At 43.4% G+C, this 133,233-nt stretch overlaps 1 protein-coding gene across 1 annotated transcript; it reads left to right on the plus strand.

Annotated features, from left to right (window-relative positions):
• Positions 1–5,694: 5,694 nt before the first annotated feature.
• LOC120056419 (glutamate receptor 1-like) lies at positions 5,695–101,695 on the plus strand. The gene is made up of 17 exons (XM_039004575.1): positions 5,695–5,734; positions 5,932–6,066; positions 33,004–33,243; positions 53,538–53,725; positions 55,226–55,279; positions 69,086–69,244; positions 69,346–69,513; positions 70,364–70,468; positions 74,089–74,199; positions 76,104–76,310; positions 78,738–79,036; positions 79,157–79,246; positions 91,988–92,186; positions 92,333–92,580; positions 96,043–96,157; positions 97,855–97,989; positions 101,528–101,695. The coding sequence occupies exons 2-17, from the start codon at positions 6,027–6,029 to the stop codon at positions 101,693–101,695; spliced, it is 2,526 nt and encodes an 841-aa protein (XP_038860503.1). The 5' UTR covers positions 5,695–5,734; positions 5,932–6,026.
• The last annotated feature ends 31,538 nt before the right edge of the window (positions 101,696–133,233 follow it).

The following is a 133,233-nucleotide window of genomic DNA, read 5'->3' on the forward strand; positions in this document are numbered from 1 at the left end:
GGTTAGAGCGTTGGACTAGTAACCAAAAGGTTTCAAGATTGAATCCCCGAGCTGACAAGGTAAAAATCTGTCGTTCTGTCCCTGAACAAGGCAGTTAACCCGCTGTTCCTAGGCCGTCATTGAAAATAAGAATTTGTTCTTAACTGACTTGCCTTGTTAAATAAAGATCAAATAAATGGTGATGCTTACTGTATGTTGTTGCCAGTTTTGAGGGCTGAACACATGGTCTGATGTTGAAATCTTACACACCTGTCCTATATCCTAGGTTCCTATTGGACTATTTTCTTGTTGATTTTGCTTGCTATAGGAGGCTTTTCAGTGCTAACTAAATGACACAAAAAGTAAGCCAAAACTCAATTATTCAATTTAGAGTATTAATGTATTATTTATGAATATCAATTATATATTTGTTTTGTTTTTCAACAGACTCTCAACAACTAGATAAGGCATATTCCTGGCACTTGCTTCAGAAGCCCAATTACCATGAGAGAGCACAAGTGAATTCCCTCTAAAACAGCCACGACATAGAAAATGTCCAATTCCACCCTGGTGTTACTACTTATGTGTAAAGTGAATATTTAATCAGTAAAGGCCTGTAATTGTAAACTAAGAAGACACTGTTAAATGGCTGCAAGGGGCAGTATTGAGTAGCCAGTTAAATCGTGCCCATTTCAAACGGCCTCGTACTCAATTCTTGCTCGTACAATATGCATATTATTATTACTATTGGATAGAAAACACTCTCTAGTTTCTAAAACCGTTTGAATTATTTCTCTGAGTGAAACAGAACTCATTCTGCAGCACATTTCCCGACCAGGAAGTGGAATGTCAGAAATCGATGCTCTGTTCAACTTCCTGCCTATACATGGGCATGATACGTAAGAGTCTACGTACACTTCATACACCTTCCCCTGGTTGTCAAGAGGCGGTGAGAGAAGAAATTTCGTGTTTATCTTGGTCTGAGGTGGAATTAAAGCTCTTTGTATGACGTGACCGTCCATTTCCTGTTTCTGGAGCGCGCGAAAGGGGACATGGATTTGCCTTCTGTTTAGCTGTCGTTATGGACGACTAACATCTCCGGTTTAGATTTTATTTGATACATGTGACCATATCATCGTAAAGTATGTTTTTTCAATATAGTTTAATCAGATTATTGAAATTTTTTCGGGAGTTTTGCCGTGTTCCGTTCTCTGACTTTGTTGACGTTGGAGAGATCCGTGCCACTTGGCAAGTGCCCATGCTAAATCAAGAGGGAAATTTGCCGTTCCAGATCCAAACAACGACTGTTCTGGACAAAGGACACCTTGTCCAACATTCTGACGGAAGATCACCAAAAGTAAGAAACATTTTATGATGCTATTTCTAATATCTGTCGTGCATGTGAACTGGTCGTCGGCGCCCAAGTGTTTCTGGCTATTGTGGCTACGCTAATATAACGCTATATTGTGTTTTCGCTGTAAAACACTTGATAAATCGGAAATATTGTCTGGAATCACAAGATGCCTGTCTTTCAATTGCTGTACACTATGTATTTTTCAGAAATGTTTTATGATGAGTATTTAGTTATTTGGCGTTGGTGTCTGTAATTTTTCTGTCTGCTTTCGGCGCAATTTCTGACTGTAGCTGCAATGTAAACTATGATTTATACCTGAAATATGCACATTTTTCTAACAAAACATATGCTATACAATAAATATGTTATCAGACTGTCATCTGATGAAGTTGTTTCTTGGTTAGTGGCTATTTATATCTTTATTTGGTCGAATTTGTGATAGCTACTGATGGAGTAAAAAACTGATGGAGTAAGAAAAGTGGTGTCTTTTGCTAACGTGGTTAGCTAATAGATTTACATATTGTGTCTTCCCTGTAAAACATTTTAAAAATCGGACATGTTGGCTTGATTCACAAGATGTGTACCTTTCATATGCTGTATTGGACTTGTTAATGTGTGAAAGTTAAATATTTAAAAAAAATATCTTTTGAATTTCGCGCCCTGCACTTTGAGCTGGCTGTTGTCATAAGTGTACCGACGTCGGGCTTGCACGCCAAACAGGTTAAGTAAAATGGCATTTCCAAAGCAATTTTTTTTCTTTCCCTACAGTATGTAATCTAATAATCTCACAGTGGATAGTGCTCATGCATCCTGCTCTTTTAATTACTTAACAACATAGTGTAAAAGCTCAGCGTTCTATCTGTTGCACGGCTATGAAAGAGGGTGTTCCGCTATCCAGGAACACATCTCATCCAAGTGAATATTACAGATCTTGAACAGATCTTGAACAGTAGTAAGTTTTTAAGTTCCTCGGCGTACACATCACGGACAAACTGAATTGGTCCACCCACACAGACAGCGTTGTGAAGAAGGCGCAGCAGCGCCTCTTCAACCTCAGGAGGCTGAAGAAATTCGGCTTGTCACCAAAAGCACTCACAAACTTCTACAGATGCACAATCGAGAGCATCCTGTCGGGCTGTATCACCGCCTGGTATGGCAACTGCTCCGCCCACAACCGTAAGGCTCTCCTGAGGGTAGTGAGGTCTGCACAACGCATCACTGGGGGCAAACTACCTGCCCTCCAGGACACCTACACCACCCGATGTCACAGGAAGGCCATAAAGATCATCAAGGACAACAACCACCCGAGCCACTGCCTGTTCACCCCGCTATCATCCAGAAGACGAGGTCAGTACAGGTGCATCAAAGCAGGGACCGAGAGACTGAAAAACAGCTTCTATCTCAAGGCCATCAGACTGTTAAACAGCCATCACAAACATCGAGTGGCTGCTGCCAACATACTGACTCAACTCCAGCTCACTTTAATAATGGAAATTGATGGAAATTGATCAAAAATGTATCACTAGCCACTTTAAACAATGCCACTTAATATAATGTATATGTATATACTGTATTCTATATCATCTACTGCATCTTGCCATCTTTATGTAATACATGTATCACTAGCCACTTTAAACTATGCACTTTTATGTTTACATACCCTACATTACTCATCTCATATGTATATACTGTACTCGATACCATCTACTGCCTATGCCATTCTGTACCATCACTCATTCATATATCTTTATGTACATATTCTTTATCCCTTTACACTTGTGTGTATAAGGTAGTAGTTGTGGAATTGTTAGGTTAGATTACTCTTTGGTTATTACTGCATTGTCGGAACTAGAAGCACAAGCATTTCGCTACACTCGCATTAACATCTGCTAACCATGTGTATGTGACAAATAAAATGTGATTTGATTTGATACTATTGGTTTAAAGGGAGTGTTTGTAATATCATTAGTTCTAGTTTCCATGAAACAAATCAAGTGTCTTTAAAAAAAAAATCAATTAAAACAACATTTCTTTGGGGATTTAAAACATCCATTATCAACTAAGAAAATACAGTGATAGTCACTTGTGCGTGTGTGTTTTCCCGATTACAGGCATCATATTGTTATCATGTGCATAACTCAAGATGACAGTATAGCCCGGTGAGGTATAGTCAAGGCATTGGTTCTGCGAGCTAACACAAGTCTTCAAGTATGACTTAATTAAGGTTATACTCTTCATGCAGGAGTTGTTCACCGAACCATCTTTGCTACATATGGAGTGACAGTGATATCTTGCATTCCTCCTCTTACTCATCTCATCACTCATTCTATACTGTCCAGTACCATGGTGACATTCCTGTGGAGGTGACATGTACACACCCACCCTACGTATTCTCTCTAAACACATCCACAAGTGAAAACATATTCCTTCTTAACAAATACTGTTTGTGTTCTAACAAATAAACTGGAATGTTCATCTTGCAGAAATATATATCTTCTTCGCATTTTGAATTTAACAATGGCTGACTCTCTGGTTGTGAAATTCTGTGATTCATTGTTGTGGTGAAAATGCCATCTTCACTCTCTATTACTGTCACCTATTTACTGATGACTCATGATTCACAATATGCAACAAATCTGAATCTAGAATTCAAGGTGAGGAAATGTGTTTGAATGACACTGCATCTTGCATAACGTGTTAGGAATACCACAAAACAACATGCCACGGATGTAAACACAACAAATGGGCTTTTACAGTCATGTCTGAGATCTAGAGAAAATAATGGGCCCACAGCTAGAGAGATTGATTCCAACAGTGTTTAAATTCCTCAGGTTTGTAAATGCATTATGCCATTCTGCATTTAATAGATGCTGTGAATGCACAATGAATTCATCCTTTATTCATTGTCTGGTTTTCAACTGTTGAAAATCAGGAAGTTTCGGATTTAACATTAGTCCATTTATGAGCTCGTGCTGTGAGGTTGCTATAGAATTGTGCAGTAGATGCACGTGACAACGTTGTTTTAAAATGTTGTTTTACTGCTAGCATGGTGACAGTACACACTCAGCACTGTGGATAAACATATGTAAGAGATTAGTATTAGTATTTGTTATCCAAGTAGGTCTATCACAAAGCCAGTAGCCCATGAAATGTTTCTCCCATTTGCAAAAACCTATAGCGCCAATAAATATTCTGCTGTCCAAAAAGAGCAGTCTCTAAAAATCACTTTTATATCCGTGTCTCTCTCCTGATCCAAAGGTCATAAGACTACAGACACGAGAACAGTGGTAGAGCCAAACGAGGTCGTAATGAGGCTATTATCAGGCCAACACGTCGCCTGTTATGGCGTTCATTCATTTCCGATGTCCTGGATTAGAGCGCGCGCAAAGAGTTGATCTCGAGTCGGCTGCATATCAAGACAAAGCCGCAGTCTTGTTGTCTGATTTCTGATGTATAGGCAGAATTTAAACGCTGTGCCGTATATATGTTATTAGGTGACAGAGCAGTTGTGAGGGTCGGGCCTATTTATATACTGTATCTTTCGAGAGATGTATGACTGTAAAATATCGCATGTGAAAATACTCCGTATTTATTATTTTACAGTCGGTCTACACCTTGATGTCCATCGCAAAACAGCCTCGTTAGGCTATACATTTGTGTTCTGTAACCTAATAATAACATGTATGTGTCATAAAATAGTTAACTATATATGTCATTGTTTTCACTAAACTTGTGTACATACGACGTAATTAACTAGTTAACTATATGTGTCATTATTTTCACTATACTTGTCAACATAAAATGTAATTAACCGGTCGATTTAGGTTGCCATTTACGACCAATCATAGACCGGTAATGAGCTGCTTGCACAATCATTATGCCATGAACGTCTTGGCAACTCCACTACTGGTTTATTAACACAGTCTGGGCAAGGGATTTGGGCATTCCCAGTTCTGTAACGATTTATCTAAGCGTAATTCTCATACGATACTGTGTGAATACGGTGACAGAATGTTCAGAAACCCATCATGAGCTCCCACTTAATGCTGACATAATCGAAGCTCCGCAGTTCATATCTAAAGCAGGTAGGGCTCCGTCTGCTTGTGTATTGACACCGTCATTATCTTTAGCTCTGCGCGCACCGCAGACAGCGAGAGAGAGAGCGCCAGGGAAGGGAGAGAGCGGTTGTGACTCAAGCTCTGCGAATTCAGTTAGTCTACTACAACTATGAATGCATTGTGAGTGGCTTGTGGGCAACAGAAGCAGACCTTTATTTGGAATTTGTTTATTTTTTCGTCGCCAATGCAAAAGGAAATATGCAGCGAAGACTTACCTTGGTCTTTGTTAGTTTTTGTGTTGGGTTTTGCTCTGGTTCAAGTTTCCCAAGTAATATAAATATAGGTGAGTATTATCAACAAGGAATGCTTATTATATCACTACTGCGTCCTGTCAGTTTGACATCTAAACTGCTGCGTAATTCCAAAGTTGCAAGACAGTCCCCATTCGTCTTATTTTGTAATAGGCTACGTTAAAATATTCGTTGTTTGATGACAGTTGATGTGAACCCTTTTCAATGATGGCCTTTGTCTTGCACACAGGGGGATTGTTCCCAAACGGCTCCCACGAATATGAGGTTTTTCGGTTTGCACTCTCTCATCACCAGGATATCCCCAAACTGGTACCACAAGTGGACATGGTCGACACAGCAAGCAGCTTTGCTATGACATATGCATGTGAGTTTAGCCTTTATCTCCCTTAATGAACAGCACATGTACAGATGCCATATCTTCATTTGATCATCCTGTTGTTGCAGGAATTTTCCTGCATAGCTGGAAACGCTAACATGTAGTGTATTCGAGGTTAAACCAGGTTAGAAGCCTTTTGCATAATCATTTCCAATTTCAAATTTCAGACTTGATTTGCCCAAACCCCTACAAAAAAATGTCCATTAATTATAATCTACATAACAATGCACATTAACTGTTGCTGCAGGATTATTTTCCTGTTGTGTGAAACTGGCTCAAATTAAGATATGGCATCTTTCATTTTTTAAATTTGTATTTATTAGGGATCCCTATCAGCTACTCTTCCTGGGGTCCAAACACATTGAGGCACTTACATCACACATAAAAGCAAAAATTAAACAGTACAGTACATATAGCATTATTATACCACAACATATCTACAATACAACATGTATAGTACCACCATACAACAATATTACAATGTACGTGTGTGTAGAGTGTGTGTGCTAGTGTGTGTGTGCTAGCGTGCGTGTGCGTTTGTCTCTTCATAGTCCTTGTTGTTCCATAAGGTGTAGTTTTATCCATTTTTTAAAATCAGATTTTTACTGCTTTCACGAGTTAATTGATTTGAAATAGAGTTTGTAGTCATGGCTCTGTGTAGTACTGTGCGTTTCCCAGAGTCTGTTCTGGACTTGGGGATTGTGAAGAGACCCCTTGTGGCATGTGTTGTGGGAGTATGCATGGTTGTCTGAGCTGTGTGCTAGACAGCTCTATGTTTTTCAACATGTCAAGCGCCTCTCACAAAGACAAGTAGTGATGCAGTCAATCTCTCCTCTACTTTGAGCCAGGAGATATTGACATGCATGTCATCGATGTTGGCTCTCCGTGTACACTTAAGGGATAGTCGTGCTGCTCTTTTCTGGGACAACTGTAATTTGCCTAAGTCCCTCTTTGTGGCACTTGACCATATAACTGGTCAGTAGTCCACGTGCAACAGAACTAGGGCCTGTAGGACTTGTTTTGTTGATAGAGATGTCAAGAAAGCAGAACATCACTCTCCCCATCTTAGCTACTGTTGCATCAATATGTTTAGACCATGTCAGTTTATTTAACTAGGCAAGTCAGTTAAGAACAAATTCTTATTTACAATGACAGCCTAGGAACAGTGGGTTAACAGCCTTGTTCAGGGGCAGAACAACAGACTTTTACCTTGTCAGCTCGGGGATTCGATCTAGCAACCTTTTGGTTACTCGCCCAACACTCTAACCACTAGGCTACCTGCCGCCCCAAACCAGGGTTACTCCAAGCAGTTTAGTCTCCTCAACTTCGTCAATTTACACATTATTCATTACCAGATTTAGTTGAGATTTAGGGTTTAGTGAATGGTTTGTTCTTTGTAATTGACTAACTGACTGCAGTTCTTTGTAATTGCACTGAATAGTGTTTTCACTTTGATGACAGTTAGTGTTTGAGGTGTTCAAATGCCATCTCCATTGCATTAACATCTGTTGCTTTACTAAATGTCAATGAGAGTGTCAGTAACCTCTTCTCTAACATTCTGTCATAATGATTTTTTCGAGGTACAGTAGGAAATTATCCGGTCTAGGCACTCATTTCCACGAATCTGCAGTTTTCTAAAAGATTAGAACATTTTAAGGCACCATCTGTTGGCGTCATGCAGTTACTTTTTGACTTTCATGTCGCGTCTATAAGATAGCGCTTTTCAAAACGCATCCCCGTTGGCCAATAATGGTTATTTTAGGCTCCAAAAAACAACAGAGATATTATTTTATTGATCATAGCAGTCATGAAACGTGTGAATCAACAGGGGGAGTTGAGCTGTATCAGCGTCATTTTGTGGAAATGATGTGAAATATCACATTTAGGGAACCATATTTATGCCAATATGACGATTATCTGGAAATACTTGACGTATCAAATTGACTACATTTCCTATGTGTCTCAATTGAGTAACATAGAATAAACACATTTCCGGCACTCCCTGAGTTCCCGCAAGCTTCCAATAATTGTAACCTTTTCAATGAGAAAGTGGAAGATGGAATGTGGGAGGAAACAGTAAAATTGCACACAGACAGCAAACCCAACGGTACGGACATTTTTCTGTGGACTCGTAATTTCAATTGACAGGTGAAAGAGGCGGCTTGCAGTTGAAGACTTGGTATTCTGATCCTGGGTCCTCACCTCTCATCTCCTGGAGATATTATATTATGATTGGATGAGTTTTATGACTTGCTTTAGACACAGTGACCAGTCAGTGTTGATTTGGTTTTTGAATGTGTCCTGATTGGCTGATCTCTCTCTTAGGAAATTCACTTTTGTGCAACCTACTTAGAGTTAAAGAAACTTTAAGGGAAAAGATAAGGGGGAAATTAACTGAAGGTATTTTATGCAACCGGGCCCTGGGCTCTTATTAAAAGAGCTCAGTGATTCAGTGTTGTTCCTGCCAATGCCTCCTCATTCTAGACATTAGTGTGAGCCGCTTATGACATCAGGATTTGCATTAGGAAGGAATAGCAGCGTTTCATCAGTTGATTTAAAAAGACACAGACAATCTGGAAATGACCTGAGCGATTCATTTTGTTTTCTCATTTTCTTCTTCAGACAACACAATGGATCATAGTCGTGAGCAACATCATACTTCCTTGGCTGTATCAGACAGGGGGGGGGGGCAACCTATTCATGGATTTCACAGACTCGTCACTCCATTGATATGGACGTTATCAGTACGACTGACTCCCATTGTGACTGTGCTGCCCCAGGCATTGTGACTGTGCTGCCCCAGGCATTGTGACTGTGCTGCCCCAGGCATTGTGACTGTGCTGCCACAGGCATTGTGACTGTGCTGCTCCATGCATTGTGACTGTGCTGCCACAGGCATTGTGACTGTGCTGCCCCAGGCATTCTGACTGTGTTGCCCCAGGCATTGTGACTGTGCTGCCCAGGCATTGTGACTGTGCTGCCCAGGCATTGTGACTGTGCTGCCCCAGGCATTGTGACTGTGCTGCCCAGGCATTGTGACTGTGCTGCCCCATGCATTGTGACTGTGTTGCCCCATGCATTGTGACTGTGTTGCCCCATGCATTGTGACTGTGCTGCTCCAGGCATTGTGACTGTGTTGCCCCATGCATTGTGACTGTGCTGCCCAGGCATTGTGACTGTGCTGCCCCATGCATTGTGACTGTGTTGCCCCATGCATTGTGACTGTGTTGCCCCATGCATTGTGACTGTGCTGCTCCAGGCATTGTGACTGTGCTGCCCCAGGCATTGTGACTGTGCTGCCCCATGCATTGTGACTGTGCTGCCCCATGCATTGTGACTGTGTTGCCACAGGCATTGTGACTGTGCTGGCCCATGCATTCTGACTGTGTTGCCCCATGCATTGTGACTGTGCTGCCCCAGTCATTCTCAATGGGGGCCAATGATGATTTTGACTTAAGAACACTAAAGTGGCTTGGCAATACAATCATATTTCTAAAGTAAGCAAATAATTCACAGAAACCCTTTTTTTGTCATCAGTAAGATATTGTCATATTTACTTTAGACAGATGGCTATGTTACCATAATATAGAAACCATCATCATTTAAAAAAACGAATTGAGTTGCCCAGGGTGAGGGGGAGGAATGACAAGGTACGGAGAGCCATATTAACAGTTACAATAATAACCATATATAGTAGAACAATAATAACATCCAATGAATATATTAGGACCATTAACTAGGCTACCAAGGACTCAGAGACACCATTGGATGCCTACCAAGTTGAAGGATTAATGTGGAATGTATGAGGTTATTCAGGCTAATGTGTCTGCATGCGTCACACACACAGTCACAGCCGTCTACATCCAGGGTCTCAGAAAATGCAGACACAGCTTCCTGCTTCTCCCAGGCAGCACAGCATCACTCACCTGGTAGAGAGCTCCGAGACACATGGCAAATTCAGTTAGTGGACAACGGACAGTTTCTTGTGCCACAAATGACCTGAGGTGTCCCACATAGCTACAAGTCGGTACCAATAATCCTTAAAGACTTAAACATTTCCATGAACACTTGATGGCTCCAGTGCGGACTTTCTAGCTACCTAAATGCCACCCATAAGGAGGTGTATAGGTTGAAGCAGAGAGGAAGAGGTGACGCGAGAGACGAAGCAAGAGGTTTTACTCCGCCCAAAATCTGTTCACAAAAAAATAAGCCCACAAAGTGAGTAATTTTTGCATGGAGGTCAATGAGAGAGTGTCGAATTTGGCCAACAAAAATGGAATTGCTAATTTTCTACGTGAGGCTTATTTTGGTCGAAAATAAGTTTCGTAATGGTTTGGTTATTACGAATGCACTGATTTAAGTGGACACACGTAGCATTTCGGCAACTTTGAAATACAAACTTTATATTGGAGTTGTGGCTGTTGTCATAGAGATAGATAGAAGACTCATCATGGATATAATCCATTTTAGCATGTACATTGCCATTGAGGGCTTCCACCATTTAAAAGTAGTCAACTGGGTGGGGATTCTTATAAGTTGGGAGCAATCAGCCAATGAAGAAGAAGAACATTTACTACTTTAAAATGGAGATAGCCTCAATGGCACTGGCTATACTGTCACAGATGCTATAATGGAACTGTTGTTTACATGGGGTACCGGTACAGAGTCAATATTCGGGGGCACCAGTTAGTTGAGGTAAGATTTACATGTAGAGAGTAGTAACAACAGAGAGTAGCAGTGGTGTAAAGAGGGGGAGAGGGGGGGGGGGCAATGCAAATAGTATGGGTTGCCATTTGATTAGGTGTTCAGGAGTCTTATGGCTGGGGCGTAGAAGCTGTTTAGAAGCCTCTTGGACCTAGACTTGGCACTTTGGCAATTTGGTGCTTTGGTTGAAGCCATAATGTCATGCTCTGTATCCTGACATCAAGCCTATAGAGGGCAGTGTTGGGGCTAACACTAAATAAGTGCTGATAGTTACAGTGTATTCTAGTCCAGTAAAACCAAGTGCTGCTTGTCTCACTCTCATACAGAGAGAGAGAGAGGGAGAGGGAGGGAGAGAAAGGAAGGGAGGGAGGGAGAGAGAGAAATGGAGGGAGGGAAGGAGAGAGAGAGAGAGAGAAAAATGGAGGGAGGGAGAAATGGATGGAGGGAGGGAGAGAGAGAAAGGGAGGGAGGGAGGGAGGGAGGGAGGGAGGGAGGGAGGGAGGGAGGGAGGGAAAGGGAGGGAGAGAAAGGGAGGGAGAGAGAGAGAGAAATGGTGGGAGGGAGGGAGAGAGAGAGAGAAATGGAGGGAGGGAGGGAGGGAGGGAGGGAGGGAGGGAGGGAGGGAGGGAGGGAGGGAGGGAGGGAGGGAGGGAGGGAGGGAGGGAGGGAGGGAGGGAGGGAGAGGGAGGGAGAGAAATGGAGGGAGGTTAGGGAGAGAGAGAAATGGAGGGAGGTTAGGGAGAGAGTGGCACAGCAGTTCAACAGGGACATGATTATCTTTCTAGACAAACCCGACATTCCCTCAAGCCAATTTAAAGTTAATGTAATGCCATCTTACCCTTCTGCAATCACCCAGTTTGCTCCCTCATTTCTGTTTTTAAGGGTGTCACATTTTACTGTTTATTCAAAAGACTGGTTTAAGGTTGAGAAACCTGTTTCAATGATTGAATGTAATACTGTAGTTCAGTAATCAATGGTGTCTAGAATTATCAATCGTTTCACAGGCACACACAGATAAAGATGGATAGTGTAGAATGGAATATGGTTTATCAGTCTTGGATTATTTTTTTGTGGAATTACACATTGTACTGGAAGATAATTCTCATTGAATGAAGAAGTTTCCTAAGTTTCCTAAGTTTCCTAACAACTGACTGTGGTTTTAATGAGAATCTGGGCATGCACTCTTAATGTGTGCATCAGCTGGTGTTTTATCACTGGATGAACTGCTATACAGACATGTCACTGTAGGTGTTTTATCACTGGATGAACTGCTAAACAGACATGTCACTGTAGGTGTTTTATCACTGGATGAACTGCTATACAGACATGTCACTAGGTGTTTTATCACTGGATGAACTGCTATACAGACATGTCACTGTAGGTGTTTTATCACTGGATGAACTGCTAAACAGACATGTCACTGTAGGTGTTTTATCACTGGATGAACTGCTATACAGACATGTCACTGTAGGTGTTTTATCACTGGATGAACTGCTATACAGACATGTCACTGTAGGTGTTTTATCACTGGATGAACTGCTAAACAGACATGTCACTGTAGGTGTTTTATCACTGGATGAACTGCTATACAGACCTGTCACTGTAGGTGTTTTATCACTGGATGAACTGCTAAACAGACATGTCACTGTAGGTGTTTTATCACTGCACTGGATGAACTGCTAAACAGACATGTCACTGTAGGTGTTTTATCACTGGATGAACTGCTAAACAGACATGTCACTGTAGGTGTTTTATCACTGGATGAACTGCTATACAGACATGTCACTGTAGGTGTTTTATCACTGGATGAACTGCTATACAGACATGTCACTGTAGGTGTTTTATCACTGGATGAACTGCTAAACAGACATGTCACTGTAGGTGTTTTATCACTGGATGAACTGCTATACAGACATGTCACTGTAGGTGTTTTATCACTGGATGAACTGCTAAACAGACATGTCACTGTAGGTGTTTTATCACTGCACTGGATGAACTGCTAAACAGACATGTCACTGTAGGTGTTTTATCACTGGATGAACTGCTATACAGACATGTCACTGTAGGTGTTTTATCACTGGATGAACTGCTAAACAGACATGTCACTGTAGGTGTTTTATCACTGGATGAACTGCTATACAGACATGTCACTGTAGGTGTTTTATCACTGGATGAACTGCTATACAGACATGTCACTGTAGGTGTTTTATCACTGGATGAACTGCTATACAGACATGTCACTGTAGGTGTTTTATCACTGGATGAACTGCTATACAGACATGTCACTGTAGGTGTTTTATCACTGGATGAACTGCTAAACAGACATGTCACTGTAGGTGTTTTATCACTGGATGAACTGCTAAACAGACATGTCACTGTAGGTGTTTTATCACTGGATGAACTGCTATACAGACATGTCACTGTAGGTGTTTTATCACTGGATGAACTGCTATACAGACATGTCACTGTAGGTGTTTTATCACTGGATGAACTGCTATACAGACATGTCACTGTAGGTGTTTTATCACTGGATGAACTGCTAAACAGACATGTCACTAGGTGTTTTATCACTGGATGAACTGCTAAACAGACATGTCACTGTAGGTGTTTTATCCCTGGATGAACTGCTATACAGACATGTCACTGTAGGTGTTTTATCACTGGATGAACTGCTATACAGACATGTCACTGTAGGTGTTTTATCACTGGATGAACTGCTATACAGACATGTCACTGTAGGTGTTTTATCACTGGATGAACTGCTAAACAGACATGTCACTGTAGGTGTTTTATCACTGGATGAACTGCTATACAGACCTGTCACTGTAGGTGTTTTATCACTGGATGAACTGCTATACAGACATGTCACTGTAGGTGTTTTATCACTGGATGAACTGCTAAACAGACATGTCACTGTAGGTGTTTTATCACTGGATGAACTGCTATACAGACATGTCACTGTAGGTGTTTTATCACTGGATGAACTGCTATACAGACATGTCACTGTAGGTGTTTTATCACTGGATGAACTGCTATACAGACATGTCACTGTAGGTGTTTTATCACTGGATGAACTGCTATACAGACATGTCACTGTAGGTGTTTTATCACTGGATGAACTGCTATACAGACATGTCACTGTAGGTGTTTTATCACTGGATGAACTGCTATACAGACATGTCACTGTAGGTGTTTTATCACTGGATGAACTGCTAAACAGACATGTCACTGTAGGTGTTTTATCACTGGATGAACTGCTAAACAGACATGTCACTGTAGGTGTTTTATCACTGGATGAACTGCTATACAGACATGTCACTGTAGGTGTTTTATCACTGGATGAACTGCTAAACAGACATGTCACTGTAGGTGTTTTATCACTGGATGAACTGCTAAACAGACATGTCACTAGGTGTTTTATCACTGGATGAACTGCTAAACAGACATGTCACTGTAGGTGTTTTATCACTGGATGAACTGCTAAACAGACATGTCACTAGGTGTTTTATCACTGGATGAACTGCTAAACAGACATGTCACTGTAGGTGTTTTATCCCTGGATGAACTGCTATACAGACATGTCACTGTAGGTGTTTTATCCCTGGATGAACTGCTATACAGACATGTCACTAGGTGTTTTATCACTGGATGAACTGCTAAACAGACATGTCACTGTAGGTGTTTTATCCCTGGATGAACTGCTATACAGACATGTCACTGTAGGTGTTTTATCACTGGATGAACTGCTATACAGACATGTCACTGTAGGTGTTTTATCACTGGATGAACTGCTATACAGACATGCCATTGGATTATTCATGCAAATTGAGGTATTAGTCACAATGCCCTCCAGTGAAAAAAAACATTACCATAATCTGCCATTGAGGATAATTACAATTAAGGCAACAAACTCATACATTTCCAATGTGCTGTTGGTAGTGAGGCATGTTTCATTTAGATTCCAACTTTCTATGTTAGCGCCAATATTGTCCTTATCAGCAATTTACAGATTGGTTGAGCGAAGAATGGAAATAATTGCTGGGGTATTTTCTAGTCATTTGTTTTGTGTTTGCATAAAAATACATCATGTCACACAATGTTGGGCAATCCCCCAAAACAGACTGAGCTTGGTGTGATCCGTTTGCTTCTTGTGAGATAAGTTGACTTTGATGAGTGACAGTGGAGCGGTTAACTGAGTGCCTCCACCTTGGCAAGAAACCATTCCAGTTGGATTATCCCCAATTAGATATACATGGTGTAGTGCTATCACTAAGTTGAAGTCAATTCTTTCGGCTGTAGGAGAAACTGTAGCCTACAGCATGTGTGTGTGTGGTGGTGTGGTGGACGTGGGGAACAGCATGTTTACAGTACACATCTGTTTTCCCTCATGGCAGGGGTGAAATAACACAGGTAGACAGACTATCATGTTAAAGGGCAATGTGTATGTGTGTGTGTGTGTGTGTGTGTGTGTGTGTGTGTGTGTGTGTGTGTGTGTGTGTGTGTGTGTGTGTGTGTGTGTGTGTGTGTGTGTGTGTGTGTGTGTGTGTGTGTGTGTGTGTGTGTGTGAAATACAGAACTAAGCCTGTGTGATTGCCCTGATATACTGTAGCTTGAGATGGTTGCATATAAGTGATGTCGCTGTCTCTATGGAGCTTGTGCCTTTTATGTGAATCGTTTAGCGGGGCCTTGCCTCAACAAACCCATTCAATCTATTATTCATTGTATCATAACTAAACAGATTATTTTCTTCAGTTAAGAGTAGTGAATATGTGGAATTAACTCTGGGGTAGAGTGAAAGGGGAGTTCAGTTGTCAAAAAATCAATTTAAGTAGGAAGGGGATTGCCAGTGTTTAGCAGAAGTAGTACACGTGTTCTCCTGTGGTTGTAATCACACAAAGGAATTCTATTTTTAGGCCTGTAATGCTTTAGATTAACATGTCGAGGAGATTAGCAGGTATTCAGATGATAGCCAGCCTCAAAAGGCTGGTTGTGGCAAGACATCCCCACTGGGCACACACTGGACCAATGATAGTATACCTAGTTTCACGTTGAAACGATGGTGTCCTCTGGGAAAATCAGATGTCAATGTAGCTTACATAAACCCAACCTCACTCCGAATGTACTTTCAACATACAGCTTGTGTAAGAAAAGTTAGGCGTTACTTTTCAACTTTTCAATATTATTAAGGTAGTCCGTACAAAGGAGTATGGAAGCTGATCAGTTTTTAAAGTTGTTCAACACAGCTGACGGTTCCCCGGGCGCCGAAGACGCGGATGTCGATTAAGGCAGCCCCCCGCACCTCTGATTCATAGGGGTTGGGTTCTGCCAGTCACGTTCTGTTAAAGGTCCCCAAAGCACACACATCCCTGGGTCGCTCCTCTTTTCAGTTCGCTGCAGCTAGCGACTGGCACGAGCTGCAACAAACACTCAAACTGGACAGTTTTATCTCAATCTCTTCATTCAAAGACTCAATCATGGACACTCTTACTGACAGTTGTGGCTGCTTTGCGTGATGTATTGTTGTCTCTACCTTCTTGCCCTTTGTGCTGTTGTCTGTGCCCAATAATGTTTGTACAATGTTTTGTGCTGCTACCATGTTGTGTTGCTACCATGTTGTTGTTATGTTGTGTTGCTACCATGCTGTGTTGTCATGTGTTGCTGCCTTGCTATGTTGTTATCTTAAGTCTTTCTTCATGTAGTGTTGTGTTGTCTCTCTTGTCGTGATGTGTATTTTGTCCTATATTTCTATTGTATTTATAGTATTTTTTAATAATCCCAGCCCCCCCCCCCCGTCCCCACAGGAGGCCTTTTGCCTTTTGGTAGGCCGTCATTGTAAATTAGAATTTGTTCTTAACTGATTTGCCTAGTTAAATAAAGGTTAAATAAAAAATAAAAATAAATGTAATGCAGAAGACACATTTCAGTTGAAAGCATTCAGTTGTACAACTGACTAGGTATCCCCCTTTCCCTTTCCCGTGTTCCAAAGCTAAGCAGTGTATGTAGAGGTACTGTAGGTATCTGGATGATAGAGGTATTCTCACTGCAGTGCATTACCCCTCTTTATACCAGTAGGAGTCAGTGTTCAGGAAGGAATCGTTGGACTCTGGCTTCAGTCTTTATTTAGGTTCACGGCCATGATGTTGGAACAATGACGTCGATTCAAACGTACCATTTTAATATCAACATTGAAACAAGGTAAATAACATATGTTTAATCAAATATGAAATTCAACATATTTTCAATCACCCAAAATACTGTATATTGAATATAGGATTTAAAAAGATTTTTGACATTTCCATGTGAAATGTTCAATGCATTTTCAACTTATACATAGTTCTGATGATTATGTTGACATTAGATTGATGTAACAATCCGTTAGTCAGGTTAAATCAATCTATTTAAGTTGAAGATTTACCCTAATTTCAATGTTTAAAACGCAGGTTGAAATGAGATGAAAACAGTACTGGTTGATAACTTTTGTTTTCCTCGTTGATTCCAATACGTTGACAAATCACGTTGAAACAATGTAAATTCAACCACTGTGTTCCAAGTGGGTTGTCAGTTGGTAGAAAATGACAAGAATGTGATTCTGTGGGAGCAGCATTCTTGATCAGGAGCCAGAGCCTGTGGTGTTGTCCAGCGGGGGCCTGTGGTGTTGACCAGCCAGAGCCTGTGGTGTTGTCCAGCCAGAGCCTGTGGTGTTGTCCAGCCAGAGCCTGTGGTGTTGTCCAGCGCGAGCCTGTGGTGTTGTCCAGCCAGAGCCTGTGGTGTTGTCCAGCCGGAGCCTGTGGTGTTGTCCAGTGGGAGCCTGTGGTGTTGTCCAGCGGGAGCCTGTGGTGTTGTCCAGCGGGGGCCTGTGGTGTTGACCAGCGGGAGCCTGTGGTGTTGTTCAGCGGGAGCCTGTGGTGTTGTCCAGCTGGGGAGAGCACTGAGCTCTAGGCATGGCACGGCCCGTCCCTCAAGGGTAAAGGCATTGAAGGCTACATGTTGTTGCCCTCTACAGTGCACATGTGCTGCACTCCAGGTATAGATATTGTGTGGCCTTAACCTCCTGGCCTGCTCTTATAGTTTGGGTGATTTGTATTCTTGTCAGTCTCAGACTACTGTCTCTCTATTGTGTGCCATAGATTCGCGTAGCACACGCTCCAGTGCTCTAGCAGGTATATTGCACTGGTCATCCCCAAAGCCAACACTTCCTTTGGCCGCCTTTCCTTCCGGTTCTCTGCTGCCAATGACTGCAACAAGTTGCAAAAATCTCTAAAGCTGGAGTCTTATATCTCCCTCTCTAACCTTAAGCATCAGCTGTCAGAGCAGTTTACCTATCACTGTACCTGTACACAGTCAATCTGTAAATAGCACACCCGACTACCTCATCCCCATATTATTACTTACCCTCTTGATCTTTTTCACCCCAGTATCTCTACTTGCACATCATCATCTGCACATCTATCACTCCAGTATTAATGCTAAATTGTATTTATTTTCGCCTCTAGGGCCTATTAATTGCCTTACCTCCCTACTCTTCTACATTTGCACACACTGCACATAGATTTTTATATTGTTATTTTATTTTGTGTTATTGACTGTACGTTTGTTTATGTGTAACTCTGTGTTGTTGTTTTTGCCGCACTGCTTTGCTTTATCTTGGCCAGGTCGCAGTTGTAAATGAGAACTTGTTCTCAACTGGCCTACCTGGTTAAATAAAGGTGAAATAAAAATAAAAATCATTGTCTCCTGCCTAAAGGTGTGGCTAGAGTAGAGATGAATGAGTGACGTGTCTGGTGCAGCAGCAGCATTTTTTACATTGATTCTAAACAAAGGCACCTGTAACGGGCTTCCTCCTTCTCGGACGAGGAGAGGCGAGACGGATCAGATGACCAATATGCAGCGTTGGAATAGGACATAATGAATTTATTTAACAAGACAAAAAACGAACTATACTTGAATAACTAACAAAATAACAAACGACGTAGACAGACCTGGACTACGAACTTACACGTAACGAAGAACGAACGAACCAGTACTGACTACAAACAAAACGAACGAACGATACAGTCCCGTATGGTGCAACAAACACAGATACAGGAAACAACCACCCACAACAAACAATGTGAAAACACCTACCTTAATATGGCTCTCAATCAGAGGAAATGAAAACCACCTGCCTCTAATTGAGAACCATATCAGGTCACCCTTTAACAAACATAGAAACACATAACATAGACTACCCACCCAAACTCACGCCCTGACCGTCAAACACATACAAAATAACAGAAAACCGGTCAGGAACGTGACATAACCCCCCCCTCAAGGTGCGTACTCCGAACGCACCACCAAAAGTCTAGGGGAGGGTCTGGGTGGGCGTCTGACCACGGTGGTGGCTCAGGCTCTGGGCGAGGTCCCCACCCCACCATAGTCAATCCCAGCTTACGTCTCCCCCTTAGAATGACCACCCTCATATTACACCCACTTAATTTAAAGGGTAACCTTAAGATAAGGGGCAGCACCGGGACAAGGGGCAGCACCGGGATAAGGTAGCTCAGGACAGAGAGATAGCTCAGGACAGAGAGGTAGGTCAGGATAGAGAGGTAGCTCAGGATAGAGGGGCAACTCCGGACTGAAGGGCAGCTCCGGACAGAGAGACAGCTCTGGACTGAGGGGCAGTTCTGGATAAATAGCAGCTCTGGGCTGAGGGGCAGCTCATGGCTGGCTGACGGCTCTGGACGCTCATGGCTGGCTGACGGCTCTGGACGCTCATGGCTGGCTGACGGCTCTGGACGCTCATGGCTGGCTGACGGCTCTGGACGCTCATGGCTCGCTGGCGGCTCTGGCAGATCCTGTCTGGTTGGCGGCTCTGGCAGATCCTGTCTGGTTGGCGGCTCTGGCAGATCCTGTCTGGTTGGCGGCTCTGGCAGATCCTGTCTGGTTGGCGGCTCTGGCAGATCCTGTCTGGTTGGCGGCTCTGGCAGATCCTGTCTGGTTGGCGGCTCTGGCAGATCCTGACTGACGAATGGCTCTAGCGGCTCCTGACTGACTAACGGCTCGGGACAGACGGGCGGCTCTAATGGCTCGGGACAGACGGATGGCTCAGACGGCACTGGGCAGACGGATGGCTCAGATGGCGCTGGGGAGACGGATGGCTCAGATGGCGCTGGGGAGACGGATGGCTCAGATGGCGCTGGGGAGACGGATGGCTCAGATGGCGCTGGGGAGACGGATGGCTCAGATGGCGCTGGGGAGACGGATGGCTCAGATGGCACTGGGGAGACGGATGGCTCAGATGGCCGGATGAGGCGCACTGTAGGCCTGGTGCGTGGTGCCGGAACTGGAGGCACCGGGCTAAGGACACGCACCTTCAGGCTAGTGCGGGGAGCAGGGACAGGGCACACTGGACTCTCAAAACGCACTATGGACCTGGTGCGTGGTACCGGCACTGGTGGCACCGGCCTGAGGGCACGCACATCAGGACGAGTACGGGGAGAAGGAACAGTGTGTACAGGGCTCTGGAGACGCACAGGTGGCTTAGTGCGTGGTGCCGGAACTGGAGGCACTGGGCTGGAGACACGCACCATAGGGAGAGTGCGTGGAGGAGGAACAGGGCTCTGGAAACGCACTGGAAGCCTGGTGCGTGGAGTAGGCACTGGTGGTACTGGGCTGGGGCGGGGAGGTGGCGCCGGAAATACCGGACCGTGCAGGCGTACTGGCTCCCTTGAGCACTGAGCCTGCCCAACCTTACCTGGTTGAATGCTCCCCGTCGCCCGCCCAGTGCGGGGAGGTGGAATAACCCGCACCGGGCTATGTAGGCGAACCGGGGACACCATGCGTAAGGCTGGTGCCATGTAAGCCGGCCCGAGGAGACGCACTGGTGGCCAGATGTGTAGAGCCGGCTTCATGGCACTTGGCTCAATGCTCAATCTAGCCCTACCAGTGCGGGGAGGTGGAATAACCCGCACCGGGCTATGAACACGTACAGGAGACACCGTGCGCTCTACTGCGTAACACGGTGTCTGCCCGTACTCCCGCTCTCCACGGTTAGCCTGGGAAGTGGGCGCAGGTCTCCTACCTGCCCTTGGCCCACTACCTCTTAGCCCCCCCCCCCAAGAAATTTTTGGGGTTTCTTCGCGGGCTTCCAGCCACGTCTCCTTGCTGCCTCCTCATACCACCGCTCCTGGGCTCTCGCTGCTTCCATCTCCTCACGAGCGCGGCGATATTCCCCAATATGAGCCCAGTGTCCTTTTCCCTCCAATACTTCTTCCCATGTCCAGGATTCCTGTTTCGTATTCCACTGCTCGCAGTCCCGCTGCTTGGTCCTGGTTCGGTGGGTGGTTCTGTAACGGGCTTCCTCCTTCTCGGACGAGGAGAGGCGAGACGGATCAGATGACCAATATGCAGCGTTGGAATAGGACATAATGAATTTATTTAACAAGACAAAAAACGAACTATACTTGAATAACTAACAAAATAACAAACGACGTAGACAGACCTGGACTACGAACTTACACGTAACGAAGAACGAACGAACCAGTACTGACTACAAACAAAACGAACGAACGATACAGTCCCGTATGGTGCAACAAACACAGATACAGGAAACAACCACCCACAACAAACAATGTGAAAACACCTACCTTAATATGGCTCTCAATCAGAGGAAATGAAAACCACCTGCCTCTAATTGAGAACCATATCAGGTCACCCTTTAACAAACATAGAAACACATAACATAGACTACCCACCCAAACTCACGCCCTGACCGTCAAACACATACAAAATAACAGAAAACCGGTCAGGAACGTGACAGCACCTCATTGTTTATGCCTAGAAAAGCAATTGATTTTGGTAACTCTTGAGGTCCAAGGGAATTCATGCACAATATGTCTGGATAAAACAAAGTGAGCATGTTGTCAAATTATGAATGTGTGTGTGTGTGTGTGTGTGTGTGTGTGTGTGTGTGTGTGTGTGTGTGTGTGTGTGTGTGTGTGTGTGTGTGTGTGTGTGTGTGTGTGTGTGTGTGTGTGTGTGTGTGTGTGATTCACATGAAGAGGGCATCTGGACTAATCCTTCACAAGTGCAATTCCAATGTTCCTGTATACAGTCAGCCTCTCTCAGTTTGAGCATATGGTAACATCTGTTTTTAGGAGCCTTGTATTTTTTCGGTGGGGGACACAGTGTTTTTTTCAATACATGTGTAGGACTATGCGTTCCAGCAGTACGAGACATGCACAAATAAATTCAGTCCGGGCCCCTATTCACTGACCCACACTACTAGCACGTCGTGCCAGGTTGTCCAGTGTCTTTCATCGGTCAGAGATTGCTTGTGGTCATCCTCTCAACTCATGTCACCTCCTTCACGATGGTGACATGCAGCCAGGCCAGATGTCCCAGTCATGTCACTCAACCACAGCCCACAAGAGCCTGCGTGATGATAGCAGGGTTTATATTATACACATGGAGAACAGGAAGCCTCTCTCCATCTCCTCTTCCCTCCTTCCCAGGGGCTTTATAACTAACACACATTCCTGACTGTCTTTCTCCACACACTGCCTTTTAATGAAAGGTGTCCTTCAGTGTCCTGAATGGCATCTGCTATATACAATGTATTATTATTATTAGTAGTAGTAGTATTTCTATTATTATTATTATTATTATTAGTATTTCTATTATTAGTAGTAGTAGTAGTAGTATTTGTATTATTATTATTATTAGTAGTAGTAGTAGTAGTATTGTTGTTATTGCTATTATTATTATTATTATTATTATTGTTGTTGTTGTTATTATTGTTATCGTTATTATTGTTATTATTATTATTGTTGTTATTGTTATTATTGTTATTACTATTGTTGTTATTATTGTCATTATTGTCATTATTATTATTGTTGTTATTATTATTACTATTGTTGTTATCATTGTTATCGATATTATTGTTATTATTATTGTTGTTGTTATTGTTATTATTATTATTATTATCGTTGTTATTGTTATTATTGTTATTATTGTTATTGTTATTATTGTTGTTATTGTTGTTATTGTTATTATTGTTACTATTATTGTTGTTATTGTTATTATTGTTGTTGTTGTTGTTATTAGAACCATCACTAAAGGTTCTGAATCACATAGCACCTACAGATTGTGAGGCATCGTGTTTGAAGCTAGGACCAGCTGCAGGTCCTGTAGCAACTATTAGCAGCTCTGGGTTATTTAGAAATAAAGTGCTGTCACACTTGGGCATTTATCCCTCTGTGTGTGGAATAGGTTGGTTTTAGGGTGTTTCTGTGTTGATTGTATGTGACAGATATCTCATTAGCTTGATAGAATTTGCCGACAGGAACAGGACCAAGGCCAGAGAGGACGAGGACAGCTGGTCTCTGGAGTGCTCGGTTGTTCAGATATCCTGTCTGTTTCTTCAGTCTGCTCAGCGTGTTACAGTATATGACCTCTTTAAGTCTTTGGCTATACATAGTATGGCTGGTGGCCATATTCCAGACCTCTGTAGGGATGTGAGCTAAAGGGGGAACGCAGCACATTAACTGACATTATGTCTGTATCAAGGTTATAATAGATATGTGTTTTAATATATAAAAAAATATTTTTTTAAATATATTTTTTTTTAGACCTGAGATGCTAGTTTTTATTTAATTATAGTTGTATACAAATATTTCTAATGAGTTTTTATATTTTTTAGTTTCATTTATAGCGGTAGGGACATTCTTTAAAGCATACCTGGGAGGCTAGGAGACGTTGTGCTGTATAGTGTTTTTGTTTTGTTGGGGGGGGGATTTCACTTCCTGCAACTGGGGGGCAGCAATACATAAGGTGATGGGTCAGATCACATGTTAGGTTTAAATTAAAAAGTCAATCTCAATGTGACTTGGATTTAAAAGACCGGTTGCAAAAATATGATTGAAGGAAACTCTCTCTCGCCCATGTTTACACCACTGATGTATAGGGGTTTACACCAATCCAATGCCTTTTTAACTTGTGAGAAGAATCAAGTTAGCTGCCTAGCTGTTTTATCCTTGTTTAGCTAGTGATAGTGATGCACAAGAGAGCTCTATTTGAAACCTCACCCTCTACTGGCAGCAGTTACACACCAGATTCAGTAGTTTGAAAATCCCCCCAAAACTCAATTGAAAACCCCATTCGATTTTTGCCCAAAGTTTAGGAAAAAAACAACAATTGAACATAATTGATGATGGTTTTTATTTTAGTTCGTTTTGGAGTCAAATATAATAGTCTCAGTATTGTTTAAGTTTTTCAAACAGGTTTGTTAATTATTTTATTTCAGTTTTTGTATTAGTTTCAGTTTTAGTTTACTATAATAACCTTGGTCTGTATCCTTCTTACACTGGGTAAATTACAGATGTAGTATCTTTATTTGATCACCTTGTTGAAGGAGGACTTAAAAAATGTGTATTTGCGGTTTGAAAAGGCTTCTGATGTCTGTCAGACTTGATTTTCCCTGAAGAAAAATGTTTTAACCCCTACAAAATTGCCCATTAATAATTATAAATTCCCATGAATTATGCACCCATTATATTAGAGGTGGCACGAAGTACGTAAGGATAGAGGGAGGGGTTATCTGGAGGGGGGCTTTGCCCCTTTTGGAAGTCAGAGAATTTAGAATCTTTCAAACACCTGAAACAGCTTTTTCCTGCAATCTAGAGACATAATTATTATGCCTAATTCTATGTAAAAAAAAAAAGTACAAAAATTCGGCGTAGGTTATCTAAGCATACCTCATTACCTGTTCAATTATAATTTTAATTAATTCTGAACTTCTAAGCCTTTTAAGTTTAGTACAACTGCCACACTGGTATATACCATCATAACCCAATAATTAAAGACATTTTAGTATTTTCTAAAGTCTAGCAACCTTGCCAGCAGGCATGACAGCTAAGATCGTTGGAGACAAGCTACTCTAACTTGATTGAAAGCCTGAAATAGCTTGGTAGTTAGTTATGAGATTGGGAGATTGGGAATTTATGTAGCTGACTAGCTGAAGCCAACTCCAAGCCAAATTGGTTGCTAGTATTACAGAGAAACAACAAAACACTTTTGTTTTATTTATTCATCAACAAGGAATCAATAGGCTACATACCTCCTGTAAATCCTGTCCGTCACTAAAATCAAATCAAATGCTGTGTCTGTCACTCGAAACTCTCTCCTGACGATACTGTCTGCACTAGAGTATCTAGCGTCCTGCTAACATATTTTTGCTCCTTGATGCACCTAGGAAGCAACCACTTACTAGGCAGAATAGGGGGGGGGGGGGTAGCTATAGTCTGGTGTAATCTGGCTCTAATGATAGTGTAGCTATAGTCTGGTGTAATCTGGCTCTAATGGTGGTGTAGCTATAGTCTGGTGTTATTTGGCACTAATGATAATGTAACTATAGTCTGGTGTAATCTGGTGCTAATGATAATGTAACTATAGTCTGGTGTAATCTGGTGCTAATGATAATGTAACTATAGTCTGGTGTAATCTGGTGCTAATGATAATGTAACTGTAGTCTGGTGTAATCTGGCTCTAATGATAGTGTAGCTATAGTCTGGTGTAATCTGGCTCTAATGATAGTGTAGCTATAGTCTGTTGTAATCTAACTCTAATGATAGTGTAGCTATAAAATTGTGTAATCTGGCACTAATGATTAATGTAGGTATAGTCTGATGTAATCTGGCTCTAATGATAGTGTAGGTATAGTCTGGTGTAATCTGGCTCTAATGATAGTGTAGCTATAGTCTGGTGTAATCTGACTCTAATGATAGTGTAGCTATAGTCTGGTGTAATCTGGCTCTAATGATAATGTAGCTATAGTCTGGTGTAATCTGGCTCTAATGATAGTGTAGCTATAGTCTGGTGTAATCTGGCTCTAATGATAGTGTAGCTATAGTCTGATGTAATCTGGCTCTAATGATAGTGTAGCTATAGTCTGGTGTAATCTGACTCTAATGATAATGTAGCTATAGTCTGGTGTAATCTGACTCTAATGATTATGTAGCTATAGTCTGGTGTAATCTGACTCTAATGATAGTGTAGCTATAAAATTGTGTAATCTGGCACTAATGATAATGTAGGTATAGTCTGGTGTAATCTGGCTCTAATGACAGTATAGCTAAATAATGGTGTAATATGCCGCTAATGACTGTGTAGCTATAGTCTGGTGTTATTTGGCACTAATGATAATGTAACTATAGTCTGGTGTAATCTGGCTCTAATGACAGTGTCTTTGGTTGATATGTTGTGAGAATGATAGAGCACCACATCTCACCACAATAAACTCAGTAACATATCATTTTTTTTGTGTGCCAAAGCCTGCAGAACATGAGGGGATTACCATTATTACAATTCACGTAAAGAGCCTGAGTTTCGCCCTAAGAAGTGAATTGTATTGAGCTCTGGCTCTGCTTCATGATTAGGTCTGGCTCCAGTTCTTGCCTGGAAAAGTGGCTTGTCTCGATGCTCTTAAAAGTCAATATGCATTATCACTGTTGTCAACACGCCGTGCTTCCGCAATGATAAGGTTGCATAAGACTGTCCCAACTGGACGGACAGTCTTTATTTGATCCTCTCTGTAGCCAAAGCAAATCTCACCAGCTAGAGAGCAGGCTGCCAGACGAGAGAGCCTCAGCTGCCCTCAGCTGGTTTTCACAGGGGAGCCAGAGAATCAGAGAGGATCATTCACTTTCAGAGCGTTCTGCATCTCCCAAAAACCCCTCAGGAGAAAAACCTGTTTTTCTCACTGCTGAGTGCAGGCTGTGGAGCAACCAACCTCCACTGAGCACAATCTAAGGTCTGCTATCATGAATAGCCCACTGGGCACAAACTGGTTTAATCAACATTGGTTTCAATGTAATTTGTCAACGTATTGTGACGTGGAAAATACATTGGAACTGTTGTTTTGTGAAATGTCAACCACATGATTATGTCATCATGTTAACCAATTTTCAACATAGACAAACCTTGTATAAAAAACCTTGAATGTGTACCTTTGAAACAACATCAAATCATCAACGTAATATCCACTAAAATCCCCAAATAATAATAAGCTGAACAGCACCTCCTGCTGGAGAGTTGATTTATCTACAGCTATCCAATTTAGTCTCCCATCCAGGATTTTAAACCAGCCCAGCTTTGATATTTGTCACTGACTTACTAATGTGCTATTGTGAGCATGAGTGTTGAGAAACCTCCACTTAACAGATTCACTGTTCTTGTCAAAGTCATTCCAAAGGGTAAGTTGAACAGAGCAAATGAAATATAATCACACTTTATCAATTATATATCATCAATGGGGCTATTTAGGCCTATTTGGCATTTGGGAAGTAATCAACATCTATTGTTTAAATTCAGTCCAGGATTAAACTAAAAATAGACAATACATATATTCTGAATATACAAAACAATAAGAACACCTGTTCTTTACATGACATAGACTGACCAGGTGAATCCAGGTGAAAGCTATGATCCCTTATTGATGTCACTTGTTAAATCCACTTCAATCAGGGTAGATGAAAGGGAGGAGACGGGTTAAAGAACGATTTTTAAGCCTTGAGACGATTGAGACATGGATTGTGTATGTTTGCCATTCAGAGGGTGAATAGGCAAGACAAAATATTTAAGTGCCTTTGAACGAGGTATGGTAGTAGGTGCCAGGCGTACCGATTTATATAGAGAACTGCAACGTTGCCGGATTTTTCACGGTCGACAGTTTCCCGTTTGTATCAAGAATGGTCCACCATCCAAAGGACATCCAGCCAACCTGACACATCTGTGGGAAGCATTGGAGTCAACATAGAAGAGCATTCCTGTGGAAGGCTTTGAATTGAGGCTGTTCTGAGGGCAAAAGGGGGGGGGGGGGGGGGGGGGGATTTAATAGTAGGAAGGTGTTCATAATGTTTTGAACACTCAGTGTATTTATTCAACTTTAAAATGAGTAACACATCCCTGGCCACATTTTAAGGTTACTGTAACAGTAAGTGTCTTCTTATGAAATCATAGATGTTCAATGTTCAAGATGACCTAGGTCTGTGGAGATCTTCACAAATGCTACAATAGTCTGTGCAGAATCTCAAATGACAATGACCGCATGCATCAAGTACGGTTGAAGTCGGAAGTTAACATACACCTTAGCCAAATACATTTAAACTCAGTTTTTCACAATTCCTGACATTTAATCCTAGTAAAAAATTCCCTGTCTTAGGTCAGTTAGGATCACCACCTTATTTTAAGAATGTGAAATGTCAGAATAATAGTAGAGAGAATGATTTATTTCAGCTTTTCACATTCCCAGTGGTTCAGAAGTTTACATACACTCAATTAGTATTTGGAAGCATTGCCTTTAAATTGTTTAACTTGGGTCAAACGTTTCGGGTAGCTTTCCATAAGCTTCCCACAATAAGTTGGGTGAATTTTGGCCCATTCCTCCTGACAGAGACAGGTTTGTAGGCCTCCTTGCTCGCACACACTTTTTCAGTTCTGCCACAAATGTTCTATAGGATTGAGGTCAGGGCTTTGTGATGGCCATTCCAATACCTTGACTTTGTTGTCCTTAATCCATTTTGCCACAACTTTGGAAGTATGCTTGGGGTCATTGTCCATTTGGAAGACCCATTTGCGACCAAGCTTTAACTTCCTGACTGATGTCTTGAGATGTTGCTTCAATATATCCACATCATTTTCCTGCCTCATGATGCCATCTATTTTGTGAAGTGCACCAGTCCCTCCTGCAGCAAAGCACCCCCACAACATGATGCTGCCACCCCTGTGCTTCACGGTTGGGATGGTGTTCATCGGCTTGCAAGCCTCCCCCTTTTTCCTCCGAACATCACGATGGTCATTACGGCCAAACAGTTTTATTTTTGGTTCATCAGACCAGAGGACATTTCTCCAAAAAGTAAGATCTTTGTCCCCATGTGCAGTTGCAAACCGTAGTCTGGCTTTTTTATGGCGGTTTTGGAGCAGTGGCTTCTTCCTTGCGGAGCGGCCTTTCAGGTTATGTCGATATAGGACTCTACTGTGGATATAGATACTTTTGTACCTGTTTCTTCCAGCATCTTCACAAGGTCCTTTGCTGTTTTTCTGGGATTGATTTGCCCTTTTTGCACCAAAGTACATTAATCTCTAGGAGACAGTCTCCTTCCTGAGCGGTATGACGGCTGCGTGGTCCCATGGTGTTTATACTACTGTTTGTACAGATGAACGTGGTACCTTCAGGTGTTTGGAAATTGCTCCCAAGGATGAACCAGACTTGTGGAAGTCTAAAAAAAAGAATTCTGAGGTCTTGGCTGATTTATTTTGATTTTCCCATGATGTCAAGCAAAGAGTTTGAAGGTAGGCCTTGAAATACATCCACAGGTACACCTCCAATTGACTCAAATGATGTCAATTAGCCTATCAGAAGCTTCTAAAGCCATGACATCATTTTCTGGGATTTTCCAAGCTGTTTAAAGGCACAGTCAACTTAGTGTATGTAAACTTCTGACCCACTGGAATTGTGATACAGTGAATTATAAGTGAAATAATCTGTCTGTAAACAATTGTTGGAAAAATTACTTGTGTTATGCACAAAGTAGATGTCCTAACCGACTTGCCAAAACTATAGTTTGTTCACAAGGAACTTGTTGAGTGGTTGAAAAACAGGTTTTAATGACTCCAACCTAAGTGTAAGTTTACTTCCGACTTCAACTGTATTTATAATCTAAATTTGAATCTAAATTGCAATCCAGGGTTATTTGGTTTTGCTATTAAATGAAGCACAGTCATAACACTTTAAATTGTTGTATAAATTGACAAAATATCTGAAATTGTATTCCCATTTAAACTTTGCTGTGCTTTTAAATGTTTGACAGCGCAGTGATAACACATTTAATTGACAACTAAACCGAAAATCAGATATTGATTTTCCATTGGAATTTGGTTGTACTTTTAGGTGGTTGAAGCATTGTGGTAACAGATTTGGAATTCAACAAACGTTTGACTGTCTTTTTGAGTGGGTGAAAATAGATTGTAATCTCATTGATCAACGTATCAAACCAAATGTTACCCAATTCTCCACGTTGAAATTATGTGGTGTGCCCAGTGGGATGAATTTGTTATAGCTAGAGTACTCTACTTAAATACACTGGAGGGTGATGATAAAGAGATTAAAGGTACATGGGACAAGGATATAAAATAACTGTCGAGTCTTGTATTGCCTTTGTATCTCCTGGCGAGAAAGATGTGTATCTTGAAAATAATAATAAAAGAGTCTTCTGGTATCTTTTGCATTGGAGGAAAAATGGCCCTGGCTGTTACAAGGATACATGTGGTTGTGATTTAGATAGGAACAACATAGCATACGCAGTAAAGACTAAAAGACTAAAAAAATCTGCACAAAATACAGATGTGGAATCTTAATTTGATCACCAAAAAAATGTGGTTTGAGGTTTAAAAAGGCTTCTGAAGTTTGTAATTTCCACTTTGAAATTTCAGACTTGATTTCGCCCTTAAGAAAAATGTACAATCCCTGCAAAAAAAATCCATTCATTATAATCCACATAATAATTCCCATTTCCTGTTGCTGCAGGAAAAAAATTCCGCTGTAACAAACTGGCTCAAACTAAGGTCCTACATCTGTATAATCAGAAAGAAACTAAATTCAAATCCGCTTAATACGAGTAATTCCAATTAGGTTTATTTTTGAAGTTCAAACAATAACAAAGCGTTCTCCCTGTGAACACAGGTGCAACAGAGAAACTTTTACAAGCTCTCCAGATCAAGTCTTCATCTTGTAGATTTGAATCACTGTTTTGGTTTTCTTTCTTCACTGAACAGCCATGTTTAGATGAATAAAGACAGCTGACTTGCTAGCAGGTGAACAGCCATGTCTAGATTAATAAAGACAGCTGACTTGCTAGCAGGTAAACAGCCAAATCGAGATGAATAAAGACAGCTGATTTGCAAGCAGGTGAACAGCCATGTCTAGATGAATAAAGACAGCTGACTTGCTAGCAGGTGAACAGCCATGTCTAGATGAATAAAGACAGCTGACTTGCTAGCAGGTGAACAGCCATGTCTAGATGAATAAAGACAGCTGATTTGATAGCAGGTGAACAGCCATGTCTAGATGAATAAAGACAGCTGATTTGATAGCAGGTGAACAGCCATGTCTAGATGAATAAAGACAGCTGACTTGCTAGCAGGTGAACAGCCATGTCTAGATGAATAAAGACAGCTGACTCGCTAGCAGGTGATATACATCAAAGCGTTCTATATAGATATAGACAGTGTGTATACGACACCTTTGCTGCAGTTCTTTATCATATAATATTATGGCAGCAGCTCCTGTCTTTTCAGATCCCTACTTCTATTGGATAACAAGCAAACCACTTGCAGAGAGAAGCCACAATGAGTGACAGTGCAGAAATGATTGAGCCTCACTATGGAATGAAAGAAAAGATATACACAGACAAATAGAGACGTGAACAAGATAAAAAACAACACCTTATTAAGAGCATCAATGAATGGTTGCAAAGATAGCTGTCACCACCATGGCACTACGTTGCATTCCTGTTGTGCCAATTACCCCATCTCTTCTCACTGTTCTCATTCAAATAGCACTGCATTTATTTTTATAACCCGGTTTATACAGTGCTGTGAAAAAGTATTTGCCCCTTTCTGATTTTCTTGATTTTTGCATATTTTTTATACTGAATGTAATCAGATCTTCAACCAAAACTAATATTAGATCAAGGGAACCTGCATTTACAAATAACACACAAAAAATATATACTTATTTTATTTATTTAATTAACAAAGTTATACAACACACAATTCCCCTGTGTGAAAAAATTATTGCCCCCTTACACTCCAAAAAGTGGACTCAAGTTTGTCTAAAAGCACATGGAAGTACCTGGATGATAATCAAGACACTTGGGAGAATGTTCCATGAAGAGATGAGTCAAAAGTATAACTTTAACGACGACATGGGTCCCATTATGGCAATCAAATCAAATCACATGTTCACCTCTCCTCTTTCCTTTTCCTCTCCACCTAACCCTACCATAACCCTACCCTAACCCCACCCCACCCCACCCTACCCTAACCCTTATCCTAACCCTTACCCTTACCCTAACCCTACCCTAACCCTAACCCTACCCTAACCCTACCCTAACCCTACCCTAACCCTACCCTACCCTAACCCTGCCCTTACCCTAACCCTAACCCTACCCTAACCCTACCCTACCCTAACCCTGCCCTAACCCTACCTTACCCTAACCCTACCCTAACCCTAACCCTACCCTATCCCTAAACATAACCCTAACCCTAACCCTACCCTAACCCTACCCTAACCCTAACCCTACCCTAACCCCATCCCACCCTACCCTAACCACACCCTACCCTTACCCTACCCTACCCTAACCCTACCCTGATCCAACCCTACCCTAACCCAACCCAACCCTACCCTAACCCTACCCTACCCTAACCCCACCCTACCCTAACCATACCCTACCCTAACCCTACCCTTACCCTTACCCTAACCCTAACCCTACCCTACCCTACCCTACCCTACCCTACCCTACCCTACCCTAACCCTAACCCTACCCTAACCCTACCCTAACCCTAATCCAGGTGGATAGCAACATTTAAGACCTTGGCTCCACTTGGTATGAACGGTAAAGAGGAGGATAAAGCATTGACAGTGGGAGTTAGTGAGGGCCTAATTAAGAGAGCTGGAGGGGCCACCGACACGAGGAGGAAGTTCAATATAAAACAATGTATTTATTTGTTCAATCTGGTTTTGTCGTTTTTTAAAAATATTTAATTGTATTATATCAAGCACTTTAACATAGCACTTATCTTTGTACCACTTAATCTCTTCATCCCTTGGTGTGATTTCCAATTATGTACTTATTGAATTATTTATCTATTAATTTATTGATCCAGTTTGCATGTTTTATTATACAAAATGTGTTTTAAAATTAAACTTGTTTACCCCTAGCACATTATCAACAATTGTCTTCCCCCTGTTTGTTGAACTGTGATGCGTGACCCCTCGGAGCTCTCATCTTTTCATGTTCTCCCACCCTCTCCAGGCCGGTCTGATGTACTTTATAGAAACAGGGCAGAAAGTTGCAATAGGCCCGTGCAACCCAAGGTTTAATACCAGCATAAACAGAAACAGAAATTCCCATAAACCTAACATGTTCATCTTTCCTCCTCTTTTACTTTTCCTCTCCACAGTTTGTTCACAGTTTTCCAAAGGAGTCTATGCCATCATTGGATTGTATGACAGGAAGACCATGAACATGCTCATGTCGTTCTGTGGGGCTCTCCACGTCTGCTTTGTGACACCCAGTTTCCCCATAGAAACCAACAACCAGTTTGTGATCCAGCTGAGACCGGAGCTTCAGGAGCCCCTCATCGCCCTGATTCATCACTACAAATGGACCAAGTTTGTCTACATGTATAGCTCTCATTCAGGTACTGGTCATCATTCTCTCACGTTTCTTTGTGTCTTTACAAGTGGAACCTCTTGAGCAGGTTAAACTATACAGTAGGCTTGACGTCAACATACTCTCCCAATACACTGGTAGAGCACAGTTGGACTGATGTCAAGCTCAAGCATCTCTGCAAGTGTTATTGTAGATATTTTTCAAGTTGCCTAGCTGTTATTTAGTCTTTGTGGATATGTTGTGGATACTTGTTAGATGTAACCTATCTCGGGTTCAGGGTGACATTAATTGAAATGGTGTATAGTCAGACTAGTCCATATTAAAGTTTGCTTTACTATTTTGTCTCTAACTATGTTGCCGTACTGTATATGGTATGATATATTGTCCTACAACATCTGTGGATGTGTTTGAGTTTGGTTTTCTTAGCTGTTAAATCTACAGTATTATTTGGTATTCTTAGCTGTTAAATCTACAGTATTATTTGGTATTCTTAGCTGTTAAATCTACAGTATTATTTGTTATTCTTAGCTGTTAAATCTACAGTATTATTTGTTATTCTTAGCTGTTAAATCTACAGTATTATTTGGTATTCTTAGCTGTTAAATCTACAGTATTATGTGTTATTCTTAGCTGTTAAATCTACAGTATTATTTGGTATTCTTAGCTGTTAAATCTACAGTATTATTTGTTATTCTTAGCTGTTAAATCTACAGTATTATGTGTTATTCTTAGCTGTTAAATCTACAGTATTATTTGGTATTCTTAGCTGTTAAATCTACAGTATTATTTGGTATTCTTAGCTGTTAAATCTACAGTATTATGTGTTATTCTTAGCTGTTAAATCTACAGTATTATTTGGTATTCTTAGCTGTTAAATCTACAGTATTATTTGTTATTCTTAGCTGTTAAATCTACAGTATTATTTGGTATTCTTAGCTGTTAAATCTACAGTATTATTTGGTATTCTTAGCTGTTAAATCTACAGTATTATTTGGTATTCTTAGCTGTTAAATCTACAGTATTATTTGGTATTCTTAGCTGTTAAATATATTTTTTGTTATTCTGCCAGAAACTCCTCTACATGTGTAAGCTGAATTCTGTAAACTGTATTTCCTCAATGCACATTTTGTGCTTGGATGGGCATATATGACTGCAATGGTCTCCTATGGGAAATGAGCCCGTGGTGCGTGTGTACCTCTTCAATTTGCAGCCACTCAACTGTGACCTTCACTCATCTTCAGTGCCTTCAGAAACAGATGCAGCTAGAAGGATATGTTAACTGTTTAATGATGCAGAGTCTGGTCGGAGCAGTGGATGTGCCCTGGACAAAGGCCGCAGACCGAAGAGCATGAAACCGAAGACGAACAAATATAATTACATCATGTGTAACTTGCTTGCTTATCTTCATTGTACACAGTATATGATCGGCACCGAAGGGCTTCTTTGACCGTAGATAGTTTCATTGAGTAAAATGTTTCCGGTAACGGGACAAATGCTCCGTGGATTTATTTAGCTAGTCTTAGCGCTTCAGTCTTGAACAAGGAACTCAAGGTTGCTGACTTCTTCATGACAGATCTGAGAGCCCCACCTGTTGCCTGGATATAGCATTGCACAGTCGTTGGTTATTTATTTAAGCCTTTTAGGAAACTTCACTCCAATCTTAATGTCAGTGACTCTGTGTCTGTGTTATATGTGTGTACGTGGGGTTACATGACATATGTACTCTTCAGGACATGACCAGAGATTAATCACGGCTGTTTTTCTGTTTAACGCTGAAGCCAGAGCTCAGGGTGTTTCCCTTAAGGTATAATTTCCCTTGCCTATTGGAATTGTTTAAGGGCGTTGTATTGAGCCAGTTAAACATTTCCTTAGGTACGGACATAATTTAAGGGTTTTATGGTAGTTTGAAGGCATGTAAATGCAGAAAGAGTCTCTGGTTACCATGGAGACGACCTGATTCGCTGAATGAGTGTCTCATCAAAGAGATCGCTTTTATTTTGGGAGATCGCCAAATAAAACTTCTACATTCAAGACAGGAGAAACAAATTGATTAAGAAGATAACAAAACATTTATTTTTGTAACTTTTCTCTCAACTTTTTTTCTATTACATTCTAGCACGTCAAGCTAACTTACAGCGTAGGTAGCTAGCTAGCTTTGTAGCTATGGATTGTGCAACTTCCAATGTTTAGCTACCTAGCTAACTTGCTGGTTGATGTTTTCCTTTTGAAACCAGGGCAGAAGAAAGCAACATTCACTTCCACAAATGCTGTTTACATTGATATCCATACTGAATGAAGCACTTAAGGGACCTCATAGGGAACCCTTAACTTTTTCACTTAATTTAAGGGGGAAACTTACCATACAATGTGTTGTGCAACTGTCTTAAAGTTAAGGAAACTTTAAGTGAAAAGATAAGGGGGAAATTAACTTAAGATGCTTTATGGAACCGGGCCCTGCGCTAGAGAAGCCACATAGCCCTGCTCAGTATTGTGACACCTCAAGACTAGACTCCAGAGCATAGTTTGGTAACTATACGACAAGACATGGTTCCCCTTAGGTGCTAAGTAGTACAGTGTGATTGCTCTCACAGACTACAAGATGACTATAAAAGGTTTACTTTTGAGTACTTTTGACTTTTTGATGTATGTAGCTACGTGATGGGTTTTATCCTTTGTTCTCGCCGTGACTCTAGAACTGGAATCGAGTTCCCTGGCTCCTCTTCTGACCGACTGCATCCCACAGTGCAGTCCCAGGGGGGGAGTGGTGGGTAGTTCCTCTTCCTACCGACTCCATCCCACAGTGCGGTCCTGGGGGGGTGATTAGATTAACCCTTGTCTTCCTGCCTTGCCATCTCACACATATGTTTGCTATAGTAAAAATGAAGACAAATCTATCATTTCGCAACAAAAGCTCACCATCTTAACCTAGACAGGGTCCATATAAGAACCAAGATCCACTTGAGCAACGACTGCATACAGGTGTTCAAAAATGTACACTGTACACAAATAGAGACTGCGGGAATGTAATTTGCGTTTGTACGACATTTGAGAGAAGCTGTGATAGGCAGATCTGTGAGACCAGCAGAAAAAGGGGGCTGATAGAAGCCCAGGCTGCTTTCCCTGCCAATCCCAACGTTTCACTTGCTTATCTGCACTGCTGCAGTGGCGTGATGCGTCGCTAACACTACACAAATAGAGCACAGCGTTTGTCTCTCTCTCTAGTTTATCTGCAGGTTAGTCCCAGCTAACAACAAGCATTCCCATAACTTTGGAGAATGTTCCCTTAAGAGGCTCATTAGGCCATTAGCTAATGTTTTCATAGGAATGTTCCCATGATGTGCAAGGAATATTTCCAATAGACCATTCTCTTATTTGTCAAATATAACTTATCCAGAACGTGGTTACCATGTTCTCAGAACTTAAGATGTTAATGACCTAGACATGTTTCATTGGAACGTTGCAAGAACATTCATGTGTCCGGTTTTCTGTGGGTTAGGAGAATATTCCATCAATGTCCCACCAAACATCAAATCAAATCAAATCAAATTTTATTTGTCACATACACATGGTTAGCAGATGTTAATGCGAGTGTAGCGAAATGCTTGTGCTTCTAGTTCCGACAATGCAGTAATAACAAACGAGTAATCTAACCTAACAATTCCACAACTACTACCTTATACACACACACGTGTAAAGGGATAAAGAATATGTACATAAAGATATATGAATGAGTGATGGTACAGAACGGCTTACTCAAGATGCAGTAGATGGTATAGAGTACAGTATATACATACACAGAACATACACAGAACATGGTTGCCACGTTCTCAGAACATAAGATATTTAATGTTCTAGTTTTATGGGAATGTTGCAAGAACATTTGTATCAAACAAATATTTCATTACACATAATGTCTTGTTACTGTTGCCGAGCATATCAAGGTCCTGATTGGTGAACCGCTGATGTAACGATCGTCGTCCTCGTCTGATGAGGAATAGGAAGGATCGGACCAAAATGCAGCGTGGTACGTGTCCATGTTAAATTTATTAAACTGAACACTGAATACAAAATAACAAAGGTGAAAAAACGAAACAGTCCTATCAGGTGACACAACACAAAACAGGAAACAACTACCCACAAACACAGGTGGGAACAGGGTACCTAAGTATGGTTCTCAATCAGAGACAACGATTGACAGCTGCCTCTGATTGGGAACCATACCAGACCAAACACAGAAATACAAAACATAGAACAAAACATAGAATGCCCACCCCAACTCACGCCCTGACCAAACCAAAATAGAGACATAAAAAAGGAACTAAGGTCAGAACGTGACAGCTGATCCATTCATAGGTGTTTGTCTGTTAGCAAGGATAGGGATACTAACACCAACAGTGTTTTTAACATTGTGTTTTAAACTTAAATATTTACACACTTTGACATACATGATTACATTGTGCATGTTCATTTATACTTTATAATTATTATTCAAGATGTCCTCACCTGGAATTTGAATTCACAACCTCTTGGTTCACTGTACTCTGATCTATCTGCTACGCAACCATGTCTGTGTCAGATGTCAGTCAATCTGACTAGTCTTTTATCATTGATTTGAATGACATACTTCAGCAATTTAAGAGCTTTCTGTATAGTTGTCTAATGTTAGTGGGGTATATTAACCTGTTTTTAAATGATACACCTGAATCACTATGATCAATAATAGTTTTTCTTTAGTGTACTTTTAACAGAGCTGAGATTTACTTCAAAGTGAATTTACCCTGGTGCTTCCACCTATCAGGCTGTTTCAGATCTAGTGCCTAGGGAGGAGGGGTTAGAGTTTCTTCTGGACCTATCAGGCTGTTTCAGATCTAGTGCCTAGGGAGGAGGGGTTAGAGTTTCTTCTGGACCTATCAGGCTGTTTCAGATCTATTGCCTAGGGAGGAGGGGTTAGGGTTTCTTCTGGACCTATCAGGCTGTTTCAGATCTATTGCCTAGGGAGGAGGGGTTAGGGTTTCTTCTGGACCTATCAGGCTGTTTCAGATCTAGTGCCTAGGGAGGAGGGGTTAGGGTTTCTTCTGGACCTATAAGGCTGTTTCAGATCTAGTGCCTAGGGAGGAGGGGTTAGGGTTTCTTCTGGACCTATCAGGCTGTTTCAGATCTAGTGCCTAGGGAGGAGGGGTTAGAGTTTCTTCTGGACCTATCAGGCTGTTTCAGATCTAGCGCCAAGGGAGGAGGGGTTAGGGTTTCTTCTTGACCTCTCAGGCTGTTCCAGATCTAGTGCCTAGGGAGGAGGGGTTAGAGCTTCTTCTGGACCTATCAGGCTGTTTCAGATCTAGTGCCTAGGGAGGAGGGGTTAGGGTTTCTTCTGGACCTATCAGGCTGTTTCAGATCTAGTGCCTAGGGAGGAGGGGTTAGAGCTTCTTCTGGACCTATCAGGCTGTTTCAGATCTAGTGCCTAGGGAGGAGGGGTTAGAGCTTCTTCTGGACCTATCAGGCTGTTTCAGATCTAGTGCCTAGGGAGGAGGGGTTAGAGCTTCTTCTGGACCTATCAGGCTGTTTCAGATCTAGTGCCTAGGGAGGAGGGGTTAGGGTTTCTTCTGGACCTATCAGGCTGTTTCAGATCTATTGCCTAGGGAGGAGGGGTTAGGGTTTCTTCTGGACCTATCAGGCTGTTTCAGATCTAGTGCCTAGGGAGGAGGGGTTAGGGTTTCTTCTGGACCTATCAGGCTGTTTCAGATTTAGTGCCTAGGGAGGAGGGGTTAGAGTTTCTTCTGGACCTATCAGGCTGTTTCAGATCTAGTGCCTAGGGAGGAGGGGTTAGGGTTTCTTCTGGACCTATCAGGCTGTTTCAGATCTAGTGCCTAGGGAGGAGGGGTTAGGGTTTCTTCTGGACCTCACTATACTGGCCCAATAAGCACATGCCCTCGAGATATCCCTTATTGGGACAGTGGTTAGGGTGTTAGTCATGGATGCTGGTGGCCTGGAGATATCCCTTATTGGGACAGTGGTTAGAGTGTTAGTCATGGATGCTGGTGGCCTGGAGATATCCCTTATTGGGACAGTGGTTAGAGTGTTAGTCATGGATGCTGGTGGCCTGGAGATATCCCTTATTGGGACAGTGGTTAGGGTGTTAGTCATGGATGCTGGTGGCCTGGAGATATCCTTTATTGGGACAGTGGTTAGGGTGTTAGTCATGGATGCTGGTGTCCTGGAGCTATCCCTTATTGGGACAGTGGTTAGGGTGTTAGTCATGGATGCTGGTGGCCTGGAGATATCCCTTATTGGGACAGTGGTTAGGGTGTTAGTCATGGATGCTGGTGGCCTGGAGATATCCTTATTGGGACAGTGGTTAGGGTGTTAGTCATGGATGCTGGTGGCCTGGAGATATCCCTTATTGGGACAGTGGTTATGGTGTTAGTCATGGATGCTGGTGGCCTGGGTTTGAGACCTGCTAGGGGAGTCACCCTACTCTCACTATATGTTAATATTACCGTTTTGAATGTTGTCAGAATAGTTATTATCATATTGTGTGTAGATTTCTCCTCTTTCATGCGTTTCTGGGACTTTGGTTTCCAACGTTGTGCCTTTGTGCTCAACCTCCAGATGCTTTTTGGGGTTTGATGTGATGTTTCTGGCAAAGAGAACAATGCTGCCTTTGTAGTGTTTGCATTTGACAAAAATGTTGTTCTCTTTCTCCTTGATTAACTCAAAATAATGAGAGCATTTCATGTTAAAAGCATAGTGTGTGTGAGAGTTTCCCTAACCTCACCAACATACAAAAGGAGCTGTGAATAGATTTGTGGTTCACCAATCAGGGCCTTGATGGGCTTGGCAACAGCAACAAGGTGTGATGTGTAATTCATTTTTATGTTGTTAGGGGGAACATTTATTTTGGACCATCAGGCGAACTCTTGACAACTGATACACAGAAATGTTCTTGCAGCGTTCCCATGAAACATGCCTAGAACATTAATATCTCATATTCTGAGAACATGGCAACCATGTTTTGTGTATGTTTGATGTGACGTTGATGGAATATTTTCCTAACCCTCAGAAACCTAGACTCATGAATGTTCTTGCAATGTGCCAGAAAATGCTTCTAGAACATTCATTTTGTACATTCTAAAAACATTGCAACCACATTCTAGAGAAGTTCTGCTTGACATTAAGGGAATGTTCTCCTAACTTTAACTCCAAAACATGTTAAAAAGGTTTTTAGAAGGTTTTTGTTAACATAGATATAATGTTCCCCCAACTAATGGAAAACTGGACACTCAAACATTAGGGGAAAATTACGGTAACATTACAAAAACGTTGTCTCTCCTTAATATTGTTAGCTGGGATGCTGCTCAGTGGGCGATAAAGCTGGTTTGCTTTCTGGTGTGAGACGAGTCCACAGCTGCTGAGACAAGCTCTATGTGCCTATACAGAGATGGCAGGAAGTGTATTGCAAGGCCAGCAGTGGCAGTTTAAAAATTGGATCCGACACACTGTTTTAATTAACATGAAATGCCCTTTGCAGGATCACTGTTACTTCTTACAAAACGACTTTTGTCATCTGTTGCGTAATCCATGTCGCCACTAAAATTTGAAAAACATAACTTTATCTGTTTCTATATATTACTGTAAAAATTGCAAGGACTTTTTAAACCATTCAGTCTCTCTTGGAACATAACATATTTTGTTCCCTCTGCTAATGAATGCAAATGCAGAAATATTATACATAGCACACACCACTAGGAGGCTCTCCTTGTCAGGTCAGATGGTCAGCCTTGTGCATCAGTAATGCATAATGTAATTGATGTGTCATTTGCATACGAACTCAAAGCTGTGGACTCCAGTGAAGTATCATCCAAACAAATGGAATGAGGAAGCAGCTTGTTGTGGCTCCAAATTTACCATCTCCATTTGGGTTTACTTTAGTATTGTTTTGTAAATTATATTAATTTTGTTAATGTTTATGCAAATCCAATTCAGGGCATAAAGATTAGTGTCTATATTTATCATTTTCATCTCTATTGACCGAAATGTAATTTTATCCAATTCCTTCAGCACAAAGCTCTTGTTCTTTAAGAGATAATTGTAATGAGGGCTTTGGTACTGAGTTCACCTACTGGTTGATTCAGATGACATATGCTACTATAAACAACAGAAACCATACAAATCAACAACAACAACAATATATCTAATGCACGTCGGAACTAAAACAATTATGTCTCACTTGGTTATTGCCAAGGAGTCTCAAATGACAAACATTTTATTGCAGTAGTAGACTTCATGAACATACATAATGATAATTCCAACTTCGTTGTTGTGTTGTTGTAAAAAAAAAAAAAAAGGCCACTACTCTCAAGCGAACTATGTTCTCACCACCTACATCAGTTGCCAATCACCTAGTGCAATGGATAGGTGTGAGCTTTAATAAACAAAATGTAGTTTGAATGTGGGGTTCACATCCTGCTGTCCTTTTTTGCCTTCCCGGTTCACTATTTTCTCAAAAACTGTGCATCCGTGGTATTATGTAGGATGCTGAAGACCAAAGATGATCATAGGTTTGACTAAATAAAACAAATTATTTGAACAACAATGTCCAGCTAGTGTGGTTTCAAATAAAATAATTTTCCAAATTTAGCCAGGATTTAATCCTGTGCCTATGGTGTCTGGAGGATTCCTAATCCTCAACCCTATCTCCTGGGCTACCGTTCAGGAACCAAAGCTGATGGTACTCCACAGGGGGAGAATCTCACTCACCACTGCTTTACAGGCTTAGCCACCTGTCAAGTGAAAGTAAGTGAAGAATATCTGACTATCTAGAGTAAGTTTGGAAGTGGTGTCCGGTGCAGGTCGATGTTTTGAAAGACTATCTAGAGTAAGTTTGGAAGTGGTGCCCAGCGCAGGTCGATGTTTTGAAAGACTATCTAGAGTAAGTTTGGAAGTGGTGCCCAGCGCAGGTCGATGTTTTGAAAGACTATCTAGAGTAAGTTTGGAAGTGGTGTTCAGCGCAGGTCGATGTTTTGAAAGGCACAGTGGGATCCAACAAAGCTTTTATCACGTGTAACTGCCTGTCACCTTTTGAATTGAATTTAACTTCAATTCAACTTTTTAAACTCGCTTTGACATATTAACAAAGAACTTTGTATCCATAATTTGATCATTACCTATAACAACTAGAGCTGTTTAAATTAATATCACTTTGGCTCTACGCCCGGAGCCAACTTTCCACCTGTTTAGCAGCAGGTCGGCGCTCTTTGTCCAGCAGTTCCTACAGCTGTCAGATGATAGTGCGATGTCTGAAGATGCAAAACGTCATCAATCACGTGTTATTGTTACTTTGATACAAGCATCGGTACTTTTCTATCAGATCAGAGTGCCTTGAAAATGTGAGACAAACGTCCCATCGCTACTCTATAACATCAAACACATGGTCTCTAGGTGTTTGTTGCCATTCCATTTGCTCCGATCCGGCCATTATTATGAGCCGTTCTCCCCTCAGCAGCCTCCTGTGACTAAGGTAAGGTGGCTACCATCACTACTGTATAACGTATGTTGAGTGTCCTACTTACTTTACTTTATTGTCCCCGTGGGGAAGGGTTGTTGCAGTGTCATGTACACGTTTAAGGTGGCGTTTAAATATAAATAAAATTGACAATACAACTTTCATAACAGTTACATACCAATAAAAAGAGACTAGCCTGCTGGCCTTACTGAGTGGATAGGAACATTAGCCTGCTGGTCTTACTGAGTCGATAGGAACATTAGCCTGCTGGCCTTACTGAGTGGATAGGAACATTAGCCTGCTGGCCTTACTGAGTGGATAGGAACATTAGCCTGCTGGCCTTACTGAGTGGATAGGAACATTAGCCGCTGGCCTTACTGAGTGGATAGGAACATTAGCCTGCTGGCCTTACAGGGTGGATAGGAACATTAGCCTGCTGGCCTTACTGAGTCTATAGGACATTAGCCTGCTGGCCTTACTGAGTGGATAGGACATTAGCCTGCTGGCCTTACTGAGTGGATAGGAACATTAGCCTGCTGGCCTTACTGAGTCTATAGGACATTAGCCTGCTGGCCTTACTGAGTGGATAGGACATTAGCCTGCTGGCCTTACTGAGTGGATAGGACATTAGCCTGCTGGCCTTACTGAGTGGATAGGACATTAGCCTGCTGGCCTTACTGAGTGGATAGGAACATTAGCCTGCTGGCCTTACTGAGTGGATAGGACATTAGCCTGCTGGCCTTACTGAGTGGATAGGAACATTAGCCTGCTGGCCTTACTGAGTGGATAGGAACATTAGCCTGCTGGCCTTACTGAGTTGATAGGAACATTAGCCTGCTGGCCTTACTGAGTGGATAGGACATTAGCCTGCTGGCCTTACTGAGTGGATAGGAACATTAGCCTGCTGGCCTTACTGAGTGGATAGGACATTAGCCTGCTGGCCTTACTGAGTGGATAGGACATTAGCCTGCTGGCCTTACTGAGTGGATAGGACATTAGCCTGCTGGCCTTACTGAGTGGATAGGAACATTAGCCTGCTGGCCTTACTGAGTGGATAGGACATTAGCCTGCTGGCCTTACTGAGTGGATAGGACATTAGCCTGCTGGCCTTACAGGGTGGATAGGAACATTAGCCTGCTGGCCTTACTGAGTGGATAGGACATTAGCCTGCTGGCCTTACTGAGTGGATAGGACATTAGCCTGCTGGCCTTACTGAGTGGATAGGACATTAGCCTGCTGGCCTTACTGAGTGGATAGGAACATTAGCCTGCTGGCCTTACTGAGTGGATAGGACATTAGCCTGCTGGCCTTACTGAGTGGATAGGACATTAGCCTGCTGGCCTTACTGAGTGGATAGGACATTAGCCTGCTGGCCTTACTGAGTGGATAGGACATTAGCCTGCTGGCCTTACTGAGTGGATAGGAACATTAGCCTGCTGGCCTTACTGAGTGGATAGGACATTAGCCTGCTGGCCTTACTCGGCGGATAGGAACATTAGCCTGCTGGCCTTACTGAGTGGATAGGACATTAGCCCAAGCTATTTAAGAGGGATGTCACACCGGGCACAAATTATTGTCTAGTTCTGTTTTTCCTGCCGAGGGGTCCCCTATACCTTCACCCAGGGGGGAGTAGTTCAAAGTCTGGGTACAGTCTGGGTACAGGGGGTGTCTTGGGTAAAAAAATATTTTGTGATAGTACAGTCAACATTAAAAGATCCCAGCTTTTTGAGAAAGTACAGCCTTTGTTGACTATTGTTGTAGATCAGGTCTGAACATTTACTCCACTGAAGCTTATTGTCCAAGAGGACACCCAGATATTTGTATTCCTCTACAATCTCTATGTTCTGACCTCTGATAGATGTTGCAGAGGTTGGTGTTGTACGCTTCCTGAAGTCTATGCACATCTCTTTGGTCTTGTTGGTATTGAGGAAGTGTGATTCGTCACACCACTCTACAAAGTCATCTAGGACTGGGCCATGGTGTTCGTCATCATGCATCAGGCTGATCAAGGCAGTGTCATCAGCGAACTTAACGAGGTGTCTGTCAGGATGGAAACTAGTACAACTATTAGTGTACAATATGTACAGGAGTGGGGACAAAACACATCCCTGAGGAGAACCTGTGTTGGTGTTGCGTATGTCCGACATATGGGGACCTACTTTGACTCGCTGTGAGCGTTGGCTCAGGAAGTCCAACAGCCACAAAACCAGCCCCTCCCCATCTAAGGAGAAGTCCCTTATGAGTCTCTGTGCCAGAATGTAAGGCTGGATGCAGAAGAAAAGTCAACTAACAGAACCCTGAAATGGGATTTGGAAACCTCTAGATGTCTACAGACCATGTTGAGTAGTGTAAGAATGGCATCAACTCCTGTGCTGGGCTGATAGGCAAACTGAAACGGGTCGAGGAGCTTCTGGGTGGCGCTGAGAATATAACTTTACAATATGATAAATAATACATTATTTATCAGGTGGATCGTTTGCAGGTCAGAGCTGAGGGTGCCAGGGTGGTGTATTTAAATTGCATTGAATACTTTTGTTTTAGATGTTTTGTTGTTGCTGCTCAGCAGTGGCGCTTTGTTGGAGGCTTTCTGTGTTGGTCAGAAATGTGGAGGATTTCTGTGTTGGTCAGAAATGTGGAGGATTTCTGTGTTGGTCATAAATGTGGAGGCTTTCTGTGTTGGTCAGAAATGTGCTTTGAAAATAGCCACACTCTGGCCCTGAGGTAAAGGCACAATGGGAGCCTCTTTAAAGTCAGTATTTTGCTGACCTCTGCTACTACTGCACATTTTACACACACGTGAAGTGCTTACGACATAGAAGATCATAGCACTACGGTGTCTTCATTTATTTATTTGAAATTAAAGTGCTTTCATCTTGTTCTAAAGACATGTCCAAAGAGTACAGTACACCTACAGTACCGGCATGTACACGATCGCAACTGTAGAGTGCTGCTGTCTGAACCGTTGTTGTCTGTTGTGAAGAAATGTCTGTCTTGAACAATGCATCTACAGTAGGAGTTCATTGAGGCAATATTTTTAGATCATAGATAGTACACACTTAGCTGAACACTTTTATCATGTCAAAACGATCCAATTTACAATTTGATCATGAATAAGGATCTTTCCCCACTACTTATGATTCAAGTCTAGCTGAGCCCTGCATGCAAGCTTGTATGGAGGATGCATACAAGCTTCTGTCAGATGCATGCAAGCTTAGGTCAAGTGGATTTCTCACTTCTAAGGCCTTTAGTTGGGATCATTGTTAGAGAATGCTCAGAGGAAGCACTGTCATTTATCAATGCAGACATATTACTGTAATGTACATTCAAGGTAATGATGAATATGTTGCTACTCTGTATCATTAATTACATCTGACCCTGTACTGTACATTCACAGTAATGATGAATATGTTGCTACTCTGTATCATGAATTACATCTGACCTTCTGTGTTTCTATCGTGCTGCAATGCGCCTCTGCCCATAAAAACAACGTCCTCTCTGGGCAGCTTTAAAAATAAAGTAGAAAACTGTTTGATGTCTTCTGTGCCCATATGAATGATCCCTACGATGTAACTGAAATGATGAAATAGATGTTCTTCTTTGTTTTTATGTTTTATTATCTCTCTGTCATACTGTGTTCAACCGTGTCGGATCTTGACTAGACATCTTGTCTCAAGAGGACCACAATGGAAATAAGTCCCAGACTGTATTGTGTGTTATCCTCCATGATTTAACAATGGAAATAAGTCCCAGACTGTATTGTGTGTTATCCTTCATGATTTAACAATGGAAATAAGTCCCAGACTGTATTGTGTGTTATCCCCCATGATTTAACAATGGAAATATGTCCCAGACTGTATTGTGTGTTATCCCCCATGATTTAATAATGGAAATATGTCCCAGACTGTATTGTGTGTTATCCTCCATGATTTAACTCATGTGCCTATATGGCTTTTTTAAGTTTTATGTGTGCTTGTTTTTTTTAAATGGTCGAATTAATAAACTAAACAAAAACTAAAAGTGCCGTAATACATTACCAGTGTCGGGATTAGGTACTTGGGAAAGTAATATATTACATATTGGTTAACAAACGTAACGTTACAATATTACTTTTTCAGGAAAGTACCACATTATATTTAAGCAATAAGGCACAAGTGGGTGTGGTATATGGCCAATATACCACAGCTAAGGGCTGTGCTTAGAAACGACGCAATGCCTGGATACAGCCCTTAGCTGTGGTATATTGGCCATATACCACAAACTCCTGAGGTGCCTTACTGCTATTAGAAACTGGTTACCGACGGAATTAGAACAGTAAATAGTATTTTTTTTGTCATAATCGTGGTATACGGTCTGATATACCACAGCTTTCAGCCAATCAGCATTCAGGGCTCGAACCACCCAGTTTATAATACTCGTTATATTACTTTCTTGAAAAAAATATAAATCTCACCGTTTGTTTGACTGTATGAGGAAGCGACGCGAGCCGCGCACGCTCTACCAAAGATAGATTACTAACTCAGGTTTTATCACTAGTTTCTCCTTTCATCTGTGGCGCTGCTTTCCTGTGCTAGTCTACAAGTGCTCTGCCATATATGGGCTGCTTAATTAGTCGTATACACCCAGCTAGCAATGAGGAATCGGCCCAGAAGCGGCCCTCTTCTGGGGGGCCGGAACTGATTGAATTGGCCTGGAATCAGGTGTTGGACTCGGCCCGGAATTAAAATGAATGACTGCCCAGAATCGGCCCAAATACATCGGGCCGTTTCCGTCTACCTGAATTTGCCGGCATCTTACCATCTTACCAATTCAGGAAAAAGTTAGTAATCTGATTATATAGCGTGTTACTTTTGTAACACGTTTCCCAAAACACTGTACATTACTGTGTTCAGAAAGTATTCGTACCTCTTGACTTGTACCACATTTTGTTATGTTACAGCCTGAATTAAACATTGATTAAATAAAATAATTTCTCACCAATCTACACACAATGCCCCATAATGACAAAGTTGAAATATGTTTTCTGATTTTTTTGCTCATTTTTTGTAAATGAAATACAGAAATATCTAATTGACATAAGTATTCACACCCCTTTGCTATGAAACTCCAAATTGAGCTCATGTGTATCCAATTTCCTTGAGATGTCACTACAACTTGATTGTGGGCCAATTCAATTGTTTGGAAATGACAGGAAAAAACCACACCTGTCTATAAGGTCCCACAGTTGACAGTGTGTGTTAGACCAGAAACTATACCATGAAGACTATCTCCGAGATATAATTGTGATGAGGCATTTATCTGGGGAAGGGTATAAAACAATTGAAAGTTTCCAAGAGCACAAACTGAGCAACCAGGCAAGAAGGACCTTGGTCAGGGAGGTGACCAAGAACCCAATGACCACTCTGACAGAACTACAGAGTTCCTTGGCTGAGATGGGAGAACATGCCAGATGTCTCTACAGCATTTTACCAATCTGGGCTTTATGGGAGAGTGGCCAGACGGAAGCCACTCCTGAGAAAAAGGCACATGGCACATGGAGTTTGCAAAATTGCTTGTGAAAGACTCTGAGACCATAATGCAAAGATCCTGTGGTCTAATGAGACAAAATGTTTACTCTTTAGCCTGAATGCAAAGCGCTATGTCTGGAGAAAACCAGGCACAGCTCATCACCTGTCTAATACCATCCCTACCGTGAAGCATGGTGGTGGCAGCATCATGCTATGGGTATGCTTTTCAGAGGCAGGGACTGAAAGACTGGTAAGGATATAAGGAACAATAAATGGAGCCAAATACAAGCAAACCCTTGATGAGAACCTGCTTCAGAGTGCAAACGTTGAACAGGACAATAACCCAAAGCACACAGCCAAAGCAATGCTGAAATGTTTCAGAACAAAAACTGTGAAAGTCATTGAGTGGCCCAGCCAAAGTCCAGACTTTAATCCCATTGAAAATCTGTGGAAGACTTGAAGATTGATGTTCACGGTCGCTACCCATCTAATTTAACAGAGCTTGAAAAAATCAATAAGGAAGAACGGGAGAAAATCCCCAAATCTAGATGTGCAAAGCTGATACAGACATACCCAAGACGACATAAAGCTGATACAGACATACCCAAGACAACATAAAGCTGATACAGACATACCCAAGACGACATAAAGCTGATACAGACACATCCAAGACGACATAAAGCTGATACAGACATACCCAAGACAACATAAAGCTGATACAGACATACCCAAGACGACATAAAGCTGATACAGACATACCCAAGACGACATAAAGCTGATACAGACATACCCAAGACGACATAAAGCTGATACAGACATACCCAAGACGACATAAAGCTGATACAGACATACCCAAGACAACATAAAGCTGATACAGACATACCCAAGACGACATAAAGCTGATACAGACATACCCAAGACGACATAAAGCTGATACAGACATACCCAAGACAACATAAAGCTGATACAGACATACCCAAGACAACATAAAGCTGATACAGACATACCCAAGACAACATAAAGCTGATACAGACATACCCAAGACAACATAAAGCTGATACAGACATACCCAAGAGGACATAAAGCTGATACAGACATACCCAAGACAACATAAAGCTGATACAGACATACCCAAGACAACATAAAGCTGATACAGACATACCCAAGACGACATAAAGCTGATACAGACAACATAAAGCTGATGACGACATAAAGCTGATACAGACATACCCAAGACGACATAAAGCTGATACAGACATACCCAAGACGACTCAAAGCTGATACAGACATACCCAAGACGACATAAAGCTGATACAGACATACCCAAGACGACTCAAAGCTGATACAGACATACCCAAGACAACTCCAAGCTGATACAGACATACCCAAGACAACATAAAGCTGATACAGACATACCCAAGACAACTCCAAGCTGATACAGACATACCCAAGACGACGTAAAGCTGATACAGACATACCCAAGACGACATAAAGCTGATACAGACGTACCCAAGACAACATAAAGCTGATACAGACACACCCAAGAGGACATAAAGCTGATACAGACATACCCAAGACGACATAAAGCTGATACAGACATACCCAAGACAACTCCAAGCTGATACAGACATACCCAAGACAACTCCAAGCTGATACAAACATACCCAAGACGACGTAAAGCTGTAATCACCGCCAAAGGTGCTTCTACAAAGTATTGACTCAGGGGTGGGAATAACTTATGTAAATTAGATAGTTCTGTATTTCATTTTCAATAAATTAGCAAACATTTCCAAAAACATGTTTTCACTTTGTCATTATGGGGTATTGTGTGTAGATGAGTGAGACAAACATATTTTTACTCCATTTTGAATTCAGGCTGTAACACTACAAAATGTGGAGTAAGTCAAGGTGTACTAATACTTTCTGAAGGCCCTGTATATGGGGGAATACTGATGAGCCAGGGTTATAGATAAGGGGAAGGAATGGCATTAATTCAGATGGTTCAGCTGCATTCACACGTCATCTGTCTAAGTTCTAAGTCATGTTCCTCAAAGAGAAAAGAAGAGAGGTGAGGAAGGAAGGAGGGGGGGAGAAGTTCTTTCCACTTCATAGATCTTTCTCACTGTCATCACCCCAGACTCCAGATTAACCCAGTGCAAAAAATACTCAGCATTTCCATTTCCAGTATTGAAAGGGGGGAACCGTCTTTTCAAACTCAGGGCTCTTGGGAAAGCAGATATGAAGCAGCACATTTACTTTGGCTGAGGAGAATACACAGGCATTCAGGCAGCAGCACCTTAGCCTGGCTGTCACAGTTTTAGGTACGGTGACAGTGATTTCAGGTGACTGCCGTGAAAACAACCGGAGCAACTCTGCCTCGTACACAGTCTTCTGTGTAGCACTTGAAATCCTCTGTTCTCTATATGCAGCAGTGCTGTGCTAAACAAACCACTCCTGATCACAAAAGCATTACGCCTTTATAATACCAGTTTTATTTACGAATCTGCTTTTAAAGAAAAGAGTACACGTGTGTTCAATAGAAGCTGAGAGTAGAGGAAATCAACTGAGGCTTCACTGGATATGTTCAGTCAACTCAAGTGCTTCTGTAAGTCACAACGTCATTAGAGCTTGTCCCATACAGCAGGTGAAGCCAAGAAAAGAGGTGTAAAGAAAGAATGTGTAAAGAAAAGAGATGTAAAGAAAGAATGTGTAAAGAAAAGAGATGTAAAGAAAAGAGATGTAAAGAAAAGAGATGTAAAGAATGAATGTGTAAAGAAAAGAGATGTAAAGAAAAGAGATGTAAAGAAAGAATGTGTAAAGAAAAGAGGTGTAAAGAAAGAATGTGTAAAGAAAAGAGATGTAAAGAATGAATGTGTAAAGAAAGAATGTGTAAAGAAAAGAGATGTAAAGAAAAGAGATGTAAAGAAAAGAGGTGTAAAGTGTAAAGAAAAGAGATGAAAATAAATAATGTGTAAAGAAAGAATGTGTAAAGAAAAGAGATGTAAAGAAAAGAGATGTAAAGAAAGAATGTGTAAAGAAAAGAGGTGTAAAGAAAGAATGTGTAAAGAAAAGAGATGTAAAGAAAATAGATGTAAAGAAAAGAGGTGTAAAGAAAAGAGGTGTAAAGAAAGAATGTGTAAAGAAAAGAGATGTAAAGAAAGAATGTGTAAAGAAAAGAGATGAAAATAAATCATGTGTGAAGAAAGAATGTGTAAAGAAAAGAGATGTAAAGAAAAGAGATGTAAAGAAAAGAGGTGTAAAGAAAGAATGTGTAAAGAAAAGAGATGTAAAGAAAAGAGGTGTAAAGAAAAGAGGTGTAAAGAAAAAAGGTGTAAAGAAAATAGGTGTAAAGAAATAATGTGTAAAGAAAATAGATGTAAAGAAAGAATGTGTAAAGAAAAGAGATGTAAAGAAAAGAGATGTAAAGAAAAGAGGTGTAAAGAAAAGAGGTGTAAAGAAAAGAGATGTAAAGAAAAGAGGTGTAAAGAAAAGAGGTGTAAAGAAAAGAGATGTAAAGAAAAGAGGTGTAAAGAAAAGAGATGTAAAGAAAAGAGGTGCAAATGACATTTTAGTGACTACAAAGGATCAAAAGAAAAGTTAATATAAAGATCATTTTACTCGTCAATTGTTACCCAAGGTCCAACTGAAATACTGACTACTGCTTTATCCCAACCTCTGAAAGACACTCGTACAGTACATATACAGGCTGGAGAGGTTGGATCAGGGGACTGTTACATACATATAGAGGCTGGAGAGGTTGGATCAGGGAACTGTTATATACATATAGAGGCTGGAGAGGTTGGATCAGGGGACTGTTATATACATATAGAGGCTGGAGAGGTTGGATCAGGGGACTGTTACATACATATACAGGCTGGAGAGGTTGGATCAGGGGACTGTTACATACATATACAGGCTGGAGAGGTTGGATCAGGGAACTGTTACATACATATACAGGCTGGAGCAGGGAACTGTTACATACATATAGAGGCTGAAGACATCGAAGCAGGGGACTGTTACATACATATAGAGGCTGAAAAGATTGGATCAGGGGACTGTTATATACATATAGAGGCTGGATCAGGGGACTGTTACATACATATAGAGGCTGGAGCAGGGAACTGTTACATACATATAGAGGCTGGATCAGGGGACTGTTACATACATATAGAGGCTGGAGCAGGGAACTGTTACATACATATAGAGGCTGGATCAGGGGACTGTTACATACATATAGAGGCTGGAGCAGGGAACTGTTACATACATATAGAGGCTGGAGCAGGGAACTGTTACATACATATAGAGGCTGGAGCAGGGAACTGTTACATACATATAGAGGCTGGAGCAGGGAACTGTTACATACATATAGAGGCTGGAGCAGGGGACTGTTACATACATATAGAGGCTGGAGCAGGGAACTGTTACATACATATAGAGGCTGGAGCAGGGGACTGTTACATACACATAGAGGCTGAAGACATCGAAGCAGGGGACTGTTACATACATATAGAGGCTGAAAAGGTTGGATCAGGGGACTGTTATATACATATAGAGGCTGGATCAGGGGACTGTTACATACATATAGAAACTGGATCAGGGGACTGCCACACTGGGCGCCCGTGGAGCAATTGTGGGAGGTTAAGTGACTTGCAAAAGGGGAACAACAGCAGGCAATGGCATCTAGGATTTGATACCAGCAACCCTCTGATTGCTCGCTCACTTCCTGAAAGATGTTTTCCCTGTCAGACCCAGGATTCAAACTGGCAACCCTCCGACTGCGAGCTCGCCTCTCCCGAGTGGTGCAGCGGTCTACGGCACTGCATCTCAATGCTAGAGGCATCACTACAGACCCTGGTTCGATTCCAGGCTGTATTACAACCGGCCATGATTGGAAGTCCCATAGGGCGGCGCACAATTGTCCCAGCGTCGTCCGGATTAGGGTTTGGCCGGGGTAGGCCTTCAATATAAATAAGAATTTGTTCTTAGCTGACTTGCCTAGTTAAATACAGGTTAAATAAATAATACAAATAAGCGCTAGGCTACCTGCACCCCGTCACCTAAGTGTGGTTTACTTTACCTAAGTAAAGTACCTAAGTGTGCTTTACTTTACCTAAGTAAAGTACCTAAGTGTGCTTTACTTTACCTAAGTAAAGTACCTAAGTGTGCTTTACTTTACCTAAGTAAAGTACCTAAGTGTGCTTTACTTTACCTAAGTAAAGTACCTAAGTGTGCTTTACTTTACCTAAGTAAAGTACCTAAGTGTGGTTTACCATCAAATATGCCCAGACTAATTAGCGTGTACCTTCGGTGTTTGTCTTGTAGGCCTGACAGTGCTGCAGAAGATTCTGGATACGGCAGCAGAGAAGACGTGGCAGGTGACATCAGTGAACCTGGACAGTGGTATGGATCAGGTGGCCTTCCTGAAGGTGGTTCAGGACCTAGAGAAGAAGAAGGAGTACAACATCATCCTGGACTGTGAGCTGGAGAGACTCAACTTGATCCTCAACCTGGTAAATAACATCAGATTGATAGACGGTCCAGTAATGAAAAAGGGGGAGGTGACTATTGAGAGCTTAATGCATGAAGAGATGATCCGTAAACTAGACATGATTAGTTCAGTAATTGGATTGGATGGGTTCACTCCAACAAGAAGACCATGCAGCTAGAGTAACAAAACAACCCTTCCTCCTCTTACTGAGTTTTACAACTCAAACTATTGACAAAGGTTCAGTTACAAGGGTTCAGTTTGAACACTGTGTGGTATTGTTATAGTGTCTCTGTTCTATACTGGGCCAGTCTCAGGGGGACAGTGGAGGGAAGTTTGTAATGAAGACAAAGATAGATGTGTATGACTTGGATTCCATGCTGCTGCTGGAAGATCATCAGCCAGTTCTCCAGGGACAATATTGTTCCCTGGTACCATTTATATATTGTACTATAAATGGAATCACCACAGTGAGTAGATCTGGACTAAAACTATTCAAAAACCTAGCTAAAGAAACATTCATAGCAGACCTTTTTATAAATGTAGTCTATCTTGTTTTTAGGAGGGATAACAGTTCCTTTGAGCTATTTTGAATATGTAAAATCTCTTTAGTCCCGTTGGGCCAGTAACCGAGAGGTCGGTGGTTCAAATCCTTAAAACCGACTCGGTGAAAAATCTGTCGATTTGCCCTTGAGCAAGGCACTTAACCCTAATTGCTCTTGTAAGTCGCTTTAGATAAGAGCTTCTGCTAAATGACTAAAATGTAAAAATGTCATGGTTTCTGAATAGCAGAGAGCTAGTGAAATTAGTATATTCAAAAACATGTCGTTTACAGATAAGCATTTAGAAATATGGTCAGGCTCAATTATCCCTGACGGCTGCTTCATTCTGTCTCCCAGAGGCGATCCCGGGCCTATCCATCACAGGTGTACTAGTGATTTTGATACAGATTGTGAACATGTAGTCATTAAAGCTCGAATTGGGCTTCCCACAGTGACAGATGCCAAATCCTTCCCAGCCCTCCACGGCGAGTTGTTCCAGCTGCCCCCGTTCTGCTGAGCACTGATATTTTACTCAGACATGCAGGCAGAGACAGGAGATGAGTAATTCATTTCCTCAAAGACAGGAACAATTAGCTCCTATTTGGGAGGACCGCGATACATTTTTTTTTTATTTAACATTTATTTAACTAGGCATGTCAGTTAAGAACAATTTCTTATTTACAATGTGGCTTAAGGGTTGCATGTCAGGAGCATGGTCTAACCCCGGCCAAACCCAAACCCGGACGACACTGGGCCAATTGTGCACCACCCTATGGGACTCCCAATCACAGCCAGATGTGATACAGCCTGGATTCAAACCAGGGACTGTAGTGACGCCTCTTGCACTGAGATGCAGTGCCTTAAACACCTGCGCCACTCAGGATTAATGGGGCACTTAAATCCACATCTGGAATGAAATAGCTTTATCTTCATTGACGTGTTGCAAAATGGACATAATTTCCCCTTTTTGTTATGCTTTCCAGATCGCTGCTCAGAAGAAGAACCTAAAAAATTACCACTACATATTGGCAAACCTGGTAAGTCTAGCCCTCTCTGAAACAATTGAAGCTTTAATGCAACATGCAGGCTCCAATGTATTTGTAATTTATTTTCAATCCATCTGAAATGTCTTCGTTGTAGATAATGCTGGAACTCCCAGTCAAGAGAACTCTACTGTGAAATTGCTAGGAATTTTTTGTTTGTTGTTCTGATCACGACGCTACTGGCGCCCCTGTTGAGAAGTAAAATAACACTGTACCTTCATCCCCACTGAACGATTACAAACATGTAAGCACAACTGTAGTTTCATCTGTTGCAGAATTGATGGAAACCGATTGTTTAGACTAATCTATGGTGGCGTTGTTCCATGTATTGGTCCCTCTTCATCTTCTCTATATCTGACAGACCGTAGAGCTTCTGCTTGTCTGTGCAGAACACAATGTAGACAGATTGCTGATTACTCGCTGAGCAAGTATATTATCATTTCTACTCTTTTAAGGCAATTGTAGAGCTCTGAGCTTCTTTTTGTGTGTGTGTGTGTGTGTGTGTGTGTGTGTGTGTGTGTGTGTGTGTGTGTGTGTGTGTGTGTGTGTGTGTGTGTGTGTGTGTGTGTGTGTGTGTGTGTGTGTGTGTGTGTGTGCATGGGCGTGCTTGTACATGCTTACACTATACTTGCGCATATATATATTTATATTTGGTATATGAATGTGTGTGTGCTTTTGTTCTTTACGTAACTAAACAGAAGTTAGTTTTCCGTTATTATTAACGGGCTCAATTCATTGCTTCCCGTTAATATTCATTGGCCACCAGACCTAATGAGTTCCTAGATACCAGCAATAGTAGGTAGGGACTCTGTTAGAATGATTCTGCATTCCACACATATCCAGTTGTACTGAAGCATAGTTACCTCGTAAGTCATTCTATGTCTAGGGTTGCCTGTCACGTTTGCATAGCTTCATATAGAGATCAGAGGTCAACTGTCACCCATGAAGCAACAAGCTAGCCTCTATTTTAAATCAAATCAAATTGTATTCGTCACATGCGCCGAGTACAACAGATGTAAACCTTACAGTGAAAAGCTTACTTACAAGTCCTTAATTAACCAACAATGCAGTTTTAAGAAAAATACCTAAAAATATATAAATAAATGTAGCAAATAATTAAAGAGCAGCAGTAAAATAACAACAACGAGGCTATATAAAAATTATTTGTCCAGTTCAAAGTGAGTAATTGCTGTTCTGATGTTGTCACGTTCTGACCTTAGTTCCTTTTTTATGTCTTTATTTTAGTTGGTCAGGGTGTGAGTTGGGGTGGGCATTCTATGTTGTTTTTCTATGTTTTGTTCTGTGGGTTATATTTCTAGGTGTTTGGCCTGGTGTGGTTCCCAATCAGAGACAATGATAAACAGCTGCCTCTGATTGGGAACCACACCAGGCCAAACACCTAGAAATATAACCCAGAGCCATATTTAGGTAGCCTGTTTTTCATTGTGTGTTGTGGGTGATTGTTTCCGTTTCAGTGTTTGCACCATTCGGGACTGTGTCGGTTTTCATTTGATTCTCTTGTTCTTTTTTGTATTCATTTTCGATTAAACATTTATTATGGATACGTACCACGCTGCATTTTGGTCCTCCTCTCCTTCCACCAATGAAAGCCGAATCACCAGAATCACCCACCAAAAAAGGACCAAGCTGTCATGTTTTGTCTTTCATCATGTCTTGTCCCTGTGCTTCCCTCTGCTGGTCTTATTAGGTTCTTTCCCTCTTTCTCTCTCTCTATCGTTCCGTTCCTGCTCCCAGCTGTTTCTCATTCTCCTAACGACCTCATTTACTCTTTCACACCTGTCCCCTATTTTGCCCTCTGATTAGAGTCCCTATTTCTCCCTCTGTTTTCCGCTTCTGTCCTTGTCGGATTCTTGTTTGATGTTTGCTGTTCCTGTGTCCTTGTTCCGCCCTGTCGTGTTCTTTGCCTTCTTCAGATGCTGCGTGTGAGCAGGTGTCTATGTCAGCTACGGCCAGTGCCTTCCTGAAGCGACCTGCAGTCTGTGGTCGCGTCTCCAGTCGTTCCTCTCTATTGACGAGAGGATTTCAGTTCCTGTTTTGGATTGACCATTGATAATATCCAGGAGAATCATTATTTGTTTATTACTGGAATAAAGACTCTGTTACTATTACGTCGCTTTTGGGTCCTCATTCACCAGCATAACAGAAGAATCCGACCAAGATGGACCCAGCGACTATGGATTCTCTCAACACTGCCGTCGAGTTCCAGGGAGCAATGCTCGGCAGACACGAGCAGGAATTGTTTGCTGCTCGTCATGCCGTTGAGACCCTGGCCGCTCAGGTTTCCGATCTCTCTGGACAGTTTCAGAGTCTTCATCTCGTGCCACCAGCTACTTCCTGGTCTTCCGAGTCTCCGGAACCTAGGGTTAATAACCCACCATGTTACTCTGGGCAGCCCACTGAGTGTCGCTCCTTTCTCACCCAGTGTGATATTGTGTTCTCTCTCCAGCCCAACACGTACTCAAGAGAGAGAGCTCGGATCGCTTACGTCATATCACTCCTTACTGGTCGGGCTCGGGAGTGGGGCACAGCTATCTGGGAGGCAAGGGCTGAGTGTTCTAACGATTATCAGAACTTTAAAGAGGAGATGATACGGGTTTTTGATCGTTCAGTTTTTGGGAAGGAGGCTTCCAGGGCCCTGGCTTCCCTATGTCAAGGTGATCGATCCATAACGGATTACTCTATAGAGTTTCGCACTCTTGCTGCCTCCAGTGACTGGAACGAGCCGGCGTTGCTCGCTCGTTTTCTGGAGGGACTTCACGCTGAGGTTAAGGATGAGATTCTCTCCCGGGAGGTTCCTTCCAGCGTGGACTCTTTGATTGCACTCGCCATCCGCATAGAACGACGGGTAGATCTTCGTCACCGAGCTCGTGGAAGAGAGCTCGCGTTAACGGTGTTTCCCCTCTCCGCATCTCAACCATCTCCTCCCACCGGCTCAGAGACTGAGCCCATGCAGCTGGGAGGTATTCGCATCTCGACTAAGGAGAGGGAACGGAGAATCACCAACCGCCTTTGCCTCTATTGCGGTTCTGCGGGACATTTTGTCATGTCATGTCCAGTAAAAGCCAGAGCTCATCAGTAAGCGGAGGGCTACTGGTGAGCGCTACTACTCCTGTCTCTCCATCAAGATCCTGTACTACCTTGTCGGTCCATCTACGCTGGACCGGTTCAGCTGCTTCCTGCAGTGCCTTGATAGACTCTGGGGCTGAGGGTTGTTTTATGGACGAAGCATGGGCTCGGAAACATGACATTCCTCTCAGACAGTTAGGGAAGCCCACGCCCATGTTCGCCTTAGATGGTAGTCTTCTCCCCAGTATCAGATGTGAGACACTACCTTTAACCCTCACAGTATCTGGTAACCACAGTGAGACCATTTCCTTTTTGATTTTTCGTTCACCTTTTACACCTGTTGTTTTGGGTCATCCCTGGCTAGTATGTCATAATCCTTCTATTGATTGGTCTAGTAATTCTATCCTATCCTGGAACGTTTCTTGTCATGTGAAGTGTTTAATGTCTGCTATCCCTCCTGTGTCTTCTGTCCCCTCTACTCAGGAGGAACCTGGTGATTTGACAGGAGTGCCGGAGGAATATCATGATCTGCGCACGGTCTTCAGTCGGTCCAGAGCCAGCTCCCTTCCTCCTCACCGGTCGTATGATTGTTGTATTGATCTCCTTCCGGGGACCACTCCCCCTCGGGGTAGACTATACTCTCTGTCGGCTCCCGAACGTAAGGCTCTCGAGGATTATCTGTCTGTTTCTCTCAACGCCGGTACCGTGGTGCCTTCTTCCTCTCCCGCCGGAGCGGGATTTTTCTTTGTTAAGAAGAAGGACGGTACTCTGCGCCCCTGCGTGGATTATCGAGGGCTGAATGACATAACGGTTAAGAATCGTTATCCGCTTCCCCTTATGTCGTCGGCCTTCGAGATTTTGCAGGGAGCCAGGTTCTTTACTAAGTTGGACCTTCGTAACGCTTACCATCTCGTACGCATCAGAGAGGGGGACGAGTGGAAAACGGCGTTTAATACTCCGTTAGGGCATTTTGAATACCGGGTTCTGCCGTTCGGTCTCGCTAATGCTCCAGCTGTCTTTCAGGCATTAGTTAATGATGTACTGAGAGACATGCTGAACATTTTTGTTTTCGTTTACCTTGACGATATCCTGATTTTTTCACCGTCACTCGAGATTCATGTTCAGCACGTTCGACGTGTACTCCAGCGCCTTTTAGAGAATTGTCTCTACGTGAAGGCTGAGAAGTGCGCCTTTCATGTCTCCTCTGTCACATTTCTCGGTTCTGTTATTTCCGCTGAAGGCATTCAGATGGATCCCGCTAAGGTCCAGGCTGTCAGCGATTGGCCCGTTCCTAAGTCACGTGTCGAGTTGCAGCGCTTTCTCGGTTTCGCTAATTTCTATCGGCGTTTCATTCGTAATTTCGGTCAAGTGGCTGCCCCTCTCACAGCTCTGACTTCTGTCAAGACTTGCTTTAAGTGGTCCGGTTCCGCCCAGGGAGCTTTTGATCTCCTCAAGAAGCGTTTTACATCCGCCCCTATCCTTGTTACTCCTGACGTCACTAAACAATTCATTGTCGAGGTTGACGCTTCAGAGGTGGGCGTGGGAGCCATTCTGTCTCAGCGCTTCCAGTCTGACGATAAGGTCCATCCTTGCGCTTACTTTTCTCATCGCCTGTCGCCATCGGAACGCAACTATGATGTGGGTAACCGCGAACTGCTCGCCATCCGCTTAGCCATAGGCGAATGGCGACAGTGGTTGGAGGGGGCGACCGTTCCTTTTGTCGTTTGGACTGACCATAAGAACCTTGAGTACATCCGTTCTGCCAAACGACTTAATGCACGTCAGGCTCGTTGGGCGTTGTTTTTCGCTCGTTTCGAGTTCGTGATTTCCTATCGTCCGGGAAATAAGAACACCAAGCCTGATGCCTTATCCCGTCTCTTTAGTTCTTCTGTGGCTTCTACCGACCCCGAGGGGATTCTCCCTGAAGGGCGTGTTGTCGGGTTGACTGTCTGGGGAATTGAGAGACAGGTAAAGCAAGCACTCACTCACACTGCGTCGCCGCGCGCTTGTCCTAGTAACCTTCTGTTCGTTCCTGTCTCTACTCGTCTGGCTGTTCTTCAGTGGGCTCACTCTGCCAAGTTAGCTGGCCATCCCGGCGTTCGGGGTACGCTTGCTTCTATTCGCCAGCGGTTTTGGTGGCCTACTCAGGAGCGGGACACGCGCCGTTTCGTGGCTGCTTGTTCGGACTGCGCGCAGACTAAGTCAGGTAACTCTCCTCCTGCCGGTCGTCTCAGACCGCTTCCCATTCCTTCTCGACCATGGTCTCACATCGCCTTAGACTTTATTACCGGTCTGCCTTCGTCTGCGGGGAAGACTGTGATTCTTACGGTTATCGATAGGTTCTCTAAGGCGGCACATTTCATTCCCCTCGCTAAGCTTCCTTCCGCTAAGGAGACGGCACAAATCATCATTGAGAATGTGTTCAGAATTCATGGCCTCCCGTTAGACGCCGTTTCAGACAGAGGTCCGCAATTCACGTCACAGTTTTGGAGGGAGTTCTGTCGTTTGATTGGTGTTTCTGTCAGTCTCTCTTCCGGGTTTCATCCCCAGTCTAACGGTCAAGCAGAAAGGGCCAATCAGTCGATTGGTCGCATATTACGCAGCCTTTCGTTTCGAAACCCTGCGTCTTGGGCAGAACAGCTCCCCTGGGCTGAGTACGCTCACAACTCGCTTCCTTCGTCTGCTACCGGGCTATCTCCGTTTCAGAGTAGTCTTGGGTACCAGCCTCCTCTGTTCTCGTCCCAGCTCGCCGAGTCCAGCGTTCCCTCCGCTCAGGCTTTTGTCCAACGTTGTGAGCGCACCTGGAGGAGGGTCAGGTCTGCACTTTGCCGTTACAGGGCGCAGACTGTGAGAGCCGCCAATAGACGTAGGATTAGGAGTCCTAGGTATTGTCGCGGTCAGAGAGTGTGGCTTTCCACTCGTAACCTTCCCCTTACGACAGCTTCTCGCAAGTTGACTCCGCGGTTCATTGGTCCGTTCCGTGTCTCTCAGGTCGTCAATCCTGTCGCTGTGCGACTGCTTCTTCCGCGACATCTTCGTCGCGTCCACCCTGTCTTCCATGTCTCTTGTGTCAAGCCTTTTCTTCGCGCCCCCGTTCGTCTTCCCCCCCCCCCCCCCGTCCTTGTCGAGGGCGCTCCTATTTACAAGGTACGAAAGATCATGGACATGCGTTCTCGGGGACGTGGTCACCAGTACTTAGTGGATTGGGAGGGTTACGGTCCTGAGGAGAGGAGTTGGGTTCCATCTCGGGACGTGCTGGACCGTTCGTTGATTGATGATTTCCTTCGTTGCCGCCAGGGTTCCTCCTCGAGTGCGCCAGGAGGCGCTCGGTGAGTGGGGGGGTACTGTCATGTTTTGTCTTTCATCATGTCTTGTCCCTGTGCTTCCCTCTGCTGGTCTTATTAGGTTCTTTCCCTCTTTCTCTCTCTCTATCGTTCCGTTCCTGCTCCCAGCTGTTTCTCATTCTCCTAACGACCTCATTTACTCTTTCACACCTGTCCCCTATTTTGCCCTCTGATTAGAGTCCCTATTTCTCCCTCTGTTTTCCGCTTCTGTCCTTGTCGGATTCTTGTTTGATGTTTGCTGTTCCTGTGTCCTTGTTCCGCCCTGTCGTGTTCTTTGCCTTCTTCAGATGCTGCGTGTGAGCAGGTGTCTATGTCAGCTACGGCCAGTGCCTTCCTGAAGCGACCTGCAGTCTGTGGTCGCGTCTCCAGTCGTTCCTCTCTATTGACGAGAGGATTTCAGTTCCTGTTTTGGATTGACCATTGATAATATCCAGGAGAATCATTATTTGTTTATTACTGGAATAAAGACTCTGTTACTATTACGTCGCTTTTGGGTCCTCATTCACCAGCATAACACAAGCAGCGTGGGAACCAGGAGCAGAGGGTTCTGGACTCATGGACATGGGAGGAGATACTAGACGGTAAGGGACCCTGGGCACAGGCTGGGGAATATCGCCGCCCCAAGGAAGAACTGGAGGCAGCGAAAGCTGAGCGGTGGCGATATGAGGAGGTAGCACGGCAGCGCAACAGGCACGAGAGGCAGCCCCCCCAAAAAATTGGGGGGAGGCACACGGGGGGTCTGGCAGAGTCAGGTTGGAGACCTGAGCCCACTCCTCGTGCTTATCGTAAGCAGTGCAGTACTGGTCAGGCACCGTCTTATGCGGTCAAGCGCACGGTGTCGCCAGTACGCGCTCATAGCCCGGTGCGCTTTAGGCCAGCCCTCCGCAAGTGCCATGCTAGTGTGGGCATCCAGCCAGGGCATGTTGTGCTGACTCAGCGTGTCTGGTCTCCGGTACGCCGTTTCGGCCCAGGGTATCCTGCGCCGGCTCTGCGTGCTGTGTCCCCGGGGTGCTGGGAGGGTGCAGTGCGTCCTATGCCTGCGCTCCGCTCGTGCCGGGCGAATGTGGGCATTGAGCCGCCAGAGCCGCCCGTCTGTCCTGAGCTGCCAGAGCCGTCCGTCTGTCCTGAGCCGCCAGAGCCGCCCGTCTGTCCTGAGCCGCCCGTCAGTCAGGAGCCGCCCGTCAGTCAGGAGCCGCCAGAGCCGCCCGCCAGTCAGGAGTCGCCAGAGCCGTCAGTCAGGAGCCGCCTGAGCCGCCCGTCAGTCAGGAGCTGCCCGTCACTCCGGCTAAGCCGGAGCCGCCTTTCACTCCGGTGCTGCCGGAGTTGCCCTTCACTCTGGTGCTGCTGGAGTTTCCCGCCTGTCCGGCGCTGCCGGAGTCTCCCGTCTATTCGGGGCCCGCTGAAAGGGTCCCCAGTCCGAGGTCGGCGGCGAGGGTCGCCGCTCCAAAGGCGCCACATAAGTGGGCCAAGACTATGGTGGAGTGGTCCACGTCCCGCACCAGAGCCGCCACCGCGGTGAAATGCCCACCCAGACCCTCCCCTATAGGTTCAGGTTTTGCGGCCGGGGTCCGCACGTTTGGGGGGGGGGGGGTACTGTCACGTTCTGACCTTAGTTCCTTTTTTATGTCTTTATTTTAGTTGGTCAGGGTGTGAGTTGGGGTGGGCATTCTGTGTTGTTTTTCGACGTTTTGTTCTGTGGGTTATATTTCTAGGTGTTTGGCCTGGTGTGGTTCCCAATCAGAGGCAGCTGTTTATCGTTGTCTCTGATTGGGAGCCATATTTAGGTATCCTGTTTTTCATTGTGTGTTGTGGGTGATTGTTTCCGTTTCAGTGTTTGCACCATTCGGGACAGTGTCGGTTTTCATTTGATTCTCTTGTTCTTTTTTGTATTCATTCTCGATTAAACATTTATTATGGATACGTACCACGCTGCATTTTGGTCCTCCTCTCCTTCCACCAACGAAAGCCGTTACAGATGTCCAGAAGCTCTTTCCGGTCATAAGAGACGGAAGCAGCAACATTATGTCAAAATAAATTACAAACAATGCGGAAAAAAACTAACAAAATAGCACGGTTGGTTAACCTGTCTGGCCCAGGCGTTCCGCTAGCGGAACTCCTCCCACATTCCACTGAAAAGGCAGAGCGCGAAATTCAAAAAATATTTTTTAGAAATATTTAACTTTCACACATTAACAAGTCCAATACAGCAAATGAAAGATACACATCTTGTGAATCCAGTCAACATGTCCGATTTTTTAAATGTTTTACAGCGAAAACAGCACATATATTTATGTTAGCTCACCACCAAATACAAAGAAGAACAGACATTTTTCACAGCACAGGTAGCATGCACAAAGCCAACCTAACTAACCAAGAACCAACCAAACTAACCAAGAAACAACTTCATCAGATGACAGTCTTATAACATGTTACACAATAAATCTATGTTTTGTTCGAAAAATGTGCATATTTGAGGTATAAATCAGTTTTACATTGCAGCTACCATCACAGCTACCGTCAAAAATAGCACCGAAGCAGCCAGAGTAATTATAGAGACCAACGTGGAATACCTAAATACTCATCATAAAACATTTCTGAAAAATGCATCGTGTACAGCAAATGAAAGACAAGCATCTTGTGAATCCAGCCAATATTTCAGATTTTTTAAGTGTTTTACAGCGAAAACACAATATAGCATTATATTAGCTTACTACAATAGCCTACCACACTTCCGCATTCATTCATCAAGGCACGTTAGCGATAGCAATAGGCACGTTAGCGTTAGCGAATAAACCAGCAAAATATATTAATTTTCACTAACCTTCATAAACCTTCCTCAGATGACAGTCCTATAACATCAGGTTATACATACACTTATGTTTTGTTCGAAAATGTGCATATTTAGAGCTGAAATCAGTGGTTATCCATTATGCTAACGTAGCTTCTTTTTCCCAGAATGTGCGGATATTTCTATTAGACTCTCACCTATTCTGACCAAATAGCTATTCATAAAAATTACAAAAAAATACATGTTGTATAGGAAATGATAGATACACTAGTTCTTAATGCAATCACAGTGTTAGAATTCTAAAAATATCTTCATTACGACATAAGGCTTATGTTATAGCGAGAGAGTGGCCAAAACCTGGGCGCAAAACTACTAGTACACAGTTCGACAGATATATGAAATAACATCATAAATGGGTCCTACTTTTGGTGATCTTCCATCAGAATGTTGGACAAGGGGTCCTTTGTCCAGAACAGTCGTTGTTTGGATTTAGAACATTGTTTTTCCCTCTTGAATTAGCAAGCACACTGGCCAAGTGGCGCGAAGCTCTCCTTTCTGAACAAAGGCACACAACGCAACACGCCTAACGTCCCGAATAAATTTCAAAAATCTAATAAAACTATATTGAAAAAACATACTTTACGATGATATGGTCACATGTATCAAATAAAATCAAAGCCGGAGATAGTAGTCGCCTATAACGACAGCTTTTCAAAAGGCAATCCCACTGTCCTCCTCGCGCCTTCCTGAAAACCAGAAATCGGTGACACGTCATTCCAAGAGGACGTATTCCATCTCAGACCAAGATAAACACTCAATTTCTTCTCTCACTGCATCTTGACATCCAGGGGAAGGTGTATGACGTGCATGTATACTAATAGGTATCATGCCCATTTATAGGCAGGACCCAGAAGAGAGCATCGATTTCAGATTTTCCACTTCCTGGTCAGGAAGTTTGTGCCAAATGAGTTCTGTTTCACTCACAGATATAATTCAAACGGTTTTAGAAACTAGAGAGTGTTTTCTATCCAATAGTAATAATAATATGCATATTGTACGAGCAAGAATTGAGTACGAGGCCGTTTAAATTGGGCACGTTTTTCCCCCAAAGTGACAACAGCGCCCTCTGTCCTCATCAGATTTTAAGAGCCCATAAAACCGCAGCCATACCCTCCGGCAGCCATCTTTCTATGTTTGCCTCTCACGTTAGCATAGCTTCATATAGAGATCAATCACCTGAGCCACTGCCTATTCACCCCGCTATCATCCAAGAAGGAGAGTTCAGTACAGGTGCATCAAAGCTGGGATTGAGAGACTAAAAAACAGCTTCTATCTCAAGGCCATCAGACTGTTAAACAGCCATCACTAAGACATTAGAGGCTGTTGCCTGTAGGCATAGACTAGGAATCACTGATCACTTTAAGGAATGGAATACTAGTCACTTTAATAATGTTTACATATCTATCATTACTCATCTCATATGTATATACTGTATTCTATAATATTCTACGGTATCTCATTCACTTAATAATGCTTACATATCTTGCATTACTCATCTCATATGTATATACTGTATTCTATACTATTCTACGGTATCTCATTCACTTAATAATGCTTACATATCTTGCATTACTCATCTCATATGTATATACTGTATTTTTTTTTTTTATTTTATTTCACCTTTATTTAACCAGGTAGGCTAGTTGAGAACAAGTTCTCATTTGCAACTGCGACCTGGCCAAGATAAAGCATAGCAGTGTGAACAGACAACAACACAGAGTTACACATGGAGTAAACAATAAACAAGTCAATAACATGGTAGAAAAAAAGAGAATCTATATACAATGTGTGCAAAAGGCATGAGGAGGTAGGCAATAAATCAAATAATTACAATTTAGCAGATTAACACTGGAGTGATAAATCATCAGATGATCATGTGCAAGTAGAGATACTGGTGTGCAAAAGAGCAGAAAAGTAAATAAATAAAAGCAGTATGGGGGGTGAGGTAGGTAAATTGGGTGGGCTATATACCGATGGACTATGTACAGCTGCAGCGATCGGTTAGCTGCTCGGATAGCAGATGTTTAAAGTTGTTGAGGGAGATAAAAGTCTCCAACTTCAGAGATTTTTGCAATTCGTTCCAGTCACAGGCAGCAGAGAACTGGAAGGAAAGGCATCCAAATGAGGTTTTGGCTTTAGGGATGATCAGTGAGATACACCTGCTGGAGCGCGTGCTACGGGTGGGTGTAGCCATCGTGACCAGTGAACTGAGAATTCTATAATATTCTATAATATTCTACGGTATCTCATTCACTTAATAATGTTTACATATCTGGCATTACTCATCTCATATGTATATACTGTATTCTATAATATTCTACTGTATCTTGGTCCGTTCCGCTCTGACATCACTCGTCAATATGTATATAGTCTTAATTCATTCCTACCAAGATTTGTGTGTATTGGGTATATGTTGTGTAATTTGTTAGATATTTCTTGTTTAGATGTTGCTGCACTGTCAGAGCTAAAAGCACAAGCATTTCACTACACCCACAATAACATCTGCTAATCAAAATGTATGTGACCAAAAAAATGTGATTTGATTTGATCTGATTTGAGATCTGAGGTCAACTGTCGCCCGTGAAGCAACAAGCTAGCCGCTTGCTCTAGTGGGATGTCGTCTTGTGTTATACACAGTACTTCACCTGGATGCTGTATGTTTGGCTTAAGGGTTGCATGTCAGGAGCATGGTCTAAACATGCACTCCAGAGGGCTCAACTCAAGAAATCTAGAAACATTTGTTGTGGTAGAACACATAAAGTGGACTGTGAAATACAGAGGGGAAAAAACGGTGACTTCACCGGCAGGATTGTTAAATTCATAACTGGATTGTGCCGTAGGAAACATAGATAATAATGATTATAAAGGTGGCAAGATGCAACACTCCGCGGTTCCTTACCATTTGAACCATTTGCCAGATGGGGCACACACACACACACACACACACACGCACGCACACACACACACACACACACACACACACACACACACACACACACTCATTCACATGCACACACACACACATGCTCACACACACACTCACATGCATGTGCACACACGCACACACGTGAGCACACACACACACATGCTCGCACACACACACACACACACACACACACACACACACACACACACACACACACACACACACACACACACACACACACACACACAAACACACTCTTACTCCCTCTGTTTATTGATTAAGTATGGTCTATGTAACGAGACGTGATCTTAGTTATCAGCCTGTGAAGACTCCTTAACCTTACAACACTCTTCTTATTATTTATAGCCTCGGTGGGGTAAGAATGGAATATGTGATCTGTGACTTTTTATCATTCAAATAAAGCATTCAAAGATCGTTTTCTGAAGCCTGTTTCCGAGGCTAGCTGCAGCGTGACTCCAGCTGGGTAAGTTTAATGTAGTTAGACGTTCTTACTCTGGAGACGCAGGTAATTAAATGCAAACAAGGTGATGGGAGCCGCTCCCACTTGGTTGTCCACCATATCCCTAAGTCAATCAAAGATAGCACGAGGAACAATTCCATTTGAAGATCCGGAATAACCTCCGACAAGCAGATTTGTAATTACATGTCCTTGTTCCACTTGTGTCATAACCTATCACTGCTAAACCCTTATTACAGTATAATTACATAGTATTTACATAGTAATTACATGTAACTACTATGTTATAAATATCATGTATTACTATTTAGTTACATATTCATTAGTGTACATTTAAGGTGAAGTGTTACCGAAGTCCCATTTTGAAGTCGTCAGGCTGTGTGTCTGATGTGTGTTTTAATGGACTGTACACACTTCCTTGAATGCTCAGAGACTGTGGCAGTGATGTCCTGTGTTTGACTTGATTCTATCTTTGCACGACTATAAGTAGTCACATTTTGTAAATCAAAATAGTAAAAGAGGGCAGATGCAGTTGAAAAGACAATCTGCTTGTCAAACTGTAGAATAGTGGTTTTCATTTCCTGCTTCATAGATTTGTAGTGATTGCCTGGACCTGCCCACTGGGCACAGACATCAGTTCAACGTCTAGTTTTGATTTACATTTGGTTGAGTTGTCAACTAACGTGAATTCAATGTGAAATCAACAAAAACAGTCACCATGTCAATGGATATAGGTAAAAATGTGGCTGAAAATATTCAAAATTCCCTTTACGTTGATGACTTTATTCAAATCCAATCAGTTTTCCCATGTTGATTCAACGTCAGCACATTAACTTTTTGTTGTTGAAATGACATGGAAACAGTGTTGATTTCAACAAGTTTTTGCCCAGTGGGGTGACTTCTCAAGTGGGGTTGATCAGCTGATTAGCAGCTTTAAGAAAATCCAAGCTTTCAATACCGGCACTCTGAAAAAACACTGTCATCCAATGATCAGCTCCAACCTTACGGCCATGTTTGCTTCTGTTTTGTTTACTTAGCTTAAGTTTGCTTCTGTTTTGTTTACTTAGCTTAAGTTTGCTTCTGTTCTATGGTAAGAATTTGATTCCTTCTTTCTCAGGGATTTTTGGACATGAACTTCACTGAGTTCCAGAAGAGTGGTGCCAACATCACCGGGTTCCAACTAATGAACTACTCAGACGAAAATGTCAACAAGGCCATAGAGGAGTGGGTGGACTTTGACAGCAAAGACCTTAAGCTACCCAAGAGAAGACTGAAGGTATGATCAAACTGTCTCAGAGATCTTTCCATTCATGTTCTCAAGGTTTCAATAAACATATATCAGCCTCTAATGTTGCCTCCTCGGACTTACCCTCTTAGTACACAGGAGCCCTCACATACGACGGAGTGAGCGTCATGGCAACAGCCTTTCAGAACCTCCGGAAGCAACGTATTGACATCTCCCGGCGAGGCAACGCTGGCGAGTGTCTGGCCAACCCACCAGCTCCCTGGGGCCAGGGTATCGACATCCAGAGAGCCTTACAGCAGGTAGGAAGATAGCACCACTCACTCCACAGCCACAGACAATAGAAGGACTAGGCTTCAAACTCAACGCTAGCTGCACAGGCAATTAATCATGTATGACTATGACAAATACTGTACAATAGAAAACAATACTAGCTTAATTAAGTACTATTGTGTTAAACCCTCAGTTAAATGCAAACGTGTGAGCTATATGTATAGTACAGTAATCCTTAAATAGTTATCTTGTTATCTGTAGACTTGTAGGATTTCAAATATTATGTTAGACATCATACAATGTCAACACAACCAGCTGGTAATATTGGAATCCTGAAATAGCAATCTTGTGTTCTTGAGATAAGAAAAGGACATTTCTGCAGTTTTTGCTTCTAGCTATAATATAATCAGACAGTATTGTGTAAAAGATATATTATATCGGTGGTCGGCAACAGACGGCCCGCAGGCCAAACTGATTTTTTGGGGGGGGCTCACCAAAGTTTTTAATGATTTATTTTTTTAAATAATTATAGGATTTTAGCTTTTGGTCAAAAAGGACTGATAAATCACCAGGAAATCACTAAAATTGAGTTTAATTTAGGAAATCTGTTCCCAAGTATTCCCACCAATATAAAAAGGAGACATTATAACGTCATCAAAGAAGTCTCTTTTCCCCCGAGCATCCGCTCAGACAAAAACCGTCCCGCAGATGAATCTAGTTACCTACCCTTGTATTAGGTGTTGATTTCTTTGCGTACTGTAGCTACTTAAAACGACTTGAGCGTTATTAGTTTTCCAGATTCCAAGGTTGCACAGATAAAGGTCTCAGAGTTAACAGTTCTTCATACCAATCCTGGTCAATATCTGTTTTGTCCTACAGGTTCGAATTGAGGGCTTGACTGGCCATGTCCAGTTCAACGAGAAAGGCCATCGGACCAACTACACGGTCAGCGTCATGGAGCTGAGCCCGAGTGGACCGCTGAAGGTGAACTGGGACTTGTCCATAACCTCTAGAATTATCAATCAACCTCTTTTTATCCTCCTCAGGGAAAATCTGTTGTGTTAGATAGTTAGATAGGATACTGTATGACACTTGACCTTACGAGTAGGAGTCATCATCAGAGAACATCACCCTCAATGGAGTCATCATCTCAACTGTCATTTTCTGTACACATTATTTTCATCTTAACTACAAATCCTTTTTTAAGACACTTTGTTAAAAAAAAACTTGACTAGTCATTCACTAGCATTGTGCCCAGCAACAAGAACCGCTGGAGCAAAATTGAACCGCTGGAGCCAAATTGAACCGCTGGAGCCAAATTGAACCGCTGGAGCAAAATTGAACCGCTGGAGCAAAATTGAACCGCTGGGGCCAAATTGAACTGCTGGAGCAAAATTGAACCGCTGGAGCCAAATTGAACCGCTGGAGCCAAATTGAACCGCTGGAGCAAAATTGAACCGCTGGAGCAAAATTGAACCGCTGGGGCCAAATTGAACCACTAGAGCAAAATTGAACCGCTGGAGCAAAATTGAACCGCTGGAGCAAAATTGAACCGCTGGAGCAAAATTGAACCACTAGAGCCAAATTGAATCGCTGGAGCAAAATTGAACCGCTGGAGCAAATTTGAACCGCTGGAGCAAATTTGAACCACTAGAGCCAAATTGAACCGCTGGAGCAAAATTGAACCGCTGGAGCAAAATTGAACTGCTGGAGCAAAATTGGCTTTGCAAAAAATGTATGTCCAATGTCCACATCATACCAGTATGTGACATATTTGTTTTCATAGCGCAGTTGTAGGATTTTCATATTATTTATTCATATGTGAAGAATTTGTTTGTCAATCAGAAAATGATTTACCCTAGCTCTTCGAGTTTCTAATATATCCATTTATATTTCATATAAGAAAATGCACAGCATATCAGAGTAAATGAGCTCAGCAAAAAAAGAAAGGTCCCTTTTTCAGGACCGTGTCTTTCAAAGATAATTCATAGAAATCCAAATAACCTCACAGATCTTCATTGTAAAGGGTTTAAACATTGTTTCCCATGCTTGTTCAATGAACTATGAACAATTAATGAACATGCACATGTGGAACAGTCGTTAAGACATTAACAGCTTACAGACGCTAGGCAATTAAGGTCACAGTTATGAAGACTTAGGTCACTAAAGAGGCCTTTCTACTGACTCTGAAAAACACCAAAAGAAAGATGCCCAGGTTCCCTGCTCATCTGCGTGAACGTGCCTTAGGCATGCTGCAAGGAGGCATGAGGCCTGCAGATGTGGCCGGGGCAATAAATTGCAATGTCCGTACTGTGAGACGCCTAAGACAGTGCTACAGGGAGACTGGACGGACAGCTGATCGTCCTTGCAGTGGCAGACCACGTGTAACAACATCTGCAGAGGATCGGTACATCCGAACATCACACCTGCGGGGCAGGTACAGGATGGCAACAACAACTGCCCGAGTTACACCAGGAACACACAATCCCTCCATCAGTGCTCAGACTGTCCGCAATAGGCTGAGAGAGGCTGGACTGAGGGCTTGTAGGCCTGTTGTAAGGCAGGTCCTCACCAGACATCACCTGCAACAACGTCGCCTATGGGCACAAACCCACCATTGCTGGACCAGATAGGACTGGCAAAAAGTGCTCTTCACTGACGAGTCGCGGTTTTGTCTCACCAGGGGTGATGGTCGGATTCGCGTTTATCGTCGAAGGAATGAGCGTTACACCGAGGCCTGTACTCTGGAGCGGGATCGATTTGGAGCTGGAGGGTCCGTCGTGGTCTGGGCGGTGTGTCACAGCCTCATCGAACTGAGCTTGCTGTAATTGCAGGGAATCTCAATGCTGTGCGTTACAGGGAAGACATCCTCCTCCCTCATGTGGTACCTTTCCTGCAGGCTCATCCTGACATGACCCTCCAGCATGACAATGCCACCAGCCATACTGCTCGTTCTGTGCGTGATTTTCTGCAAGACAGGAATGTCAGTGTTCTGCCATGGCCAGCAAAGATCTCGGATCTCAATCCCATCGAGCCCGTCTGAGACCTGTTGGATCGGAGGGTGAAAATAAACACAGTTGACAGTGAGGACGTTTCTTTTTTTGCTGAGTTTACATGGCTATATCATTGGCTATAGTACTCAGTGAACCAGAGTCTCATTGGCTATAGTACTCAGTGAACCAGAGTCTCATTGGCTATAGTACTCAGTGAACCAGAGTCTCATTGGCTATAGTACTCAGTGAACCAGAGTCTCATTGGCTATAGTACTCAGTGAACCAGAGTCTCATTGGCTGTAGTACTCAGTGAACCAGAGTCTCATTGGCTATAGTACTCAGTGAACCAGAGTCTCATTGGCTATAGTACTCAGTCAACCAGAGTCTCATTGGCTATAGTACTCAGTGAACCAGAGTCTCATTGGCTATAGTACTCAGTGAACCAGAGTCTCATTGGCTATAGTACTCAGTGAACCAGAGTCTCATTGGCTATAGTACTCAGTGAACCAGAGTCTCATTGGCTATAGTACTCAGTGAACCAGAGTCTCATTGGCTATAGTACTCAGTGAACCAGAGTCTCATTGGCTATAGTACTCAGTGAACCAGAGTCTCATTGGCTATAGTACTCAGTGAACCAGAGTCTCATTGGCTATAGTACTCAGTGAACCAGAGTCTCATTGGCTATAGTACTCAGTGAACCAGAGTCTCATTGGCTATAGTACTCAGTGAACCAGAGTCTCATTGGCTATAGTACTCAGTGAACCAGCAGCTCATTGGTTATAGTACTCAGTGATCTTGCATACTGTATTTGGAGCAAATTCCTAATATCATTTGGTATGCAAGGTACTTGTACATAAAGATGACTCTCTTTAATGTTATCACCGACACAGTCTTACAACCTGAGAGTAAGATAATCTGTCCCTGACGTACGGTAGGAGGTGTTGGTTATCACTGAGTATAGCGTAAGGACTAGCTAGGGGATTAGCCATATGACTTAATGGATGTTCTTATGCCCAAACAAAGAGGTGTAATGGGTTTGCACTCAATAAATATATTGCATAAAGCTTACTTTATTATTCAAATTGTTTTCACTGTATCAGGGATAGCGTACACTGACGTCTTTACAGCCTTCTTCAGTGTGTAGGTACAACTTTCTTTAATTCAAAACAGCATTTTGTAGGGAACAGCAGATGGGTAGCAGGTGGTTCTAATCAGGGTTGCCTCATCTGCCAATCAAGGATGTGGCTTTTATGGTCTACCTGTATACAAACTAGTCACAAAAAGATACACTATTATAGGGTACGGGAGCGTGCACGAAGTATAACTCACAAATCAATCACCCCAGGTGTCCGCTCGTCTAAATACATCACATCAATTGATGAGATAGCCCACCACAAAGGACATCAGGCAAAGCCGTTAATACATATTTGGGGCCCTCATAAACGATATGCTAAATCTGATATGGACAGTGTTCTTATGCCTACGCTACATGTGTGTATAGGCTAATTGTGCTTCATAAGCCAGTGATATTAATATTTCTTACACTATAAATAGAAGTGTATGATTTCCTCCGCTGTGTTTGTTGATACACTGTACCCTTTCTGACTGCAGGTGGGCTACTGGAATGAGAATGAGAACTATGTGAACACAGCGGTATACACACCGGTGGTTGAAGAATTCTTCGGACTGCAAAACAGGACCTACATAGTGACCAGTATCCTTGTGAGTCTCACTAGAATGAATGAATGACATGTTATTTTCGTGTGGAATCGCCAGTTGGCTACCCATCCCATATGGGATTAACTGACACATAAACAAACATAACAATAATTCACAGTGACAATTTAGTAATACTTCTTCTAGCTTAACTGATAGGCTCAATGTTTGGATGCTGATAATGGGTTTCACTGACAAAAAAATAACAATTGTTTGAGGCTGTGTTTGATATGGCTATACTGGAAAATAGGGATTTTTAGGTTGGATTCACACAGGAATAGAAATTAGTGGCAACTATCCCAGAAAAATTGGACAGTGAATTTATTTAAACTTTTCATATCCAAATGGCAGGGTTTCTATTTGGTACAGCACATTCATCCATCTAAGAAATCCCTAAGATGGGCTATCATTACCAGTGGGTCAAGTCATCTACATGAGGGAGGGAAGGGGAGAGAGCGAAAAAGAGAGAGAGAGAGAGAGAGGGAGAAGGAGAGAGTAAGGGATGTGGAGGGAGAGAGTAAGGGATGGGGAGGTAGAGAGAGAGAGAGAGAGAGAGAGCGAGAGGAAGGGAGAGAGTACGGGATGGGGAGGTAGAGAGAGAGAGAGAGAGAGAGAGAGAGAGAGAGAGCGAGAGGAAGGGAGAGAGTACGGGATGGGGAGGTAGAGAGAGAGAGAGAGAGAGGAAGGGAGAGAGTACGGGATGGGGAGGGAGAGAGTAAGGGATGGGGAGGTAGAGAGAGAGAGAGAGCGAGAGGAAGGGAGAGAGTACGGGATGGGGAGGGAGAGAGTAAGGGATGGGGAGGTAGAGAGAGAGAGAGAGAGAGAGAGAGAGAGGAAGGGAGAGAGTACGGGATGGGGAGCGATAACCCTTGCGTGTCTCAAAATGCTTCTGGCTAAATCTGAACTCTGAAATAGTGTCCCTGTGAAACTATCTCAGCCCCACGATTTCCAGATTGTACTCTATGTTGTGTTCACCCGTGGCCTGGCCATGAGGGCTGTTTTCACAGCAGCTCTGTTCTGCTTTACCTGGAGGGCAGACCCAGAGCTCCACACAGCCTCTTTACAGTCATCCTGGCCTGGCCAGCCAGAAATAGCAGGAGCGCTGTTTGCCCATCAGATCTGAGTCACCCCACACTGAGGAGAAGGTGTGAGATTGTGTCCAGACCCCCGGGGGTGGCCAGTTCCTCACTACGAATAATGTCATTTGAAGGCCCCTTCGTATACACAAAGCAATTGACAGAAATTGGTGTGAAGCCCAATGGTTGTAAACAAGTTCATATATTATACCGTACCATGTACAACTTTTTTTTATCCAGGGCCCCCTTTTTAACATTTGAAAAATGTCACAAATGCCTTCCCCAAATGTTATTCCGCTACCAAATATGTTTTATTATGGTAATTTATATGAACCCTCAATTTAATTATATTCTTCTCTTTTACAGAAAGTGATTAGATCAATTGATAGCGACAGAGTATCAGATTACTTTCCAAGCAAAGTCAGATTTCTTTGACTCCTCAACTTTAGAAATGCGTAGCTCAGCTTCCAAATGTCATAAAGACAAACCAAAGTTATTCTCATATGCATCCGAGGGACTTCTTCCTCTGGTATTTTACCACTTGTTTCTAGCACAACGCATCGCAGATTTATGTGTCGTTTTAGATTAGTATAAACAATTGCGAATAGTTTTCTTATTTTTTTTATTTATAATCTACGGTATGTACTTTTTTTTACCCCTCAAATCAAGGAAAGTCCCTGGAACCCCTAGAGTACATTATCCCAGAGAAAGCTGTACAGGAAAGCTTTAGAAATGCTCCCTTTAAAAAATGTGTGAAAAATGAATGGTGAATGCGTGCAGAGTGAAGAAAACCAAGAAAAACAAACATCAAATGTTGTCCTTCATGTTTCCTAGGAATCTCCATATGTGATGCTGAAGAAGAATCATGAGCAGCTGGTGGGGAACGATAAGTATGAGGGCTATTGTGTGGAGCTGGCCGCGGAGATCGCCAAGCATGTGGGCTATACTTATAAACTGGAGATCGTAGGGGATGGCAAGTACGGAGCCAGAGACGCTGAGTCCAAGATGTGGAACGGGATGGTGGGCGAGCTCGTTTATGGGGTTAGTAACCATCTCATGAACACACTGGGCAACTCACTAGGCTCAGAGAGAGGAGAAATGTGTTAATTGTACAGTCTCAGTCAACACAGCTGTCCATGGAATTCGTCCAATAGCAAGGACACATTTTGAATGCAACCACTTTCGGTTTATATACTGTAGTAGCAGTAACCAAAATGTTGCAGATGTGGTACAGTATCTGTCGTTTATACAACGGGTGGGTCTAATCCTGAATGCTGATTGGTTAGAACCGCATTCCAGCCGGTGTCTATTCCACAAGTAACCACCGGCTAAATATGACGGTAAAATGCCTATTTACTCTGTTCCATCTGACTGTGCAATCCACTGTCTCATCAGCCCAGCCAGGCAATTTATAAACTTCATCTCCACTATAAAAAGCATCTTGACATTATTTCACATTTCTTTTAGACTAACATGTAGTTTTCCAAGGACACACCATCTTTTATCTCAACCTTCACTCTAGCCTTTCCCCCCAGTCAATATTCAAGATTCAATATTCATACAGACACGACTTTAAGCCTTAATCCTAACATAACAAATGTATGCAAAAGACGTGTGCAATGATTTCGTTAGTGGATGTTTGTCACATACTAAATACGTACAAATAAATTCAATGTGGCCTATAGTATAAATAGTGTTTGGTTGTGTTATTTTATAAGTCTGGAGCATATACAGATCTACATTGTACATTCCTTTGCAACTGTAGCCAAAGGACGTACTGTAGCATAGTTTATTTCATTCGAATATTATGTAGGTTTGACACACATCCTTTGTGATAACAATGACGTTGTGTTGGAGAAGTATTTCACAGCTTTACTTCAGAAAGGACGCAGCGTGTTCCTACAAGTTCTAAGATATATTCGGACAAAGGTCCTATACCGCTCACTTTACATATCCAGCAGCTTCCTCAATGTCAAAACACATAGCCACACAATTCAGATGGGCCTTGATAGGCTGCCAATGTTGAAGTGATAGTGTAACAAATAGTCAAAAGCTGTTGTCTGGTAACCAAAGATTTGGGCAACAGGCAACAGATTGAGAACAGTACCGTATCTGGATTTGTATTCCAGGAAGGCTGTTATTGAAACGTCCCTAACAGAACTGTCACTTCTCATATCTTCCATTGTTCATGTGAATCATGTCAAAACACTATTTCTCTGCCCTCAGGAACTTGAGATGAAAGATACGCTCCTAGTTTGGTCTAGGGTACAGTAGAATGTTTGTTCTGTCCTTACAATGACAGAGGTGCTGGGTGGACTCAACCAAATCAAGTCTAGCTTGGGGGGGTTTTTATTTTTCTCTCTCAGTGTTGTAAGCCTGATATTTCTTGAAAGCGATTCATTATTATTCAGCTTGAAAAGGCTCCGTGTTTATGTAAGCTGGAGAGTGATTTTAGAAAGTTGTCTTATGGGAACAGAGTTTACTATTACTGAGCCGTATGCTAATCCTTGAGATTTACATTCCTTCACATCACCTTAAAGGGGCAATCTGCAGTTGTTACATCCATTGTATTTATTTTTTTTACTTATGGACCCATTGATTCTTGAATAAAATTGCTTATTGATGCCTCATGAGCTTAGTTCAACTTTTGTACCCCATCAGAACCCAAAATATAAGCTTGTTTTACTCCATTATTATAAACAAAGTAAATGTAAACAGACACTATATAGCCTCAAGATATGGTTAAAACTATCATTTTGATGTCGTGGATGGTAAAGTCCTTGAATCGATAGCTCTGTCTATGAATTGAAAATGGTTACATTTATTTTTTCTTTATTTAACTAGGCAAGTCAGTTAAGAACAATTTCTTATTTACAGTGACTGCCTACACCAGCCAAACCTGGACGACGCTGGGCCAATTGTGCGCCTTCCATCCATAAAGACTTCAAGTGGATATGACAAAAGCATTTCCTTAAAGGGGCAATCAGCAATTGCAACAATAACAAAACATTTTCCCAGCCCCTGCTTTGGTAAAAAGCAGCTGCTTGTTGGTTGTGATACAGCCTGGATTCAAACCAGGGTTTCTGTAGTAACACCTAAAGCACTGAGATGCAGTGCCTTAGACCGCTACGCCACTCAGGAGCCCTGGTTTCTTTAGCCACATCCCTCAGCTTTTTACCAAAGCAGGGGCTGGGAAAATGCTTTGTTATTGTTGCAATTGCTGATTGCCCCTTTAAGGAAATGCTTTTGTCATATCCACTTGAAGTCTTTATGGATGGAAGGACGAATACAGAGATGGATTTCTGAGTGTTGGGATAATGTCTGAAGGACAAATACAGAGATGGATTTCTGATTGTAGGGATACTGTTTGAAGGACAAATACAGGGATAATATAGGGATAATGTTGGTGAATGATACATTGAGGGAGAGCTACATAGATGAACACGTAATTCTCTCCTTGACTCCTAGAAAGCAGATGTAGCAGTAGCGCCGTTGACCATCACCCTGGTGAGAGAGGAGGTGATCGATTTCTCCAAGCCCTTCATGTCCCTGGGCATCTCCATCATGATCAAGAAGCCCACCAAGTCAAAACCTGGAGTCTTCTCCTTCCTCGACCCACTGGCCTACGAGATCTGGATGTGCATCGTGTTTGCCTACATCGGTGTGAGCGTGGTTCTCTTCCTGGTCAGCCGCTTCAGCCCGTACGAGTGGCAGGGGGACGACTCAGAGGGAGAGGAGGGCCAAGAGCAGCAGCAGAGACAGCAGTCGTCCAGTCCCAGGAGAGAGCCAGGACAGTCCCAGTCCCAACCGGGCCAAAACCAGGGCCAAGGACAGGGCCAGTCCCAGTCCCAACCGGGCCAAAACCAGGGCCAAGGACAGAGCCAGAGTGAGGGGCACACCAATGAGTTTGGGATATTCAACAGCTTGTGGTTCTCGCTGGGTGCCTTCATGCAGCAGGGCTGTGACATCTCGCCAAGGTAGGCGAACGTTTTTTTGACCCCCACTGTTACCTGTAGTGTTTCCACGAACAACATCCTTTCACACTATAATAGTCTCCCCACAGTGAAGACATGGAAGATGAGTCATCAGCAGAAAGGATACAGAGGCATCCTGCAGAACAGAACAGATCAGATCAGAAGACATCAGAACATATCATAACAGAACAGATCAGATCAGAACAGCACAGATCAGAACAGCAGAAAGGAACAGAACAGATCAGAACAGCAGAAAGGAACAGCACAGATCAGAACAGCAGAAAGGAACAGAACAGATCAGAACAGATCAGAACAGCAGAAAGGAACAGAACAGATCAGAACAGATCAGAACAGGACAGATCAGAACAGAAAAGAACAGAACAGATTAGAACAGATCAGAACAGAATAGATCAGAACAGATTAGAACAGATCAGAACAGAATAGATCAGAACAGAACAGATCAGAAAATATCAGAACAGAACAAGAGCAGAGTGACAGACTGACTGACAGTATGACTGGACTGGGCCTTCAGGAGCCTGTGTTCTTATCACAACCCAAGACAGCAGTCATGGGGTCCAGGCCAGACCCTGGTCAGGGGTTCCCTAGGCCCAAGCCAAGCCCCAGGGTCCAGTCCAGGCTGCTGTTGGAGGTGTGTGTAGTTGTGCTCTTATCAGGTCAGACGTGGACATCAGCAGAAGCTTCTCAGAGAAGAGAGACAAAGATATTCCCTAAGATAGGGGTATTTTTGGCACACAAAAGAGGGTGTATTTTTCATGTTGATTCTTGGTGAATAGGCATGTCAAATTCAAAAGAAGAATTGGAGAAATTAGATGGATTCAGATTCAGTTACGGTTCTTACAGGATTCCTTCCTTCCAGTGAGTTAACGTGAAAAGAACCCTTTCGGATGGATAACTTTACATTGTGCCTCCTGGATCTCGTTGAAAAAAAATATATTTTCATGTATATTGGATTGCAACTGCTTTGGTGGTATCTACTGCAGATCAATGTGTGGCCTTATTCACTGCTCCCTTGCCACATGGCAGGACTACCATTATCATTATCACAATGCCTTGCCCCTTTGTTTCCAGCTAACCATACTGTACTGTGTCCTGCGCCCCTCCTGCCTGCCTGCCTAGCCTGACCCACGCCTGCCCCTTTGTTTCCAGCTAACCATACTGTACTGTGTCCTGCGCCCCTCCCTGCCTGCCTGCCTAGCCTGACCCACGCCTGCCCCTTTGTTTCCAGCTAACCATACTGTACGGTGTATATTATATATATTATGATTATTATTATTGTATATTATTATATTATCAATTTATTCCTTCATAAAGTCATGTGGGGATTCATTACTAGATCATTAGTTCAGGTCAATCTGGTGACATTCCTCCATTCCCACTGCCTCCTCCTCCTCCTCCTCCTCCTCCTCCTCCTCCTCATTATAAAGTAAGGTGCCTGGGTGCTTGGCTTGCTCTAATTGCTGGCTCCTCAGTCACTGCCTGACATTTAGGTGGACATGTGTATCCTTCTGCTTTGAGGGAACTAATGAGTTCAAATTACATTACATTTGCAGAAAGCTGCCTAATGGGCCCAAATTAGATTACATTTGCAGAAAGCTGCCTGTGACAGATGTTGTTTTCTCGGTCATAGATGCATCCAATTTAACCCAGCCAAAATTCAGGAGAAGAACTCTTTAGCGCTGGCCGTTCCAAGGACAATCCAAGTCTTACTTTGTCTTAGTTTGTTCTGTAAAAGCTTATTTTCCTCCCCCATTTCTCTGTCTCCCTATACTGACCAACGAGGCACAGTCGTGAACTGCAGATGGTTGATTCCTCTAAATGAAATCATTACAAAGACTTTGATCTTATATCTTCTCTTCGCTTGTCTTCTCTGCAGCTTTCTGTTTTAACACATCAGTTTCCCCTCTCCTCAGTTGACTAGGGAGCAGTCTCTCTCTCTCTCTCTCTCTCTCTCTCTCTCTCTCATTCTCTTTCTCTCTCTTTCGCTTTCTCTCGCTCTCTCGCTCTTTCTCTCTCTCTCTCTCTCTCGCTCTCTCTCTCTCTCTCTCTCTCTCTCTCTCTCTCTCTCATTCTCTTTCTCTCTCTTTCGCTTTCTCTCGCTCTCTCGCTCTTTCTCTCTCTCTCTCTCTCGCTCTCTCTCTCTCTCTCTCTCTCTCTCTCTCTCTCTTTCTCTCTCTCTCTCTCTCTCTCTCTCTTTCTCTCTTTCTCGGTGTCTCTCTCTTTCTCTCTTTCTCGGTGTCTCTCTATTTCTCTCTTTCTCGGTCTCTCTCTCTCTCTCTCTCTTTCTCTCTCTCTCTCTCTTTCGCGCTCTCTCTCCTGTGTGAATCATTTGGGTTTCATGGTCTAAGCCTCTTGGCGGGCTGGTGATTTGACTTCATCTCCCAGGCTGTCAGAGGAGGGGAGACCTGACAAATAGAGGAGGGGAGACCTGACAAATAGTGGTGATTCACCTCCCTGCTACCTCATGGGGTTATACAGTAATGGAGAAACTCAGTGGGATAAGGACCTCTTTATCCATGAGGCCAGAGCACAGATGAGTTACATTCATGTCTCAAACACATAGTGACTCTCTTAATCAGTCATGCATCACACTAGGTAATACTTGTAGCCTATACCTAGCCTCCTAGCCATCTAGCCTCCTAGCTACCGTGCTTCTACACCTGCATTGTTTGCTGTTTGGGGTTTTAGGCTGGGTTTCTGTACAGCACTTTGATATATCAGCTGATGTAAGAAGGGCTTTATAAATACATTTGATTTGATTTGATACACAGGATGGCTTTTATAAGAACACCTCTCCACTCTATTTTGAAGAGTCTTGTAAGAATCTACATTCACTTTATTAAGTACACCAATCTAGTACTGGGTCGGACCTCCCCTTTGCCTCCAGAACAGCCTGCATTCTTCGGGGCATGGACACGTTGCTCAATTGGCATCAAGGGACCTAACATGTGCCAGGAAAACATTCCCCACACCATTACACCACCTCCACCAATCTGTACCATTGAGATACTGGAACCGGCGCGGCCTGACACCGACGATCATACCACCCTCAAAGTCGATTAGGCTACTGGTTTTGCCCATTCTAACATTTAATCGAACAGTAACTGAATGCCTCGATGCCTGTCTGCCCAATTTATATGGCAAGCCACAGCTACGTGACTCACTGTCGGTAGGAGCAAACCATTTTCGTGAACGGGGGGGGGGGGTGTACCTAATAAACTGGCCACTATGTGTTTAGTCATGTGCCTTCTTCAGTATTGCGAGAATCTACAGTATATTCAGGTAGCTTCATCTTTTGTGAAAGCGTGTGCGGTGAGGGCACTGCATCTCTGAGGGAGTCTAATTTGGAGCAGATAGGTGACACTAGGTGGATAGGTGGCACTATGAAAGGTCACCTGAAGGTCAATATGAATAGAAAGGTCAACTTGCTTCTCACACTGGTGTGTTCAGTGAGCTGACCTGCAGTAAAACAGCTCAAATGTCATATATCGATAGCAGCTCTGAGGAAAGAACAGTTTAAAGAACTGGCCGGCCAGCTGCGTTTGGCAGGATGCTATTTGTCAGAGAATTCAGTAACTGGGAGGCCTGCCATGTTGATGATAATCTCCAAACAACCAGATCGAAACATAACTTTGAAGAACAAGAGCAATGGGAGATGGAAGGAGCAGCTTTGTGGGCAGACCCCAGCTATTTATTAATGATAGCATGTGTCTGATCTCTGTAAATGTCACCACTGCCACTCAGAGAAGGGCTCGTCATGTAGCAACTCACAGAAGCCACTAGACGCCCAGTTTAACTTCTGAGGTAAATGTCTGTGTGCCATTTTAAGTGCACACTTATTACAGATGATATGTCATTATCTTCTTGTTATTAGACATGATTAGCCTCAGAGACATGCAGCTGTTAGCAGCGTTCTTCAAACTGCACCCAGAAACATAAACATGGTGTCCACGAGATCATCACACTCTGGGGAAGTAGATAAAGAGACTCGTTGACAAAATACCAAAGTATCTCTTTAACCTTTTTGTTCTCCACTGTGCAAAGCCGATGGGATTATTTCCCAATCACAGAGATAATCAAATATGAAATAGCGTTTTACTAATGGCTGGCAAGATCAAGGCAGTGAGAAAGTGTCAATACCGCCTCCCTCCATACCTCCCTCCATGCCTCCCTCCATACCTCCCTCCATGCCTCCCTCCATACCTCCCTCCATACCTCCCTCCATGACTCCCTCCATACCTCCCTCCATGCCTCCCTCCATACCTCCCTCCATGCCTCCCTCCATACCTCCCTCCATACCTCCCTCCATGCCTCCCTCCATGCCTCCCTCCATGACTCCCTCCATGACTCCCTCCATAATTCCCTCCATACCTCCCTCCATGACTCCCTCATACCTCCCTCCATACCTCCCTCCATCCCTCCCTCCAATCCCTCCATACCTCCCTCCATGACTCCCTCCATGCCTCCCTCCATGCCTCCCTCCATACCTCCCTCCATGACTCCCTCATACCTCCCTCCATACCTCCCTCCATCCCTCCCTCCAATCCCTCCATACCTCATTCCATACCTCTCTCTATACCTCCCTCCATGACCCCTCCATACCTCCCCCGATACCTCCCTCCATGACTCCCCCCCTCCCTCCAATCCCTCCATGCCTCCATCCATGCCTCCCTCCATGCCTCCCTCCATACCTCCCTCCATGCCTCCCTCCATACCTCCCTCCATACCTCCCTCCATACCTCCCTCCATCCCTCCCTCCAATCCCTCCATACCTCATTCCATACCTCTCTCTATACCTCCCTCCATGACCCCTCCATACCTCCCCCGATACCTCCCTCCATGACTCCCCCCCTCCCTCCAATCCCTCCATACCTCCCTCCAAACCTCCCTCCATGACTCCCTCCATACCTCCCTCCATACCTCCCTCCATGCCTCCCTCCATACCTCCCTCCATACCTCCCTCCATACCTCCCTCCACACCTCCCTCCATGACTCCCTCCATACCTCCCTCCAAACCTCCCTCCATGACTCCCTCCATACCTCCCTCCATGACTCCCTCCATACCTCCCTCCATGCCTCCCTCCATACCTCCCTCCATACCTCCCTCCAACCTCCCTCCATCCCCCCATACCTCCCTCCAAACCTCCCTCCATGACTCCCTCCATACCTCCCTCCATGACTCCCTCCATACCTCCCTCCATACCTCCCTCCATACCTCCCTCCATACCTCCCTCCATACCTCCCTCCATACCTCCCTCCATGCCTCCCTCCATGCCTCCCTCCATACCTCCCTCCTTACCTCCCTCCATACCTCCCTCCATGACTCCCTCCATGACTCCCTCCATACCTCCCTCCATACCTCCCTCCATACCTCCCTCCATGCCTCCCTCCATACCTCCCTCCATGCCTCCCTCCATACCTCCCTCCATACCTCCCTCCATGCCTCCCTCCATGCCTCCCTCCATACCTCCCTCCATGCCTCCCTCCATGCCTCCCTCCATACCTCCCTCCATGCCTCCCTCCATGCCTCCCTCCATGCCTCCTTCCATACCTCCCTCCATGCCTCCCTCCATGCCTCCCTCCATACCTCCCTCCATACCTCCCTCCATGCCTCCCTCCATACCTCCCTCCATACCTCCCTCCATGCCTCCCTCCATGCCTCCCTCCATGCCTCCTTCCATACCTCCCTCCATACCTCCCTCCATGCCTCCCTCCATACCTCCCTCCATACCTCCCTCCATGACTCCCTCATACCTCCCTCCATACCTCCCTCCATCCCTCCCTCCAATCCCTCCATACCTCATTCCATACCTCTCTCTATACCTCCCTCCATGACCCCTTCATACCTCCCCCGATACCTCCCTCCATGACTCCCCCCCTCCCTCCAATCCCTCCATACCTCCCTCCATGCCTCCCTCCATGCCTCCCTCCATACCTCCCTCCATGCCTCCCTCCATGCCTCCCTCCATGCCTCCCTCCATACCTCCCTCCATACCTCCCTCCATGCCTCCCTCCAAACCTCCCTCCATGACTCCCTCCAAACCTCCCTCCATGCCTCCCTCCATACCTCCCTCCATGACTCCCTCCATACCTCCCTCCATACCTCCCTCCATACCTCCCTCCACACCTCCCTCCATCCCTCCATACCTCCCTCCAAACCTCCCTCCATGACTCCCTCCATACCTCCCTCCATGACTCCCTCCATACCTCCCTCCATGCCTCCCTCCATACCTCCCTCCATACCTCCCTCCATGACTCCCTCCATACCTCCCTCCATACCTCCCTCCATACCTCCCTCCAACCTCCCTCCATCCCCCCATACCTCCCTCCAAACCTCCCTCCATGACTCCCTCCATACCTCCCTCCATGACTCCCTCCATACCTCCCTCCATACCTCCCTCCATACCTCCCTCCAAACCTCCCTCCATGCCTCCCTCCATACCTCCCTCCATGCCTCCCTCCATACCTCCCTCCATACCTCCCTCCATGCCTCCCTCCATGCCTCCCTCCATACCTCCCTCCATGCCTCCCTCCATGCCTCCCTCCATACCTCCCTCCATGCCTCCCTCCATGCCTCCCTCCATGCCTCCTTCCATACCTCCCTCCATGCCTCCCTCCATGCCTCCCTCCATACCTCCCTCCATGCCTCCCTCCATACCTCCCTCCATGCCTCCCTCCATACCTCCCTCCATGCCTCCCTCCATGCCTCCCTCCATGCCTCCTTCCATACCTCCCTCCATACCTCCCTCCATACCTCCCTCCATACCTCCCTCCATGACTCCCTCCATGCTTCCCTCCATGCCTCCCTCCATGCCTCCTTCCATACCTCCCTCCATACCTCCCTCCATGCCTCCCTCCATGCCTCCCTCCATACCTCCCTCCATACCTCCCTCCATGCCTCCCTCCATGCCTCCCTCCATACCTCCCTCCATGCCTCCCTCCATACCTCCCTCCATGCCTCCCTCCATACCTCCCTCCCTCCTTCCTTCCATCCCTCCATGCCTCCCTCCATGCCTCCCTCCATACCTCCCTCCATGCCTCCCTCCATGCCTCCCTCCATGCCTCCCTCCATACCTGCCTCCATGCCTCCCTCCATGCCTCCCTCCATACCTCCCTCCATGCCTCCCTCCATGCCTCCCTCCATACCTCCCTCCATACCTCCCTCCATACCTCCCTCCATGCCTCCCTCCATACCTCCCTCCATGCCTCCCTCCATGCCTCCCTCCATACCTCCCTCCATGACTCCCTCCATACCTCCCTCCATGCCTCCCTCCATGCCTCCCTCCATACCTCCCTCCATGCCTCCCTCCATGCCTCCCTCCATACCTCCCTCCATACCTCCCTCCATGCCTCTCTCCATACCTCCCTCCATGCCTCCCTCCATACCTCCCTCCCTCCTTCCTTCCATCCCTCCATGCCTCCCTCCATACCTCCCTCCATGCCTCCCTCCATGCCTCCCTCCATGACTCCCTCCATGACTCCCTCCATGCCTCCCTCCATGCCTCCCTCCATACCTCCCTCCATGCCTCCCTCCATGCCTCCCTCCATACCTCCCTCCATACCTCCCTCCATGCCTCCCTCCATACTGCCATGCCTCCCTCCATGACTCCCTCCATGCCTTCCTCCATGCCTTCCTCCAAACCTCCCTCCATACCTCCCTCCATCTTTTCCTCCATACCTCCCTCCTTCCTTCCTTCCATCCCTCCATACCTCCCTCCCTCCATGCCTCCTTCCATACCTCCCCCCACCCTCCTTCCATACCTCCCCCCATCTTTCCCTCCATACCTCCCTCCATCTCTCCATCCATACTTCCCTCCATTCCTCCCTCCATGCCTTCCTCCATACCTCACACTATACCTCCCTCCCTCCATACCTCCTTCCATCCTTCCATCCCTCCATACCTCCCTCCCTCCATGCCTCCTTCCATACCTCCCTCCACCTCCCCTTCCATACCTCCCCCCATCTTTCCCTCCATACCTCCCTCCATCTCTCCATCCATACCTCCCTCCATGCCTTCCTCCATACCTTACACTATACCTCCCTCCCTCCATACCTCCTTCCTTCCTTCCATCCCTCCATACCTCCCTCCATCCCTCAATCCCTCCGTACCTCCCTCTATACCTCCCTCCATACCTTCCTCCATACTTCCCTCCATCCTCTCCATACTTCCCTCCATCCTCTCCATACCTCTCTCCATTCCTCCCTCCATACCTCCTTCCATACCTCCCTCCATGCCTCCCTCCATACCTCCCTCCATGCCTCCCTCCATACCTCCCTCCAAACCTCCCTCCAATCCTCCCTCCATACCTCCCTCCATGCCTCCCTCCATACCTCCCTCCATGCCTCCCTCCATACCTCCCTCCATGCCTCCCTCCATACCTCCCTCCATGCCTCCCTCCATACCTCCCTCCATACCTCCCTCCTTCCTTCCTTCCATCCTTCCATCCCTCCATACCTCCCTCCCTCCCTCCATGCCTCCTTCCATACCTCCCTCCACCTCCCCTTCCATACCTCCCCCCATCTTTCCCTCCATACCTCCCTCCATCTCTCCATCCATACTTCCCTCCATTCCTCCCTCCATTCCTCCCTCCATGCCTTCCTCCATACCTCACACTATACCTCCCTCCCTCCATACCTCCTTCCTTCCTTCCATCCCTCCATACCTCCCTCCATCCCTCAATCCCTCCGTACCTCCCTCTATACCTCCCTCCATACCTTCCTCCATACTTCCCTCCATCCTCTCCATACTTCCCTCCATCCTCTCCATACCTCTCTCCATTCCTCCCTCCATACCTTCCTCCATACTTCCCTCCATCCTCTCCATACCTCTCTCCATTCCTCCTTCCATACCTCCCTCCATCCCTCCCTCCATTCCTCCCTCCATACCACTCTTGTTGTACAGCAGACTGATGCCTCCCTGGTACTGCTAGACTCTGCTCAGGGAAGATAGACGCTCCTGTCTGCTTGGATGTGTGTTTGCTACTGCGTTTTTGCCCTGAGGGGGATCTCACTCTCAGCCTCATACGCTCCACTTTCACCGCTGGAGGAATGTGTGCTGCACCTCTAATGTTATTGTAACTTTTCACAGCTCATTAAAGTAATTTTATGGACACAATATATCATACTTACGTATGTCATACAGAGGTTTCTGAAGATAGATGAGTTATGAAAGGGTTAAGATTAGTTTTAAATAATTAGCCAGGGAGATACACTACATGAACAATAGGTATGTGGACCCCTGCTTGTCAAACATCTCGTTCCAAAATCACGGGCATTAATATGGAGTTAGTCCCCCCTTTGCTGCTTTAACAGCCTCCATTCTTCTGGGAAGGCTTTCCACTAGATGTTGGAACATTGCTGCGGGGACTTGCTTCCATTCAACCACAAGAGCATTAGTGAGGTTGGGCACTGATGTTGGGCGATTAGGCCTGGCTCGCAGTCGGCATTCCAATTCATCCCCAAGGTGTTTGGTGGGGTTGAGGTCAGGGCTCTGTGCAGGCCAGTCAAGTTCTCGACAAACCATTTCTGTATGAACCTTGCTTTGTGCACGGGGGAATTGTCCTGCTGAAACAGGAAAGGGCCTTTCCCAAACTGTTGCCACAAAGTTGGAAGCACAGAATCGTCTAGAATGTCATTGTATGCTGTAGCGTTAAGATTTCACTGGAACTAAGGGGCCTAGCCCGAACCATGAAAAACAGCCCCGTACCATTATTCCTCCTCCACCAAATTTTACAGCTGGCACTATGCATTCCTGGCAATCCGCCAAACCCCGATTCATCCATCGGACCGCCAGATGGTGAAGCATGATTGATCACTCCAGAGAATGCGTTTCCACTGCTCCAGAGTCCAAGGGCAACGAGCTTTACACCACTCCAGCCGACGCTTGGCATTGCACACGGTGATCTTGGGCTTGTGTGCGGCAGCTCGGCCATGGAAATACATTTCATGAAGCTCCCGACTAACAGTTATTGTGCTGATGCTGCTTCCAGAGGCAGTGTGGAACTCGTTAGTGAGTGTTGCAACTGAGGACCGACGTTTTATTTTTTACGCTCTACGCGATTTAAAGCTCAGCGGTCCCGTTCTGTGATCTTGTGTGGTCTACCACTTCGCGGCTGAGCCGTTGTTGCTCCTGGATGTTTCCACTTCACAATAACAGCACTTACAGTTGACCGGGGCAGCTCTAGCAGGGCAGATATTTGATGAAATTACTTGTTGGAAAGGTGGCATCCTATGACAGTGCCACGTTGAAAGTAATTCTACTGCCAATGTTTGTTTATGGAGGTTGAATGGCTGTGTGCTCAGTTTTATGCACCTGTCAGCAATGGATGTGGTTGAAATAGCCGAATCCACTAATTTGAACGGGTGTCCATATACTTTTGTTTATATATTGTATCAATTTAAGGAGAGAAAGGTATAAGTGTGTTCATATGTACAGTACGTATGTGTGCACACAGTGGGGAAGGGTCAGTGTATAACCCGGACCAGTCCCCTTTGCCTGTGTGTCTGCAGTGAGACGTGGTGGTGTACGGGTCAGAGCTCTCCCTTAGTGTGGCCAGACGCCCCGAACGCTCCTCTTCCTGCCCCAGGCAGAGCCTGTCACTTCAATTCTATTGTTAAACACACACACACACACCCCAAACACAACGCCCAGCCATCCCATAGCTAAAACATTTACACACTCTCATACATTCTACTCCTTTAACAGTACATACAGTACACACACGGACACACACGGACACAAACAGACACTCACACAAACCCAACCCTGCGGGCCTCACAGCCCTTTCCCGGTACAGAGGTGACCCAGAAACCCTCAGTGTTATGACATGCTTAACAGTGTTTAACAGCGGCTCTGTCAAAAATAGAGACCAGCGTCACATCTGAACTGTGTTGCTGCAGTTGCAGTGTTCTGTTCAAACAGAACAGACTGACAGAATGCAAGTTTTAGACTTCAGCATCGTCTCTGGAGACTCGTTACCCGCCCCAGACTTGGCTGACAGACCTACGGACATAACCCTGCCTCCCGCTGATGAGCTCAAATATTTGGAGAGGACAGTTCACCATGACGGAGTATTGTGTGCGTGTGTGTGTGTGTGTCTGTGTGTGTGTGGTGTGTGGGTGTGTGTGTGTGTGTGTGTGTGTGTGTGTGTGTGTGTGTGTGTGTGTGTGTGTGTGTGTGTGTGTGTGTGTGTGTGTGTGTGTGTGTGTGTGTGTTTTTATGTGTTTGCTCTAGCACGCACTTGGGAAATGATTTGTCATTTTAAAATGTATTGTGGTGATGTGCATGGTTACCTCATTAACTCTTATTTGTAATTTAAAGTAGTGTTATAACTATCCACATTAGTGTCAACCCTGTTTACCAGTTAGTTTGCATTGAAATAAATGAATGCCTATTTTAGAATCGTTCCCTGCTGCTAACATGCTGGAAGTGTAACTGTACTTTTTTATCCCGTCTCGTTGTGGTGGGCTGGACCTAGAAAATCCCCTGTCCAGTTCTTGGTGGCTTAAACTATTGGCAGGCTGTTTCTCTGGAGATCAGATTGTTGGCTGGCTAGTGCCGAGGCTTCAAAAGATCTCTGTGCCTGCAAGCTGTCATGAATTGAATTTTGAAGGGCTTATTGTTTGTGCTTTCCTTTTGCTGGAGTTTCCAATGGCCCATTCTCCCATGCTACCCTCTAACCCCTAGTCTGTTCTCGCTGCTTTTAAATTCTCTTTTAGTGTGTGAGCTGCATTGTGTACAATGGATTCAGGGCAATAAAAGGAGGTTTTGTTCAGCGAATCTTCCAAGAGGAACGGTTTCTGAATTTGGAAACAGGTCTGTGGGTGAGGATGTCCTTCTCCCTGAATTTGCTGGGCAAATCCAAATACTGGAGCTTATCCTCTGTTTTGCATAAAACAACACAAAACAACAATTTGCTATTTTTACAGCAATTTTTTTTCACGCAATTTCTCTGCTTTAGTTAGTGCTTTGCTGCTTCCAAAAGAGGAGTGTCGTCTTTGAGAAATCTGCATTGACACTCAAGAGATCCTACAACGCTGAACGCCATTTTCTACAGATCTATCCGTCTTTCCCACACAACTTTCATGTTATTTTTTACGCCTGCTCAGACTGAAATTGAGAGGATTGTTTCATACAATGCATACTAATTGGGTGGGTGCAGCCTACAAAGGACAATCCAACAATGTGTGTTTCTGTTTTCATAAATGTGATCTCTGTTTTGTAGTGCCGCTCGGAGCAGACGTGCTGCAGCAGCTGTCTCTGCTGTAGTTCAGAATACATGTGTAGCAGAGCATAGATTTAGGCCAGGAATGGGGTCAGGTCTTTTTGAAGGTACAATTATCGCAATGATTTGATCGCAAATATTTTGGGGGGGGCTTATTTTTTCACATATAGTGTATGTTTGTGTGAACAGATAGAGCTTATTTTGTAAAAAAAAAAAAAAAAGTACAACACTCACAATCAATCAAACAAGGAAAAGCAATTAATACACATGTCTCTATACCTGTGGCATTGTGTGAAACTGAGTGATTATCCAAGTGATTGAGTGATTATCTGTATAGTGTCAACAGAAAGCAATGTATCATTGTGTGCCAAGAAACGATTAGTGTTACTCTTGAAGCATTGCTTTATCACTTCCCTCACTCAACACGTCCACTTTCCTTTGCTTCTATCTGAGATGGCAATGTTTGGATTGCTAGAGACTCCTCTCTCTCTCTTCTCTCTAGGTCCCTCTCTGGTCGCATTGTAGGGGGAGTGTGGTGGTTCTTCACCCTCATCATCATCTCCTCCTACACGGCCAACCTGGCTGCCTTCCTCACCGTGGAGAGGATGGTGTCGCCCATAGAGAGTGCTGAGGACCTGGCCAAGCAGACAGAGATTGCCTATGGTACTCTAGACGGAGGCTCCACCAAAGAGTTCTTCAGGGTAAAGCTGAAGCTCTAGATGTCATCACTCTGGAAAAGCATCAACTGTCATGAAGTGGCTCCAAGTAGTTTTTGACGAGGCGGTTACATTTCTCATAGAGCATCTATATACAGTATTTTACCCATTATTGTTTTTTTGCACCTTAGAGATCGAAAATAGCCGTATTTGAGAAGATGTGGTCGTACATGAAGTCTGCTGACCCGTCAGTGTTCGTGAAGACCACAGACGAGGGCGTGGTGCGAGTCAGGAAGTCCAAAGGGAGGTACGCCTACCTGCTGGAGTCCACCATGAACGAGTACATCGAGCAGAGAAAACCCTGTGACACCATGAAGGTCGGGGGGAACCTGGACTCCAAGGGTTACGGAGTAGCCACGCCCAAGGGATCAGCACTAAGGTATTACAGTGTGTAGGCTGGTCACGTCACCGTGACGATCCGCCACACATGTTATGTTTTACATGTGAATGCCAAATGCACCCTTGAGGTGAGTGAGGTTACACTTGCAAATTATCCCACTTATGTAAAGTAAATAATAATTAGTGAAGAGACTATTTCTTTAATAAATGAAGCATGATGTTATATATCAATTTACAATCTTTGGGCAAATGATGCACATTTTAGTCTGTTTCAGTGATAATGCTAGTTAATGTAATGATTGTTTCATACATACACTGTGAGATAAAGTCTCATTCAACTATTCTCTACTTCTGATTTGTAACCACTCTCATCAGACGTCTAGAACGTGTCCCCCCCCCACTGTCTCAACTCAGTCCATGTCCCCCCCCCCCCCCCCCCCCCACTGTCTCAACTCAGTCCACTGTCTCAACTCAGTCCACTGTCTCAACTCAGTCCATGTCCCCCCCCCCCCCCCCCCCCACTGTCTCAACTCAGTCCACTGTCTCAACTCAGTCCACTGTCTCAACTCAGTCCACTGTCTCAACTCAGTCCATGTCCCCCCCCCCCCGCCCCACTGTCTCAACTCAGTCCATAAAGTGGAAGCATGACTGTTCAGACCCTTACTTTCTTCAGACAGACACTGGTTATAATACCATTTTGTAATGTCTTGCTCCTTGGAATAACTAAGAACACTGGGGGTAATAACTGTTACGAAAATGTAAATTCAGTCTTGATAGATAGTAAATGAAAGCTATTTAATTAAATTAACTTTAAATTGCACCCTGATGTTATTACCTGCATCTTTTTTTTTATCTCAGAACTTCTAGAGATGTGCACTTTGGTAGTAAATATCAAAACGGCATTTTCCCAAGAAATAGCACTTGAATTAGAATCCTAGGTTTTAGTTATTGCCTTTTCTGTACGTCTCCTGTGATTTAATTACCATTTTATTTTAGTACCAAAAACCAATTATGATCCAGTATTTTACAAGTTATTTCAGGGTGAAGGCACCCAGTTAAAACTTTTTTTGCAAGATTCTGCTGTTTACGTTTAGGAACTCATCTGTTTCACCACTTTTAATGCATCTGTGTTCAATCAGATTTTATTGTCCCCATATTAACAGGCCCATCTTAATGGGATGCAGGCCCCATTCACAAAGCACATAGGCTTTATCAATCGCACCTAGCAAGCCTTTTTGATCGATCACTCGTGTTGTTTACCTTGATTTTTAGTCTACCAATATCTTTATCAAGGTGACAGAAAGAGTGGTGTTTCACAAAGGCTTTCTAGGTACCACTCAATATCAAGTGTGATGGCTGGTTCAGACTGGGCTTTGACGGACTCATACATGCTCTGAGACTAATTGTAGTTTCACCCTGTGGCTGTGGGTTCAAATTACGAACATTCCAAAAATCTTGAGCTAATTCTGTGAAATTGTGTTTTTATGGATTTATGTGTATACGATTGATATTTTCCTATTCTACGGTACATTCTCTAAAGTTGAGCTAAAAATGAGCTCTTGAAAAATAACCATCTAAAACGTGTTTAAACCAAACAGTGATCCCCATGCCACAGTGTACTAGCCTATATTTGCACTTTAATGAGAGTTTGTGTATGTTGAAAGTAGAAAATGATGTTGAAATGACTGCTGTGTGAACTGTAACAACTTTGCCACATCAGATACATACTATTCTATATGAGCTTTAAGGTTTTGATGATTTGGAAAAAAAATCTCTAACCATCTGCTCTAAATGTGTTGCTACGTCATATTCGGACAACACCCTTATCCGCTATCATAAAGTTGTAAACTGTGATCAGTTCTCCATAATATTTATGAAACAGAAATGGACTAAGAGTCCTTCGTTGCTATGTATCTAATGTGGCATACCATTACATCTCACCCTTGTTTTGCCTTCTTTACCTGTTGACAACAACAAAAATAATCTTCTTCCTTTCTGTTTTATTCCTGACATGTTTTCCCCAACATCATCGTCACATCACTTTATTTTGTCAGTCGCATCACAAGAAAACTGCCGCTCTCAAAGACAAAAATGCTACTAAAATCCTAATAGAGGATGTGGATTTATTTGACTCATCCATTAGGCAGACGGAACTCTTTCTTTCTCTCTGAATAGAGAAAGAATTCCGGGGTTTTACTGAGAAAGACTCTAGCTTGCTGAGGTTCATGCTGACATAATGTTTCCATTAGTCTACTGTACAGCAGCACCTTCTACCATGTTAGTTATGAGAGGGTTGTCCATAGTGGACCAGCAACAGCAAAGGGTGAAGAGAATGGAGCACAATGCCCAATATCAGTAATGCCTTGGATAGTGCTCCCTGACCACAAAAATAACACAATGAATGACGATATCTGACGAAAACTGAATATTGAATCGACAAGTTGGCTGTTTATGCCTTTTCCTTATCCAAGGAGCTACTTATTCTAGTTTTTAACTGAAATACATACCCATGCAACCAATCCAAGACATTTTCTGATATTTATATAGTTCTCCTACCTAGAATCTTTGTCTTGCTTGGTAAAATCTGTCATGGTTTAGCCATGTAGTATTATTTTATATACAGAACTAGAAAAAATGTTTATTTTTTAATCTTACAGTGGCAGGCACATTATTAGTAGCCTTATTTTTTATTAATGTTTCATTATTCTGATAACAGTACCTCCTTTTTGCTATTTAGACTTTATTCCTGAACTACCTCTGCCACACCGTATCACATCTCCATAAATGCTGACCAGTATTATTCTATTATCATTTCAAGAAACCCAGTAAACTTGGCAGTGTTAAAACTGAACGAGCAGGGCCTGTTGGACAAATTGAAAAACAAATGGTGGTACGACAAGGGCGAGTGCGGCAGCGGGGGAGGTGATTCCAAGGTCAGCCCCAGTATGAGAAACCTAGCGGGTAACCACGACGATGGGGGGTAACCGGCAACGTACCTTTAAAAAAACACATCGGCTGCAATACCACAAATCCCCCTTCGTCCTCCTTGACGTTAGTTTGTGTAAGAACACAACTATATTGTATGATGAATTCTTCAAAAACGTGCCGTTTACTTTCAAATTAGTTGCATTAGCAATCCCCCCCCCCCCCCCCCCCCAAAAAAAAAAATAGCACAGTTTCGTGTATGTTTTCTCAAGTACTGTCTTGTTAAAGCAACAATAATTGACAGGTTTGCATATCCGAGTGTTTACATTTTGCCGGTTACCCAAAGTGATATAGTAATACACATCTTGCAATAGGGAAAAAGGTGATGGAGTATTAATGCATATCACTTTGGCAGTGACAGTTTCAAGTTGTGATTGTGTTTTTTTTGTGTGTTTTTTTATCTGTCTAGACATGTACGTAGAACATATCTAGACATAATAATGGGTGTCTGTTTACTATGTACTGAATAACATAAGATAACATGGGTGATGTTATTTATGTCATTTCCTGGTTGAAGAATCCCCGTAAACCTAGCGGTGTTGAAACTCAATGAGCAAGCCATCTTAGACAAACTGAAAAACAAATGGTGGTACGATAAGGGAGAGTGTGGAAGCAAGGACTCCGGAAGAAAGGTCAGTCCATGTGTTGGTCCTATACTTAACACCAAGATTGAGTATTAGCACTTCTGTAAGGTCCCTCGTCCCCCTCCCTAGCACTCTTTCTCTTTCTCTCCAATCTGCCATTTACACAAACTGGTGTCCTTATAACTGTGATTCATGTCAGCCCTGGAACTCTAGACACCTTTAGTGATTAGTGATAATTGCTGTGTCCTCACATGCTATGGATGAGTCAGTGGCCCGTAATTAGATCTTGGTAAATGTTGTTTCGTCTAAACCAAAAAGTAGACCTCGGGTTGTATTCTATTCTACAAAATGTGTGTAGCTAATGATGATGAACCAATTACAAGGATAACAATTGAAACTGTATAGTGTAGGAATAACACAGTTACTGTCAGTGCTAATACCCTTTCTTTTCCTGTGTCTGGGATATTCTACAGACATCTACAGGCCAAGTATTCACAGTTTTCTGAATGAATAGAAGTTAGATTTATTTGTGATTTTAACTTTCCAAGTCAAATGAAGAGACACGGGTAAATGACAGCGTGGAGAGAAAGGCCCTTTATACAAGACCTCGTCCAGAACTGGGATCTCCTCTCCTTTAGTGCTGTTTTCCTTGTCTCTGTCTTTAGACAGTGTGCATGCTATTGGTTGAGACCCAAGACACGGCCAATCTGCCACCAAACCCAGACTACGCATGTCACAGATGTGCGCAACCCCTCTTGCGATGTCACGGCAACCACGGCTTGTCGAATCAATTGCCCTCCCTTATCTGGTGCATTTACTTAAAAATCAAATTATATTTTATAAAGATACCCCTACCTATGACGTAAACCTATAAAAAAAAAAGTTGACCTTTCCCTCTTGCATGGTTCCACTCTATGAAAATTCAGTCTTGTAATGTTTTAAAATACACAACACAAACTACATATCATTCTGATAGTGTGAAACGCTCTCCCTTGAAAAAGAGATTCTCATCTCATGGGACTTTGTGGTTTAGTAAATGATCAAAAACCAGCGAGGCGATATAGAATGAAATGAATGTAAGTGTTTTAATGCATATTTGATTTTGAATGACTGGACATTATGTCTGGTATAAAAGACACGTGGTAGTCAGCTACTTTCTAAAGATATGTTCACCCCAAGCCTGTTACATGTGCATGACTCTGCATGTTTCTGTCAGTCCTAGATATGTACTGCATCAAGTATGTTGTTGATAGTGGTCAGTTAACTTAGAAAGATTTGGCAGCACCTCTCTAGGAAATAAACAATAACCTGTTGATTTATCATGAAGGTACACTTACCGGTATGTGCCGTGTAAGTTCACTAGGACAGTAGTGAGACCAGTAGTTGAATGGTTATATTACACTATCTTTATCCTATAGAGAACAGTAGTTGAATGGTTAATTACGCTATCTTTATCCTATAGAGACCAGTAGTTGAATGGTTAATTAGGCTATCTTTATCCTATAGAGACCAGTAGTTGAATGGTTAATTACACTATCTTTATCCTATAGAGACCAGTAGTTGAATGGTTATATTACACTATCTTTATCCTATAGAGAACAGTAGTTGAATGGTTAATTACGCTATCTTTATCCTATAGAGACCAGTAGTTGAATGGTTAATTAGGCTATCTTTATCCTAGTGTGTTGTGTTGTGTCTCTTGGGCATGGTCCGGTGCGTCTCACCCTGTGTCTCTGTGCCTGTAGGACAAGACCAGCGCCCTGAGCCTCAGCAATGTGGCTGGGGTGTTCTACATCCTGATTGGAGGGCTGGGGCTGGCCATGCTCGTGGCCTTGGTCGAGTTCTGTTACAAGTCCAGGATCGAGTCGAGGAGGATGAAGGTAAGCTAAGTGGAGGACGGCAGGCCGTGACCCCGACTCTCCAAATGTGTCTCAGGGGGAGTTGGGATGTGGGGAAAAAATTATTTTCAATTCACACGTGCGTATTAATACACACTTGTACAGATGTAGGTTCTTAATTTGATCTCTCTTTTGTTGATGAGAATTTTCCTGCACAGCAGGAAATGTAAGCTAGTGTAATCAAGATTTGAAAAGGCTTCTAAAGTTTGTAATTTACACATTAAAAAAAATCTGACTTGATTTGTCCTAACGTAAAATGTACCAACCCTTACAAGAAAAGTCCATTGATTATAATCCACGTAATAATTCACATTTCCTGTTGCTGGAGGATTATTTTCTTGCTGTAGCAAACTGGCTCAAATTAAGATCCTACATCTGTACATGTGTGAACTAGAACAAATATAAGCCCCCTCTAAATTATTATTTGTATATTATTTAAACCCTGAAGTCATGACAGAGGCTCTATAATATAATAACATACGTATGACTCTTGGCAATCATTATTATATATTTCTGCCACCTATATGACTCACACAAATATGCTGTTAAAACCCCTGAACTACAGAGATACTGTTAAAACCCCTGAACAACAGAGATACTGGTGTTACATCCGTTGTTGGAATGAGACCAAGGTGCAGCGTGGTAGGCGAACATCTTACTTTTATTTAAAATGAACACCAAAAACCAACAAAATACAAGACGAACATAAAGTTCTGCAGGCTATACAGCAACTAACAAAATCAAGATCCCACAAACTAAGGTGGGAAAAAAGGCTGCCTAAGTATGATCCCCAATCAGAGACAACGATAGACAGCTGCCTCTGATTGGGAACCATACCCGGCCAAACAAAGAAATAGGAAAACTAGATTGCCCACCCAAATCACACCCTGACCTAAACAAATAGAGAAATAAAAAGGCTCTCTAAGGTCAGAGCGTGACAACTGGTCATCCCCCTAAACCATCAGACTGAAGACTAAAGCACTTTGTCAGGCTCAGAGCTGTTTCAATGAAGGGTCCATGTAGTCAGCTATTGACCCTACAGCTACTAGATGAGTTATGTGTGTGAGGAGAATATGTCACACTACTTCTTAGTTATACAGTATTCATTATTCTGTTGTGTACTGTATCGTGTGAGGTGTAGAGACACCCGGCTTTTGTTTGTCATCTACATTTTACATTTTAGTCATTTAGCAGACGCTCTTATCCAGAGCGACTTACAGTAGAGTGCATACATTTTATTACATTTTTTTTTTTTTTACATACTGAGACAAGGATATCCCCTACCGGCCAAACCCTCCCTAACCCGGACGACGCTATGCCAATTGTGCGTCGCCCCACGGACCTCCCGGTTGCGGCCGGCTGCGACAGAGCCTGGGCGTGAACCCAGCCCAGCCTGGGCGCGAACCCAGAGACTCTGGTGGCGCAGCTAGCACTGCGATGCAGTGCCCTAGACCACTGCGCCACCCGGGAGCTACATCTTTGATGACGTAGGTTTGATTGAAAACAATGGCATAATAGCTGCCAGATGCACGTGATCATGCTACAGTATCCACCAAGTTCCTATTTAGATCAAAGATGTGGGTATCGTTTCATCTTATCAGATAATTAGTTAAGATTTGTGTATGACTTTCATTTGCAACTTCTCATTAACCTCATGAACTTAATGCGCCCCAAAAGAATTCTTCAATATATGTATTTAATTTTTTTACGATACATTTTCAAAAATGAATGTCCAAATATCAGTAGATTGTAATTAGATGAAGACATGAAACCAGGGACTTTCTTTGCATATGAGCAACAGAAGTGATTTAATGTCATGATGATATCTTAAGTGTAAAGTATACATCCCGGCTGTACAGTACACATTTAGCTCCATCATAAACAGCCATTCCGTTGAAAATGTTTACATGTCATGTCGACAGTGGAATGAATCACGTAAGTCCTGTGTTTAAAGTATCTCAGCCACATATCGCTGCTGTGAGTAGACCAATTAGTCTGCATCAGCCGAAGAGCATAATCCTCAGGATCTATTGAAGTGTACTTGATTTAAATCATTTATACACTGAGGATGTACAAGCCAACATCCTGATCATTAGCTCCAGTTTCAAGCCTACGGGTGTTTCATTATGTTAAACTAATGCAAAAGAGAGTAGGCTGGGAGCTAACGCCACACGGTTCTGCTGGCGTTATTGTTACGGGTTCGGTCTCATATTTTGCGCGGTACACTTATTGGCTCTCCACTGTGTGAGATAACCAGAGAGAAATGAGCAGAGAGAACGAGTGTCATCTTTCACAAGAGATTACCAAGGAAGAAAATACATTGCGTGACTCATAGCACAGAAGTCAGGATTGTCTGTTTGCAAATTCCTGTTTTATACCAAGTAACTGAACCAATAATGACTGTTTCAAGTACATTTTTGTTTATTAACGCAGGAGAGTTCAGTAGATTAACTCAGTATAGTTCAGTAGATTAACTCAGTATAGTTCAGTAGATTAACTCGATAGAGTTCAGTAGATGAACACAGTAGATTAACTTGGTAGAGTATAGTAGATTAACTCAGTAGATTAACTTGGTAGAATATAGTAGATTAACTCAGTAGATTAACTTGGTAGAGTATAGGAGATTAACTCAGTAGATTAACTTGGTAGAGTATAGTAGATTAACTTGGTAGAGTATAGTAGATTAATGCGATAGAGTATAGTAGATTAACTCAGTAGATTAACTTGGTAGAGTATAGTAGATTAACTCAGTAGATTAACTTGGTAGAGTATAGTAGATTAACTCAGTAGATTAACTTGGTAGAGTATAGTAGATTAACTCAGTAGATTAACTTGGTAGAGTATAGTAGATTAACTTGGTAGAGTATAGTAGATTAACGCGATAGAGTATAGTAGATTAACTCAGTAGATTAACTTGGTAGAGTATAGTAGATGAACTTGGTAGAGTATAGTCGATTAACTTGGTAGAGTATAGTAGATTAACGCGATAGAGTATAGTAGATTAACTCAGTAGATTAACTTGGTAGAGTATAGTAGATTAACTCAGTAGATTAACTTGGTAGAGTATAGTAGATTAACTCAGTAGATTAACTTGGTAGAGTATAGTAGATTAACTTGGTAGAGTATAGTAGATTAACGCGATAGAGTATAGTAGATTAACTTGGTAGAGTATAGTAGATTAACGCGATAGAGTATAGTAGATTAACTCAGTAGATTAACTTGGTAGAGTATAGTAGATTAACTCAGTAGATTAACTTGGTAGAGTATAGTAGATTAACGCGATAGAGTATAGTAGATTAACTCAGTAGATTAACGTGGTAGAGTATAGTAGATTAATTTGGTAGAGTATAGTAGATTAACTTGGTAGAGTATAGTAGATTAACTTGGTAGAGTATAGTAGATTAACTCGATAGAGTTCAGTAGATTATCTCGGTAGATTCACTCAGTATAGTTCAGTAGATTAATTCAGTAGAGTTCAATAGAGTCAATGGGTAACTATCATGTGTTGTTGTTGTGTAACTCCCTGTGTTATCCCATGCAGCAAATCATCGATGCAGCCATGCTGAGTTCCACCCTGAGCCGGATGACCAGGACAGGGAGCGGCGGCGAGAATGGACGAGTGGTCGCCCATGACTTCCCCAAAGCGTCACAGACTCTCCCCTGCATGAGCCAGGCCGCGGGCATGTGATGGGGCAGTCCTTCCTCTGCACAGACCCCACCAGAAAAGAGGAAAGGAAAAGAGAGGGGTGGAAAGTGTTGCACTGCGGCTTGACTACTGCCAATAGGATTCACTGACTGCTCACTCTGAAGATAGAAACAACAAACAAAATCACTTTTGTAAAGAGACGGTTTATTTGGATCTTTTCTGCTGCAATAAAGATGGCTGTCTTAGACTTTAATAGATGGCATACTTTTGTGTATAAAAAAAAAAAAGACAAGCTCTTCCCCAACAATAGTGACACTTTTTGCACTATGTCAATTCAGTTTTTCCTGTCGACAATTCAGTTTTTCCTGTCTACTACTATCATTAACAGTCATGAACAGCTACAGTGGAGTCTGAAATAATTGAACCCCTTGATAAAGATGTGCAATAATGTATAAAATAAATAATTCAAATACTTAGCTATATTGTATGCAAGAAAAATAATTAGGAAATTATTTTATTTTATACTAATACAATAGCTTGGAGAAAGAGATTTTGTTTAACAAGTTTACTACTTTTTTTTCTCAAAAAGGCAAGGGTCAAACCGATTGACACCCCTAAAGATTCTTATAAATAAAGTAGTCAAACATTTAGCAATGACTACATCAAGCTTGTGTCTCTACAAACTTGTTGGATGCATTTGCAGTTAGTTTTGGTTGTGTTTTAGATTATTTTGGGCCCAATAGAAATTAATGGTAAATAATGTATTGTGTCATTTTGGTGTCATTTTTTATTATAAATAGGAATAGAGTATTTTCTTAACACTTCTACATTAAATGTGGATGCTACAATGATTACGGATAATCCTGAATGAATCGTGAATAATAAAGTTACAGAGGGTCAAAGATCATTCCCCAAAGCCATGAGGTTAGTATGTTTTGGGGGTATGACCTTTTGAGTAAACAATATAGCTCAGCATTTTAATTATTTATATTATACAGTCATTAATGCTTAGCTGTATCAAGGGTGTCAATCATTTTGCCTTAAACTGAACAGTGATTTTGTTCCTTGTGACACAAAAATTCAAGCATTTCCAATTCCAAACATTTGCCTTTCAACCTATCTATAGGTACATACAGTATGTCGAGTAAAATTACTGATGACTGTTTTCACACATCACATAGGAACGGATGATTTCTGTATTGTTTCTCATATGAGCCACTTTGTCAACGTCACTGCATTGAAATTTCATTCCGACTTACGGATTTCCTTTCTAATATGCCCAACACCTGACATGGAGAATACATTTACATTTTGAAATTACTACAAAACTACACATTTTTGTGCAGCTATGACATATTTCCCAACCATTTTCCCTATTGTGTTCCCTTGTCATATAAATATGTTAAACAACCAGTTTGTAGGTCATTACCATTTAGAGGAGTGAGTCATTTAGCACTCTCTTATCCAGAGCCACTTACAGTAGTGAATCATTTAGCAGACTCTCTTATCCAGAGCCACTTACAGTAGTGAGTCATTTAGCAGACACTCTTATCCAGAGCCACTACAGTAGTGAGTCATTTAGCAGACTCTCTTATCCAGAGCCACTACAGTAGTGAATCATTTAGCAGACGTTCTTATCCAGAGACACTACAGTAGTGAATCATTTAGCAGACTCTCTTATCCAGAGACACTACAGTAGTGAATCATTTAGCAGACTCTCTTATCCAGAGCCACTACAGTAGTGAATCATTTAGCAGACTCTCTTATCCAGAGACACTACAGTAGTGAATCATTTAGCAGACTCTCTTATCCAGAGCCACTACAGTAGTGAATCATTTAGCAGACTCTCTTATCCAGAGCCACTACAGTAGTGAGTCATTTAGCAGACACTCTTATCCAGAGCCACTACAGTAGTGAGTCATTTAGCAGACTCTCTTATCCAGAGACACTACAGCAGTGAGTCATTTAGCAGACACTCTTATCCAGAGCCACTACAGTAGTGAGTCATTTAGCAGACACTCTTATCCAGAGCCACTACAGTAGTGAGTCATTTAGCAGACACTCTTATCCAGAGCCACTACAGTAGTGAGTCATTTAGCAGACTCTCTTATCCAGAGACACTACAGCAGTGAGTCATTTAGCAGACACTCTTATCCAGAGCCACTACAGTAGTGAATCATTTAGCAGACACTCTTATCCAGAGCCACTACAGTAGTGAGTCATTTAGCAGACACTCTTATCCAGAGCCACTACAGTAGTGAATCATTTAGCAGACTCTCTTATCCTTACAGTAGTGAGTGCATTTTTGTACTTTTTTTCATACTGGTCCGCAGTGGGAATCGAACCCACAACCCTGGCGTTGCAAGCGCCATGTTCTACCAACTGAGGATTTAAAGGATTTAACACAGAGTACAGATAGAACAGACAATATCATTTCTACCTGCTGTTTCATTCCGCATGTTTCCATTAATAGTTCAGAGTTGAAGTATGAGCCATTGATAAAGATAGGAAAATGTTCCAATGCGCTGGTAAGTAGATGGGAGTAGAATATCTAGTGGTATAAAATCTTTGACATTTCTATTTTTGTATTTTTTATTTAACCTTTATTTAACTAGGCAAGTTAAGAACAAATTCTTATTTACAATGACGGCCTACCAAAAGGCAAAAGGCCTCCTGCGGGGAAGGGGGCTGGGATTGAAAAATACATGAAAATATAGGACATGAATGAGATGACTAATCGAGTGGCTTTAGCGTTGAAAATGAGATGGTATGAGAGGATGACACAATTAGCCCACAAATTAGGGTGTGCCATTTTCATTTTACTCTACTAATCCACTGATGTTTCAGGCTTGTTAACCTACATTGATGTTTCAGGTTCAGGCTTGTTAACCTACCAATGACCTAACCTACATCACCTAACCTAAGCTTACCTACCTTCATGTGGACATGTGGATGGTGTTTTTGAAAACAAAAAAAGGCTTATGATTTAAGACAACTGTACAATTTCACAACTTTTTGGATCTACAGTACAAAGACCGTACAAGCACAAGAAGACTCTTAAAATGGACGCTGCACGGTCGTATTTGTACTGTAACCTGTTATTGTACTGTGAGGGACAGCATCTCATGGTCCGTTGAGCAGCCATCCATAGTATGTCACTATCCCATCACCCAATATGTTACTGTACGACTCAGAGGGTCATCGTCTTCTATTCATTTTCTCCCTATTTGTCATCCTCTTTGGCATAGCACATTAAAAGTGTCACACAACTAAAAAAAATTTTTTTTGTACTGTACCTTAATCAATTTGTTTAAAAAAAATAATAATAATATCCACATTTGTATGGTAAGAAACTTAATGTAAGACACCCTGGTGATGTTGAAATTATGTTCCATTCTGTTGACCAGGTTCAGCCAGTTTTGTTCAAAGCTATTCTCAGTCCAATAGATTTTGTGCATATATAGTGAGATTACATTTATATTGTCCTTTTAAATAATACTTTGATCTGGCACTACTTTGTTTAATTTACTTCTCAAAATGCAAGAGAAAATCTACCTTATGTCTTTGTGTTCACCTCTGTCTCAAGAGATAGCTTTTAGAAAAAGACTAATGCAAAAATTTGGATTTCAATAGGTGAGGAGAGAACTTTGTTGAGTAACAGTGCTCTCAATAAATTCTAAACTTTTGTAACCACATGCCCTGGTTCTCTTTTCTCATTATTCAGCGCTCTGCTTGGTCTGGAGAGAATAGGATGGTGAGGCTAAGAAGTGAAAATAGTCCTGGGGAGATGGAGAGGCAGAGAGAAAGAGAGGCTCCTCTTGTGTTTATTTCTACAGTGTCATTAAATCCGTGAACTGAAGACGGGTAATTGTTTGAAGATTGCCTTTTAGAACGTTCACAAAACATGTCCTGATGGAGTCTCTTGAATTGGAGTTATCAAGTGGATCCATTACTTCGTAGAGTAAAACTTTGTCTTGCCTCTTTCTCCTCATTTCCCCTCCTTTGATTTCCGCATGTATGAGCCACTTTACAATTCCCACCAGGTGGGTTAACCCTATTGGCGTGATGCATAGAGTGTTTGCCTAGGTATTCATCCCTGCCCCCCCCCCCCCCCCCCTTTCACTACAATAGATACAGTATCCTCATGGTCTTCCTTTCACACGCTGTGAGTCTTCCTGTTGAACCAGAGTGGGGTAGGCACCAAAGGGTTAGTTGAACCAACCCTCGTTTCTAGGAAACCATAAACAAAAATAATCATTAGACCAAATATTTAGCAAGAGGTCATACTTTTATGGAGTCTCTGTGAAGGAAGAAACCACATGGTAAAAAGTGGTAAGCAAGTTAGGTCCAAAAAAACGTATTTTCACCAGGTCAAATGAATTGATTGTGTTAGAGGTTTCATGATGCTTGTATCTAAACCAAAGTAGATCATTTTAAGATTGTTTTATACATCAGTTGGGGTCTTTATAAGCTGCAATATGATGTCCTAAATCTAGCAGGTCCTAAACCTAGCCTTGGGGTAAATTGAGCCAATGACCATGAGGTAAGTTGAGTCACCATACCCCATACAAATGACGATTACATTTCTTCAGTTTTATGCATAGTATGCGTAGTACTTTTGCAATGTGTTATACATATGAAATCAATATAGTGCATTTTTATTGTTACCGAGCAGACATCACCCCGTGTATACAAACATAAAACAAGCAGGGGTCTAGTCCCCCTTGAGGTTCTTGAGAGAGAAGCCAAGGAAGTGAGAGAAGGGAAGAAGTCCATTTGAACAGCAGCAAGGGATGAACAAATAGACTGAAGGACACTGAAGAGGTACATGAACAAAAAAGACTATTAACATGTACCTGTGTGAAAGAGAGGCTATGATAGAGTAGCAGAGACACACCAGGTCTTATATGATGACATGGAGTCTGAGCTTGATAACGAGAGGCTATGATAGAGTAGCAGAGACACACCAGGTCTTATATGATGACATGGAGTCTCAGCTTGATAAAGAGAGGCTATGATAGAGTAGCAGAGACACACCAGGTCTTATATGATGACATGGAGTCTCAGCTTGATAAAGAGAGGCTATGATAGAGTAGCAGAGACACACCAGGTCTTATATGATGACATGGAGTCTGAGCTTGATAAACATATCAAGAATTTCACAGACCAGTTGCATGGGATTAGTAGCGTTTAATGCAAAGAACTTGCCTAGGAATTGGCACGTCGAAACAACAAATAACCTTGTCCCAGAAAACTGGTAAAGAAATGGAAAGGTAAGTGATATTTAACAGAGAAATCTACACTGAGTGTACAAAACATTAAGGACACCTTCCTAATATTGAGTTGCATCCCTCCAAGGAGGCTTCCAAGAGACTACTTTTTCTTTAGACAAGCTATGTTTTCACAAATCTTATGTTTACATGAATTCTGATTATTTCCAGGGATACACAACATCCTGAAATGTATTTAAATATCTTTGTTAGAAAGAATACTAGATTTCCCTTGACGTAGGGATGCTGAACGTAAAAAAAAAAACTTACCCCATTCTTCCCCATTGTTCACAATAAATACAAAACACAGGAAATATCCTGAGGGTTTCTTCTGGTTTTAAAAGGAGACAAAAGGGTTCAGAGTCACAATGCAATCTCAGGGCTACCTAGAACCCAGACGGGTTCTTCAGCTGTCCCCATAGGAGAACCCTTTGAGGAACCTGTTTTGGTTCCAGGTAGAACTCTTTTGGGTTCCATGTAGGACCCTTTCCACAGAGGGTTCTACATTGGACCCAAAAGGGTTCCACATGGAACCAAAAAGGGTTCTCACTGGAACCAAAAGGGATTCTGCTATGGGGATAGCCGAAGAGCCCCGTTTGGCAGTGTCACGCTGGTATGAATGATTCAGGAGACAGACGCAGGAAATGCGTAATAGGGTTTTTTATTCAGCCCAAATTACGGCATGCCGTGTAAAGGCACGGGGACGAAGACCAAACAAACACGTACATGAAACACAGGATTGAAACCCAAACAAAAGTGAGGAGTACCTCGAAAAAATACACACACGCGTACATACACACACAATGATTAACACACGGGACGAGACCCGTAATCACCTGCACAAGTCACAAGGGCACGAATGCCCAAGACACACAGCACAGGTACTCACACGCACCAACGGACATTGTAACAATAATAGACAAGACCACGGAAATCAAAGGGCACATATATACAGTACACATACTAATCCGTGGGAATAGGGGACAGGTGTGCGTGATAAAAGTTCCGGAAGGATCCGTGACAGGCAGGCTGTTTTAGAATTTCTCTCTCAGTGTTCGTTTCTTTCTGCTCTGTTTTCTGTGTGAGGGTTTTTACTCTTGAAACAAAATAAATAAACAAAATTGCCATATGCCTCAAAAATCGTTGACCTTTGTTCTTTGTTTTGTGAACTGTTGGGCATCATAGAGCGTAACACACCATTAATCACTGCACTGGCATCAGGAGGAGAGACACTAAAAAGGAGCTGGCAATTAGTTGAGAAGCCCCTAATTATGAGTTATCGGCTCATTACATTACATAGTTACCTCATTAAAAGTCGTGTAGTGTCACAGGGCTAAGTCACTGGTTCAATCTGCTCTTGGTACTTAAATATTTTAATTAGATTGTCTGCTGATTTAGATTGTATTATTATCACGAGTTCTCTATTGAGTGAGGATGTTGCTTCATTCCTTGGTTCATTAGTGAAATCATCACCATTTATAGTGTCTAAAAAGTAGTCTCTCTGGGGCGGCAGGTAGCCTAGTGGTTAGAATGTAGGGGCGGCAGGTAGCCTAGTGGTTAGAGTGTAGGGGCGGCAGGTAGCCTAGTGGTTAGAATGTAGGGGCGGCAGGTAGCCTAGTGGTTAGAGCGTTGGGGGGGGGGTGCAGGTAGCCTAGTGGTTATAGTGTAGGGGCGGCAGGTAGCCTAGTGGTTAGAGTGTAGGGGCGGCAGGTAGCCTAGTGGTTAGAGTGTAGGGGCGGCAGGTAGCCTAGTGGTTAGAATGTAGGGGCGGCAGGTAGCCTAGTGGTTAGAGCGTTGGGGGGGGGGGGGCAGGTAGCCTAGTGGTTATAGTGTAGGGGCGGCAGGTAGCCTAGTGGTTAGAGTGTAGGGGCGGCAGGTAGCCTAGTGGTTATAGTGTAGGGGCGGCAGGTAGCCTAGTGGTTAGAGTGTAGGGGCGGCAGGTAGCCTAGTGGTTAGAGTGTAGGGGGGGCAGGTAGCCTAGTGGTTAGAGTGTAGAGGCGGCAGGTAGTCTAGTGGTTAGAGTGTAGGGGGGGCAGGTAGCCTAGTGGTTAGAGTGTAGAGGCGGCAGGTAGCCTAGTGGTTAGAATGTAGGGGCGGCAGGTAGCCTAGTGGTTAGAGTGTAGGGGGGCAGGTAGCCTAGTGGTTAGAGCGTTGGGGGGGCAGGTAGCCTAGTGGTTAGATTGTAGGGGGGGCAGGTAGCCTAGTGGTTAGAGCGTTGGGCCAGTAACCAAAAGGTTGCTGGATTGAATCCCTGAACTGACAAGGTAAAGAATCTGTCGTTCTGCCCCTGAACAAGGCAGTTAACCCACTGTTCCCCGGTAGGCCGTCATTGTAAGCAAGAATGTGTTCTTAACTGACTTGCCTAGTTAAATAAAGGTAATTTTTTTTTTTTTAAGAATAATAATCAAATGCAACCTCTTAACTAAATAGTTCAGTTTCCTGCATGTCAGTGTTTCATAGGCTTACTAGATAGGTTATTGTAGATCTACTCCACTCTGTGGAAGGAAAATAAATGCTAATAAATGTAATTCAATGAGCCTGCAGTATCTCTGCACACAGATAACGTACGTATCGGCTACACTGTCTGTATTACTGCACTACATTATGAAATGGTTTCTAAAATAGCCTCATCACATCAGAGAGCGAAATAGAGAAAATGGAAGCGTTTCAAATGAAACCATAGGAGAGATATTGACCCTCCCGGATGTTTCAGCAGATGAACGCTGATAAGACACTTCATCCTCACTACTGTAGATTCACCCAGATTCAAATATACCTGCCTGTGTGAAGAAGCACCTGTATCCATGGCTACGGGGTCAACCAATGTGCATTAAAGATAGACTGGTGTCATCTAATGTACTAGGTCTAACATGAAATCTTTTCATCGACCTCGCGTCAGAACACCTCAGATTGGATACACAGCATGTCACGATGCCTACATTTAAAATATTTTTTTTATATATATTTAATTAGGCAAGTCAGTTAAGACCAAATTCTTATTTACAATGACGGCCTAGGAACAGTGGGTTAAGAGCCTTGTTCAAAGGGCAGAAAGACAGATTTTTACTTTGTCAGCTCGGGGATTCGATCCAGCAACCTTTCAGTTACCGGCCCAATGCTTTAACCACTAGGCTAGCTGCCGCACCATTACGGTATATAGTAGCAGCTGTTTTGTAACACAGGTGGCCTTAATACACACTGTAACCTGCAAGGTTCCATGGTTCCTTGAGTGTATAGTCATTCGGCTCCGCCCCGGTCACTCCGTAGCCACGCCCATAGTCACTTGTTATGCTCCATTCATAACCAAGTGGGAAGGTGGTAATTACCAAATGTAAAGTCATAAATACCAGTTGGGTGCATTCACGTGCTTTGGCCAACAAGCTGTCATCAACCATGAACTAAAAGTACAGCTATCATGCTTGTAAACGATGATGTCACCACTGCCCTTGACTCTAAGCAATGTTGTGCTGCTATCTTTATTGACCTGGTTCAAGGTTTCGATACGGTAGACCATTCCATTCTTGTAGGCCGGCTAAGGAGTTTTGGTGTCTCTGAGGGGTCTTCGGCCTGGTTTGCTAACTACGTCTCTCAAAGAGTGCAATGTGTAAAGTCAGAATATCTTCTGCCTCAGCCCCTGCTTGTCACCGGAAGGGAGGGGGCTTAAGGGTAGGCTTTGTCAAGGTGGGGCTTTAGGAAGGACTAAACGATAGCCTAGGAGAGTTCCAGAGCCTAGAAGAGTTCCAGAGCCTAGGAGAGTTCTAGAGCCTAGGAGAGTTCCAGAGCCTAGGATAGTTCCAGAGCCTAGGAGAGTTCCAGAGCCTAGGAGAGTTCCAGAGCCTAGGAGAGTTCCAGAGCCTAGGAGAGTTCCAGAGCCTAGGAGAGTTCCAGAGCCTAGGAGCAACCCTGGAGAAGGTCCTGTCACCAATGCTCTGGAGCATTGACCTGGGGAGGAAAAGGTGGCCTGCTGTGTTGGATTGGAGTACACGTGTGAGTTGGTAGGGGAGAAGAAGGTCTGAGGTAAGGGGGGGCAAGGTAGGATCTTATAATCAATGCGTTAGGAGACAGGGAGTAATTTGAGTTCATGGAGGACAGGGGTGCTGTGCTGCCAGGACTTACTGTGGGTGAGAAGTCGTGTTGCTTTGAGTTTTGAACCATTTGGAGCTTTTGGAGGGAGCTTGAGTTAATGTCGGAGAGTAGAAGTTGTTATAGTCAAGACGGGAAGAGATAAATGAATGTATGAGGGTTTCAGCGGCAGGACAGGGAGAGGGAGGACCTGACTTTGGCAATGTTGCGGAGGTGGAAGAATGAGGATTTGACAGTCTGTCTTGTGTGGAGGTCAAAGGAGAGCGTGGAGTCCACGACCAAATTAAATCGTATTTGTCACATGCGCCAAATGCAATAGGTGTAGACCTTACCGTCAAATCCTTACTTACAAGCCCTTAACCAACAACGCACTTCAAGAAATAGAGTTAAGAAAATATTTACTAAATAAACGGAAGTAAAATATTAAATAAAAAGTAACACAATAAAATAACAGTAACGAGGCTATATATAGGAGGTACCGGTACCTAGTCAATGTGTGGGGGTAAAGGTTAGTCGAGGGTAATTTGTACTTGTAGGTAGGGGTGAAGTGAATATGCATAGATAATAAACAGCAAGGAGCAGCAGTGTAAAAACAAAGGAGGGGGGGGGGGGGGGGGGGGCGGTCAGAGAGAACAGTCTATGACTTGGGTGACTGGAGTCTTTGACAATTTGTGCCTTCCTCTGACAACGCCTAGTATATAGGTCCTGGATGGCAGGAAGCTTGACCCGAGTGATGTACTGAGCCATACACACCACCCTCTGTAGCGCCTTATGGCCGGATGCCAAGCAGTTGCCATACCAGGCGGTGATGGAACCAGTTAAGATGCTCTCGATGGTGCAGCTGTAGAACTTTGAGGATCTGGGGAGCCATGCCAAATCTTCTCCTGAGGGGGAAAAGGTGTTGTCGTGCCCTCTTCATGACTGTCTTGGTGTGTTTGGACCATGATAGTTTGTTGGTGATGTTGACACCAAGGAGCTTGAAACTCTACCAGCTCCACTACAGCCCCTGTCGATGTGAATGGGGGCGTGTTCGGCCCTCCTTTTCCTGTAGTCCACGATCATCTCCTTTGTCTTGCTCACATTGAGGGAGAGGTTTTTGTCCTGGCACCACACTGCCAGGTGTCTGACCTACTCTCTATATGCTGTCTCATCGTTGTCGGTGATTAGGCCTACCACTGTTGTGTCGTCTGCAAACTTAATGATGGTGTTGGAGTCGTGCTTGGCCACGCAGTCATGGATGAACAGGGAGTACAGGAAGGGAACTAAGCACGCACCACTGAGGGGATCCAGTGTTTAGGATCAGCATGGCAGTTGTGTTGTTGCCCACCCTTACCACCTGGGGGCGGCCCGTCAGGAAGTCCAGGGTCCAGTTGCAGAGGGAGGTGTTTAGTCCCAGGGTCCTTAGCTTAGTGATGAGCTTTGTGGGCACTATGGTGTTGAATGGTGAGCTGTAGTCAATGAACAGCATTCTCACATACAGTAGGTGTTCATTTTGTCCAGGTGGGAAAGGGCAGTGTGGAGTGCGATTGACATTGCGTCATCTGTGAATCTGTTGGGACGGTATGCAAATTGGAGTGGGTCTAGAGTTTCCGGGAGGATGGTGTTGATGTGAGCCATGACCAGCCTTTCAAAGCACTTCACGGCTACCGATGTGAGTGCTACGGGGCGGTAGTCATTTAGGCAGGTTACCTTCGCTTTCTTGGGCACAGGGACTATGGTGGTCTGCTTGAAACATGTTGGTATTACATACTCGGTCAGTGTTCTCAAAGCAAGCATAAAAGGCATTTAGCTTGTCTGGTAGGCTCACTTCACTGGGCAGCTTTCCCTTTGTAGTCCGTAATAGATTGCAAGCCCTGCCACATCTGACGAGCTTCAGAGTCGGTGTAGTAGGATTCAATCTTAGTCCTGTATTGACGCTTTGTCTGTTTGATGGTTCATCTGAGTGCATAGCAGGATTTCTTATAAGCGTCCGGATTAGTGTCCCACTCCTTGAAAGCGACAGCCTTTAGCTCGGTGCGGATGTTGCCTGTAATTCATGGCTTCTGGTTGGGATATGTACGTACGGTCTCTGTGGGGATGACGTCGTCGATACACTTACTGATGAAGCCGGTGACTGAGGTGGTATACTCCTCAATGCCATTGGATGAATCCCGGAACATATTCCAGTCAGTGCTAGCAAAACATTCCTGTAGAGTAGCGAGTTCTGTGCATGGAGGGAGAGAGAGACAGGGGTGTCGTCAATGGTGAGGGTGGGGTTGCCAGCTTTGGTGAGGGTGGATTTGGTGCCTATGAGGAGGAGTTCCATTTTTATCACTGTTGAGCTTGAGGAAGTTGTATTGCATCCAAGTTTTTATTGTAGAGAGGCAAGATTCAATGTGGGTCAGAGGTGGGTTGAGGAGGGATTTGGTGCCGAGGTAGATCTGTGTGTCATTGGCATAGCAGTGGAAGTCAAGGTTGAAGTGACGGAGGATCTGACCAAGGGGGAGGATGTAGATGATGAAGAGTAAGGGACCCAGCACAGAGCCCTGGGAGACACCCTGTATAACTGCAGTTGAAGTGTGGCCATTGAGGGAGATGTAGTGGGTCTGGTTTGTGCACCACTGCCCTTTAAATACGTCTCTCATAGTTTCAAGCCACACTCTGCCACACTCACCTGTCAAGGGTCGATGTGCAGCAGGTGGGACGGAGTCAGGCACAGGACACAGAGGATGAGTAATAACGGATTTTACTCAATACGACAACAAAAGTAATTTCCACGCAGGGAAAACAATCCAGCTCACACAATGTAGCGACAGCTTAACACAGAACAAACACGCACTAAACCATGGGGGGAACCAGAGGGTTAAATAAGGAACATGATTATGGGAATGGAAACCAGGTGTGTACAATGAAGACAAAACAAATGGAAAATGAAAAGTGGATCGTGGCGGCTAGAAAACCGGTGACGTCGACCGCCAAACGCCGCCCGAACAAGGAGAGGGACCAACTTTGGCGGAAGTCGTGACATCACCAAATGGAGCTAAGGTACCTCAAAGTCTTTTCAAAAACGCGGAAGAACATTTTGGGGAACGTGTCGTTCAGTACAAACCGTCACGCAACGTAGCAAACGTTGAAGCGAACTGAACTCATCACAGGTTTGAGGTGATATTCTGGTCCTGGAGGGCAGAAACACTTCTTTTTTTTTCTATAAAAAAATTAATTATTTTGCCACCTTTTTCTCCCCAATTGCGTAATATCCAATTGGTAGTAATGATCTTGTCTCATCACTGCAACTCCCCAACGCGCTCGGTAGAGGCGAAGGTCAAGTCATGCATCCTCCCCGAAACAAGACCCGCCAAGCCGCGCTGCTTCTTTAACACCTGCTTGCTTAACCCCGGAAGCCAGCCGCACCAATGTGTCGGAAGAAACACCGTTCAACTGATGAATGAAGTCAGCTTGCAGGCGCCCGGCCCGCCACAAGGAGTCGCTAGAGCGCGATGAGCCAAGGAAAGCCCCCGGCCAAACCCTCCCCTAGCCCGCAGGGCCAATTGTGTGCGGCCCTATGGGACTCCCGGTCACGGCCGGCAGTGCCTTAGACTGCTACGCCACTCGGTGGGCCTCGGACAGAAACACTTCTGTTACTTGCTTCTATCTGGTAGTTAATTGCACTCTCCTGGTGTACTCATGTCTGAATCAATCCCTGATTAGAAGGAGAGAATGAAAATCAGAAGTGATTTGGCCCTCCAGGACCGGAACAGCCCTGTGATATAGGAAGTGCAGTAGCTGTGTTAGGTAATGGTCAATTTGACTGCATTGGTAGATAAGAAATGTTTGTGACTAGGCAACTTGTTAGTTTGAAGGCCTAGATTTTCTCCTGCCATACAAGTGAGAATTTTTCTCAGAATTTTTCTCAGAGAAGTTTCCTTTTGTGGAATTCTTCTGACTTCTGAGCATCACCGTTTTGGAAGGCTATTTCTACAGCCTACTTATATATTTTGGGGTTCTGCTCTGTGGACTAATTCCTTTGGATTATTACACTGAACAGGTAAAATCAAGCCTTGTTCAATTTCTCCCATCTGGATCAATTGAATTTTGGCATTATGGAACTGAACTGAATTGAACATTTACTTTCACTGAAGGACAAAGACATGGTTGGCTGACTAAAGCAGATACTTTATTTAGCATTGTGATCCCATACTGTTATGAGGTGTGATTTATTTGTGACATCATTCGTTACAGGATGTTTGTGCGCTGTATTTCTATTAGCGGGGTTGGCTCCAGTGTAGCTCTCCAGAACCCAATGGGGCATACAGCCACAGTGTAGCTCTGCAGAACCCAATGGGGCATACAGCCATCACTCTTGGGTTCCGTCGCGGACATCAACGTCTTGCTTCCAGACAAATTAAACAACTTCTTTGCTCGCTTTGAGGACAATACAGTGCCACCGATGCGGCCTGCTACCAAAGACTGTGGGCTCTCTTTCTCCGTGGCCGACGTGAGTAAAACATTTAAATGCATTTACCCTCGCAAGGCTGCCGGCCCAGACGGCATCCCTAGCCGCGTCCTCAGAGCATGCGCAGACCAGCTGGCTGGTGTGTTTACGGACTAATTCAATCAATCCCTATCCCAGTCTGCTGATTCCACATGCTTCAAGATGGCCACCATTGTTCCTGTTACCAAGAAAGCTAAGGTAACTGAACTAAATGACTATCACCCCGTAGCATGCACTTCTGTCATCATGAAGTGCTTTGAGAGACTAATCAAGGATCATATCACCTCCACCCTACCTGTCACCCTAGACTCACTTCAATTTGCTTACCGCCCCAATAGGTCCACAGATGATTCACTCACCATCACACTGCACACTGCACACTGCCCTATCTGGACAAGAGGAATATGTGTGTAAGAATGCTGTTCATTGACTACAACTCAGCATTCAACACCATAGTACCCTCCAAACTCATCATCATTTCACCCACGACTGCATGGCCATGCACGCCTCCAACTCAATCATCAAGTTTGCAGACGACACTACAGTGGTAGGCTTGATTACCAACAACGATGAGACAGGGAGGAGGTGAGGGCCCTCAGAGTGTGGTGTCAGGAAAATAACCTCTCACTCAATGTCAGCAAAAGAAAATAAATGATCGTGGACTTCAGGAAACAGCAACGGGAGCACCCCCCGTCCATATCAAAAGGACGGCAGTGTAGAAGGTGGAAAGTTTTAAGTTCCTCAGTGTACATATCACTGACAAACTGAAATGGTCCACGCACACAAACAGTGTGGTGAAGAAGACGCAACAGCGCCTCTTCAACCTCAGGAGGCTGAAAAAATGTGGCTTGTCAACGAAAACCCTCACTAACTTTTACAGGTGCACAATTGAGAGCATACTGCCGGGCTGTATCACCGCCTGGTACGGCAACTGCACCGCCCACAACCGCAAGGCTCTCCAGAGGGTGGTGCGGTCTGCACAACGCATCCCCGTGGGCAAACTACCTGCCCTCCAGGACACCTACAACACCCGATGTCACAGGAAGGCAAAAAAGATCATCAAGGACAATAACCACCCGAGCCACTACCTGTTCACCCCGCTTCTATAGTAAAGGAATGGGATGAGAATATATAAGTGTAAAATACAGTGGGTCAAAAAAGTATTTAGTCAGCCACCAATTGTGCAAGTTCTACCACTTAAAAAGATGAGAGAGGCCTGTAATTTTCATCATAGGTACACTTCAACTATGACAGACAAAATGAGAAAAAAAATCCAGAAAATCACATTGTAGGATTTTTAATGAATTTATTTGAAAATTATGATGGAAAATAAGTATTTGGTCACCTACAAACAAGCAAGATTTCTGGCTCTCACAGACCTGTAACTTCTTCTTTAAGAGGCTCCTCTGTCCTCCACTCGTTACCTGTATTAATGGCACCTGTTTGAACTTGTTATCAGTATAAAAGACACCTGTCCACAACCTCAAACAGTCACACTCCAAACTCCACTATGGCCAAGACCAAAGAGCTGTCAAAGGACACCAGAAACAAAATTGTAGACCTGCACCAGGCTGGGAAGACTGAATCTGCAATAGGTAAGCAGCTTGGTTTGAAGAAATCAACTGTGGGAGCAATTATTAGGAAATGGAAGACATACAAGACCACTGATAATCTCCCTCGATCTGGGGCTCCACGCAAGATCTCACCCCGTGGGGTCAAAATGATCACAAGAACGGTGAGCAAAAATCCCAGAACCACACGGGGGGACCTAGTGAATGACCTGCAGAGAGCTGGGACCAAAGTAACAAAGCCTACCATTAGTAACACACTACGCCGCCAGGGACTCAAATCCTGCAGTGCCAGACGTGTCCCCCTGCTTAAGCCAGTACATGTCCAGGCCCGTCTGAAGTTTGCTAGAGAGCATTTGGATGATCCAGAAGAAGATTGGGAGAATGTCATATGGTCAGATGAAACCAAAATAGAACTTTTTGGTAAAAACTCAACTCGTTGTGTTTGGAGGACAAAGAATGCTGAGTTGCATCCAAAGAACACCATACCTACTGTGAAGCATGGGGGTGGAAACATCATGCTTTGGGGCTGTTTTTCTGCAAAGGGACCAGGACGACTGATCCGTGCAAAGGAAAGAATGAATGGGGCCATGTATCGTGAAATTTTGAGTGAAAACCTCCTTCCATCAGCAAGGGCATTGAAGATGAAACGTGGCTGGGTCTTTCAGCATGACAATGATCCCAAACACACCGCCCGGGCAACGAAGGAGTGGCTTCGTAAGAAGCATTTCAAGGTCCTGGAGTGGCCTAGCCAGTCTCCAGATCTCAACCCCATAGAAAATCTTTGGAGGGAGTTGAAAGTCTGTGTTGCCCAGCAACAGCCCCAAAACATCACTGCTCTAGAGGAGATCTGCATGGAGGAATGGGCCAAAATACCAGCAACAGTGTGTGAAAACCTTGTGAAGACTTACAGAAAACGTTTGACCTCTGTCATTGCCAACAAAGGGTATATAACAAAGTATTGAGATAAACTTTTGTTATTGACCAAATACTTATTTTCCACCATAATTTGCAAATAAATTCATTAAAAATCCTACAATGTGATTTTCTGAATTTTTTTTCTTTCATTTTGTCTGTCATAGTTGAAGTGTACCTATGATGAAAATTACAGGCCTCTCATATTTTTAAGTGGGAGAACTTGCACAATTGGTGGCTGACTAAATACTTTTTTGCCCCACTGTATATGGATGAGCAGTGACAGAGCGGCTAAGATGGAATAGATAGAAAAGAATAGATAGTGAATGATACATTATACAGTACATACATATGAGATGAGTAAAGCGAGATATGTAAACACTCTTAAAGTGGCATTACTGAAGTGACTAGTGTTCGATTTATTAAAGTGGCCAATGATATCAAGTCTGTAGGTAGGCAGCCGCCTCTCTGTGCTAGTGGTGGCTGTTTAACAATCTGATGGCCTTGAGATTGAAGCTGTTTTTCAATCTCTCTGTCCCATCTTTGATGCACCTGTACTGACCTCACCTTCTGGATATTGTGTGTATTAGGTTTTGTTGTGGAATTTGTTAGATATTAGGTTTTGTTCTGGAATTGTTAGATATTACCTGTTAGATGCTGCTGCGCTGTCGGATCTAGAAGTATAAGCATTTTGCTACCCTCGCAATAACATCTGCTCACCATGAGTATGTGACCAATAAAATTTGATTTGATTTGATTTTGATTTGAAAGTATGGACCACAGCTGGCTCAATGTGAACTACAATCCCGACACTCTGTTTTGACATTTAGAAACGTTAATAATCATCACATGTGGTACAGTTTTGGAAACAATAGGAACTCAACTTTCACATCAACGATAAATACTTTTTCAAATCCAAAAGATAACCTGCTGTATGCAGATTTAGCCTAGTTCCACCCGACAGTGTTTGGAATAACTCATGCCTTCAGTAGGCGACATACAGTACCACAATTCCTCCCACCTTCAACACACATTTCCATTGGAGCACAACTGGGGAGGAAGATGTGTTATTCAAAACATAGCCGTGTGCAACTGTGCTAAAACTGCATACAGTTAGTTTATCTTTTGTATTTGAAAAAAAAATGTAAGTTAAGTTCCAAATGTTTCCAAAACCATAAGGGAGAGTGGGGTAAGTTGAACCAAAGAGTTAGTTGAGCCACCCCTTGTTTCTAGGAAACCATACACAAACTTAATCATGTGACCAAATATTTAGGAAAAGGTCGTCATTTAATGGAAGCTAAAGGAAGAAATCACATGGAAAAAGTGGCAAGTAAGTTAGGTCCAAAAATCAGATTTTCACAAAGTCAAATTAATTTATTGTTATTGGTTTCATGATGCTTTTACTTAAACAAAAGTAGATCATTTAAAAATTGTTTAATACATCAGTTGGAGTCTCTACAAGCTACAATATGGTCACAGTAATATACACTGCTCAAAAAAATAAAGGGAACACTTAAACAACACAATGTAACTCCAAGTCAATCACACTTCTGTGAAATCAAACTGTCCACTTAGGAAGCAACACTGATTGACAATAAATTTCACATGCTGTTGTGCAAATGGAATAGACAAAAGGTGGAAATTATAGGCAATTAGCAAGACACCCCCCAATAAAGGAATGGTTCTGCAGGTGGTGACCACAGACCACTTCTCAGTTCCTATGCTTCCTGGCTGATGTTTTGGTCACTTTTGAATGCTGGCGGTGCTTTCACTCTAGTGGTAGCATGAGACGGAGTCTACAACCCACACAAGTGGCTCAGGTAGTGCAGTTCATCCAGGATGGCACATCAATGCGAGCTGTGGCAAAAAGGTTTGCTGTGTCTGTCAGCGTAGTGTCCAGAGCATGGAGGCGCTACCAGGAGACAGGCCAGTACATCAGGAGACGTGGAGGAGGCCGTAGGAGGGCAACAACCCAGCAGCAGGACCGCTACCTCCGCCTTTGTGCAAGGAGGTGCACTGCCAGAGCCCTGCAAAATGACTTCCAGCAGGCCACAAATGTGCATGTGTCAGCATATGGTCTCACAAGGGGTCTTAGGAACTCATCTCGGTACCTAATGGCAGTCAGGCTACCTCTGGCGAGCACATGGAGGCCTGTGCGGCCCCACAAAGAAATGCCACCCCACACCATGACTGACCCACCGCCAAACCGGTCATGCTGGAGGATGTTGCAGGCAGCAGAACGTTCTCCACGGCGTCTCCAGACTCTGTCACGTCTGTCACATGTGCTCATGTGCTCAGTGTGAACCTGCTTTCATCTGTGAAGAGCACAGTGCGCCAGTGGCGAATTTGCCAATCTTGGTGTTCTCTGGCAAATGCCAAACGTCCTGCACGGTGTTGGGCTGTAAGCACAACCCCCACCTGTGGATGTCGGGCCCTCATACCACCCTCATGGAGTCTGTTTCTGACCGTTTGAGCAGACACATGCACATTTGTGGCCTGCTGGAGGTCATTTTGCAGGGCTCTGGCAGTGCACCTCCTTGCACAAAGGCGGAGGTAGCGGTCCTGCTGCTGGGTTGTTGCCCTCCTACGGCCTCCTAAACGTCTCCTGATGTACTGGCCTGTCTCCTGGTAGCGCCTCCATGCTCTGGACACTACGCTGACAGACACAGCAAACCTTTTTGCCACAGCTCGCATTGATGTGCCATCCTGGATGAACTGCACTACCTGAGCCACTTGTGTGGGTTGTAGACTCCGTCTCATGCTACCACTAGAGTGAAAGCACCGCCAGCATTCAAAAGTGACCAAAACTTCAGCCAGGAAGCATAGGAACTGAGAAGTGGTCTGTGGTCACCACCTGCAGAACCATTTCTTTATTGGGGGTGTCTTGCTAATTGCCTATAATTTCCACCTTTTGTCTATTCCATTTGCACAACAGCATGTGAAATCTATTGTCAATCAGTGTTGCTTCCTAAGTGGACAGTTTGATTTCACAGAAGTGTGATTGACTTGGAGTTACATTGTGTTGTTTAAGTGTTCCCTTTATTTTTTTGAGCAGTGTAGTATGTTGTCCCTCCATCATTCTACTTGTACAGATGTAGGATCTTAATTTGAGCCAGTTTAAAAATAATCCTGCAGCAACAGGACATTTTAATTATTTTGTGGATTATAATACATTGACATTTTTGTAGGGGTTGATACATTTTTCGTAAGGGAAAAGTCAGAAATTTCAAAGTGGAAATTACAAACTTCAGAAGCCTTTTTAAACCTCAAATAAACTACAAGTTTTACATGAAAGTGCATCCTTGTAGCTGTGTGGGCTAATATAGTCAAACGGTTTGCCAATGGCCATGGGGTAAGTTGAGCCAATTGCCACATACAAATTATGATTACACTTGGTCAGATTTATGCATAATATGCATAGTATTTTTGCAATGTGTCATGCATAAAACCTCAATATAGTGTATTTTCATTGTTACAGAGCAGACATCATGTCCATGCAGTGGCGTGCCGTGGGCCTGGGGCCTGGGCCTTCAGTGAGGTACTACACAGTCCCACCCGAATTAATCCACCTCTTATTACCATCATTATGATGCCATGGCTCTAGACACTATACATTTAGACAGAAACACAGTATAACCAGGCGTTGCGTCACCTTGAAATTGACAAATTGACATTTTTGGGTAAACAGTGTTTACCCAAAAACATGACACAATCAATGAGTCTTTTCAATATTTCCCTTCACCTTTTCATTGTGCAGCTCCGTTGCCCTGCGCGTTTGTTCGTTGAGCTGTAGATCCACTCCGGTGTCCCCAAAAGTTTTCAAAAGCACCATTGCTTGTAAGTGCCCAGCCGTACTTTGGTGTCTCGTTGCTGCCTTGGTTAGACAACTCAAGTTTGCAAAGCCAGTGTGGCTCCAAACACCAAATCGATCACTTGCAAATAATAGGCATTCCCAGCAGTACAGTTTGCAGTGCTTCTCGGAGCCTGTGAGCCATTGATAGCGCTGTTGGTCGGCGTCGGGCGACCTCTCCTTACAATGTCTAACTTTTCTTGAAAAGTTCGTCTTGAGAATGGCGTTATAATTATATCCTCGACCAAATCGATATCTTCTCCTCCTTCCGCCATTGTGGGTTGAAAAAACAGCTTAGTAGTACGCGAATTAATTCGTTTATCAAATTCAGTTTCCTAGATCTGCATAGACCTGCCCATAGGACCTGCCTCTCAATATTGGTAATCCAATCAAAAGACGTGCACGCACTACGCCTGCTAGCTGGCTCCTGTGTAACACTGGAGCCAGCCAGCAGGCGTACAATAGCCAACTCTAAAGTTGATTGGTTGACACTAAATTTTCATTTCCATTCACTATAAGCTACAAGCGCCCGCACTGTTGATTCTGAAGGCCTGAGGGCAGATTTTAGACCCCTGGCAACACATGATGGCTGAATATGATTGGATAAAAGATCTAACATAAAGACCAGCCCTCCAAATCTCAACCTGGGGCTGGAAGCAGTGCAACCAAGAGGAAAGCTATGAAATGAAGAGTATAACTCTTACTCTGGGGAATAATTTAATACATATTTGTGGGAAAATATATTTAAAAAAAAAAAATTATATTCTGATGATGTTTAGGCCAGCAGAGAAGGCCTTGCTGGCCCTGACGGCCCACCACTGTGTCCATGTATACAAACATAAAACAAGCAGGGGTCTAGTCCCCCTTGAGGTTCTTGAGAGAGAAGCCAAGGAAGTGAGAGAAGGGAAGAAGTCCATTTGAACAGCAGCAAGAGATGAACAAACAGACTGAATGACACTGAAGAGGTACATGAACAAAAAAGACTATTAACATGTACCTGTGTGAAAGAGAGGCTATGATAGAGTAGCAGAGACACACCAGGTCTTATATGATGACATGGAGTCTGAGCTTGATAAAGAGAGGCTATGATAGAGTAGCAGAGACACACCAGGTCTTATATGATGACATGGAGTCTCAGCTTGATAACGAGAGGCTATGATAGAGTAGCAGAGACACACCAAGTCTTATATGATGACATGGAGTCTCAGCTTGATAAAGAGAGGCTATGATGGAGTAGCAGAGACACACCAGGTCTTATATGATGACATGGAGTCTCAGCGTGATAAAGAGAGGCTATGATAGAGTAGCAGAGACACACCAGGTCTTATATGATGACATGGAGTCTCAGCTTGATAAAGAGAGGCTATGATAGAGTAGCAGAGACACACCAGGTCTTATATGTTGACATGGAGTCTCAGCTTGATAACGAGAGGCTATGATAGAGTAGCAGAGACACACCAGGTCTTATATGATGACATGGAGTCTCAGCTTGATAACGAGAGGCTGTGATAGAGTAGCAGAGACACACCAGGTCTTATATGATGACATGGAGTCTGAGCTTGATAAAGAGAGGCTATGATGGAGTAGCAGAGACACACCAGGTCTTATATGATGACATGGAGTCTCAGCTTGATAAAGAGAGGCTATGATAGAGTAGCAGAGACACACCAGGTCTTATATGATGACATGGAGTCTCAGCTTGATAAAGAGCGGCTATGATAGAGTAGCAGAGACACACCAGGTCTTATATGATGACATGGAGTCTCAGCTTGATAAAGAGAGGCTATGATAGAGTAGCAGAGACACACCAGGTCTTATATGATGACATGGAGTCTCAGCTTGATAAAGAGAGGCTATGATAGAGTAGCAGAGACACACCAGGTCTTATATGATGACATGGAGTCTCAGCTTGATAAAGAGCGGCTATGATAGAGTAGCAGAGACACACCAGGTCTTATATGATGACATGGAGTCTCAGCTTGATAACGAGAGGCTATGATAGAGTAGCAGAGACACACCAGGTCTTATATGATGACATGGAGTCTCAGCTTGATAAAGAGAGGCTATGATAGAGTAGCAGAGACACACCAGGTCTTATATGATGACATGGAGTCTCAGCTTGATAAAGAGAGGCTATGATAGAGTAGCAGAGACACACCAGGTCTTATATGATGACATTGAGTCTCAGCTTGATAAAGAGAGGCTATGATAGAGTAGCAGAGACACACCAGGTCTTATATGATGACATAGAGTCTCAGCTTGATAAAGAGAGGCTATGATAGAGTAGCAGAGACACACCAGGTCTTATACGATGACATGGAGTCTCAGCTTGATAAACATATCAAGAATTTCACAGACCAGTTTCATGGGCTTAGTAGTCTTTAATGTAGGTAACTGCCTACGAAACAACCTCCCTTTCCCAGACAACTGGTCGACAAATGGAAGGGTAAGTGATATTGAACAGAGAGATCCACGAATGTAAAAATACATTTAAGATATACAATATAGCACACCCCCATTCCATTAATTAAACTTTGACCTAGCAGCACCATCCCCCACCGTATTTGTCTTTGTATTTATTATGGATCCCCATTAGCTGTTGCCAAAGCAGCGTCTACTCTTCCTAGAGTCCAGCAAAATTAAGGCAGTTTATACAATTTATACAAAACATTACAATACATTCACAGATTTCACAACACACTGTGTGCCCTCAGGCCCCTACTCCACCACTACCACATATCTACAGTACTAAATCCATGTGTGTGTATAGTGCGTATGTTATCCTGTGTGTATGCATGTGTCTGTGCCAATGTTTGTGTTGCTTCACAGTCCCCGCTGTTACATAAGGTGTTTTTTATCTGTTTTTTAAATCTAATTGTACTGCTTGCGTCAGTTACTTGATGTGGAATAGTTCCATGTAGTCATGGCTCTATGTAGTACTGTGTGCCTCCCATAGTCTGTTGGGGTCTGTGAAAAGACCTCTTGTGGCATGTCTTGTGGGGTATGCATGGGTGTCCGAGCTGTGTGCCAGTAGTTTAGACAGACAGCTCGGTGCATTCAACATGTCAATACCTCTCATAAATAAAAGTAGTGATGAAGTTAATCTCTCCTCCACTTTCAGCCAGGCGTATTATTAATGTTAGCTCTCTGTGTACATCCAAGGGCCAGCCGTGTTGCCATGTTTTGAGCCATTTGCAATTTTCCTAATTCCTTTTTTGTGGCACCTGACCACACGACTGAACAGTAGTCAAGGTGCGACAAAACTAGAGCCTGTAGGACCTACCTTGTTGATAGTGTTGTTAAGAAGGCAGAGCAGAGCTTTATTATAGACAGACTTCTCCCCATCTTAGCTACTACTGCATCAATATGTTTTGACCATGACAGTTTACTCTCTAGGGTTACTCCAAGCAGTTTAGTCACCTCAACTTGCTCAATTTCCACATGATTTATTACAAGATTTAGTTGAGGTTTAGGGTTTAGTGAGAGTTTTGTTTCTAATATTTCTAATATTTAGGGCTAACTTATTCCTTGCCACCCACTCCGAAACTAACTGCAGCTCTTTGTTGATTGTTGCAGTCATTTCAGTCGCTGTAGTAGCTGACGTGTATATTGTTGAGTCATCCACATACATAGAAACTCTGGCTTTACTCAAAGTCAGTGGCATGTCGTTAGTAAAAATTGAAAAAAGCAATGGGCCTAAACAGCTACCCTGGGGAATTCCTGATTCTAACTGGATTATATTTGATAGGCTTCCATTAAAGAACACCCTCTGTGTTCTGTTAGACAAGTAACTCTTTATCCACATATTGATGCAGGGGGTGTAAAGCCATAACACATACGTTTTTCCAGCAGCAGACTATGATCAATAATATCAAAAGCTGCACTGAAGTCTAACAAGACAGCCCCCACAATCATTTTATCATACATTTCTCTCAGCCAATCATCAGTCATTTGTGTAAGCGCTGTGCTTGTTGAGTGTCTTTCCCTATAAGCCTGCTGACATTCTGTTGTCAATTTGTTTACTGTAAAATAGCATTGTATCTGGTCAAACACAATTTTTTCCTGAAGTTTACTACGGGTTGGTAACAGGCTGATTGGTTGGCTATTTGAGCCAGTAAAGGGGGCTTTACTATTCTTGGTTAGCAGAATGACTTTAGCTTCCTTCCAGGCCTGAGGACACACGCTCTCTAGTACGCTTAAATTGAAGATGTGGCAAATAGGAGTGGCAATATCATCTGCTATTATCCTCAGTAATTATCTATCTAGATTGTCAGACCCTGGTGGCTTGTCATTGTTGATAGACAACAATCATTGTTTCACCTCTTCCACACTGACTTTACGGAATTTAAAAGTACAATTCTTGTCTTTCATAATTTGGTCCGATATACTTGGATGTGTAGTGTCAGCGTTTGTTGCTGGCATGTCATCCCTAAGTTTGCTTATCTTGAAAATGAAAAAGTCATTAAAGTAGTTTGCAATATCAGTGGGCTTTGTGATGAATGAGCCATCTGATTCAATGAATGAAGGAGCCGAGTTGCTTTCCCCCCCCCAAAATGTAATTTAAGGTGCCCCAAAGCTTTTTACTATCATTCTTTATGTAATTTATCTTTGTTTCATAGTGTAGTTTATTTTTATTTAGTTTAGTCACATGATTTTTAAATTTGCAGTACGTTTCCCAATCAGTTGGGCTGCCAGACTTAATTACCATACATTTTGCCTCATCCCTCTCAACCATACAATTTTTCAATTCCTCATCAATCCAAGGGGATTTTACAGTCATTTTCTTAATGGGTGAATGCTTATTAATAACTGGAATAAGTAGTTTCATAAATGTGTCAAGTGCAGCGTCTGTTTGCTCCTCATTACACACCACAGACCGGCAAATATTCTTTATATCATCAACATATGAATCACTACAAAACTTATTGTATGACGTCTTATAGACTATATTAGGCCCAGCCTTTGGAACTTTGGTTTTCCTAGATATGGCTACTATATTGTGATCACTACATCCTATGGATTTGGATACTACTTTAAAGCAAATATCTGCAGCAGTTAGTAATAATGTGATCAATACATGTTGATGATTAAATTCCTCTGCTGTTTGTAACTACCCTGGTAGGTTGACTGACAACCTGAACCAGGTTGCAGGCACTGGTTACAGTTTGAAGTTTTTTCCTGAGTGGGCAGCTTGATGATAGCCAGTTGATATTTAAATCACCCAGAAAATACACTTCTCTGTGTCCTGCTGGTATAAATGATTCCGGATACAGGCGCAGGAATGTGCGCTGCACCAGCAGTGCAACAACACCGGCCTCGAGGATGATCACAGGAACGCAGTGCGGGTTGTTCAGGACCCGATTCAGCTGCCGAAGTTGCGTCGTCGTCGGACGGGCCAGTTTCTGCTGCCGAAGTTGCGGCGGCGTTGGACGGACTAGTAGCAGTAATGTCGGACGGACCGGTTGTGGCGGCTTGGGACGGGCCAGTTGCAGCTGCCGAAGTTGCGGTGGCGCCGAACGGACCAGTTGCAGCGTCGTCGGACGGGCCATTCCTGCTGTCTCCCTTAATGGTTGATTATTCTGTCACGTTGGTAACAATGATTCGGGAAACAGGTAAAGGAATGCGTAATTTTTTAAAAATTATACCTCAAATTACGACGTGGCGAAGACCAACAAACAATATACAAAAACACAGGATTGAAACCCAAACAAAAGAGTGAGGAGTACCTCGAATAAATACACATACGCACAAGATACCACACGGGACGAGACCCGTAATCACCTGCACAAGTCACAAGGGCACGAATGCCCAAATCACACAGCACAGGTACTCACACGCACCCACGGATATTGTAACAAAAATCAACACACAACGAAAAACAAAGGGCACACTTATACAAGTACTAACCAGTGGAAAGAGGCACTCGGTTGATATCACATACATTATCAAGCATTTCACACATATTATCCAGATACCGACTGTTAGCACTTGGCGGTCTATAGCAGCTTGTCACGTCCGTTGTAATGAGGAGACCAAGGCGCAGCGTGATATGCATACATTCTTCTTTTAATGAAGAAAGAAACACTAAACAAACTAACAAAGTAGCAAAACGAACGTGAAGCTATATAAAACGAGTGCTGACAGGCAACTATACATAGACAAGAACCCACGAAACCAAAAGGGAAAATGGCAACCTAAATAGGATCCCCAATCAGAGACAACGATAAACAGCTGCCTCTGATTGGGAACCAATTCAGGCCACCATAGACCTACAATATGCCTCGAATTACAAAAAAAACCTAGATCTTCAAAAACCCTAGACAAGAAAAAAACAAGCATACCCACCCTCGTCACACAATGACCTGACCAAAATAATAAAGAAAACATAGATAACTAAGGTCAGGGCGTGACAGTACCCCCCCCCCCCCCCCCCCCCAAAGGTGCGGACTCCCGACCGCAAACCTGAACTTATAGGGGAGGGTCCAGGTGGGCATCTACCCTCGGTGGCGGCTCTGGTTCTGGACGCCGCCCCCCATCTTTACACTGGTCCCTCCGCCTTTGTAGAGCTGAACCGTAGCTCATCGCCGGAGGCTCTGGACTGTGGACCGTCGCTGGAGACCCCGGGCTGGGGACCTTCGCTGGAGACCCCGGGCTGGGGACCGTCGCTGGAGACCCCGGGCTGGGGACCGTCGCTGGAGACCCCGGGCTGGGGACCGTCGCTGGATACCCCGGGCTGTGGCCCGTCGTTGGAGGTTCCGGACTGTGGCCCGTCGTTGGAGGTTCCGGACTGTGGCCCGTCGTTGGAGGTTCCGGGATTGTGAAACGTTGCCAGAAGCTCTGGACTGGGTACTGTCGCCGGAAGCTCTGGACTGGGTACTGCGAGCCCGGCAACTGTGAGGAGCTCGAATAGAGCGCACCGGGTTAAGAATGCGAACTGGAGACACCGTGCGCATCTCTGCATAACACGGTGCCTGACCAGTCACACGCTCCCCACAGTAAGCACGAGGAGTTGGCTCAGGTCTCCAACCTGACTCAGCCAATCTCCTCGTGTGCCCCCCCAAAAAAGATTGGGGCTGCCTCTCGGGCTTCCGTGCTAGCCGTGTCCCCTCATATCTTCGCCGTTCCTCCTGCGCTGTTTCTACCTGCTTCCATGACAGAGTCCTGTCCCCTCGGTACTTCTCCTCGTAGTATCACCGTTCCGCCTTCGCTGCCTCTATCTCCTCCTTAGAAAGGCGATACTCCCCCGGCTGCGTCCAGGGTCCTGCTCCATCCAGTATTTCTTCCCAGGTCTATTTCTCCACAAAGCGCTGTTTCTCCTTTTCACGCTGCTTGGTCCTTTTATGGTGGGTTCTTCTGTCACGTCCGTTGTAATGAGGAGACCAAGATGCAGCGTGATATGCATACATTCTTCTATTAATGAAGAGCGAACACTGAACGAACACTGAACAAACTAACAAAACGAACGTGAAGCTATATAAAACGAGTGCTGACAGGCAACTACACATAGACAAGAACCCACGAAACCAAAAGGGAAAATGGCAACCTAAATAGGATCCCAAATCAGAGACAACGATAAACAGCTGCCTCTGATTGGGAACCAATTCAATTGGTTGCCTCTGTTTGGGAACCAATTCAACCAATACAATTACATAGACTTACAAAAAAAACTGGATCTACAAAAACCCCAGACAAGACAAAAGCAAGCATACCCACCCTCGTCATACCCTGACCTGACCAAAATAATAAAGAAAACATAGATAACTAAGGTCAGGGCGTGACACAGCTTCCCACCAGAATGGGCTTTAGGTGAGGCAGATGAACCTGTAGCCAAAGTACTTCAACGGTATTTAACATTAGATCGTCTCTAACCTTTCCGTGAATGTGGTTCTGAAAATATAGACCGCATCACCGCCTCCTCAGGCATTTCTGTCTTTTCGGTAGATGTTATAACCATGTATTGCTACCACTGTATCATCAAAGGTATTATCTAAGTGAGTTTCAGAGATAGTCAGAATATGAATGTCATCTGTTACAAGCAAGTTATTGGCTTCATGGAGCTTGTTTCTCAGGCTACATATGTTAATATGGGCTATTTTTAACACTTTTCTGGGTTGCTTGATTGTTTTTAATGCTTTACTGGGAAGCTTATCAGAGGTAGACTTACTCATGTTATTTACACTGGAGCTGATAGTGCAGGGTGAGCTGCATAAAGTGGTCTTCCTACTAGGACACACCGCCTCAGTGCTAACAGTATAACTCGGGTTAATAGGCTCATGATTACAGCATACAATAGCTGTAGGATAAACAGATGCATTCGGTGCAATTAGGGGTACATAAATTAAATTACTTACACTATGTTTGCCAACGCCCCTAAGATCATGTATATTTGATGCAGCATTATGACGACTCATTGTCACAACGGTAGGGATTAACTGAGCTGGTCTTGGATCATTTACCAGTCATTGTTTCAACGCAGCCTTGAAATGCGTGGACAGAGTACAGGAGCCAAGATGATTTGGATGGACTCCGTCATTCCTGTAGAGTATCTTCTGTTTCCAGAAGTTGTCAAAGTTATCTATAAAAGTGACTCCAGCAGAGCTACAGTAGTCTTTTAACCAGATGTGTAATGCCAGCAGTCTGCTGAATCCTTCAGGACAATAACACCCACTTACCACAAGTAAGCTTCCAAGAGACCACTTTTTTTGGTCAAGCTATGTTTTCAAAAATCTTATGTTTACATGAATTCTGATTATCTCCAGGGATACACATTCTGAAATATATTTAGAGATCTTTGTTAGAAAGAATACTTGATTTCCCTTGACGTAGTGGTGCTGAATGTAAAAAAAAATAAAATACAAAATGGCTCAATTTACCCCCTTCTTCCCTATTCATCACAATATGGAATTGTACTAACTGACAGTAATCTCCCAGTTTCAAGCAATAGAGATCTTTTAAAGCACTTAAAATGTTCAGCTTTAGAGAGCGAAATTGATCTCCATCACCCTCCAAAGAAAACCTTATTTCCAGTCACCCTCACTGCCAACCTCTGAATATGAATGAACTGGCTTTTACACGGACCGACCGCCTATTGAGTTATCAATCTTCACATGGGTAGTAAAGTGACTTGAAATGAGGGCACTTTTTTGTGAGGAAAATAAGTTTGTGAATACACTATGGGGCTATAATAACACTGGAATAATTTTGTCCCACTCTTATCTCTTCCACCCACCTTTGCGTCTGAAAAGGTTTGTAGCTGCAATCCCATATTCACTATTTGCAGAGGGAGCTGGCTGATTCTTGACACCATAATCTCATATGAAAAGGTGCCTATCAGGAATACGTGCAGGTATTTATCAAATAAGAATGACGCCATTTGTGATATACCATTCAATAATAACAGAACAATCACTATATTTTCCCTCGCTCTCTCCATCACACTTCCAGTTGAATAAGTCCCTGAGCGGAAAACTTTATAGGGAGCATGTTACAGCTGATAAGGGGAATCTGATTGGAGGAGAAGGAACTGAGAGATCTGTTGTTGTTGACTTCACACAAATGTTTTCTCTCTTGTGCCATATGCAATGCTTAAGGTACCCGCCTTCTAAACCAGAGCATCTCCACTTGGCTTTCTCACCATAAAACAATGACTCTAAATGTGTTGTCAACCTCTGGCGATGATAGTGCTCACAACAAATGAACAAAAGCTTGTGCCTTCAGAGTAGACTGAGTCCTGCCTGGGGCCCAGGGCTAAATGAAGCTAAAGCAGTAGATCTCCCAGAGGCCAAAGTGTTGTAGGACTAGAGCAGGGGTGTCAAACTCATTCCACGGAGGGCCTAGTGTCTGCAGGTTTTTGGTTTTTCCTTTCAATAAAGCCCTAGACAACCAGGTGTGGGGAGTTCCTAACTAATTAGTGATGTTAATTCATCAATCAAGTACAAGGGAGGAGCGAAAACCCGCAGACACTCGGCCCCCCGTGGAATGAGTTTGACACCTGTGGACTAGAGAGAGAAACCTTCTGGTATCAAGTCAACTGTCTGTAGCCGGTGGAACAATACTGCACCGATCATCATAGATAGATGTGAAATTGCTCGACTAAGGTCTCTTCGGCAAAAAACGTCAAAATTAATGACAGATTTCTAGAGCTATCTTTGATTCTGACCATTTTGAGGAAGTGTTTACTGGCTATGGCGTCTCAAAATGGACAAACAGTACTATTGACCCTTTTTTCTTATTTTTTAAGCAAAGATCTTTTAAGGGAGTATGGAGAACACTCTTTTCTGTTCGGCTAGCCGAGTTCCTAGGCGCCAGCCGAACTGATGCATGCTGACGCCTTGACTACAATGTCAAAGGGCCACGTCAGCACTGCAGTATCTTTACACACTAAAGGAGAACGTCATTGTTCAAAGTGTAAAAGCTCTGCTTCTCCGTTTTCAGTTCCCCCAAAAATGTTGCCATGCCAACCTTTCAATTCTACCCGACATGACTTGAGTCTTTGAATGTGCCTGTTAGCTGCAGAGGCAGAAGTGTTTCTCTGGTTTTTTATCAAGGCTGACAGTGTTGCACAATGGTACACTTCAGCCCAATGTGCTAAGATGGTGATATTAGGAAATGTATTCAAAACTGAGTGTTAAACTGTATGGTAGCAAACGTGTCATACGGCATTTCTCCTCTCCATCAGATTGAATCTTTGCACAGAGATGAGGTGACATTATTATTTCACATAGTCAGCAGACTTCTTAACAGCAGGTAGCCTAAAGTTGGTCCATGGACAGGTTGTGTTGTCCATAAAGTGTGCATAAACTAAATCATTTTCAAACTGTCGCCTCCCGTTGGCAGCCTAGATATGGACATGTGTACACAGTGACCTTATGACCTTACCTTATCACACATAAGCACGCTGAAGTCTCTATAATGCCCCTTCCTTGTGTACTTAGGATGACAGCTACACAACGGCCAATACCTTTTCGATGTATTTGGAGAGGGAAATGCAGGAAGCAAAGAGTGAGTGAATTAGATTATAGTGGCATTGGAGGTCCACTTGCATCTGGAGATGCTTGAAAGTAAGCCTTTTGTCAACATGTAATTGAGTTGTGAGTTTTTGAAGCTTGCCAAGCCTTTCTCTTGCATAGGTCATATATACATTTTATAACATCCACAAAGGCTTAATATAACATGCATTAAAACATACATTGCTGCCTCATCATCATAATATAGTAGCTACATGTACGCATTATGAGTATATTGCATAGATTTCTCTACTTAGTACCATCTAGCTAGAGGTAGACAACTGGTTTAGTTGAAAATGTGGTTTCTCTGTATCCTTCATTTGCGTGGAAGGCAGCTGAAATCCAGAGCGGGACTCAATGTTGAGTGATCACAGTAATTAACACAACACACAATGAGCAATGAACAAATGGGAAATG

This window comes from Salvelinus namaycush, chromosome 12 (assembly GCF_016432855.1).
Source record: "Salvelinus namaycush isolate Seneca chromosome 12, SaNama_1.0, whole genome shotgun sequence".
In the NCBI taxonomy this organism is placed as follows: domain Eukaryota; kingdom Metazoa; phylum Chordata; class Actinopteri; order Salmoniformes; family Salmonidae; genus Salvelinus; species Salvelinus namaycush.

What these genes read in the sequence shown, in the direction of transcription:
- LOC120056419 (XM_039004575.1), top strand. Translation starts at nt 6,027, where the DNA reads ATGGTCGACACAGCAAGCAGCTTTGCTATGACATATGCAT. An exon ending in ACTACATATTGGCAAACCTG is followed by an intron (nt 55,280 to 69,085) that starts GTAAGTCTAGCC and finishes CTTCTTTCTCAG; the next exon opens with GGATTTTTGGACATGAACTT. An exon ending in CAGCAGCAGAGACAGCAGTC is followed by an intron (nt 79,037 to 79,156) that starts GTCCAGTCCCAG and finishes ACAGAGCCAGAG; the next exon opens with TGAGGGGCACACCAATGAGT.